Consider the following 121,896-nt stretch of genomic DNA (forward strand, 5'->3'; position numbering starts at 1 on the left):
CTGCCAAATATATAAAAAAATTGAACCCTAAATTGTACTTTTTCTTTGTTAATCTGATTGGTCAAATAGTACATAAGACAGCAGGGAAGGTCACAAGCTTCTTGAAAATTGAATAGAAAGTACTTTCTTTTGGATCCCATCCAGAATGCAAATGCGGATTATTTCTGTAATTAATCAAATACCATTCCACTTCAGTTTGTTTTCCCGAGAAAACAATATTTGATTTGTTGGCAGCAGTTAGATATGTTTCATTTGTGATGTACGGAAGCAGGAAGTTTGGTCCAATAATTCCATTACCATAAAAATGTCAAGAATTTAAGAAGTGCTACTTTTCATTCCGTTATGATAAATGGCGACGGATTGCGGTGAAACTTCAAGGCTTCCCTGGAAATAATTGTTTTTCCTGCACTTTCCGTTTTATTTGAAATCCTTATATAAAATGAGAGCAATCAGATTAGTAAGGAATGTTTCATTTTCAGTTCGTCGCCTGAAATGAACTCAGTTTTTCACTCATCAATAAATAATATTCCTGAAATTTCACTTGAATTGTAATGGGTGTAGAATATGTTACGTGCGTCGATTTTTTAATCTCTTCTTAGCATTTATTTTAAAAAGAAAAAAATCTTAATCCATTCCAACGCTCCAAGACATGCTACCATTCCATTTCATTTTAATGAATTTTTAACTTTGCTAGAGAATGCGTTTGCAAAATTGATGTGGACATCGTGCTGTTCTTAAAACTTTTTATTATCACTACACATCTAAAAAAACTATTTGACAGAAACGGATAAAAATTAGAATTGTGATATTTTTGGTCTTGCGTTTTTTTTGGTAATAAAACTTTTATTAGTTTCTATTCAAAAAATGTTAACTTGCAAATTTAAAAATTAGTTAAGAATATAAAATATGTTTTCGTATTTTTAAAAACACATCATTTTTGTCTTGTTCATTGCATTTTAATGCATAATAAGAATTATTTTCAAATATTCATTATATTTTGGAATATACTGTAAAAACGGGAATTCTCATTTAACATTAAGAATTCAAGTTTTCAATTCCTTATAATTCACAAACATTTTACTTATTATTGCTAAATGCTATGTATATATATATTCTCCGTTTAATCTGGAGAATTCAGATATATTTTCAAAATTGGGTGTTGCCCCTTTAAAAGTTTGAGTTAAAGTAAATATAGAGACGACCCCTTACATGAAGCAATATTTTATACCTTTATAGAGAATAAATGTCTACAGTGGCAGTTTTTTACATTTTTTTTTCCGGTAAATAATTTCGGAATAAAGAGTAGTGTCTGGATACTTTTTTGTCGGATTGTACACAAATTAAGATTGAAACGCGGGATTTAAAACTGAATTTCGTGTAGGTGAGTACTTTCAAATCATAATGTTTATTAAAATTTCGGACAATATTATAATTCTGAAGAGTATAGAACTTTGAGAAAGGAAAAATTTGGTATAGACTTAACGATATTGAAAAGAAAACGTTCATTTATCGGTTGAATTCAACCGAGACTACAGCAATTGAAGCCTTCTCAGAGAAAACAAGGAATTGGGCAAACAGAAAAGTAATGAATTTTTCAATATTTAATAAAACAGGCAACTTTATGACGAAGACCTACCTATGCTAAGTTCCCAAGTCTAAATATGTTATAAACTGTTAAATTATAATAGTTTGTAAATCCGTAGAGAATAAAATTTAAATAAAGAAATAGCGACGCTGTTTTGGAACAAAATCTTTATAAATTTTTTTGTTATATCGGTCGCTATACAAATGAATTTCAAGAGAGATTTTTAAGAAATTAAAAGTTTCTTTGCTTACTACCTTTTTCTATTTTTCTGTTATATGTCACATTTCTGATTTGTGTCTGGTTTTTCATTTAGAAAAAGGTTTTTAATGGAGCAAAATAGAATTTAAAATATGTCAAATTAAAAACCAAAACAAGAGAAATTTACAATATGATACGAACTTTATTTAAACAATTTTCTTCTTATCAGTAAATCTATAAAAGATTTTTTTCTCATTTGTCATTGGATTACAAATTAAGTTTTAGAATAATAAGCTCATAAGTTAATATTTTGGATAAAATCTAAATTTTGCACTTCCTGATAATAGTGCCCTTTTCATCCTACTCCAATGAAGCCATTATGAAGAAAGTAAAACATGTTTGAGCCCATGAAACACGTTATTAACTATAGTCGCAGTTTCAAGCTGCACAGGAACGTGTCTTAATACTGCTGACAGAACGTCATTTTCTAACAATGCAAGAGTTCAAGTGAGTCGGCAATTCGCAGGCGGTTGAGAAACATTCTTTTTTAATAATAAAATTTAACATGCGCGTTCTTCCACCAAATTCCTCATGTTTTCATACAAACTAAAATACTCCAGAGAATGCACAAGTTTTCTTTAAAATGTTAAATTAAAAAATAAAGTTAAAGGAAATTTATATTTGTTGCAGAAATTTACTGATAATTTTGGAAAAATAAAATGTACTCGTCACTTAGTATATTTATTTAATATGATATGAATTTATTTAAAAAACCACAACAATGTGCATTTGCTTTTTCCCACGAAAACATATTTGACAAACATTTCTTTCCCTTGAAGGCGCAATATCGGCTTCAAAAAGCAATCATTTATGTTGCTGACATGACTTTATAACAATAATAAAAAAAAGTATCTCATCGTTGGTTCATCCTAAAATATAAGTGTGGATTAACATGTCTAAAAGTTAAGTCACCCCAACGTTTTATTATGATGAATTCTTCAATACGAATTATGTTCTTGAAATATATAAATCAAGATATAAATTAAGAAATAAACAGCAGCGGTAATTAGGATCCTTCTATGTTTTTTATTACTTCAAAGAAGTTACGCCTTCACGAGACACTTTAGCCAAAATAAATAAATAAAAAGTTTTATTAGTAGATATACTATCTAGTTTACTTTGACCTTGTAAGAATATCTAATAATTTGGAATTTTCTTATTTAAAATTTCTTAACGCTGTTCTTAGACAAGTTTAAGTGCAATACCATAGGCATGTTTTTCTAATTCAAGATATTTTTAAATTCAGTTAAAATTTTCACTTATGTTCAACTAATTTCCGATTGGCTGCTACATTCGAAAATGTGTTCATTTTAATAAAAATCTATAGCAGGTATACATAAACGTATTACAGTATAGAAAAAAGGAAATAAGCATTCTAAAGATGATTTAAGAAATGAGGATGATAAATCCCCCCCTCTAATCTGTACTGCCTTGAGCTTTGTTGCAGCTGATGATTATTCTTTCAGGTGCTTGCGGCTTTTTTTTAGATGGAAAATTTTATTACGAAAAAGTCCAAGAAGAATATCGACTATAAAATTCAATAAAAAAATGGTTTGAACCTAGGACTGAAAACGGATTTCCATTTAATATGTTAAAGAAACTTTTTTTACTTTTTAATTATTTTAAGACTGACTTTAAAAAACATTATTCTTTGCATATTCTTTGTATATTTAAATGATAATGACATTACTTGTGAGAATTCATAAGTTGTCCGCGAACCAGAATATGAAGACTTTTATTCAAATTACTCTACAATGGAAATATTGTTATGACATTTACTATTTTGGCTGCTTTCTGAATCTGAGACCGAAACTTTAGAAATCAAAGGTCGATATAATCTAGAGAGCTAATATCTACGGTCACATTTAAAGTAGAAAATTGCTTTTTATGGCGAATAAATTTAAATTAGAAAACAAATTGAAACCGGGACGCGAGAGATATGTCTGAAGGAAATAAGATTGCTAGTCCATATCTTTACGACTCACAAAGATTTTAATTTGTTACATAAGTCATGAAGCCCACATGAAATGTATCAATATGTCTCCATCGATTTTGCATCGCGTTGAAGTCTACGCCGTCTGGTAGCCGCATCTAAAGTTTATTCGACTGAAGTGAGTATTTTAATAACTTAATACAATTTTAATAATTTAATAACTTAATACAATTTTAATAATTTAATAACTTAATACAATGAATAAATTTGATAACTTTCTATTTCTGCATTTGAATGAGCTTAAATGATATCAAATTTTAAATTCCGCCGCAGATATTTCGACAAACGAAATGCTGTCAGCTAATATGCGGATAAACGTTCCCATTCGTATGGAACTGCATACACAATGAAGACATTCAGTTGCGCGCGCACTCATATACATTTACGCACGCACGAGCTCACACGACCGTGTACATATACACTTATATCTACATATACTCATATGCACATACGCACAATCAAAATAAAATGAACTCTTTCTTATTTTAGTTAATAGCAAAAGACTTTAAGCCTATGCTTATAAGAACAGAACAGATATCTTTCAAAGAATTTTAGAGAGTGCTTAATGCAAGCCTGTTGCTTTTTTTCCCGCTTCATTCGGAAGATATTGGAGAGAATAAAGCCAGGACAATAATCTCAAATAAAGGGTTGTCTTTGTTTACCGTGATATTTGAGTCACTTCACTATTTCCACTTACGAAATCAAGATTCCACGCGCAGGTGAAATTTAAGCATTTGCATTACAAATTTACTTTCAACTTTTAAAATTGTTGCATCATTCTAACATTACTTTTATTCTTAAAATCTTGTGAAAGATCATTTTAGTGCATTGAATTTAATTTTTAACATATTCAAATGAAATTCAGTTACAATTGCTCTCCTTTTAAAGCTGTAGTGATTGATTTGATTTTATGATGTTGAAAATAAGGGGTTTCAATTAAATTTTCATAAAGTAAAGTTCTAGATCAAAATTTGTCTTAAAGAAAAATTTTATTAGAGATATTGAATTATTCATAAAAATATATTGTATCTATTTTTGAATTATTAGTTTCATCGAATACTTTTCAAGTTTTTTGTACCACTTCTTTCACATAACTTTTTTAAAGGTTTGATTGTATACAATACTACTATAGACTTTGTAGGAATATGACCTTCTCATTTTTAATGAAAATTAATACAAATTAAAATTAATATTATGCGTCACTGTAAGTGAGTGCACTTTGAAAACATTAATTCCTTTTTTTTCAAGTAGGCAATATTCATTACTACAATTGGCATTTTTATTTTCACCGTTCCCTCGCCACGCCCTTATCTAGAAGTTAAATATCAAATCTAATCTTTGAATCTAATTAATTTTTATAATAACTTGTTAAATTAACCATTAATTTTTCAGTGAAAAACAGCGCAATTCCGATGAAAACATAGAAATATACATATCCAAATTTTGTACATCTAGAAAGCCGTACAACCTAGACAATACTGATATTAATCTGTCAACAATACATTTTCTTTTGACTCATTGCTCTCAGATATATCTTACCATTGGTTAAGGCAGCCTCATAAATATTTTCTTTTTTTGTACAATATTTGCCCGCTTAAAAGGATCTTCTATGCGTTATTTAATGCCTATAAATGCTTTTTAGGTCATTTTTTTAGTTTCCAAAGAAAGAAACGTAAAACATCCGAAGATAACTGAAGCACAGGTTAAAGTACCGCTCTCAAATTATGAGCCTTCACTTAGTTTTCATTTATTCATTCTTGAAGTGTATCGTGCAAAGATGAATTTCATCCAAAAACAATTCATCCAAGTTGCTACGCTATAAATCTAAAGCATTTTTGCATCAGTTTTGGGTATGACTTATCGATTATGAATGTGAATCGATTCAGTGACTGTCTTGTCGTGCTCAGAAACAATGTGGGAACACGCGATCGTCAAACTGGAGTTAATACATTGGTTGAACACAATATTTCATACACAAGCAGATTTTTTTTTTATCTATATAAAGTGTAGTAGAAAAATAATGCTATAAATTGAATGTTCAACTAATTTGCGGAAAAGGGATGAATTTTAGTAATAAATGTTTTAAAGCCTCATGCAAAAGTTTGTGCAAGTAGCCACTTTAGAGGAGATAAAAAGAAAGAATTTCCGAATTGAAGAATCATTCTCTTTAATCACGATGGCCACTTTGTAAAATGAAAAAGAACTTTTTTGTTTGAAAATAAGAGTAATAAATGGTTTATAAAACACTTATAAGGAGTGTTCCTGAATGTGTTGATTCCTCTCTTTAATTTAAGGAGGTGACAGCTATAATCATAAAAGCGATGTCTTCAGTTTGATTAGATGGCTGCACGCTACCACACATCAAACCACTCATAACTAGCGGCAAAGTTTATAATTAGCCTAGGTATTTTGAATTATTTTGTGTCTTCCCATTCGAATTCAAATCTTGCTGTTTCAAGAAACGATGTTCCCTTTCCTCTTTCTATGCTATCTAGAGACAAATGAGAACCAGGTACCCTCTGTTGTCTCTTTTTAAAAGATTATGCGCCGAACCGACAACACGTTTCCATTAGAGAACGTATAGCGAAGTTCTCATCCAGCACTAGGTTAGAGAATTAGTCTGTTTGATTCGTTGTTTCCATTTTGAAGCATTTGAATCTTTGTTATCATTGCGATTAAAGATGTATATTCTGCTGGCTATATATGTGATAATTCTGACCTCACTCAAAAAATTATTTTCTATCAATTTCTATTGTACAAGTTTAATAAGCCTATTCAGATGTAATAACAGTGACTTTAACTGTCTTAATTATTCTCTTTGCAACACACACACACACACACACACACACACACACACACACACACACACACACACACACACACACACACACACACACACGCGCGCGTGCGCGCGCGCGCCCGCGCGTATTATGTAAGCGATTTCAATTGAAAAATGCTTTATATGGTGGGAAGAATTCTATTTTACATTAATTGAGTCAATAAATATATTTCCCCAAAAGTTTTGAAACTGAACTTTTAATGCAGTCCCCTTTCCTATAAGTTATATTTAGTAAAATAGTGAGAATATTTTTAAACATATGAAAAAAAAAATTCCATCGATTTTATGATTAAAATTGACCAAGTTCTTATTATTTATCTTAAATCGTAGCTATATACAAATGTATTTTAAGGAAAATTTGAAAAAGTAATGCAGTCCTACATATTTTAATTTATAGAAGATCCCTTGAAACCTTCCTTGAGAATAATCTGCAAAATTCGACTGAAATAATAGTCTTTAATTTTTCATAAATCGGTCGTTTTCACTTGCAGAAGAAAGATTTTTTTTGTTTAGATTGTTACAGAGACAACAATATTTTACTAAATGATTCACAGGAACAGGGAACCGTATAAAAAGTTAGATTTTGTATCCTTTTGGGAAGCATATTGCTTGACTCAAACAACATGAAATATAATTTTTCCTGTCATTTAAAGTATTTTTCCTATTGAAAATATACGTCTGTCTTTAAGGATTAGAAATGAATGACAAAATATAAAAATTGGATTATTCGCTTGAAAGTTTGAAAAATTACATTCATTAAAAAACTCAATAACTCTATCTTTAAACCTTGTTTTGCAAAAAAAAAGAATAGTTGATGCGTTATATATATATATATATATATATATATATATATATATATATATATATATATATATATATATATATATATATATATATATATATATATATATATATATATATATATATATATACATCCTACACTCTAAATGTTTGCGATTTTTACCTACTGAACGTCATTTGGGACCCTATATATTGAAAAACTTATATTCAATATATATACATATATATTCAATATATATATGTATATATATATTGAAAAACTTCAATTGTAGCTCCTCTTTTTCACCTTGAGCGGAAAGCGCCCCCTTGTGGTATTTTGTAGAAGACAATCAGAAGAACGGCAGACCTGCATCCTGAGGTCGACTTTTTCCCTACGCGCAACTCTTGCGCTAACGCCGAATGCTTTCTGTTGGAAACCGTGGAATTCCTCCACCATACTGTTTTCCTTAACCTAATTTTCTATGTGTGTCTGTATTAGTAAGTGTTTGTAAATTTTGTAGTTAGCTGTGTTTGTGGAAATTCAAAATAGTGTATTTAAAATCACAACACACCCACTATACAATTTATTTCACCCGTATTTAAATGAGATATATGATATTTTCAACAACACCAAAAAAAAAATAGTTAATAAAATATAAGTAAATTCATTTGAATAAGGGGACGGAAGGCGGAACACGCCAGTTCGATCAGAACATAAGAGCAATGCGACAGAAAATTTTCCCTTCAGTGGTTTTACTAAGAGATTCTAACCGAGATTTCTCTGACTTGTGCCGACTACATAAGATATCTTTGAAATAACTTTGAAAGAAAGAAAGAATTTTTATCACTCCGCTCTCGAGAAGAATTTCTAGATGTAGGAATTTTTTAGGACACGTGCTGGTATTAATTAAATAAAAGGTTAGATTTGGAGAAGAAAAAAAAAGAGAATATTGTGAAATGAAGAAACATAACTTGAAATAAAAATTAGGCAATTAATTTAGATTTAAATTATATTGAAGGATAACATTTAATATATATTATTGATCAAAATTTTACATATAATATAAAAAATTTTAATTCACACTTAGGGAAAATGATGAAGATAAAATTGTGAGGCATTTGCAACCTGAAAGGCTGCTATCCTTTGGCTGAACAGAATATGTGTTTAATTGACTGAATAATAACTAAATAATAATTTTATCTAGTATTTTTCACGATTAGTTTATTTTCAATTTGCAAAAATCTTTTTACTAGATAATCCTTTTACAAATGACTATATAATTTATAATCGCTTCTTTTTTTCTTTAAGTCTGTAGTTTTTGAAATCATAATTTACCTTGAATTTATGGCTGTAAAAAAAAAATCCTTTCTCTATATAAATTATAGGAGTTCGCTGATTTATTTAATTTCTAATAATCTTATGACTTTAATTTTGTTACTTTATTTATATGAGTTTACATTAATACCTTCATATACCTTCCATACCATTATGTTATATTATATTGCATTACTTAATAATATTTTTTGCCTTGTTTATGAAGGTATTTCTACCAACAAACGCAGAAAATATTTTGAATTTAAAATGTACCCCAAACAATAATTAAATATACCTAGTGTCCACTTTCTTCTGCTTTATTAAATAAAACTTCTGCTTCTATATAAAAAAAATTGTTTTAAATATATATACTGTACATTTGTTGTTTTTAAAAAGGACTCATTCATAAATAGAGTTAGACACCATTTTGTAACCGAAAACGCATTATTCAACTCTTTTATTTAAAAAATCCCACTTAAATTAGTATATGAAAATGGGATTCTTGTAGCATGCGTTTTTATTTTAATGAATCAAAAGTCTTTTTTTTGCTTACTAAAATTCACAATCACTTCAAAATGAATGAAGAATAAGAGCCGAACTGATTCCCAATGATGGGATGCATGGTTAACGTTACCATTCTAAGGGTAATTAGAAACAGGAGACAAAAGAACATTCACTTTTCCCATTTATTTTTCTCTTATTTGCCATGCAGAAACTTTTCACCCTCATCACTCCTAGGATTTCCTTCGATCATCGTAACTCACCCTAACTTGCTCAACTTACACTCTGATTGATCTTCCCATTTTGCGCCTCCGATTCTCTCCCAGGCTGTTGTGGACTTCCAAAGAAGCTCCTTTTCGCTCCTGGAACCTTCCTTAATCCTCCTCCTTCTTCGTAGCTAAGCATTTTGATTGGTTCCTCCTTTATGGGTTCGTTGCGGCCGGGCATGGCATCTCCCTTTTTGATGGATTTTGCCGAGAACTATGATAAATCGTCTTCCTTTCCCTTTTAGCCGACTTTTTTAATTCTGTGCATTCTCTCATTATCATCATTCTTGTTATATAAATGCTTGTTTTACTTTTGTTGAGCATTTCATTCATGATGTATCATGTATTTTTCTCTAAACGTAGTAATGTTCGGAGGTGAAGAACTGTCGAACTCAAGAACTCCTTCAATCTTCGATACATATTTTCATGCTTCCATCAGCCACACTAGACAACGTTTCTGGATGTAATGCAAGGAAATGTCTCTCAAAATCTTTCATAAACTGGAATACTATTTTTACTGAAATTTTTGCCCGAAATATAAGCAAGATTTATTTTCAAAAATGAAGTATAGATTTTTTTTTCATTATAGATTTGCTACAACCATTATTTTGTAATTAAATCATCTACACAACTTGTAGAAGAATATTTTCAAATAACATGTATACAAGGAGTGGGCATAAGTCGATTGTGATCAACCGGTGGACCGCCATATTTTGTGGTGATCGCGTTTAATAAGACCTAAGGCGTGCATTCTAAAAGAACATATTTATGAAACACCTTTGAAAAATTTCAAAAATATTTCTGACGAGTTGTTTAAAAACGAAGGTAAGTAAAGAGAAATATTATGATGAAATAATAAAACTTTCCTCCGAATTTGAGTGACGTTTGCAAGAATCTATTAGACTAGAATCAATTGTTATATTTATGTGTTACCCATTGGTTGATGTGGAAGAAATAACTGAAAATATAAATTACTAGCTTTTACTCGCAACTTCGTTCGCGTGGAAATTTTGATGTGTATTTATGAGAACTGACGGTCTGATCAACACTCGGCAATGTCTGTCTAAAATCGCCTGCGAGCAAAATGGCAAAGCCGCCCATCACCGCCCGATTGCCGCGGATGTCCTGCAGGCTGCGGTTTAACGCCTCTAATGCATGCTTGTGCGATATTATGCACTCGCCCCATACTATTAACTTGTACTGCTGCAAAAGGACTCTCCGGTTGTTGTTTTTGGTGATGTTGCATGTTGGGGTATGTTCGCTTGCAAGATTAAGCTGCAATTTGAAAACGGAATGTTCAATATGGCCACTGTTAAGCAAAGTTGCAGCAATGCCCGAGGAAGATACAGTCAGAGCTATATTTCTGTCCTTGCGGAGTTGGGCTAGCAGAAGATTCAGCACAAACGTCTTACCCTTTCCCTCTGGTGCGTCAAGAAAGAATAATCCCCCCTCTCCACTATTTACTCGGTTCAGAATCGTTTCGTGGATTTGTCGCTGCTCGGAAAGTAATCGTGGTATCATTTCATTGACCTGCACTTCTAAAACCGCGGTGTCATAGTTTAGCTCTTTCACAATTTCGCTTGATAATTCCCCTCTTCGCTGTGGTGGGGGTAGGCCGTAATCAGTGAGACATTTTCCAGATATGGAAATCATTTTATCCTCAATCAATACCAAAGCTTCGTTAATGATTAGGTTATTGTGAGTGCCATCCAGCCTATGCACGATATATTTTGATAAAGCGTCCTTGTATTTATCCCACAGCTCACTAAAATTGCAAACAGGTCTTCTAGCTACTTTCATAGCCCGAGCTTTATTACTCCTCTTCAAAAGATTGGATTTGCGTTTTCTGGGCAGTTCGAAAAACTATCAAATAATAACAAATTAAAAAAATTAAAACTCACCTAAAAACCGATGCACTTAAAACTATAAGCATATGCGAAAAATATATAATTAACATAAATACAATTTAGTTACAAAAACGCATAGCTAACCTACAAACAATTGATTTATATTGTAACCTGAAATAAAACAAAACAGCGAGTCCGTATTTCTTTAAAATCAAGTCAAGTATATTTTATTTATCGATCAAGATTGAGATAGCTACAACAGTATAATACACATAATTTTTTAACTTTTAATTAAAATGAAAATACAGTTGTCAACAATCAGAACACATTGCGAATGCGTGAATTTTCTACGCCAGTTGGCATAACGCAATGCAGATTAGAAATTTTTAATTTCCTTTAATCTGTTTTATTTTAACTTAAAAGTACTTCAGAATGAATCCGAAAGATCGATTCATTAACAATGTTTAATTTTAAATGCATCAAACACCAAGGAAATAAACAGAATCCTTTGAAATAATCGGTTGAAAATATATTAAGCCTAACCTCATTAGTCTGGAAAAAAAAAAAAAAAAACTGAAGCCTTACTGATTTTTGGCGGGAAAGTTAGTTTTTAATTAATAAAAAATTAACCACTCAATTAACCGGAATAATTAGTAGCCTATGTCCTATTCCAGACTATAATCTATGTCTGTACTAAATTTCATCCAATTCCGTTCAACCATTCTGGCGTGATTGACTAACATCCATCCATCCATCCAAACTTTCACATTTGTAATAGTAGTATAGATATATTCTCTTTATCTCTTGAGGGAAACAAAGTTTTTCGTCTTCAAAATGACATAACTTTAAATGAACAAAGTTCAGAACGTAAGAATAACTTTTGGAATTTAATGGATGAAGTAAAATATCCTAATTTAAAAAAAATGCGTATAATTTAACATTGTTCTAAATCTTCTTTATAATCAAACATGGCTCTTCTTACTTTTGTGAATCTGCATTTTCAACAATGAATACGATTAAGACACTATACCGTTCCCATCTCACAGACGACCACTTAGAATCCAGTGCAAGATGAGCAGTTAGTAATCATATTCCGAGATATTGACGATTAGCGGACAGCATGCAGACTAAGTCTTTTACTAACTGTAACTAAAAGAACAAACTTTAGAAGAAAAATGATTTATTTTTTAATGTATTTTGAATTGCTTGATATTAAATGCGTCATTTGATATTGCTATATTTGTGGTTTTATTATTATTATGTTTGCTTCTCACTATTATTATTATGTTTGTAGTTATGTAGGTAAGTACATATTCCATATTTATTATTGAGTTATAATGAATATTTTAGATCCATTTTTCTAGATCACCACACCTACGCCACTAAATGGACTGCAAAACCTTGAAAATATCAAAAGTAGCCCGTACCCTGGAAAAGTTTGCTCATCCCTGATGTAGAACGAGTGTATTCATTAAATTCCATATAACATGTATAATTTGCTGAGGCCCTTCAGCATAGAAGAATCTACGAAGTTTCTGCTTATATTATTTAGCAAAGGCTGACACTTTAGAAGGACTAATAAAGGATGGATAATTTTAAAGAGTTTGGTGTAAGATACACACACACACACATTGCTAATTACATAGTATTAAATTAATAACTTTTTCTGTTTGAATTTCTTCTATTATTCATTTTTCTAAATAACCCATTTGAATTTTTTTTTTGAATGATCAAAAGTTTGGTGTTTGTTTGGGTTTTTTAAAAATACACTGTTTCAGCAAATTGTATGATACGAAAAAAAAAAAAAGAAGAAGAAGAATAAAGAGAAAGCAATTCTCTCCACAAGTATGAAAACAATTTAAGATTTAAATAATCAGCGGAGTATTTTTAACAAACGGTACATTTTTTCCCTACAATATCATCAATCCCTGTCATTTTCTTAACCATTATTTTGGTTTATATAATTCCGTATTTTTTGTAAAAAATTCGTCATTTTAGGGTGCCTATTTTTGGCGGTGACATCATCCGTTTCATAGCACTGAGTTGAACTTAAGTAATCGATGTTCCAGATTAGATGGAAACGGTCTCGCATTTTGATGGCTTGTTTCAATTAAATTCAAAACAACATGATATTTAAAAAAATATTAATTAGTTTTAACTTAAAAAAATTAATTTGAATAAAGAGAAAGCAGTCATGAATACTCCTACCCAATATTTGTCTTGTGTTTAAATCCAGTTTTCTTGATAAGCCAAATAATCTTAATTTTCGATTCTTTGTGTTGCACTGTATCCTGGATTGTCCCGTTTCCTTACTGTCTGGTAATGAATTCATATAAAAAATTAAATTCATTTTTTCAAGAGATTATATTTTGAAGAATCATTCGTATTTTTTTTTTTACTAAGCATAGAATCGTCCTACTATGCATCATTTTTATCTAACTGATACAGGTGAGTGAGGCAGAAAGAAAAATTATAAAAGTAATTACGCAGCATATTAATGATGCTTTCTTTTATTTTTACCTGAGATTCTTTATTTTTTTAAATAATTAACTAATTTAATGCTTTTTTTTATTAATCTGCCTATTTTTTGGATTTTTTTCGTTTTTCTCACCTCTACTTGTCCCAACGACCACCCTAGGACAAGTTATAGTGAAAAACTGATTGTTTAAGATAAACATTCTTGAATATCTATCTTTGTTTTGTTTTTTCATTAATCTGAAAAAATAGCCCTACTTATTTAACTCTTCTTCGTATACTCGAGTTTTTGTTCATTTTAAAACACTGCTTTTGATTGAAAAAGTATTAAAGAAATATCACTCTGGTTACCTGTTATTGAGAAAAGCTTACTCATATTGTAAAAACATTTTGCGAGTGAAATGTCAATGTTTTGAAGAGATGAAATTTAAGTGTCTGTTTATTATTGCATTCATATTTGAATGAGTTTGTTACTAATAATTCCGAATATCATAACAGAGTTTGATGAATGGCTCAAGTCGACGACCACGTTCTTCCATTAACTCCGTAGTTCAGGACGCGAGCTCCCTTCTTTTACCTCCAAATAGATGACGCACCGTTAATTACGGCAATTCTTTTTAATTCTCTCATCGTCGCACCGGTCGGTTACCCAAGCGTACTCTGAGGGTCAGCGTATTCATGCAATTTTTTTGACCATCACGATCCCGAATTCACTTTAATCCTCCCTTTCACAAATAACACGTTATACAAGAAATGAACTCATAACTTTCGCAAGAAAAAGCGCGGGCTCAGCAAACAACACTGGCTTCCATTCTTGAGTAATAATTAGATCTGGAGAAGATATATTTTTTAAAACCTTTTTTTACATAGCCAGCAACTAAATGCATTCATATGAAAAAAGAGTTTCTCTCTTAGATCATTAGAAATTCAAATTAGTATGTGTGTGTACACTAAGCATTTAACTGTATGTAAATGATTCCAAGATGTGTTGACCTTGTGTCAATCAACAATGAGCCAAGGTCTCGTGTTTATTCTGAATCGCACTCGTACTCAAAAACTCTAAACAGCAATGTTGGGGCTCTTTTTTTTACTATGCAGTAGCCTTTTAAAACGAGAGAAAGATATTCAGCTTTTATTTATAAAGTTTTATATGTTTCAACGTATTCAGGGAAAAGGGCGGAATTCCAGGAACGTTAAGAAGTGTTTTAGATGCAAAACAATGGATCAAATTGTTCTATGCTATGAAGAAGAAAATAATGAAAGTTGTAATTAATTTTTTCTCTGTATCCCATGACCTTAACTCTTTTGACAATGTCACAAAATTGAAATGAATGGTAAAGAATATCAGAAATGTTAATTATAAGTTGACTGTATGTGCTATATTTTTTCTTTGCGATTTACATATAACTCAGTATGACAAAAATTCTTATCGATATTTTCACCAAACGAAGAAGTTTGATGTTGAGTGCGTGGTTGGAGGAGTTCTAATGTGCAATTAAAAAAATCTTGTGATCATGGAAAAGCAGATTCATATATGTTTCGATTTCAATTTTTTTCTTCCTTTTTTTTCATTTTCACTGAATGATTTTTTGAAGCTTTGGTTGAAATTTCTCAACTATATCTCTACCAATAAGAAGAAGGAGGAGGGGTGTGAGTGTGTATGTTTTGGCGTCCCACAGAATAGACCGTTAGAACTACCAAATGTAGCATTGATATATTTTAGTTGGAGAGAATTTTAACCATGGAGCAGCATTTTTTTGAAATTTTAATCTATATATATTAAAAACAGATCCAATTATTCTCTCATGGACTGATTCACTCATCAACAAATTTTCCACACTACTGTGGGTGCACGTTAAATCCGTCGGGGCCGAACGTCTTCCCGCTGGTGTGGTGTGGAAGTTTGGAGAGGGAAGTGCCAGCTCAGATGCCGTCTTTGTCATCTGGCATCGGTTCAAAAGAAAGAGGTCCATTCCAAAATAGTCCTAGTGTTGCTTTAAAACGGGGCATTAATATAACTGTACTAAACTAAACTAACTAAACCCATACTACTGGGACTAGAGAATTGAAATTTGGTAGATGCATACATACGTCTTAGGGTAGTATGCGCTCATTAAGAAAGGAGTTTTCGAAATTTTAATTAAAAACTACCATACATTGTAAAGTGTTTTCGCAGTAACTTCGGAACATATTACTACTCAAAAAACCCTTTTTACAATATTTAATATAAAAAAAAACCCAGATTTTCATTGGCATCAGTGTTATTTCTGTGCCATTTTTCTAAACTTTAATAATGCTTTAAAATTAATTTTGAATCATGATTACTGCAGCAGACGATACATTACAGACGATATGTTTCCGATTTGTAACTTATAATCTCTACATCATTTTTTTCCTTCTTCATATTAGGCATATAATGTTTAGTTTTATTTCTTTCCTATATTAGATATTTCATTTCGTGATCTGTTAAAAGAAAAAATAATTATTAGCTGTTCTTTTTTATTACACATATGTTCGCGTCGGTTTATGTATTCAGATTATCTTGTATATTTTACATCTAGCAGCAACCCGAGCCAACTCCTCATGCTCAACAATTCGCTGGAGACGCCGGAACTGTTCCGCCGATTGTTCGAATTTCTCTTATATAGAGTCCCCCCCCCCTTTTTCTTTCAATCATCTCATCCGTTTCGGACAATCTGCTTCGTCTTTCTTAGTACTAATAAAAAAGAAAGGAAACATAAACAGAGAAAAATGTATATTGATATGATTAGGAAAAAAAAAAAACCCAGTTAAGGCATATTACTTCAAAATAGGCCAAGAAGGTTTGAAAATCAATAGAAAGGCTGTTAAAAATAGAGTCAAAGTCTTTCCGAACTTAATAAAATGACAGTGAAAACACACACGCACGCTCACATCATCCAGAAATGAATCCATTGGCTATTAATAAAGATAATAAAGATAATCCCGAAATTCATACAGAGAGAGACTGGTCAAAACATTTTCGAAGTCATCACATATATTTACATTAAAGATATTAGATGCTGAAGTCTTTTTTCCCCAGAGTGATGCCTGGTGTATTAGATAGTTAGAAATGTAACAAATAAAAAGTTAAGTTTGATTTTGCATTTCCCTATTATAAATTCGAACATAATATTACACAAAAGTAATTTTCACAAAGGTTAAAATTTTAAATTTTTTTTCAGTGATGCCAGTTTATTTGTTGGAATTTATTTATCTAGCTTTCATTTTTAAAACGTTTTAAGTATATTTTATAATAATATTTTCATTGTTGAAAGTGAAAACCAAATCATTTTTAATGTTCCAATGAATATTTGATCTTTTTTCCATCTATTGTTGATGATTTAAATAGGAAAATCTACATATTTTCCTATAAGGAATAAGTTGCAGTTTAAAGTACGTTTTTTAATAAAACCTTTGAATACTATGATAATGTAGATGACGTTTCATTTCAGAAAGTAAGCAGTGAGTTAAATCTTTTAAAGTTCACGCATTTTTAAACAATCATCACGGTTCTTTTAATTTCATATTTTGCATTCTTATTGTATTCTTGCTGAATTTTTTTATTGAATCAGAGATATATAAGCAATATAAGCACACGCATGGCTCAATAAAAATCACGACAAAAGACTTTTGAAATCGAAAGAATGACATGACCATACAATTATATAAATTAAAAAATTATTTTGCTGAAGAAAACCTCTAGACTAAGTTATGTGCAGCAGATTCAATAGAATTTTTAATTCTTTACCACTAATAACAAAGATCATGTGTATTGTTGTATGCGCTGACGTTCTACAGAACAGACCGTTTGATCAACAAATATCAAATTTGGCACATATATACCTTTATAGGTGGAAATGTCCAAAAGGCAATTTGTTTTGAAATTTTAATTAAGTAAAAATTTAGCTAAATTTTGGCATTCTCCCGAGATAACTTCTGAAAATGTTTAAAAAATGAAATCTACTCCTTTCAAAATTTAAAAATTGTTTTTTTAATGACGCAAATTTAATAGTCGTTCAAAAATTTTTTTTTGTGAATTTTGGCTATTTTTTTTAAAAATATTTTTGTCTAATTTCCAAATGTAGATTGCATTGTTGCCTTGAAGCTCAAACCGTTTTTATTGTTTCATCGAATATTTAATCATGTGATTTTTTTTTTCATTGTTGAAAGTTAAGGAAAAGAGATCATGTTTAATATCTGTTACTTTACAATATAATGAATAAGAAAGTGAAGTTACAACATTGCAGACGACAAATAAACCGTACATTTAAGCTTTAAATAGCACTATGATGTCATGGTTTTGGTCTGCGATAGAAAGATTCATTTTCATAATGAACAAAGTATATACACGACAATTTTCAAATATACGAATATACGACAATATTCCAGATCAAGCGACTAGTATTCAATAATCTTGGCGAACCAACTGATCTCCAAAAGTGGCTATTTATTTCATCAAATAAATAATTGCGTGATTTCTTCCATTACTGAATTGAGCCGCGGTGGCTTGGTGGTAAGGCTTTTGAATTTTAGGGCTTCAGGTTTGAGACCTAATTCCACCGAAGAACCGTCGTGTAACCGGGTCTGATGCACGTTAAATCCGTCGAGAATAAACGACCTCCCGCTGGTGTGTTGTGGAAATTTGGAGAGGCAGCTCAGGTGTCGTCCTCGTTATCTGACAGTTATTCAAAATGACGAGGTCCGTCCCAGAATAGCCTTAGTATTGCTTTATAACGGGTCGTTAATATAATTAAACTAAACTAAATTCATTACTGAATTATAGAAAAAGCATTATGTTTAATAATTCTAAAACTTTATGAAGGATACGAAAGTGACACTACTATACCGCGAACGTTAGAAGATAAATGAATCTGACGTCTTAGTTTTCAAAAACGTTATAATATCGTGGAATTTGACTGCTCCGGAATGGTTCATATAGATAACGAATAGAACAGGAGTAAGGCTTTCAAAATAACATTGCTTTAATGACTGTCACATTTTGATATCTAATATCTTTTTTTTTGAGAGATTCATGAAGATCAAGCTATGCATAAGAAATTTAATCGAAAATAAATGCTATCAATATTTTCGATGAACCAGCTGATAGCCAAAGGCGGGTAGTTTAAATAAATTTCAGATGTTGGTATGTATCTTCATACGGAACGTTATCCATGCTTTCAGTTAAAGATTAACCCTTAACTTGGGAGGTGAAATTTTAGGTCTTAACTGGGGAGGTGCAGTCAACGAAATCGCCTTTCATTTACACTGAAATTAAATTTTCTAATGAATGTATTAGTATGATATATTTTGCAGATATTTTTCTTGATATATAGATATGTTTTAGAAATCTTTCAAAATATATTATCATTGAAAAGAGTAAATGCGTTGGAACATATATTTTCTTCTCAAATTACATGTAACAATAAATAATATTCTCGAAAAAACATATTACTTTTTACTTTTTTAATCATATTTATTTTTACAGTATTTGAAGGTGTATAGAGGACAAATATAATGTAAAATTCAACAATTATATGAAAAAAAAATGACAATGGGTAAAATTGGCCCTTTTTTTTCGGCTTGTGTGACTTTCATAGCACGGTTTTCGAGGGCGTTTTAAACATACAGGTTAAGAATTAGCATAAAAATAAACCTATAAATTCTGTATATATATATTTCTTGGTATATTAATATATTTTAGAAATTTTTCAAAATACATTATCACTAGAGAAATTAATTATGTTTGAACATGCATATCAGAATCAGTTGAATGCGAACTTTCATCGAAAAACTCTTCTGTGCAATTATTCTTATCACTAAAATCGCTTTCTGCTTCACTTTTTGCTTCTTCATAATAGGATCAGTAAATTGGATGATATTTCGCGGCCCAAGTCTAAGCCTTGTTTATCACTGGGACACTAACAGGGATGTGCGGTCTTAGAGACTGCGCTCAAAGAAATAACTGAATTCTTTTAAAAAGCATCCACTGAAATCGGTTGAAAATATGCTCGTGTATTGAAGGTCACAAAATAGGAAGCTACAGGGTCAATCCATTCAATTGAGCTAAAAATAGAATAGGGGTGACCGAAAATCCATCGCCAGCGGTCTCACAGACCGCACATCCCCAGTTAAGGGTTAAAGAACGTTTATGAAATGGCATTTAGATGGGAAAGATGAAAAAAAAAACCCTATGTCAGTTCTTTTATTTGTTAATTTTATTGATTAATGGAATTGAATTTTTTATTTATCTTAAAAATGTTCCAAAATTTAATTAAAACCTTCATAAATCCATATTTAACATGTACTTTTATTTATTGGTTATAATTAATTTAGGATATTGAATAAATAACTTTTTTAAATAGAGAGATATCGATTGATAGGATTAAAAAGGAAAATTGTTTTTATATTATGTAAAGCCATCCTAATAATTATTTATTCTTTGGATAATCGGCAAATAGCATTTGAATGTGCGTGTCTTAAAACAAAACAGTCCTTCTTTCCGTGCCGAAATTTGAGGCTATTTAGCATCCATTTTCATGATCTCAAAATGATGTTTGAGATTAATTGTATGCATTTAATTAAAACAAATTCATTTCAAAATGATTTTCTTAAATAGGTGATTACTAGAAAACCTCTTCACATTAAAATTTGAATCTAATGGTCATTTAATAAAGACTCCCCCCCCCAAATGATTCTTATAGTGGAAGATTCTTTGCACTTGTTATTTCTTTTTCAATATATTTCAATTTTAAAATTTGTGGTACAGCATTAAATATATTTATTGACAAACGGGGTAGAAATATAAATTTAAAAAAACAAAAACAAATTGTGTCTTTAATTCATTACAATAATCAACTATCCGCATAAAATGCATATTTCAGAAATTCTGTAGCCTGTCCCTGCCAGGACTGTTATTAATTATCTCACCGTTTTTGGTTAGGTGAGCGTTTATAGTCCATCTGAGATCAACATCAATGACCAGATCTGACTATGCGAGCTGCAACTGCCTTTTCCTTTCCAGTCGAGGGAAATAGGCTGACCTTCCAGATTTCCTTACACGAAGCTGCTTTCTGTTGAAACAATTTGCTCTCTTAAGAATACTGAAACGCGTTTAAGGTATATTTAGTAGGTGCTTGCATGTATTTTGATCATTTTTTTTCATTTTAAAAAGGCATTTATTGAGAAAAATGGGTACAATATACATCAATCAAAATATTTTTACATCATTTTCTACAACTTTCTTCCATTTTCGTCTAATAAGTCTTGCAAATGATTGTCTTCGAATTTTTTTGGACCTCCAGGCCCTTTTTTGTCATTGACGTCGAAATCACCTTTCTTAAATCGTTGAAACCCAAATCGACAATCGGGATATGACGGAGCGGCATCACCATGAGTTTCTAAAAGTGTCTGATAGGTTTCGGTCGAAGATTTCTTCAAATGTAACAAAAAAAAAGCAATGAGTGTCGAAAATTCAATTTGGAGCGTTCCATAATTAGAGTCTTTATACATTGAATAATTCAATAATACTAAATGGAAAACTTTCAAAATGATAACTTTAATACCAATAGTAAATAATAGTAAATTTACTATTAAATAATAGTAAATTGGTAAAACTCAAAACTATTACCGTTTATATACATATTTCACATCTTTACCATGTCGTTGATTAAAATACATGCAAGTACCTAATACCTTGTGAAATGCACGATGACAAACTTTTGTGTCTGTCGAGAGGGATCCAAATATTTATAAGGCCCTAACTTTCCTTTACACATCTTGGTACCTATAAACACGGCTCTTGCTATTTATTAATACTTATATTGAAGGAAATAAATTTAAAAAAACAAATGGGTTATTTTACATCACTCATTTTTATGGTTCAGAGAAATTTCCTTCTACACCCACATCAGAAAAATTTCAAACTAAAAAACAAATACAATTGATATTTAAAGCAACAGAAAGAAAATTAGGTTGATTATTTTTTAAGTTAAAACCTTCAGAATTATTGCACTTTCTTCACCAGAGATAGATATTTTAATAATAAAAGGCTCATTGCTTTGTTAATTGAAAGATTTCTCCCTTTTGCCGCCTTCTGAATGTGTGCATGTGATATGCATTTTGAGATGCATGTTTAAGTAGAGAAATACAGGGCAGTCATTAAAAATCTTTCCGTGTTTGGCGGCATCTACAGCCAAAACGAATGAACGAAATAGAACCACATTTCATATACAGACTGTGGAAGACACGAGAAGATGAATACCGTTGGAGAAAAAAAAAATTAGTACTAAAAGTTGCCGATTGGAGAAATATTGGCGCCGTGTCACATATGAACGAAGAAATTTACATATCGAGATGGATCGTGTGAAATTTCTAGTGCGTGCGTGACAGCAACGCCAGGAATTCTTTGTAAAAAGTGAAGAGCAAACGACCTGTTAGCAGTATATTTTTGACTGTTGTTCACGATTGACTGTTGATGTGTGCTTAATACGGGCCCTGCCTTACCTCAGCGTGCTGTACTAGTAAAACTGTTCTACATTAGACAGTGTAATGTCGTGGCTGCTCTTAAACAAACCTGCATGTCTTGAAACAGAAATAAGACGGGCTGCTATGAACATAGAAACTGACAGTTTACACGCAGCAATGAAGCACGTCATACACCGTACGCAAAATGTTGTACATAATTAAAGTCGCCATTAAAAATGTTGCACATAATTAAAGTTGCCATTAAAAATGTTGCACGGCGTCCAGGGGACCTTGCTATTGTTGAAAGATTATTTTCTGTGAGTTTCATGAATTCATTCATAACTGTACTCCAACAGCGTCAGTATTTTCTCTATCGGCAACTTTCGGTACTAAATTTTTTTCTTTCTGTGGAATTGATCTTCCCATGTCTTCCACAGTCTGCATATGAAATATGGTTCCATTTTTCCTAAACAGGGGAAATTATTTTATGGCCACCCTGCGTTTTTGTCTACAGAGTCGGATGCAAAGGAAGGCTCGTGGCGGACATAACTACTCCCCCCCCTCCATCCCAAACCTTGGACAATATTTTATAGATTGAAAATATGTTACTGTTGGGTTGATCGCATTTGATCGGACTGCATATGATGGAAAATAAATGCAGATTACAGGGAATATTGAAGACAAACCTGGATTATCTTCCATACGTGTATTGTCTTCCTTCATTAATTGTAATAGATCGTGCCGTGGACTAAATTTTTAATCATGAACCAGTGGGCATTATCCTCCCCAAACAGGAAAAATCGCGAAGGGGTTTAGAATTTTTTTTTGGAAAACTTGTGCTAATCAGTTATGAAATGTAAATATTTCCCAAAATAACCTTCTTTTGTCCATTTAAAATTCTGTTCTTTCATAGATGATACTCTTATTGCTTTTCATCACCTTTATGTTAAAGATTTTTGGAATATGAAAAATAAATGTACAAGATGTTAACTAATCTGTTAACTTTATTTTAGTAAGATATTATACAAATAACATTTTTTACTGCCTTTTACTTTTTTTTTGCCATTACATTTTTTTACTTAAATTGAAACGTGCTGTTAAATGTCTGATCGTATGATTTTGAATTAATAATCCAGTTTTAAAATCGGAAATATCGAATGGATAAAAAAAAGAGGAATTTAAAATTTTCGACGAAATTACTTGATTTGTGACGCTTGCTAGCATCTGTTTGTGACTTGTTTCATGTATCCATGAGACGATGTTTTTTCCTACTGTCCCGTACTGTGCAAAATACGCCTGTTTATAATTGGATTCATGTATAATTTTTTTTTTAAAAACACAGAAAATTTCATTTTTATTGAAAGGTCAAAATACTACTTAGAATATATTAGTGGCGGAAAATTAAATCATTCAGGAAAAAAAGATAATTAAATTTATTTTTGGCATATTTAATTAAAGAAATATATCCTTCTTTTTATTTCAACTGTTTATCTATACTCATCAAAAACAATGCTTGAAGATATTGAAACTTTCACGACGCTTTTTAAAAAAAAGCGTATTAATTCACTGAAGTCCAAAGTAAACTCATCTGGTATTTCTTTTAATGAAAAGGACGAAATGCTCTACTTTAGCAAAACACTGCTTGAAATATAAAAGTCATTGAATTTCTAGAGTATTTAATTTAATGTTTGCATTTCAGATCTTTTTGCTGTTTTTTTATATTCAATAAGGAAATTAAAGTTTCTGATTTCGTTTCTGATACGGATACATCATTATTTTCGTGGAATAGGATCGGTGCATACAGAAAGAATGCAATGAATTGGATTTAGAGCATCATTTTATGCCAGTCTTTATTTTTTTAATTTACGCAGACAATACTAATGCATCAGAACATAGCAAAATTTAAACAGTCACTGTGTATATTTTAATACTAGTTCTTTAGCACAAAACAAAGAAAAACACAATTTACAATTAAATATTATTTTATCTCCTCTTTCTTTTGACGGCAAAGATTTGTAATACTGTATTTTTTATTTTGTGAGGCTGTCTTGAAGCCAATTTTTTTCTTAACATGCTTAATAAAATGCGAGATAAAACAAAGGCGAATAAGGAAAAAAAAAAGCCTTCAAAACAATACGCTGTCCTTGTCTGGGTGAAATTTTGAATGAATGCACGTGAGACGGATGAAGCTAAGAGATCTCTCTTTTGCTTTTGGCACATGCATGACACTGAACCGAAGAGAAATATTTATTAATTTGCAATAAAGTAATATTTATTGCCTTTTCATTTACTTACATACCTAAAAAACAAAATATTCGGGTATGCTCTATGATAGGACTTATCCCAGTTTTTTAAAATTCGAAATAAAACTGATTTTTTTTTTAAAATTTCAGATATTGAGGAACACGAAGAAATGATTTACACAACGGGACTTCTCTGTTTAGTATACTCATATCTTAAAAATTTTCTTGCGTGTTTTTGAATCTTGTCGGGAAGGGCTTATCAAAAGCCTGAAAATGTTTTAAACTAACAAATGATTAAATAGTTATATTCTTTAAATTTTGAAAAAAAAAACATTTAAAAACATCTGTTTATAAAGATGATAAATTAACTTGCTGAAGATTAATAAACTCACGTAATTTATGGCTTTGAATGTTTAGTCTATAACAACAGCGAGCACATTTTAATATTATTAAAATTTGTTTTCCTTACTCTTTGTGTTTACACACACACACACACACACGCGCGCGCACGCACACATACTGTCTATAAATGAAGGATATTCGGGAATCTCAGAAAATTGCAATAAAGTGAAATTTTCTGATGAAATAAAACCTTACATATCTTCTGAAATAATTTACTTGTGCTTCGAATTTCAATAAATCATTAGATCGTGCGGAAAATATCTCATAAAGGACAGAGTAATAGGTGGAGCGTATAAAAAGAATCATTGCTGAGTAATTCAAAACCAGTTTTTAAATTTGAAATTTTCATAGACAAATAATTTTGATTCAGAGAACTCATACGGGCAGTTTTTTTTTTACGTGGCAAAATAATCGGTTGATTAGAATTTGGGTCTGCGTATTGGATGTATGCAAAGAATTGGAAATTATACAGAAAGCTATATCTAGGCTATAGTAGATTCCATGAGGATCTTGCAGTTGCAATAATTATACTGCTCTTTACTGATATCCTTGAAAAGATGTTTTTGTACAACAGGTCCTTTACAATGGCATTGTATTTGGTAATAACTTCCAAAACTGTCGTTCAGTCACAGTTCAATTCACAGTTTCGAAGTAACTTATGCATAAATAGTTGGATGAAGTACATGCACACAGATCTTCATATGGCTTTAAATCTCGACAGTTAACAGCTAGAACTGGTTAGCAGAACAGAAAATAAGTTAACTGGATACCAGACTAGTGGATATGTGTGCTGTTTGCTGCCAAATCCCGGTTTTCATTTGAGAGATGTCGTTATCTGTATAAAGGGCATCAGGAATGAATCAAAAGTTTGAAAATGTCATGAAAACGGTGGTGTCTGATTGCTGATTTGCGGGTCGCATCATCCTGGAGTTTCTCACGGATCTCCATATACAACGTGGATATATTTATCCGTATATCTTTCTATGACAAAATTCTGTTTTTTTTCAAAGGTGCTAATTTTTCTGTATGGATGAAACTTCTCGTTTTCTTCTTGCAATAGTTTTGGAAGAATGCTTGGAGAAGTAGATGTCGATCATTCGGTGTATCTGGCTTTCTCTTTTCATTTGAACCCAATTAAGAATGTACGGGATATTGTCGAATGATAGATTGCAGTACGTCAATTTCAAGGTCTATTCCGGAAATTCCTTTGTTTTAAATAAAGAATGGGACGCCCACCGCAAGAACAGTTGGACAATTTAATGCTGTGCCGAGGATTGTCTTGCTACAGGCATACAGATTATTAACCTTCATGAAAACTACATGCCTAATTTTTCAAAATTAGACAAGTTTTCTGATTTTTCTCTAGGAACGTTTTCTTAATTTCCTTCATGGTTCATTAACAATATTTTTTTTTTATCTGTACTTGTATTGTATTAAACACATGTAACGTTTATAAAGAATTGTTTTATTCTTTTTCTACTTTATATGCAATAACTATTATAATTATTAAATAAAGGACATAATGGTAGATAAGTCATATATATTCTTAATTCAAATTTAGCTAAAATTGCTCCAGGTTCATTTTAGATGCTACTTTTCCCCATGAAAACTGCAAAAAAATCCGAATTAAAATCTGCAACAAATTGTTGATTCGAAATTTTGCGAATATGCTATTTATGTCAAAACTGTTGTCAAAGTATGGAAATATTGAATAACAAATTTTGTTTCCTGAAAGAAAGTTTTTTGGAAGTTTCGAGTATCTCTAAATCCTCAAGTATCACGAATTTGTTGTTATTCTAAACAATCTAAAAGGAATCTATATTTCGAATTATTCCCCAGTTTCGTATATAAAGCTATAGATTTGTTTACACCGAGTAACAGCTTTCAAAAATACTGTGAGATATAGATAATTAATTATGGAAATTTCTTGCGATAGATTAAATGATCAAAAAGTCAAATAAAGGTGGCACATACTTATGACAAACATCTCACGATTTGAAAAAATTATCTTTATTTAAGAATCGAAGTTTCTCTCAAAATATGATGCATTATTTCTTTGACTTGATCATAGAAAAAGGGCATCGGAGTGGTCAAAAGTCCGACATGGTAAGGCTTCACTTTTAAAATTTTAAAACTTATTTTACTTTAGGAATGGAATAAGCCGAGTTTACAGAAAATAAGATTATTAGTCCGTCTGCTGTACACAGACACTGATACCATTTATTTATAAAATCAAAAACTTTTATGAGTCAAAAAATAATTTTTGAAATGCTTAACAATGGTGAAATATTTTTATACAGCACAGTATGCATATCCTTTCAAGCAACAATGAATTCAATTAAAGGTTGCATAATGTTTGCATTATACAAACTGCCAAATTTTGCTATTGGTTGCCAGCGCAAATTCTGGTGGTGAAAGGCAATCAACTTGTTTTCCTGTAACCGATTAAGTATATTACTTTGCAAATGCATATGGGAGAATGGATGTATATATGCACGCAATTACATAGTAAGTTGTATAAACGCCCGCATCTATTTATCTATCTATGTAAGATATATTATGTCAGTAAATATACAAATGGAATATTGCATTCATACATTCTGTGTATTAAATATATATGGGGCGTTACATTTATGCACACATATGTTATAAGGATAAATTTACACATAGGTTCTTAAGTTAATAGTTCATAATACATAAGTAGATACGTACATATATAGTACATTATATATAATATGTTACCTACAAATAATGTAAGAAAGTATTATATGTATACAACATGATACGCATGTATTTATGTATACACTTAGCACATATTGCATGCACACGTACATATTAATTTATGCACGTATGTACATTGCACGCTGAATATTTTAGAACTTAACGCACGTGCGTTGCATGCATTCAGACAGACGGATTATAAATGCAAGGTGCTCCATAAATTCGTACAAACTTCAAAAAAAAAAAAAATCTTAATACAAAAATAATTCGTGGACAACATTCTAGTTGGCAGGAATATGTTCAAAAAGTCTGGATTTCTTTTCGTATTAAAAAAAAATGAGCTACAGATGGCGCTCACAAGCCCAACCGAGACGATTCATGCAAATCAGGACATGAATAACACAAGGATGGAAATGGATTCGTTATTCGATGCCAGCAGCATGCTATCGTTACGGGGTCAAACATTAATGGTTAAGCATAATGTTAAACGTAAAGGTTAAACATAAAGAATGGTGAATCCACGACTAAAGCATTGCGAATGTTCGGCACGGAGGAAGGAATCAAGGCAAATGAAAGCCCTATTTCATTGAATGGGATACTGAATTTAGTACGCCGTTTTGAGGAAACGGGGAATTTAGAAGGTAGTCCACGAAGTAACAGACCGTCCGTCAGTGCGGATCCCCCCTTGTACAAATTGTCATGGGAAATTTGGCGGCCGAGACATCAACGGTGAGGAGCAGTGCACGTCAATCTGAGAGAATAACGGGGATTCCGGAAACGCCGATCCGACGGATTCTGCACAGAATCTTGAAACTGTATCCGTATACTACTACAGCAGATTCCAATGAAAGACGAGTTTTTGCAGCATAGGTGTTTGCACAAATGGAAGGAGATCCACAATGGTTATTGAATATTATGCGGGTAGATGAAGCCCACATTTTATTGCGTGGCGACGCCAATACGCAAAACCTTTGTATCGGAGGGACATCAAACCCTCGTGCGTACAGGACCAAACCACTACATTCATTGCGTGTCAATGTTTGGAGTAGTTTCACCGCGTCTTTCATTCTGGGCCCTTCCGTTTATGAACAGCGTTGTACCCGTAGGAAAATATGCTCTGGCACTGTAGAAAGTATCTTACGCTTTTGCAAGACCACATTATGTCTGCTTTGTAAGAAAGACGTGCATTACATGCCGTCACTTTCATGCAAGATGGTAACCCATTTCATGTTGCTCGTTCCATCAAGACGTTTCTCTGAGGACCGAGCATGTAAGATTAAATGACCGTCACGATCTCCAGTCCTTACGACAGTAGGCTTTTGGTTGTGAGGATATTTAAACTCTCCTCTCTACCGGGGTTCTCAAATCATTTTGGTGGAACTGAAAGATGACATTCAATGGGTCGTCGGTGACGTTGATGCCGACATGCTATAATAGACGTATTTACGCATTTCCCTTTCTTAATTCCTTGTGGAGGCTGTCATGTTAAACATCGTTTGCTTTAAAATAAAATGTGCTTTGTTAAGTTACTGTGCTTTATTTTCCTGATTTACATAAACTCTCTAAGTAATACATGTGAGCACCATCTGTTAGCTATTTTTTGAACAATTTTTTAATGCGGGAAAAATCTAAGGGCTTTCTGAACACATTCCCGTGAACCACAATTTTTTTCGAGCGTTGCTTTTTTATTATGACTTTTTGAAGAATGCATGAATTTATGGCTCATTCTGTATATTTATGTATGTATGCTAGCCCTATTTTCACAAATACTGACTTAGTACATTATATTTAATACGTTAAATATCTGCGCATACTCAAGTATGTATGTCAAATATTACATGATTTACATACCTGTATATACACATACAAACTACAAAAATATCACTGCAATCAATAGCATCCATACATTCAATGATTAAATGAGGAAGAAACTGTTTATAGTATGAAAGTTATTGTCTGGTATATTGCATTCTAAATTAAAAGCAAAACTGATATAATAATGAAATGCATCAATAATAAATGACAGTATTTTTGCTTTTGCAGTGAGCGATCTCCACGCGATAGAAATAATTTATCCACACTTGTTAGCGAAAAATGACCGATAATTTCAAAACTACAGACTGAAATCCTACTTTAAATTAATTTAAAAAAAAATGGCTGATATCTTATCAGAAATTTAATTAACAGTAGCCGTGTTTAATAACCAGTTTGTTCTCGCAGATTATTCATTTTTAGGCTATTAAATGATTAATATAGAATGTACTTTAAAAAAATTTCTTTTTGTTATTTGGCACTACTTTCATTATTATGAAAGCAATGTGTTCGAAATCGTAAATCGTGGAATGCAGTCGAAAATATGCATTTTCTAGTATGCTTCGCATTCTAGAAAGTGTAAACTTTTTATTAAAATTTCTGATATTGATTAATGTTTGTAATCTTTAAAAATGTTTCTTAAGAAATTGGAATCACAGACTATTTCTCTGCCTTGAATCTTGACTATTTCTCTGTCATAAATGCTCATTCCTATAATCTATATATACATAAAATATTTTTGAAAGCAAATATTTGTTAACAAATTTGTGATTTAGTCGAGGAATAATGACATTTTTTTCCCTTAGAGCCTCAAAAATATTAACTTATTCTTTGTGAAAGATGATTAAAAGAATTTGGCTTGCCAATGTACAGATTGATTTTTTTTGTTTACCCTATCTTTCATTTTAAATGCCAATTTGTTTCATTAAATGAATGCATAAACGAGCATAGAATAATGAAAATACTTTAATCTTCTCTTTAGATATTAAAATCTCTGATGCCATTTTCCTGGAAATGCCAAGATATTTCGACATATTCCCTATCAGAAAACCTGAGAATCCTTTCGCCCGTTTCCATGGCAACCCTCATTCTGGAATCTGAAAGCCTCTAATCTGCAGTGGATGGTGTGAGATTTGGAATCAAGTTCCGGGATTAAAGGCACTCATTCGAGGGGTTCTTCCGATCACGCTCGAGTTTGGGAAAGAGCTTTTAATCACTTGCAGCGTGGGAGATTAAGTGGAGAGACCAAATTTGGGAAAAAAACAAGGATTAACTCCCAAAAATGAGAAGGGGAGAATTCTGACCATCATCGATTAGTTACTGGAATCGAGTTGGAAGCTTGCCACGAGAACATAGCTGTAGTGGTTTTCAACAGCGATCTAAATATCGTGATCAAGACACTTGATTATACTTTTTAAAATACTCGAATTGACTTTCTTATTACCATAAACTCATTATATAGTTGATGCAGTCAAATATTAGTGACTAATAAAGAAAGCCGTTCATTCAACTTTATTCTGTATGATTCTCATGTTATTTGTTCTCTCCATTTGTTTTTAATAATAATAAAAATATTTATGTATTAAACATATTTATGCAACGATGTGTAATTTTAATTTTTATTATTAAGATGCTTCTTGGCAAGTTTTCAGAAATACATAGAGCATTTAGATTTTCTGTAAAATTCCATAATCAAATTATTTATTTTTATAAATTGCACTCTTATTTTATGCGATTTTTAGAAGTTGTTTAAATTGTGAATGAAGATTTTATTCAAGTCGCATTGTTTTCCGAAACATTTACTTCATTTCAAATGTAAAGAAATTGATAATTAATCTCTCATAGATAGTTGTTGTTTAGTTGTTGAACCTTAACCCACTATTTTTAGATGGGGATAGTGGAGATTCGAGCTAAGTTATCGTGGAGTTGCACTCCTGGATCTATCTTTATGAATAGTCAGTACATTGCTGTTATATAAAATAAGAAATCATATTTTTGGATATACTTCAGAGTTGCTGGCTAATTGGCTGAATTACAACACCCAAAACTTCAATCAAGAACCTAGATAATTTGATATCATGCTGGAACGGACGCGTTTGTTCAAGTAGGACTTGGATCTTTAAGAACAGAAGATTCCATATTAAGCAATCAATAAAATCAATGAAAAAAAACATTTCGAGAAAAATTATTTAAAACATCTACTATTATTATTTAAACAAAATTATACAAAACATCGAAGTTATAAGAAAAATGCAATGGAATTTCTTGATAAGAAATACTATTAAAATTAATAATTGTTCTGATTTGCTAAGAAGGCAAAAAAGGCATTTGAAGCGGAAGTCAGCAAATGATAACACTAAAAGAATGTGGTTTGTTTAGAGTATAGGTCCGATATATTCTGATGAATAAACATTTCTTGTATCAAAATTATTTCTCTCGAAGTGTAGAATTTTCATCCACCATGCAAATTTTCAGAAATTATTAATCATATATTCGAAATTTTTTTGTGATGTAATTCATTTTGTTTCTAACATATACTAATACTGCTGAGAAATACAAGAAGAAAACCTTAAAATTAATGTTTTCTAAAAATTTTTTGTGTGAAAAAAACTGAGATGGATGAAATATTTGTAAGAAAATTAAATTATTTAAAATCTCTAATATGCTTATTTTAGAATAATGAGATAAATATTCGTTACTTGCATAAGAATAATTCAACCACATATCAGTAACATATTTTGAGAAAAGGTACATCGCAAATGACCGATTTAAGATTGTTTGCACGACAGAACAGGGTAAAGAATCTCTTAAAAACTTTTTAAATCATTCGATGCATGAAAATATTTATTTTAGCTCTCCATGGAAGTAAAGCTGAATGCCACAAGATCAAGTGGCGAAATCGAGTTATTCAAATTGACGGTATTAGCCTACGATAAAAACCATTTTCTTAATCACACATTTTTTAAAGGTTTTGCCTGAAAACATTCTTTTACTTCTCAAAACCGTTTTTATTTTATGTCTATAATAATATTAAATGAAATAAAAAACACTTTAAAAGAACTTAACTACTGAAAATGCAACTGAAAACAATGCTATAAATAAGCATTTTTCTTATTTTTAATTAGTTTATTTAAAAGTTACTGTCTTTTCTCTCATCACTAGATATTAATTTAGAATATTTTTAGAATAAAATTCTTTGTTTATGGTAGCAATATCGCAAATTTAAATAATTCTGATTAATTCGACTTTTCACTGATGCTTGACGATAAACGCATGGAAAGTATTTCGTAGTCTCTCTACAGTAACAGTGTCTCTAGTTAATCGACATGCATTTTTAATTTAAAAAATAAAATAAAAACAATATCGAAATACTCTACTAGATGTATAGCTAATCACAATGTATGCTCGTTGGAGTAGAGAAAATGGCAAAGAAAAAAATGTCCAAAACTGTAAATTTTTAAAAACGAATTATGTTAAAAAAGATGGTGGAATAATTTACCAATTTAGGAAGTTTTGAAGAAAGAGTTTTTTTTTTTATTCCTTTGGCTTAATTTTTTTTTTTAAATTTTCAATTTCCTCGAAATACGGTTTTCTCAAAATTTTCATTTTTAATAACGATTACTGAAATACCATTAAAATATGAAATTGAAATTTTGCATATGTTTAATTTATAGTTCTATCTAGGGAATGAACTAAAACATAGATGCAGGGATGACGCAGTAAAGTTATGCGGTTAGGAAGGTTTGAAAAAAAAATCAAAATCGTCCCCATTCGGAAAAAAAATCTTCTTTAATTTGGAAGAATTTTGAGTTATTTCTAAACTTCTTCCGTAGTCAATGCATCTATATTTATCAGATCTCTAAGATATTTATAATTAGTTTCTAGTCAATGAATCTATAATTATACGTACCGAAGGATATACTATCCCGGTTATCTGTTTTTGTTTAAAAATGTTTGAGCAAAGGTTGACTTTTGAAAGACTAAAATTGAATTTTTCGAAAATTTAAAAAATGATAAAATTGCATTCTACTTTTGTAAGATATATTAATATTTTGCGCACATGCCATTTGAAAATAGGAAAATATTGCTTCAAATATCAGTGTATAAAAAGAACCTCCGAATGAGTCGGATACTTTAACTAATAAAAACATGTTTTAGAAAAATTAGTTCTTTATGAAGGCATATGCGACGAATTCTTAATTATTATCAAGATTGTACACCTCATAATTAAAATTTCTGCATTTTTATTATGCGTTGCTACCTTTTCTTTGGATGTGATGCTCAATAGAGATGTAAAGTAATCAAGATTATTGATTTGTTTCACGTTGTCTTCTTACATATGACATACATGAAAACTTCAGCTTTTATGTGGAAGAGATGTCCAAGCCAATTTATGGGTGAAAATTTATTGCAGAGTATCATTTTAATTAAAAAGATCATTTATGAACTGTTATTTAATTTGTTTGATCATGAGAATTTTACCCACTATCATGGAGAAGAAATTTTTCTATCATCCTCAAATTCTAGAGTCAAATGCATAAATACAAAAAATGCCAAGGCTCTAATTAATTTTAATTATCTACTGAAATTAGAGATTAAATTGTAAACCTTTTATGAAATGCTGACAAAGCCCAATCAAGTATATTATTAATTCATATCACAATTAAAGAAAAAAACAGTAACACGCAATAAAAGTGCAGAAATTTCAATTATGAGGGGTACATTTACAATATCGAAATACTTTTAAAAAAGGAATAGTTTTTAAATTAATATTATTAATTTTAAAAATTTGATTTTAATTCGATTTCATTCTTCTTATAAAGTTTTCTGAGAGAGCAATGATCAGTAAGAGGATGTTTTATATGTGAGTAACGAACATTTAATTTACCGGGTGCGGTATACATTCGTGCAGACTTCAAAATATCGTAATAAAAAAAGTAATGCTCGAAAAAAAATTGTGGTTTGCGGGAATATGTTCGGAGAGCCTTTGGATTTCGTTATTTTCATTAAAAAATGTATTTAAAATGACCGATAGATGGCGCTCACATGGTCATACCGAGACGGTTTATGCAAATCAGTATAATTATAAAACACAAGGCTGGAAATGGATCTGAGAGAAAATGGAAAACAGAGCACAGTAACATTATAGTACATTTTATTTTAAAGCAAAAAATGCTCAACACGACCGCCACCACAAGGCATTAAGCAAGTGAGGCGCGTAACTAAGCCTATTACAGCTGCGTGTAACACGTCGGCATCGATGCCACTAACGGCTAATTGAATGGCATCTTTAAGTTCCATCAAAGTGGCCGGACAGCCCCGGTAGACACGAGACTTCAGGTATCCCCACAACCAAAAGTCCGCTGGAGAAAGATCTGGCGATTGTGAGGGCCACTCATTCTTACATCCTCTGTTTATCACTCTGTCCTCAGTGAATGTGTCTAGGAGGAACGTCTTAACGGAACTAGCAACGTGGGGCGTGGCACCATCCTGCATGAAGGTGACGGAAGATAAAGCACATCTTTGTTGCAAAGCGGTCATAACGTGGTCTTGCAAAAGCGTTTGCAAAGAGGGTTTGATGCTACCCAGATACGACTGTTTTGCGTCTTGACGTCATCATGCAATGAAAAGTGGGCTTCATCTGTCCACATGATGTTCAGTAACCATTGTGGGTCACGTTCTATTTGTGCGAGCACCCATGTTGCAAACGCTTGTCTTTTCTCGCAATCTGCTGGCAACAACTGGTGTAATGCCTCTATCTTGTACGGATGCAGTTTCAAGATTTCAAGATGCAGAATGCGTCGGATCGATCTTTCCGGAATTCCTGTTATTTTACCTGCTTTACATGCACTGGAACTCCCCGTTGAAGTCTCGGCTGTCACATTTCTCGTGATCCTTTGGACAATAGGGACGAGGGCAGCGCTGATGGATGGTCTGCTACTTCGTGGACATCCTCTAATCTTCCCGTTCCCTCTCTACGGCGAATTAAATTCAATATCCCATTCAATGAAATTGGGTTTTTCTTCGCCTTAATTCCTTTCACCTTTCGTAACTGTCGCAATGCTTTAGACGCGGATTCACCGTTCTTATAGAACATTTTAACCACTAAAGTTCGATCCGGTAGTGATAGCATGCTACTGGCGTCGAATGACAGATCCATTTCCAGCCTTGTGTTTTATAGCTATACTGATTTGCATAAACAGTCTCGGTATGACGTGTGAGCGCCATCTATCGTTCACTTTTTAAATACATTTTTTTAATGGAAATAACAAAATCCAAAAGCTCTCTGAACATATCCCCGCTAACCGCAATTTTTTTCGAGCATTACTTTTTTTATTATGATTTTTTGAAGTTTGTACGAATTTATGCCGCACCCGGTATTTTAATCAAAAAACTGTGAAAATAAGCATAAACTCTTTGGGTTCAGTTTAGTTATATCAACGTCCCTTTTAAAGCAACAGTAGGGCTATATTGGGACAAACCTCGTAATTTTGAACTGCGGTCAGATGACGAGGACGATACTTGGGCTGCCAATCCCCTCCCCAAGCTTCCACACTACACTCGTGGGACGACGTTTGGCCCCGATGTATTTGACGTGCCTCAGACCCGCCAACAAAGCGGTTATTCTGTGGAATCGGCTCTCAAAACTAAAACACTCCAGTTCCGAAGCCGAGACCTTACCACCATGTCATTGCGCCCCCCGGGGTGAGGTGGGATTTAGCATCTTTGTGAAGAAATTATAAAAAAGCTTCATAGAAATCACTCCCATTGTTTCTTAAAGAAACTGGTGGAGTAATCTGAACAATTAATTTCCATAGCTGACCGATGGCACAGTTTCCAAACTATTTACCTCCCACTTATAAGTATAACAAAAGAAAAATTGTTAATTATTTATCTTGATGATAAATAAACAGCAAAAAAGATTTTTGCTGTTTTACAGATTTCATTTTCTAATGGGATATATCTTAATGAGATTGATCTCATTTAGATGAAATTTTGGAAACCATGTAGTCTGCAAACCAGTGTCTCTTTTATTTTACAGAAAGTTTGCTTGATTTAGTTTAGTTGTATTAATGTCCCATTTTAAAGCAACACTAAGGCGAATTTCGGATGGACCTCGTCATTTTCAACCGCGAACAGATGACGAGAGAGGCACCTCAACTGGCACCCCCTCTCCATCCTTCCACACCACACCTAGGGTAGGACATTTGGCCCCAACGATTTAGGGTGCATCAGACCCGCTTACACGAGGGTTCTTGGGTAGTATCGGATCTCGAATCAGAAGTCTTCGGTTCCGAAGCTGAGACCTCACCGCCAGACCACCGCGGCCCCTCATGAACCCTTTGGGAAAGGAGCAAAAGTGTCTCCGCAAATGCTTGATTCATTACCTAAGACTGAATTTGTGTTTATATAAAAATTCTGATTCATAGAAGTATTCAATTTCTACCTTATTTTGAGAATTAAGTGCTTAAATTGAATTTACGGAAAATGAATATTGAAAAAAAAATGCATCCAACGATTGAAATTCCTTCTAAAAGATAATTAGTGCTAATTTAGGAAAAATAAAAAAAAAGAGCTGTGTCAAGTACCAATGTGGATAAATATTAAGGTATCCGCACATTTTTAGAAAAACATGGTGTAGACATACTTTAACCCTATTTCTAGGTTTGAGACTATTCAAAATTAGTACTAGAATGTCAATATTTGCGATAAACATTAGAACTTTTTGAAAAAACAAAAAAACCTTTTGAAAACATCAGTAGAGAACTCTTTCCAATGGCCCATTGAGTGCGCTCAGTTTTCATGCAAGCATAATACATGCCGAACTTCATCCATTTTTTATTGTATCTTTAAGTTATTGTAGTCATACATATTCAAGAAGATATCATACATATTCAAGAAGTCGTATATATTCAAGAAGATAAATAGACAGAAATAATAATAATAAAAAAAAATTGATTCAATGATCAAAATGTATAAAAATTTCAAGATTCCAAGTTTTTATAGTAATGATACTCATTCAAGGATATTTCATATGCCGAAAAGAAGTGATTTCCATACTAAAAAAGAGTAAAAAACTATGTGCGCATTCAAAAGCATTGAGATGTATTTTCCAAGAGCTTAATCCAGCAGTCCGATATGCTGATTAAAGCAACTCAACCAGTCATTTGTAAAGCGAGCGGATGCATGAGCCATCTTTCATCTTCCATCAGGATTACTGAATGATTACTTCGATTTATCAAAGGTTTGTTCCTCATTCGATAACTCTATGGTCAACAAACCGCGCTGTTTGACAGATGAAGAATTATGCCTCATGCAGCTGACCGAGCGAGAAATCGCAGAGGAAATCCCCGGACGTGCGACGAATGGAGAGTGCGAAATTCAAGGAGCCGGGATTTCCCTTCCCGGAGATGCCAAGCGCTGATAAAAGTGGATGATTAAGTTTATTGTCAATCCTTGCACAGGCTAACAACTGGGAGCCGCGTGGCACTGACTTTCATTTTTTGTTTTTTGAGGAGAAAGTGTAGAAATATGCTGGCTAGCATTTTAAATTCTCCTTAGAAGAAAAGATTAATAATGTCTTTTTTAGCCTAATAAATGAAGGACTGCTTCCGATGCACGTTCAAATAGTTTGTTTACATGAATGCTTAAGCGTTTGAAGATAAAAATGGTAAACTATGTAAGAGTGAAAAGATAATCATTGTTTTTCTGTTTTGAGCGTCACATATGAAATGTTTGGTAATGGTGTAAAAGTAAAAAGAGAATGGAAGCCTTTTAAGCAGTTCAAAAAAGACTGCTAGTGTAATGCGAGAACAGTTTTTGTTTGTTTGTTTTTTCATTTCACGAAATTTTTGCTTTTGACATTTAAGACGTTTACCTCTTTTAGGTTCCAATTGAAGATGTATACGTTTTTCCAAGCACAAAAGGCTGTACCTAGGCTTTACCATTTTTGGATTACTTAATTTTTTTTCTTTTCTTTCTTTATTCTTATCATAAATTTTTAAAATGATAACGGCTCATCTATTGCTAAACATTTTTTTTTTTTATCTAACTCGATTAGTTTCCTGTTAAGTAAAAACGGAAAATGTTAATAGATTTTTCCGAAACATTTTTTTGGAGGGATAAAGTTTTGAAATCAAATGTCCTTTTTCTTGGCGATTACACTATTTCAGTATTTTCAGAATTTAATTATAAATGAATCAATTGTTCATCAAATTTTTATTCGCATCAATGGAGACATCTGTTTATGCATTTGTGAAGAATTTATATCTGGGTTTCATAATGATTGTAATAATGAATTGTAAATAAAGAAAATAATTAAAATAAGGTATTATACTTTTGAAAACTTATAAAAGTTTGTTTAAATATTTTTATTGTATTTATTTTTAAAACACTTTTCAAAAAATACTGGGAAAACTCTGTTCAAAACACATTACATATTTTATTTCCATAACTGCAAAATCCTTTGCAGATACATTCATCTGAGAATTTATTCACTCACAAAATGAATTTGTTCGTGGAAACAGGAAACTATCCACATTTTCTTATTCACGTACAGCTAGTCTGCTTTATTTGGATATTTTTATATCAATTGGATCTCTTTAAATGCACGCATTATGAACTAGAAAATATTTATCTGCTTGCAACCCTTATACTCGAAGCAAGGGGGAGAGGAGATTGAATCGCTTTAAAGGATACAGCAGAATGATTTCCACATTTGAAATTAAAGTGAATTCAATTCTGGATAGATTTTTTATTAATTTAGATTAAAATGGGGTTTTGAAATGACACGAGGATTGATCCAATGGAAGGCAGAATTGCATTCGATAATGCGTAATCTGCAATTCTGTACGTCCTGCTAACTCGCTTTTTTTACTTACGTCGTCAAACCGTAATGCGTATGTCCCGAAATTTAATACACTGTTTTCTTTCCACCTGGCATACCTCTGTTACTTGGAATAAATGACTTATTTGTGTAGAAAACTGCCGAGTAATAGAAAAAAATAGAATTTTTGCATAGAATGTACTTTTTTTCCCTGCCTTATAATTTGGCAACATATCCGTTATCTTTAGAGAAAATCAATTTCTCGATCATTCTGGTTGTTCCTTAGATTTTTAAGAACAATGCTTTTAAATTTATATCCGCTAATCAAAACAGCTAAATTACTTTTATGTATAAATTTACAATATTGCACCTTGTGCCTTGTTGCCAAATATCTTACCACAAAAGAAGCTTTCAGAATACTAATACAAAATTTTCAAAATAGAAAGAGTTCAACAAAGCTTTAATTTCATGATAAAAGCATTTATTTTTATCGTAGCTTCAACCACAAAGATAATCGTTTCACTAGTATCTCGAAGAACATGACATCATCATTATTGCTATCCAATAGGATTGTGTTCTTCGGAGAACAAGTTCTGTTATCGGAATTCCTAAAACCGCAGATTGCAGCTGAGAAGTATCTGAATACTGTTATTCAAAAGTGTATGAACAATTCGCATTTTTGAACGATGGCTTATTTTTGAAAATCAGTGACTAAAAATCATACTTATTCATCACCTCCTTGCATTTTAAATAATGTGAAACTGAAAATGGAAGAAAGAAGTATTATGTGGCCAGCAGGATTTTCAGCAGAATTATTTATAAACTTGTGCCAATAAGACATAATTTATTCAATAGCATAGTTTCAGACCTCCTGTCCTTTGATCTTTTGTAAAAAATTTCAATTTACTGTAATCTATTATCCGATATTAAAAGGAATCGCTGATGTCGAACGAACCACACTTTTTATGTAACACCCCTGCATCATACGTTCAAATATATTTCATGATATTCTATACTATATACTGTACTCGCGGATGCTCCTTCGATTATTTCTTTTATATAATTGAAAAAAAATGCAAATTTATATAATTATATATATAATTTATGCAACAAAATTTTAAAATTCTGATATTCAATGTCTTAAAATCTTTAGATCCTGCAACTCTAATTAGAATAGTAATTAATGATATATATATATATATATATATATATATATATATATATATATATATATATATATATATATATATATATATATATATATATATATATATATATATATATATATATATATATATATATATATCTTTAATATCAAATTTGGTACATGTATATCTTGGAGGTTGGGAATGTGCACCTGGGGTTCCTTTTTTCGAATTTTTAATTAGAATTTTAATTATTAATTAAAAACTAACTTTCCTGCCAAAAAAATCTTCCATTTTCGCCACCGCCAAATGAGTAAGGCTTCCGTTTTCTTTTTCTCCCAACAGTAATGAGGCTAAGGTTAGTATTTTTCGGCGGATTATTTCAAACGATTCTGTTTATTTTCTTAATGTTTGATGCATTTAAAATTAAACATTGTTAATTAATCGATCTTTCAGATTCATTCTGAAGTACTTTTGAATTAAAATAAAACAGAATAAAGGAAATTAAAAATTTCTAATCCGCATAGCGCTACCCCAACTGGCGTAGAAAAAATCATGTATTTGCGTTACGTAACTGGCGTTGAAAATTCACGCATGCGCATTGTGTTCTGAATTCCGCATTGTGTTGACAATTATTATCAACAGATGCGGACTGGATTTAAATTATTTTTAGGTTCGTTGTATGCTTTTGTAATTAAAATGTATTTATGTTAGTTATATATATATGACTTATAGTTTTAAGTACATCGTTTTTTAAGTAGTTTTTTTAAAACCTGTTTTCAACCGTTTATTTTAAACGATTCGTTTTATTTTCTTAGTGTTTGATGCATTTAAAATTAAACATTGTTAATGAATCGATCTGTTCATGATGAATCTAAGAAAATGTTGACAAATTCTTGAGATATTATATAAATTAAAAAAGATATTCTTTAGTGCCCATAAAGTTTAAACGCTAAGTGACTCTATTTTCAGTAATCAGATTATAAAAAAAAATGCTTTGTTTCAGTAAAAAATATTATTATATTAATTGAAGATTAATTCTTTCCACTTTAATTTAAAGCATAAATTCTACGGGTGCTAACAGAAAATTAGAGAGATACATATTACGTTATAACTGAAGGCCTTTATAATATTATGAATGAATTATATGACAATCAAAATTTGAAGTTTTAAAATATTTTGATGAAGAAGCTATTAAAATAGGAATTGCATAAAATATTTAATTATTAAAATTTTAACGAACATTAAGATTGGCGAACCGTCTGGTCGCCAAAGGCGGCTAGTATATATATATATATATATATATGTATATATATATATGTGTGTGTGTGTGTGTGTGTGTGTGTGTGTGTGTGTGTGTGTGTGTGTGTGTGTAAATCTTCCTTGGAACTCCTTCTCTAGAACGCAGCAACATATTTTTGACCTAGGATAAATATAACATTTTTAGGTTGATACTAGCAATTTTAAGAGATTAACAATACGAAGAGAACAGTTCATAAAACATTGATTGGCCTTAATAGTACTTGATTTAATACTTGATGTAATAAAATGCATAGATGTCTTAATATTACCTTCTGTTAAGAATTCAGTTAACCAGGTGGTCTTCCTGTGCGGAGCTAGCTGCCAATCATGTAAATTTCACGTGATATTCTTGTTGATGTTAGTATACTCTTTTTCAACCAGAAGGGAACTTGATTTCTGTACTAGGGGGAGTGTGATCTCGGTTCTCTCTCCCGAGAAGTTTTATGTGTAGTTCTCTAGCCTACTACACTATGGCGTAACCATGTGCCTTTTGTTGTTGATGTTACCAATAAACCACTGAAAAGACAACATATGTCTTCAAGTAATTTCACCCGGGACATAAACTTCACTATCGAATGAATTATTGTGAAATCAAGAAACGCAACAGTAATTTATTTACTCCTAATAGAAAAAAGAATGCCAATCATTTCAAAATTCAGATAATTTCAAGCAAATAATTTTCTTAAAGCACCATGCCATTTGCACTCAATGGTATACCAAAGTGCATAAAAATAATCTATAGTTTAAAAATATTTTTGTTCATTTGCGCATTCATTTTTTTTAAGGAAATATTTTGGTTTCTTGATGAATTTGAATTTGCATTCATAGCCAAGAGGCATGATATTCAAATTTTTTCTGATTTTTAATCTGTTATTCACAATAGTATGTTTGAATTTTGAACCACGATTATATGACAGTAATATGACTGTATAACAGCAAATAACTGTTTGAATTCTAGAAAGTACGAATGTAAACACACAAACACGCGCACGCGCGCACCATGTGTCTATATGCACATATATTACTCATTCATTAATTAGGAGTACTCGTCTTGTGAATGTAAAGTGAAATAGTCCAACTGGCTCAATAGCAAATAATGATGCTTTATTCTGCAAGAAAACGCGAATTTACAGTAGCAAAATACAGATGAATCATACATAAGACAGCAGCCGATCGACAATAAAGAATCATAACATCCTAAAGCGTTCAGAGAGAACTTGCAAGAAAGAGATTGCATTCCATTACTCACGTCTCTGGACTCGACAGTTATTCTCACTGACTCAATACTAACCCATTTTCTCAATCTCTTGAGTTTTATAGAATCCGTGGCGAATTCAAAAATTCTCTAGAAGAATGTCGCATCTACATTCTTAATCAAAAAATTACATAGCTTAAGTTAATTACATAGCATAGTCAAAATTACATAGCTTAAGAAACCTTCATTTTTGTCAAAGTCGCCATATAATCAAAAGCTTGCAGCCAAATTCGGAGGCCACTGACTCGGCATCCATTCAGCATCCGTAGAGCTATCTGTAAAACTTTCTTCTTTACCAGGAAGAGCCTGACTGCACTAGCACTAAACAAACGTTGTGGACTCCATTTGGAAACATGACACACAGTCTTACTTTAAACTAATTCATAAATGTAAAATTTAAGAAATTCATAACATGACTGATAACTAAACTGTATTTATAACTTGTATCTTGCCAACAACAGAAAAAAATAGTTTTGAGAGATTTGATGGATTTTTTTTTACGAGGCCCTATAATTGCTTCTTAAGTAGTGACATTTGCATTAGATTAAAAATTGTTTACTCACAATGTTAAAGAATTTTGAGAGGGATTTTTTTTAAAAAACTGGTTTCATCCAAACGTATCCTTGCTCGACGAGAATAACTGATTTTTGAAAGTGATGGGGGAGGCATATTTTGAACAAAGCAAGTAGCAAGATGGATTCTGCGCATGTGTATTGCGAAATAATCTCCTTCTGTTCAATTTATATTAACAATAATATTTTCAATTAAATAAATACTAAAATATGAACAATCAGTGAAGATATTTTATTAGCTATCGTAAGATGAATGAAAAGTGAATACCAGATTTTCTTATTCATTATTATTTCGTTTCTTCTTTCTTTTGGTGGCAATGATCTGCATCACTGTTTTGAATTTTTTGAGATTTTCATAATCCGTATTCGATACAAAAATGTCAATATCCCTTCTACTATTTATTTCTGTTGTAAAATACGTGTTGAAACCATGCCAAATGGGCATCGAGCTCTGCACTTTACTTTTTAACAAGAAATAACGGGCGAAGAGTTTCAAGCTCTAGCTTTTGAAACATACGGAGAAGCACAAAAGTATTTATTCATTCATGAAAATAAAAGAAAGGTATGAAATGCTAATTGAGAATTGTTTATGTATTCATGATGCAATAGAGATAGGCGTGTCTGGGGAATAAGTTATTCCTATTTTATTCCTAAAAATCACGGTTCTTTTTTTTTAAAAAAAAAAACTCTTGCAACAGTTGTTTAGTCCTTACACTGAAGCAACCTCGGAAATGCCACATTAAATAAGTTAAATACCGATTTATCACCTCATATTTCTCAACATTATGCCATAGAAATGACGCCCTTACTTTTTCAAATGAAAAACTGCTTTGTATTAATTCATTATTTTGCGGTTTCCAAAGCGAAGATAAACTTTTTTTTCTTCAAGATATTACCAATGGGTTATATTCCAAGGACTATTTTTGCATGGAAACAAAGTACATTAATGTCTGTCCTTCTTTAAACAGGCATTTAAAGAAAATATCTTGACATTCAGAATTCAAAAACTGAAATAAGCCTTTTCAAAAACCTCCATTCAGACAACTCTTAAGAATTTTAAGGATCGGTGCAAAGGTCATTATGCACGCTGAAGGAAGTTCTGCAAATCGTTCCACACATCATTATGCAGGAGATCCTTTAATCTGAAAACGTAATAGAGATTTTTTGTAAGGGTCATTTCATTTCTTCCACCGAAATTAGCGCTGCAGTATTCACAAAAAGTTTGAAATGCTATACGATCTTCAGAGGAAACTCTGGTAGGTATTGCTTCGCCGTCTAATGTTCGAATGTAATACTGTCTGTGAATAGGCGCAACCTCTGAAACTACAAGTCCGGAATTGTATGGAGCATCTGGAAACAAAACTTGGACCAGGAATCAAGAAGAAAATCGCGACCTAGAAGTTTTCTCTGAAAGGCAGGCGCCGAGAAGAATTTCGTTTTTCTGTTCTTCGCCGTGATCGCTTGAACGGTTTCGAATGTCAACAGCTTTTCAAAGTGATGACCTTGAAATGGAACCTTGGACATTGTTCATGGGATTCGTGGTTTATTTTGTTTGATCATTGAGCCTTTTGTTTGAAGATCCACTCGCTTCCGCCAGTTTCGTTCGGTTTGCGTCTTGGAGTGGTTGAGGAAAGTCGGGAATCGCAGTATAAGTGCTCTCCGATTCAGAAACATTGATCGATTATTAGCGCCCAACAATAGTTGGAGAAGGGACGGCACAATGCACAACCGGTATTTAAGGACGGTGTCGTTTCCGGAAGATTTATTGCTATTTTTTTTCTTTCTTTTACATTTGCAACCGTAACTGTTGTTATTCAGAATCGTCAGACACCTTACTTGGAGATTAACTCTTTTTCAGGACTTATGAGTTGAAATAAATGTGCTGGCTATTCGAATGAGCTAGCCCATTTTTAATTTTTTCATCTTTTGACAGGGTAAATACTTGAAAAGTACATATGAGGGAAGAAGGAACAGAGATGAGCTGATGCTACAATTTCCTGTCCTCGGTTGTATATCTTTTGGATTAACCATACCATAAGTTGAACCATTTAAAATACTTCACACAATACAATCCTCTCACTTATGGCTATTTTTGATTTATGTATATACAGCAATGCATATTTACATCATTTATATTATATGCATTTTTGCAATTAATTTTGAATAATTTACAAAATAATTTTAAAACAATTTTTTTAAAAATATTTTTACTATAAGTAAAAAGATTCTGAATACAGGAATTTATTAAACAACTATGGAATTGTTATTAAATAGCTTTAATTAAGTCTAAAATTAATATTTAAAGTAGCTTTTTTGGTCTTATTGACACAACTGCTGCTTTAAAATGTATATCACATAACTTAGACTTCATCTGTTACTCTAAAGTTCTAAATAAGAAAATTTTTATAGATTGTTATAATATTAACTAGCCGCCTTTGGCAACAGGCCGGTTCGCCAATCTTAATGTTCGTTAAAATTTTAATAATTAAATATTTTATGCAATTCCTACTTTAATAGCTTCTTCATCCAAAATATTTTAAAACTTCAAATTTTGATAGTCATATAATTCACTCATAATATTATAAAGGCCTTCAGTCATAACGTAATATGTATATCTCTCAAATTTTCTGTCAGTTCCCGTAGAGTTTATGCTTTCAATTAAAGTGGAAAGGATTAATTTGCAATTAATATAATAATATTTTTTACTGAAACGAAGCATTTTTTTATAATATGATTACAGAGTCACTGAGCATTTAAACTTTATGGGCATTAAAGAATATCTTAATTTATGTAATATCTCAAGAATTTGTCAACAAAATTTTCTCAGATTCATCATGAGCAGATCAATTAATTAACAATGTTTAATTTTAAATGCATCAAACATCAAGAAAATAAACAGAATTGTTTAAAATAATCGGTCGAAAACAGGTTTTAAAAAAACTACTTAAAAAACGATGTACTTAAAACTATAAGCATATACAAAAAATATATAACTAACATAAATACATTTTAATTACAAAATCATACAACGAACCTAAAAATAATTTAAATCCAGTCCACAACTGTTGATAATAATTGTCAACACAATGCGGAATTCAGAACACAATGCGCATGCGTGAATTTTCAACGCCAGTTATAGTAACGCAAATGCGTGAATTTTTCTACGTCAGTTGGGGTAACGCTGCGCAGATTAGAAATTTTTAATTTCCTTTATTCTTTTTTTATTTTCAGAATGAGTCTGAAAGACCGATTAATTAAGAATGTTTAATTTTAAATGCATCAAACATTAAGAAAATAAACAGAATCGTTTGAAATAATCGGCCGGAAAATGTTAAGCCTAGCCTCATTAGTGTGGGGATAAAAACTGAAGCCTCACTCATTTGGCGATGGGGGAAATGAAAAGATTTTTTAGTGGGAAAGTTAGTTTTTAATTAATAATTAAAATTCTAATTAAAAATTGAAAAAACGGGACCTCAGGTGCACATTACCGACCTCCAAGGCATGCATGTGCCAAATTTGGTAGCTGTAGATCAAATGGTCTGGCCTGTAGAATGCCAACACACACACGCGCTGAGCTTGTTTATAAGTATAGATTACAGGATTTAATTAGAAATTAATTAAAAAAATTAGTCTTTCGTTAATAACATATTACTGCTCAAAAACAATTTTTACACGACTTTAAATTAAAAAAAGAACTAAACTTCACTGTGACACCAGTTTATTTCCGTAAAATGTTTTTTTTATAATTTTTATTAATTTTTTAAATATATTTTACAACAATACTTTTCGCTGCTTTAATAACTGATTTACACTCACAAGTGTTGCAGCGAAATTAAACTACTATAGCATTTTTGTGCATGCGTTATTGCTACTATATAAATAACAGTAAATTTAAAAAAAAAAATAAAGTATTCGGATTAGGGCAAAAAAGATTATTATGCCTTGTTGTTTTGGACAAGGGATTCGAATGCCCTTAAACTCTTTTTTTAATACAATGCACATTCTAATTAAAAATTAATTATCGATTATGTTCGATTGATTCATTCCAATTAAATTAAAAATTTACTGAGATTATTTGTTACAATTAGATTAATTGTTATTAAGATAGTTTTAATTGTTACAATTTGTTTGGGAATTTTATACAATAGAAAGGTTTTAAAAGTACTTTTTCCCATGTAACTTCACGAGGAAAGTAATACAAGCCCTGATTAACGAAAGTTCATTTTAACTCTTGATAACCCAAAAATTGAATCAGCTCATTTAACTTTCATAAATATTTCTAAATTAAATTTTCATAAATATTTCTAGTCTGCACCAGGTAAATTTCAGCAGCACTCAAAATCCATTACTGCTTCCAACGAGGAATAAAATTATCCAATCTTCTTCTAACACGAATCTTTAATTTTTCATTGCATCGGAGTCATGTAAAATGAAATTTGAAAGGAGCGCTAATCAGGGAATGCATTATTATAAAGAAATCAAATTGTAGGAGTTCCATATGAATTGTTTTATGGATCTATTCTATCGAAATGGTATTATGGGAGTACCGCGTTATTTTGAAAATGCATTATGTGAAAGTTCGTTCGAAAAGAGATTAGAGTATGAGTTTAGTCAAGACCGGCCATCTGATATGTGCGGCCGATGCTATGCACCTGGCCCGATGATTCAGGGGGCCCCAGCGTGATCAAGAACTAAAATAATGTTTTGAACAATAACAGTGAGATGGAAAAAAGAGAGAAAGAAATTTAACTGGAACCATCGATGAATTTTGAAACATACGAAGTTTACAGATATAACACAGTCTAGCACATGTGAGCAACATATTATAAATATAAATAAGTAGATTTATGGTTATTTACTTCATCTACTAAGTTAATTGCGAATACTTCATGTCCTATGTCAAGGAAAATCCCTCTGCTTGCCAAAAAAGAAGAAGAAGAAGAAGAAGAAGAAGAAGAAGAAGAAGAAGAGAGAGAGAGAGAGAGAGAGAGAGAGAGAGAGAGAGAGAAACTAAATTTCAATAACTCATAAGTAGATTTGTTTTCTTGTCTGCGAAGTCATTGTGGCAATGAAATGGCTTCGCCTTCAGAAGCTTCCAATGGAGAAGAGTGTTTCGCACAAACTGCACAATCTTGTAAGGAAAATGTAGAAGCTGTGAAATTTTTTGAAAAACCATATGTTTATACAAAACGATCGAGTCAGAAAATAACGACGAAAATAATAGGGTCAAGTGAAAATAACAAATACGATCAAGTGAATATAAATGATCCAGGTTTATGGTCAAGTATTATAATGGAGTTTAGAAAGTGTTGGTTAAAACTGGACCTGTTTAAGAACTTAGTCTTTGAAAATCAAAATAAAGTAAATATAAAATTTACTCATTCCAGAATTAAGAATGGAAAACTTAGTTTAATTTCTGGAATAGCAAAAATATAAGAAATGAACTATTGGTTACATTTCATTTTTCAGTATGCAAAGCCAAAGTATTATAATAATCAAAAAAAGAAAGAAAAAAAATTCAACAGCGAAATTCTAATGAATTTCCACGTTTCAAAGTTCCCTGAGATTAGGGGGGGGGGAATTGGAATTATGCTAATCTGTCTGAGAACACGATTATTCAAAACTCTTTTGAGCAAGACAAATGAAATTTCTATGCTGCCTTCGCACTAAATTTAAAGATTTTACATCAAATACTGAACTAAATCTATTTAGAAGAATTTTATCTCTCTGTCCGTCCGAATGCAATCGAATACGATATTTATAAAACGTAAAGAGCTAGATGGATAAAATTTGATAAAATTTGGTGGATAACTGTTTCTATCATCTGAAGCATCCGCATCAAATTTGGTAGTTCCAGCTCTTTAGAACATCAACAGACAGCGACAGACACTTATTTACCCTTATTAATTTAAGATTTCAGTCAAGCACTGGAAAATAGGTGAAATAAAAAAAAAAATATTCTAATAATTCATTGAACGGTTAGAAATGTAGAATGTAAGAAATGCAGTCAAGAGGACCGAAGAAAGTTTCCCAGTGGAATGAAGAGAAATTACTAACGACCCTGAAACACGAAAATTTTCCGGGCATTTACCCTAAAGAGCCCCGTTTTCTCTCATCACAGAACGGCTATCAAAGGTGACTTTCATGTCAAACGCAAGGAGAAATGTCCTGTTCAACCCAGGAGAAACATCCTTGCTTGACCAATATATATATTTTTTCTGTTCCTTCAAGGCCCCCTTTTTTTTCCCGTTCAAAATATCCTCACATGGGGAGGAGAGGGAGGCGCGAACATGAAGACGGGCCTGCAGCTTCACGGTCTATTGCACCCGAGTATAAAAAGTGTTTCTCCTTTTTGGCAGTTGCAGATTTCCCCCCTACAACCACCAGTTGACCAAATGCTCGTGCCCAGGAATCACGTGATGCTCCAGCAAGGATGAAAGTCTTTGGTGTTCATTAAATCAACTGGGAATAGAGACAGCCGGGCTATCAATCCATCCATTCTTGATGCTGTCTGCTGAATCGACGGAGAAAAAGTTTTAGTGAAAAAAGGCAATTTTACAGGGCAGAAAACGCTGCTTTGCAAACTAGCTGACGAAATTTGTTTAAGTTTAAGAAAACTATGATTGTATAGGCGAACTCTTTCGCTTTCTATCAAGGATCTAAAAGTATATTTCAACAATAGCCATTTACTTCAATATGAAATCTTGCCTGCTGGCATCCTGATACATCGAAGGCATAGGCAGATACACCAACAAATTGTGATTTCATCGTTTTTTATTTATTGTGAATCTTGAAATTGAAAATGGAGACGTTTTACGTTACATTATTAATTTTGCTCCTCTCGAAGCAATATGTATGCCAAGAAACAACAACGCTGCTACCTACTCTAGAACCGACGGTTGAAGTTACATCCACTGTAAGTTGAAATTTCTAGTAATTTAAATTTAAGATGAAATGTTGAACTCTTAAATACCCAGTTTTTTAGCTTCAAAGACGCACCATGCAAATTTACAATATCTAACAAAGATTATCTTGTGCAGATAATAATTGTATTTATAATGAAAACAATAATGAGCTGAAAAATTTGATGCCATTTTTATTTTTAATCTATTTTGTCTCTTAATTTCTTTTAAACGTAAAAAAAAGAAATTTCGCTTTTAAAGAATATCTTAAAATGCATATTTCAAGTTATATACATCATAATTTATATTTCAAAATATGTTTTATACAGCTCAATTTTTCTTTTATATAGTTGTGCATCATGATATCAGTAGGCTTAAAGCTGTGTGTAAAACTCAATAAGATTTGAAACAATGTGGAAGATTTAATAGTTTTCCAGCTAATTTTGTGATTCTGTGGTTTCTATCAAAAGAATAATCTAAAGCAAAGTAAACGAAAACTGAACTAATTTCTTTAACGAGACCTAATGATTTTACAGGGTGGTCACGGAAGAACCAATCAATGCAATGCTGCAAAATTTTTACACCGAATATTCATGATCTTACATTTTTTTAGTCCATCAGATAGCGCAACTAATGTAGAAAAAGTGATTTTACAGTGTTGGAGCGTCAACAAAAGAGAAAGTTAAATGTGTTCTATGGTTCCATGAATTCAAATCGGCCATTTCTGTTAATTTTCAATTTTGGAGTTACATAAAGCATAAAGTATTTGCAACGCCGATTGAAGTTACTGATGCACTCAAATTTTGGGTCACAAATGCAGTATCCTAATTTTAAGTGTATGTAATATTGGAATGTTATGTCGAAATACTAGGCAGTATTTGGCGAGAATCGACATTTATTTGAGCTACCAAGAGTGCTTACATTAATATGTATAAGTGGTTTTATTAAAAGTTTTATAAATGACTTTTCAATATACTGAAACAATCAAATATCATTGTTTTTTTTCAATAATGTTTTTATAATCGGGGAGGGACTTTGTGATCAGTCTCTATTTTTTTAAAATTTACCTTACTTGTATAAATATTTATAATAGAAAAGATTTATCATTAGCATCATTTTTGAAAATGGTTCTTGAATATTTCTAAGAATTATTGAGGATGAATATGCCACTAGATAGTTTATGATTCAAAAGAAAATTATCAAATATCAACATAAAAAAGAATGATAAAAAGATGAATTACCTATTGGTATGATTTAATAGTAAAAACAGTTGTAATATATATACAAAATTATTTTTCATTAGTATTAAATCGTTACATAAAAAGTGCAGTAAAAGAAAAGAATTTCGGACTCTTAGACACACACACACACACACACACACACACACACACACACACACACACACACACACACACACACACACACACACACACACAAATTGATAAGTGCGTCAGTTGTTCATAAAATTAATTAGCATGTTTTGTGTATCCTTCTAATCATTTCAAAAATCTTACATAATGTGACATTCATGATGGAATGATGACCCATTCCATTGATATGTCTATATGCAATTTATCCTCTATCAAGTAGTATCCATAATAATCCTAATCCTTTAGAAGCCTTTCTTCCAATTTTTTCATTTCTTGTTAACGAAATATATTTTTCTTGTGACTCTTTCTGATACGTTATTTTCTAGTCACTTACTTCTCTCACTATTTCCACATATTTTTAATGCATTGCACATTCAAATATGAAATTAAAGCGATCACAAGTAAATTGAAGCTTCCTTATATATTTCAAGCATGCATTTAATGATGCTACTGGATTTATTTTTTTCATTAGATGAGCACTTTTTTTAGGATTTATTCCCTTTTTTCTTAATCTCCAATACATGATAAAAGGTTAAAAACTTACAAAAATGACTGAAAAATCAGAAATAGAGTTGAAAGAATTTACATTAAAAACAAGCGAACTCAGTTGATTGAATTTTGGTTGGTATTGAAGTATATGAGAACGTAAATATTTTTTTAATCACTTTTACCAGTTAAGGCTAATTCTAGTTTTCAGTGCTTTTTTTAAAGAAATTGTGAAAATAGTGTAGATGTTTCATAATATTTCTTTCATTTATATTAAAAAATTATTCAAAAATGACACACGCTCAGTAAATATGAAAATAAGTTAATAATAAATCTACAATAACTTAAAATCACGATTCAATGTAAATAAAATAATTATCTGTTGAATAAACCTTAAATGAATGTGTGATTTTAGTCAATGAACTTGGAAGAAATATAACAACATAATGACAAGCAACTTTAAAAATATAGCTTTGTATAAAGAATTTTTAAAAAGAATAAAAAGTATAACTTTCAATTTTTTGGCTTCAATTCTCAATAAATAATATTAAATTCTAAACATACTTATAGAAAAAGGAAGAATATTCATGATAAAAAAAATACATAACTATTTCTTCAAATGAGTTTTAGTCGTACAATCAAGACTTTCTTCTCACCCATTCGATGTATTCCTCAATAGCGGGCACTTATAACTTGCATAAATCTTAAAATTTTCTTAGTTTTACGCCTTTCATTTTATTCCTCTTTTCAAAAGAAAAAAAAAATGTAATATTTTTTTGCAATTTTATATGCATTGAGTGCTAGAGTGCTTTCATAAAAATGTATGAATAATATGGTTTAAATATTATTAATCAGTTACAGATTTGAATTAGAAGAATACCATAACCTATTTTTATACAGAAATATTCAAATAAAATAATTCTCACAAGTGTGCTCAATACAAAAACATTGAAAATTATATAAATTTTATCCTTTAAACCTTCTATTTTTCAGAACTGCATAAAAACTAATCAATTAATGTTTTTTTTTATATTTACGATAGACAGTAACAAGGGCAAAATCGTTAAGTAAGTTACTCTTCTATAATACTTCAAATATTTAAAAGCTTTGTTTGCGATTTATCATTCTTTTAACGAGAAAATAGTTCCTCATTTTTTTTATAAATAGGAATGATTTTAAAACACGTGTCTGACAAATATTATTTTAATTTTACATTCAATAACTTTATAGTATTTGTAATTTGTCATTTTTTTTCCAATTATTTTTAAGTAAATGGCAATTTAAGTATTGAAGTATTTACATACAGAAGTTTCGACAAAATATTGAAATATTTTTAAAAAAGAAATTTTAAAGGAACGTTTCTGGTTTTAAAATCCAATACAGAATTAACTTTTAACATTCATTATAATGCACTTTTTAGAATCATTTGTGAAAGGTTATAAAACTAATGTAGGTGTCACTTCAAGCAGAATTTATAAATTTAAAGTGAATTATACAAAAACATTTTTACTTTCTTTAATCTACGACGTATTTGATATTTTGAATTATTGCTAAAAATTATTCTGCTAGGACTATTTTACAAAAGTTTTAATTGTCGCATTTTCGTGTTATAAACTACCTCAGATATCGTGTCATAAAATTTGCACGAAATAAATTGTCATGAAAGACATTCACCACATCTAAATCAAATAAGTGTTATTATTTCTCTCGAAAGGATTAGCAAATAGTAATAAACAAAGAAAAAGAGATTTTAAGCTTTTTATGGTTTTTATATTTCTATTCAAAAACAATAAACAATAAATACGCGCTAAAAATAATACTAAATGGATGATGAATTAAATCCTCAGAATTTTTCTTTAGATTTAAACAGCTTTAATAGCACATTTATCAGTGTATTAAAGTAATAATATTTTTTTTTTGTTTTAATCACTTCCGATCTTTTTTTTTAATTTTTGATTAATTCATATAAATATTATCAAATTCGAAATCAATTTTAAATAATTCCTCCCTGTATAGAATATAGTGTCATCGGTATTACATAAATATGCAAAATTTTAAAGCTCTAGTACAAAAGAATGCGAATGAAAATTCTATTTCAGGATTCCATATTAAAAACAAGATAAAGGTAATAAAATGTTAAAAAAATAATCTTAAGGAGAGTTGTTTCATGCCCTGATACATCAGTTTTGGTCATTCAATTTTAAACTTACTGCAAACGGAATCCGTAAGTCACATTTTTTCCTTGCTTTGGTAATATAATAAGCGGAAAGGCTTCTCTGTATTCATTCATTTCTAGATTAGACGCTAAATTTTTTTAAATCAAAGTTTTAAAAGTAAAAAATTTTTCAAATTATAATTTTTATAGCATTTTTTTAATATTATAAATGTGTGAAAAATCTATTAGAAATACTATTGGTTAAAGTAGATTGCATGGAAGCAGGAGAATTCACTTCTTAATCTTGAAAGTCTGTAGTTTAGAATATAATGAATCTAAAGTTAAGATTCGATTTAAATCAATTAGAATAAAAGCAGGCATGTACATGCTTGGCAAATCGTTGTCAGCTTCTTGGGTTTTTTTTAAAGGATTCATGCTGCTCAAATCAAAAGCATTCAGATTTATAGCAATAAGTTCAGTGTCTAGAACGAATTTTCTATAATATCTATTTCAAATGTTTGTATTATTCGTCAAAATGGCACCCTTTCTGATAAGTGGAACTGTTTTGCTAAATATAGCAGGAAGGAATTCCAAAATTATCTGATTACTTCTTTGAGCATTATCCCTTAAAATAACGCTATCTTATCAGCCAGCCTCCGGACAAAAAGCATCGGCGTAGGCGAAATACGCGTATCAGCATATCAGTATGTGGAAACTACGCGTATCAGCATCTAACAAGGGGAAAATACGAATCTGAAATGAAGGAAAATTTGTTTGACAATGCTGCCACTGAGATTTCTGGTGAATAAGAATGGATGATTTTGTATATACGATAGAAGTTACCGCGTGGAATTCCCCTTGAAAAAATGGAAATTTATTGTTTTGATATCTGCAACCGTGATTTTATCTTGAAGAAGCTTCTGGATTCCTCCAAATAATTGAATTAAAATGGGTGATTAGGACAGATTTCGATTTCAATAAAAATTGTAATGATTCATTGCCATATCGTATCTGAAATTTACAGGGAGAATTAATTAGAAGTATACTGTAAGTTTTCAAGAACAGCGATAACAACCTCCGGATTATCATTAATTTTAATCTGCTTGAGTCGGGCAGACTTTTATTTTTTTTGTAATTTCATCTTTGTGGCCCTCTCTGTGTCTGATCGTGCGTATAATAATTTAAAAATGCATCAGGATGAAATTTAGAATGTGGCATGGTAGATTGGTATCAAACTTGGACCTAAACATTGTCGACGGAAACAGTTCATTTTGTTCACCAAACAAAACCTCAGCTGTTTTCAGAGCATTATGGAGCTGCATAAAAAAATGGATCATGTTATTTAATTCTGTGTGTTGCCATTCACATTTTAGTCATATTTCCTGCCTTTTCATTATTGTAATTTTTTTTAACCTATACGTTGGCACTTCATCTACCCGATGAACTTATTTTAAATTTATATTACATTTTCGATGACAATAAAGTTTTATATAGATATTTATTTTTATTTTATATTAATTATAAATTTATTAATAATTAATAAAATTTCATAATAAATAAATTATAATTATTATTCATTTTATTCTGAAAACTTTTGAAGAAATTTCACAAAAAGCAATTGAAAACTTTGAATTGCTCCTGACATAAGAAAAATCAGAGCTAACTAACCACTAGCGAGAAGTCATATCATTATGTGGAAATACAGACTGTAGAATAGAACTGTCCGGGTCGTTTTTTTAAAGATACTAATTTATGCACCAGAACGTCGTTTGGTTCAGTTGTATTCAACTTGTCAGATATCTCTGTTCAAATGTTTTGTTGCCTTTATTTTGTATAAAATCTTAAGCGATTTGCTTATGATTTTGACCGCTCATATTCTTTTACCTCATATCTTTGGTGATAAACAAAAGGAAGGACTTCTAAATGACCACTTTATTATCTCAGTGAAAGAGCCATGACTCCATCAACGAAATAATGACATTCGTCTCTAAACGTTTAAGTGACAAAAGCAACAGCCTCCAAGAATAGCCTTCTAATCCCCAGGAAAGACAAGTTCGCAGAAGGTTTGGTGACCCTGAAACGAGTCGCATCTTCCGTTGATGTCATCCGCGCATAATCTCCAGGAGGAATGACCAGCCGCTCATTTACCTTTTTTTCGAAAGAATCCCTCATTCCATGCAGCCTTCGCTCATTTTCCTCTTTGACAATCACCTTCGTAACAGATAATTAGAATTATTCACGGATATTGTTGAGTGAGGATTCTCTAGGTTTTAAAAAACAGATAATGTTTGGAATAAGAATAAGTCATATGAAGATGTTCCCAGATAATTTTTTAATATAAAATTATGTTATTTTTTAGATATATTTCAATGTGGAGTATAGTAATGTATTTTCCATTGTTTGATACTTGCACTGACCCTTACAAAAGGGAATAAGGGCTGAACAGAAATTTAATAAATGTCTTCCGACAAATGTATCCGCTGAAGGACTTTTTCTCTCACAGCAGCTGAAGACAAAATGCAATTAAAAATAAGAAAATATGCCGGGCCATATCATTGTGATGTCATTCTTTATTTATTCTGGTAGTTGAACAAATTTCTCTTTAGATACATGGTTGGTGATTTCAACAAGATAGATATATTTCTACAAGATATATTTTGAATTATGAAGAATCATTGCATCTTTAAATCTATATTTTTTAAGTCATACCAAAAAAAAAAACAACAACATTTATTACAGTTATCACCTTAACGGTATTTAATAAGAATGACTTTCTGAAACTATTCTGCAATCATTGGAAGTAAAGTTTCATTGGAAATAAAGTCAATTCTAAAGCCCAAGAAGCCCTTCAAATATGCGATACCAACTTCATTTCTAAATCTGTCGCTCATCTCTGAAGGATGTAACTCACGATAAAGCGAAAGCACATTTAGGTATTATACTTCTTGTTTGACTTTGATGCTATCATATATATTTTGGGAAAGTGAAGGACACTGTCATAAAATCACATGGGCAACAAATAAAGCAATAAGTGCTTCAATGATGGGTTTGCTTGGAGAAATGGAGATTCGAATTTATTTATTACTGATTTTATTTGGAATTTCAATATACAGAAAAAAAGAGAATAAAAGAGCTCGTAATTATGAACGAGTAACAAAGAAATAGGATCACATAAGAATTGTTGTTTTGGAAAGCTTGCCGTTTCTCAAATAGGAAATATAGAATTTGAGAAAAGTATTCTTCTCGATGCTTGATAATTTGTAAAGGCAAACAAAATAATTAGGTCTCGGTCGCGAGTTTTATTTCAAATTGCACTTTTAAATGGGCATCAATTTTGAATGAAACATCAGCAAAATTCATAGTCTGACAATAATCATCTGGAAAACTTATGAAACAGTAAAATGCACAAAATAGAAAGCTATTTCTTCAGAGAATTAGATGATTAAAAAATAGCTTGATAAAAAGGAAAAAAAATAGTTGTTATACAATTCATGAACATATCATCTGGCGGTTGTAATCTTTATATTGCTATGCAGAAATACAAACTAAATATGACGAAATTAGTTGATTTAAATTCTGAAAAGCATTAGTCGCAATTCAATTATAAAAGTATATACAACATTTTCCTCTTGTGTATCTTTAAATGGACTGCTGCTATGCGAAGGCAACTTTAATTTAGCATGAAGAAAATTTATTATTTGTGAATTGTTTTTACTAACCAATATGAAATCACAATCACCACAATCAGTTATTTCGATTACATTCTTTTCGTCATATTATAAATGCTTTTTCTATGAGTTTCTAAAGTTAAAAAACATTGTTTATCTGAGATTCAATGTTTCTCATTTTGTAACTTACATCAAATTTATTCATTTAAAGGGGAAAAAAATACCGCCCTCTGATGATGATGCATTATTATTTTTAATTACATATTCTATTTCAAGTGTTTCAAAGCTCTCGCTGAATGCATCATCATAGTATCCATTCTTATGAAACCGTAGGAGCAAATAACAGGGGTGGTTAAATCTTTTTTTTTAATTTCGGAAGCAAACAGAAGCTACCTTCCGGTTTCCCATTCATGAATAATATTTTTACAACAAATATGGTGAGTAAAATTTTTACAATTGCGTCAAATAATTGTTTCATTAAATGAATCTAAGTAACGAAGAGTAAGATGTGATATGCTTTTTCTTAATATTTCAAGTTATTTGATGGAAGTGTCGAATATATCCATATTTAAAACACTTTTCTTAGATAAGAAGGCTACAAAAACTATTTAAATGGCATTAAAAAGAAGAAACGTAAAACTCAAAGAAGATATTCATTTCAGTTTTGTATACACTCAAAGCATTATCGATACATATCTATTTTTTTTAATCATGTTAAAATTTATACTCAGCATATGTCGAAAGAAGTATATGTGCGTATATTTTGTTCATCAAATTTTAGATTTTTTTTGTTGCATGATACGGCATTAAAAATCCCGAATGAATAAGATTTTTAGCACGGGTTCATGGATCAATTGATTCATTATAAATTGTAGAAACAAATGACTCTTCGTTTTCAGATCTCTTTCGATTAGCCAGCACACGTCTTGAAAAATCTCTCGAGGAAGTCTGAACAATTTAATTCTAAAAATTAATTTGAATGAATTACGGTAGTGATTAAAATAGCGGGAATCTTTTTGAAAAAGTGCATTGCAGTAATACTATGAAGTTATATATCAGTTTAAAGATAACTTAACCAAGTATGTAATGCAAGAATGAATCGTATTCTTCCATTTTGAGATGGAGAAACAAAAATTATGTCCACGTCATAGAAGAAAATCAATCAGGACGACGCAAAGTGAGATAACGGAATGTGATGTGAAGTTGAGTGCGAAGACCATTCGATGTAGAATGTAGGAATCCGGTCTAAATTCAAGAATTCTAACGAAAGAAAAAATCATTAAAAAAAAGGTAGAACTGGGCAAATACCGATATCATCTGACAGCAGAACAATGATACAATGCGATTTGGAGTGATGAGACCAAAATCTCACTATTTGACAGCGAAGGCATAAAATATGGAAGGAAAGGAAAAGATTTTCATCCAGCTTGTATTACATTTAATGCTAAGTTAATCCAGTGAATGCTGCGATCTGAGATATTTTAACAGCAAAAAACGTGGGTAGAATGTGTGTGATGAATGTTAGTTTTAATGTTTAAAATATATTATTGAAATACTCATTCCTAAACTGCTGTCCGCTTAAGAATTTATATTTCAACAGGATTCAATTTCATTCAGATATGTAAAAACTAGTTTCAAGACAATCACATTTCGCTACTGAACTGGATTGGGAATAGCATAGAAATTTAAAGAAACCATTGATTTATTAATTTAATTAAAATCTAATTGATTAAAGTAATAATCAGTCATGGTATCGCATTGTCGCAGTTGAGGAATAAAAGTATTGGTGAACTCCACAGGTGGTGTTTCTATGCCATAATTGACCCTAAAATTTCCCCAATGAAGTATTCTTAAGCTTCCTTTTACTATCTGGTAACTGCTGTTCCAATACAAATACTTATTATAAAAATATTGTATTATATTTTTGTTTCACTTATTTTGAAAATGACGTATAATTTTATTGTATTTCTGTTAATAAAATTGCTGTTCTGAACATGAAATCTCAAAAAAGGCGTTCTTTCCAAAAGGTTTCCACAGTGTTGGCCACTACTGTACGAGCTAGAAGACTCATTAAAAATGCGACGGTGAGTACGTTCTTGTATTTAATAATGAAATTTTGATTTTACTTTTATAATTAGTAGTGCTAAAACACATATTAATTATCTGGCCTACACTTTTATTATAGAATATTTGACACGGAAAGTTATAGGCAAATCATAATCAACAATTAAAATAAAAAATCGCGTAGAGTCATTTCAGCACTTGAAACTACACTACTACTACTTCTAAATGCTCTTATATACATAAAAATCGACTTAAGTTTCTAAAATAGAATTTGTCCCCTAATCAGAAAAGAAAAGATCATATATCAAGAGGAAATATGAGATGAAATTTAAAGATGCGTTTGGAATGGAGCGCAATCCGATTTTTACTACTGCGTATTTTATCTACTTCTGTTTAATTAGGATAAAACACTTCATTAATTATATTAGGAACGTTCTTTGCTTTATTTCTGTCCACTTTTTAACTGAATTGATTGTATTATTATTTATTTTCAATGCCTATTTTTAACAGAGTTATATTCGAGTAAGAGACAATGTGTCCTATGTATTCATTGCTATTTTTCATTTTGAAGGATTTGGATGAAACCGCAAAAGCTTCAACCACTTCAGATTCACTAAAGACTGTTAGCTCCACTTCTTTGGCAACTCCTGTGAGGACAGGTAAGGAAACGCAATCCAATTCACTTTGCTAATCAATTAAAATGAAATTTAGTGAGAACTTAACATGAAGCACGAAACTGGACATTCCTCAATCAAATGTTTATCCCCAAAAAAGAATTCGTCTTTACTAGTTTTCAGCTATCAAAGATAATAAGGATTTACCCAATCCTCTTTGTAAAGTACGTCTGATCATAATGGCCCACATTTAGTAAATGGATATTTCCAGAAATTTCATGCCGTTTTTTTTTTTTTTTTTTTTTTTTTTTTTGTTTACAAATTACAGCTTCTACTCTTTTTTTTACAATGCTATACATTAAAATCGGAGATTAAATGTAGGAAACAAAAATACGTGCTTCAAAATATGCCCCCATTTGGTTCACATCCATTAACCGGTTCGATTCATCGTTATCTTGAAGACTATATATTTGTTGTCGACAACCCGACTCATCAATATAATAATAGAGTTTGTACATGACAAAAAAGTGCCACAAGTCACGTTAAAAAAATTAATAATAACTGACGGAAAAAAGAAGTTATAATTGAAAACCTTTACGCATGTAACTGGTAAAAATCAGGACACATAACTATATAAAAAACTGATTGATTATATTAGCGTTTTCGAGTTTGTTGACATTTGAAATCTGAACCATGACGAGAAAACATAACAGCCAGCGATTACTTATTCCAAACCTTCACTACATTAGCAGGAGGTTATTTATGCCAATGAATTTAATATGGATCAGATCCCTGTGGCGGATTTCTTACGTAATATCGTCTCGTACCGCTAATGTGAAGTCCGGTTATCACAATCTCCAAGAATGTTGGCGTTTGCTTTTAAACGGCAGAATGATTGAGAATGTCTTGTAACATGTACGAGAATTCTATTTCAGGCCTTTTTTTTTTTATAGGAATTTAAGCTTACCATAAAAGAAAAAAGTTTACTTATTCTTCTTCTCCATGAGCCAATGAAGGACAGGAATCAAAGAATAAATTAAACTATTTTCTTTTCTTTTTCATTAGGAAAGTTTTTATTTGGAATTTATTTTGAAATATATTCTTTTTTATTTTAGAGTTTTATGTGCTAAACATTAGCAGAATTCGACATTTTAAATTTAAAATTTTCGTTAAAACTTTAAATTATCATAAGACAGTAATAATTCCCAGTTAAGATTAAGTATTTTGTCTTACTTTTTTTTAAAAACCTCTATACTTAAGTATATATAATACAAACATTTTTGCTCTTTAGAATAAATTTCTGTAATTTATACATTCATTTATTTATTTTCTCTGGAAAAACTTTTATGTTCTAATTAATAAAATAAACATTTCACCAAAATCTCTTTCGATGAATATTTTATGTAGTCTTGCAGTTTCATTTGGATTACCTGAAATTATGTGCATCACTTAATCCAAACGAATTTAATAAAAAGTGAATGATTTTTTTTTAATGAAAATAAGTCTTTATATATGAGTAAAAGAAAGAAATGACTTTCGAAATACAGAAGCAATCTAGAATAGTAAACAATTATGTTATGTCACTGTCCAAAAATTTAGTGAGAGAATTTTTCCTGAATATGATAGCGTAGTTTCGTGCTTACTTAAATACATCATAAATTCATGCAAACTTCAAAAATTCGGAGTAAAAAAGTAATACTCGGGGGAAAATTTGAGCAGAGGATCATTAGATTAAAAAAAATGTATATAAAATTATTCTAAAAGTTACTGGATACTCACGCGTAATACTGAAACCTTTTACGCAAATCAGGTGCAATAAAACATTTGTCTGGAAATGGATTCATCGTTCATTTCCGAAGCATGTTATCTTACCAGATCCAGCGTCGGTTGTTAAATTTTTCTAGAAGAAGGGCAGTTCAGAACTATTGCAATGCGAAAGTTTCGCTCGGAGAAAGGACTGAAGGCGCATAAAAGGCCTATTTCAGTGAATGGAATACTGGATTTAATACTACACTTTGAGGAAATGGGAGGAGGGAGCGTCCAAGAAGAGGCAGGTCACACTTGAGCGCTGACCGCGCCCATGTTGTGAAAAGTGTCATGGCAATATTTGCAACCGAGATATCAACGGGGAGTTAAAGTGCTCGTGAAGCTGGGAGAATAACGGGGATTTGACATATTTTATAAGGAATCTTGTATATATAACTTCACACAAGTTACTTCCGGGTGATGCATATGAAAGGTTAAACTTCCATTTAAGAAGCAAGGAATATCTAAAAAAGATGCAAGGTGATTGGAATGAGTGTCCTTATTCGTAGCACTTCGTAGAAAAATCATTTTATAACCATAAATTCCAATTCTTTGCGAGTTTTTTTAAACAAGGGGAAATGAATAGCAAAAGTCTTGAACGAACGAAAAAATTATCTTTTCTAAAAAGTAAATTGTTCCTAGTAAAATAGTTTTGCGCGAAAGTAAAGCCTTAAAAAGGAGATCCAATGAAGCCAAATGAAGCCTTTAAACGAAATATAGCAACTGGAAATATCACTTTATTATAGGAATATATAGCTACATTGTGATTTGCATTCAACTTTTAACAGTTGCTACACGAATTTAAAAGGAAACGTTGTAGCATTAACGTTTGTAGCACAGTTGACCTATCAGGATGCAATACGTAAATAATTGAAAGCAGTCCTCTTCGTAGCGCTGGAAATACCCTAGACAGAATGACCTCTTGAGAAGGCTCTGCAATTGTGTTTTGTATGTTTACATCTCAATTAGTTTGTTGAGATCTTCCCCGATAGGAGCTTCATTAGACAATGCGACAGACAGTTTAAGATAAGGAAAAATGTTGACCCAACCATCAACACAATACCTTGCATAATCTCCCTTTTAATTAGTACGTTTCAGAGTTCAGATCCCTTTCACGCCAGAGTGTCAATAGCCAGATCATGCCCGCAGAAATTTCGCATAAAAAAATGAAGAATCATACTGGAGGCATCTAGGTTGATGTGAAGTTTGTTTACCCAGGCCCAAGTGGAAGTAAAAAATAAACGCGAAGAAAAAAAAAGTTATGAACAGGATCCTTCATTAATTGCATAAGCGTAATTTTGAGGCGAGGCGACTCGGCATCTCCTTGTTATCGGGCGGGGAAAACAAATGAAAGAGGGAAAGAAAAGATTCACGCAATAGAAGGAGGTTTTCTTTGTTTGTCTTTTGAAGTGAAAGTTGGAGTTCCTTTTATGTTTGACTGGAAGGCTCCGCTGTACCCTTGACGAATGAATGCAACCTTGCTGTCTTAATATTGTTCATCACCAGATTCTTCAGAATGACTGCGGCTGTGACTACACCCGGCTGCGGCGCAATTCTCTCATTAAAAAAGACTGAAAAGGAGAGGATTGTAAGACCCTTGTAATGTCTGATGTCCATTCTTTTCTGTTGGATTTGCGAATCTTTTGTGGAGAGGCACGTTCGGAACAGGATGGGGTGGGGGGAGCGAGGGATTCATCCAAAAGAATAAGAACTTTGTTTCGGCTGTCGGAAGACATTTATTAAATTTCTGTTCAGCTTCTTGGAACGGAACACGTGAGATGTTTTGAATCGAAAGTGGTTTTGGACATTTGGAGTCCTTGTAGATTCTTCGGAAAAAGATTTATACTTTTTAACGAACTTTCTATTCTTTTCAAATCATTCATGTGTTCATTTGAATGTATTTAAGTCTCTTATTATTTTCAGTGCTCAAAGGTTGACTGAACTTTATATGAAAAATATTATTCAGATTGACAGAAATATTTTTTTCTTCTGAAAATGGCCGGAATGGAATGACAATCAAACGGTAGAGAAACTGGTTTAAAATTTTATTTCCGTCAAAATCATCGTGTATAGAAGATCCCTTTATTACAGTGACACAGTCAAAGTTAGAAATAGATGAAGAAATCATGTACTTTGATTTATTGATTGATGATTACATTCTCATTAGAATTTAAACGTACTTTATGGTTAAATGGGGTAATCTTAACTTAGAACTTTGGTCAGATTAAAAAAAAAAAAAAAAATCTGATCCTAAACATTTTATTAAAACTTTCATGCAGCATCAGTTGATAGAGCCTTCGATCTGAGTAAATTTATAAACTCCAAGCCTGCGTACCCGATGAACCCTTTGAAGAAGCGTATCTAGAGTTTTAAACGCTCCAGTTCCGAAACTGACGCTCTGACAGTAGGCAAGGTATCCCTTGGTTTGGTTGGAAAGACAAACGTTGCAACATATTTATGGGCACACTCAATAATGAACTGTTCCCGCAGGACGCTTTGATTGTGTTGAAAGGGACAACCATAAGATTTTTTCTCACACTTTTGATTTTTTTTTCAGAGTTCGGTTTAAATATATTTTGCATTTCACAATTTTTTAGACCAAAATGATTTTATGCTATGATGACTCTAAAGATAAAACATTTAAATGCATTTTTACATTCCATAGTAATTTTTACTCTAAAATAACATCATATTACGTGCGAAGACTACATTAGCATAAAAAAGTTTTACATTCCACAATTTTTTACTATAAATTTTACATCAAATTGTGAATTATTTCATTATTAGTCAAATATAAAACACCGGAAAGCTAAAGTTTTTCCAGAATTTTCATTTTCTCGAGATATCCCAGAAAATGTGACATTCAGGATTTCTGCAAATGTGAAGGGATGTTTGTTCATTGTATGTATAAAAAGCCTGGTCAATTTAAAATCGCTTCTTCTTGGGGCATTAAACATTCTTGTAAAGCTAAAATGCTGAGATGATATCTGATCTAAAATAAACTCGAATGTTTACGTAACGGACGCAAACTTTTTATACATAAATAAATCAGAAATTTGTAGGTTTCAAACCATATGTTTGTAATGTAACATATGATAAAATATCAGATGGTGATTCTTTTAGTTATTATTAAATTTACAGATTAAAGAATTTGAAATGAGTGAATGGATGTACTTATGATATAATGCAAGTTGCCAGAAAAAGTGTGTTGCCTATTTTCCCTCAGAATATTTTTCTCAACTTTGATAGCATAATAGCCTATAAACAGGTTCATCACATTTGTTTGTAAGAACGATTATTTTAACTCGAGAACGTTTTTAATTCGGCATACTGTGTACCAATTGTTTGACGCGAAAATCGTTTAAAACATTCTACAAGGCAGATTATTATAACAAAAGTTACCAAATTTCGTATGTAATATTTTTCTTATGTGGTAGGTGCTCATTGAGAATTCTTTTGATTCTCTATATGCTTTTAATTAATTAAAATGCATCAAATTTCCCCATTTATTTATTATCAGCTGATGCAATAGATTTTTTTTCGTTCAGTTGCTTTAGAAATGATCTGTTTAGTTGAGAAATTGATTTTTGCAGTACAGCATTTCATTTGAAAAATTTATAAATTTAAATTACAAAAATATTTCATTACCAAGACTTGATTTCAAGCTTCCCTTACAAATTTAATACAAATATCTCACATTCTGTATTATTCTGATAAAATTTTATAAATGTGTAGGCTCGACTTAAAACTGAAGCCGAAATGATGTTATAAAAAGTAGAATAAATAATTTTTTAGTAGGATAACATAATCATTTTAGAAAGTTTCAGACTAATAGTTCGAATTTCTTTTCGGGCGTCGGTAGCCCAGTTGTAAGGACTCGGCCTCGGAACCGGAGGGTTTCAGGTTCGTAACCCGATTTCACCGAAAAACCGTCTTGTAATAAGAGGGTATGGTGCACGTTAAATCCGGTGGAGCCAAACGCCCTCCCGCTGGTGTGGTGTGGAAATTTAGAGAGGGTAGTGTTGGCTCAATTGTCCTCCTCGTCAACTGAACGTGGCTCAAAATTATGGTCCGTCCTAAAATAGCCCTAGTGTTGCCTTAAAACGCTGCTTTAATATAAAAAAAATCGATTTTTTTTTTGGAATTGATATGCAATTATATCAATTTATCTATTATTCATCCTCAAATTATTTTCCTAGTAGCCTTCCCTAATTGCGACAAGAGCTGGTCTTCCATAGATTACGAGTTGGTCCATCCGGGTTTCCCAGATGACTACTCGAACGGCATGCTTTGCCGCTACTCCATCAGGAAACACTCGGACTCTATCTGCGGCCTGGAGATCACCTTCAAGAAGTTCGACCTGGAGACAAGTGCGGGCTGCGAAAAGGACTTCCTCGCCATCGGGGATGAGAGGCTGTGTGGAAATATACCGGCTGATTCCGTAGGTGAGTAATTCATTTCAGTTTTTCATACACTATGCAGGGTGTTTCAAAATTTAGAACAAAAACTGTAAAAGACCGATGGAATACGGTTAGATAAACATAAACGCCCCTTATATCACAGGTTTTTAAGAGTGGTAGAGGCGATAATTGATGCATTTGAAAATGGTATTTATAACAGTGGTATAGATAACAGTGGTATTTATATTAGGACCCCCCGCCTTGGAATTGCAATAAAGCAACGCAGCCCTCTTGCTCTGTCTTCAGGAGTGAGTTAATTAGGGCGATTAATGTAGGGCTTGATGCTATCATATTTAATGATTGTGATTTTGGAGAACTATGAATTTTATCGTATAGTCGCAGTGCACTACAACATCTTAGTGGCTGGTACGCTGCAAACGATGAAACCAGTGTATCTATTCTGCTCAAACTGAGGAAGATCTCTCAGAACCACGATGTCCACCTCCAATGGATCCCATCAGACGTAAATATTAGTGGTGAGGAGGTCGCTGATAGATTGGCCAAAGAGGGTAGTGAGAATGAAACTGCCTCTGGCTCTTCGCTTACTTATCAACAACTACACTCAAAAGAAAGATCTAAACTCAATTTTATATGGCGTATTCCACTGCAACAATGGTTCACGGGAACATCCCCTGGCACTCTGCTGTAAATCAAATGTGACCGTAGCTCCCAAACTGCTTTGATTAGACAAAAAAATGGCCATCTTAAGTGTCTTTCCTTTGAAAGTGGTAGAAATATCCATTCCATTTGTAAAACATGCTGTGACCCTCCAGCTTCACCAAATCACATTCTGGGTTGCATCGGACATTCTAAGGGAGACTTAAGGTCCGATCCCCTTAATATTATAGATTTTTTGGCGGTCAACAACCTACTGGAGCTGATCTGACATATGTCGAATCTTTTGAGGATAAGCAACAATAACAAATAACAACGAAGGAAGGATGGAAAAACAGATTAAAAAGCATTTCTTAAGAAAAAATACACAAAATTGCAAATATTTATGCTGAGATACGCTTCATACTGTTTAAAAATGAGCCAGTTTTTTTCCTGAGGCAGCTGTAGCTACCGAATCTTGGTTCGGCATCCAATTGTGCGGATTCGTTACAAATTCGTAACTTGTAGATGATTATGATCCAAGAAGATTTTCATTTGATTGTACAGGAAAAATGTATTCAGTAGAGACAGGGCGAGAAGGCGATGGATTTGTCCTAATTGGAAAGTACTTTCTAGTGCATCAATGAATGAGTGGCGGTCAAACATTATGAAGTGGTCTGTGGTTGTGTAAGTTTAAAGTTATTTTTTAAATTAATAACAAGAACTTTTTAACACCTATGTAGCCATGTTTTATCTGAATCAAACTTTTCAATGATTGTAAAAATTTTTTTAACAAAATGATTGTTTAAAAATTTTTTTGCAATTACTTTTTAAACCTAGTTTTGAAAATGATGTTTCTTTAATTTTACTAACAAAAAAAAAAACAATAAATAATATGAAGAGGAATAATAATAGATAAATAATATTTTTTACCGGGAATATATTGATAAACAAGTGAAGCTAAATGAATCTGTTTCGAGAAGGAAAGTTCAAGCTTATATTTTAAAGAATATTAGCTTGAACAAGGATAATATTTTATCATTTTTCATAAAAAAAAAGTATTTTGATTTTCTAGCTTATGCGTTGATGAAAGACAAATACATAGGTTTACTCATTTAGCTGAACTTCTGCAATGTAGTGTAAATTTTGTTAAGATTGATTTACGCATCTATTTGTCTTGAACACGCACTAAACGTCAGTTGCAATAAATCATTTAAAGTCATTTATTGTTTAGAAATTCCATTCTAAACATTATAACTTTACTTTCATGTTAAGTCTTATTCATTTCAATTAATAATTGTATGTGAATCTAAACTTTTGAATACACATCATTTGATTAACGTTTCTGAATTTGTTCTGACTCATTTCTCTCTCAAATTATGTGTGATTCTTAGATATCTAGTAAAAATGTAAAAGCAGAAGAAATGAAATAAAAAACTGTTGCATTGAAATGTATTTGGGCAAAAGAAGCATATAGTGCTGGCTCGTTAGGACAATAAGAGCAAGAAAAACAGATAAAGTCAAAAGGTCCAAACATTTTAATAACCCGAGTTCTTATAACATACCCACGAATGTAGATCACCAGTCATATGACAAGCACTAAATTTACACCGGAAGGTCATAAATCTGCGAACACAATCTTGATACAGTCTTCATCGTATTAAGTCACTGCGTATTTTACTTGCTCAAAAAGTACGGAGCATCCTTCTTGGTAGGCATATAATCTTGTTTCTGCGGATTATCACGAGCCAGAAATTCAGAATTAGGGTTTTTAAACACATGCATTTATCAGTAAGTTGCGTCTCTGAAGCTCAAAGCATGATTTATAAAAATATATTGCATTTGAAAATCAGTTAGTCTCCTCTACACGTCTTTAAAAATTAAAATCACCCACATTGTTGTGAATTTTTATTGATTACTAAATAAAGTATTTGTATACCGAATGGCATTAAAACTAAACAGAGCCTTTTATATTAATCATATTAGTGAACTAATGAAAGCATTACAATTTTCAACTTACTAGTGAAGTCTTTGGAGAAAAATACAATTTCGTATGTACCTGATTTCAACAGTTATTTTTAAAAGATAAAAATTAACTATATATACACACAAAAATATTTGTGAATTGAAACATTTGACCATCTTTTCAAGATCTGCTCTGTCAAAGCTATATCTAAAATGACAGATTTCAGCAACTGTAGTTTTGGCGCGACAGTCGTAGATTATTTGTATCTTATATTTCGTAATCGTAGATTTTACTATAGGATGTTATTAAACTTAAAATTGAATTTTTTTTTCAAATTGACTTTTGCCAGTGCAATACCCATTTGATGAAGGATCCAATCACATTCCTCTGGTTTTCGGCACCAATGACAACGGCACAAAAGGGGGATTCCAGATCCTTTTCCAGCAAATATCTATCTGCGAAGAGGACCTCAACGGTGAGTATGCTCGTTGATGTTTAAGCGCAAAATAGATTTTAAAATAATTTTGAAATCGAATTGAAAATAAAATGAAATATATTGTATCTAAACTAAACATTGATTTATAATTCCATGTATGTATCTTTATCTTTACTTATAATAACAATGAATGTGCCTGTAGTGGCGCTGTACATGACAGACGATGGGCGAAGAGCTACTAAACTTGGTTCATGCGGGAAAGGGATTATATACACTTCGGAGAGATTTTTTTTAAAATTTTAATTAATTAAAAATTAAGGAAATTTTTGGCGTTTTCCGCAATAATTTCCACAAATTTTACAGTACAAAAATGAATTTTACATCATCATAAAGTTTAAAAAGTTATTTTTTCAATGAATCCAATATTTTAATAACTAAATTTCTATTTTTAATAAATTTTTCAAAAACATATTTTAAGCATATTTTCCAACAATTTATTTTCTTCAGAATAAAAACCAAATTGAACCTTCACGAACACGTAATGCGTATGTGGTAGAAATTAGTTTTTGTCAACTTAATGCAACATGTTGAGAAAAGTTCAAATTAAAAGATTAAGTTAACTCTTTTTGCAATTAAACATGGAAAAGTGTAACAATCAATACGAGTCTGTATGAAATGTGATAGTTTCTAAAAAGAGTCAACACAAGAAAGAGTTTTATGTGACTTTAAAAATATTTATATTTTTAATATAAGATTTTAGTTTTATTTAAGACAAATATGGTGTAAAATGTGTAAGAGATCTACTTTAATCGGAGCCCAACAGCTAGTTTGTAAACTTTTAGTAATGTGCGTACAACACACATCTAATAGAAATAGTCTAAATGAAGTTCATAATTATTTTTACGTAGTTTGAGTCAATAAATGCTCTGCTGAATTACGAATTTTAAATTTTAATACAGATCCTTGGTTCTAAGGGTACATTTAATAAAGTATTATTTATTAAGACACTAATATTTTATTACATACGTTTTCGATACTACAACTGATTGACTTATGAAAATTCGAATATCCCTATTTAATATAAACGAATGATTTTAGATCCCTACATCGACCGTCTTGAAGAAAATTCCTCAAGGCTGATAGGTCTGAAATAAGGAAATTGTTGATTGCCCTAAAATTGTTATTCGACGTTTTTTTTTTTATTTATATGCTTTCAATGTTTTAAAATTGTTATTCAATGTTTTTATTTATTATTTATTTGTGGCCTAATTTGACCATAGAAAATCGAAACGTTAGATTTTTCGCGATTATTTTACGGAATTTGATTCACAGGATTTTACAAAATTTCGTTTTCATAATTGTTTTCTGAAATATATTTATTTACTGAAATAAAATATTACTTATTTAATTTAAATTCTTTTGAAAATAGTACTGAAAAATGAATTGTATGAAGAATCAGAGAATTTTATATTAAATAATTCTTTGAGATATTGCTTAAATTATAAAGAAATTTTCTATAGTATCCATAAGACTTCAATGCTGAAACACTCCATTTTTTACAGTCATTCTTTTAAAATGCATATTTAGTTTCAACACATATTTTTTTTATTAACTGAAGTTTAACCGATTTCGTTTCAATTTAAAATTTAAACTTTGTGTGAGCTAATAGAATATTAGAGAAATACTTAGTACAATGAACAGAACGTCTTAAGGCTTCGATAATAGTATGTGTTATATGATTATCAAAATTTCAAACTTAAAGATATTTTACTGAATAAGCAATTAAGATTTAAGTTACGTAAAATGTTTAATTGAAAATTCATCGAGCATTCATCCTGGTGAACCAGCTGGTTGCCAAAGGCGGCTAGTTCTTTAAAAAAAAACTGACTTTTGTTACAACGAATTTTTTCTCGCGCATACTCATTAGTGATTCATTTTCAAGGAATTGATTTCGCGTACGAGACCGGAACTGCTATTACACATTCACCACGTAAGAAATTTCTGTTTTAATGGATCTAGTGTTATTAGAATTCGACTAACCCATTCGAGGAAATATGTTAGTAGTGCAATAATTCAAAATATACAAGATGCCAGAATGATCGTTAATGAACTTTAAAGCAGGTCAAGTTAAAGTAAGTCAGTGAATTAAGTAAAAAAATAAAGTACAAAAAAAAAATCTGATAAAATGTTGAATGGGAAACAGTTTTACAACAGTACAACAGCTCAGTTGCCAGAATAATGACATGCAAAGCATTTGTCGTTTCACATGGTTGAAACGGAAAATTATTGCTGATAATAATTAACACATTAGTAATCATCCTTATAAATATTACTTTCAAACGAACTAAATTTCAGGTCATTTATCATTTATAACAAAATGGCAGTTGTCGTATAGTGCATTTAATCGCATGGCATTTGCCATTTAATGCGCCTGAGAAAATATACTAAATACAGTTGAACATTTTGAAAATGTTACTTTTCGGTAACAACAACAACAAAATGAGGAGAAAAGTATTACGGTACTCTCTCATTTAATTACGGTATTTTTCAAGTGTTGGAGGAAATTTTAAATTAGGATAAATATTTATACACCAAAAAATAAAGGAAATAAACCTATTTTTTTAAAATATTTTTCAACAAACAGCCGAGTGAGGATGGATAAGTTAGAAAAGCTTCCAGCAGATCGGCACTTATTCACATTTTTTGGATCGGCTTCCGGGTAATTAAATCCATTTCAATCAAGTCTAATCCTACGCAGGTTTTGGAAGAGAGCCCGGCAAAGTTGAGAACTTTTAATCGATTTTGGATGGCAAGAAATACTCATTAATCACCAAAAAGGATGGCAATTCTTCCTCATTGTCTGTCGGATTTCAGAATTCTATATATTTTTTGGCAACATACATTATTCAACGATGCGGCCATAAATCTTTTCGATACTGCGTTTGTTTGTTTGACAAAGAATTTTATACATGTTGGCACTGTTTACTGCGAAGTCCAAAATCTCTCATTACTCTTCTGGTATTTGGCGAAGCATTTTTATTATTATTCTCTCAAACAAACAGGATGAGATATTAAAAGAATTGATTTATTCGAACTATAAGTAGAAAAAAAAAAGGTGCTGATATTCAGGTCATTTTCAAATATCCTTGTTTCATAATTTATTTCAATAATTAGTCTCCTTTACAGTAAGAATCCAGGAAAAAAATTATTCATTTGTAATAAATAACTTGTTTAGAAAAAGCTGTAACATTTTGCATTTTTTTATTCGAGTGGAAAGAAACATTAGAAAAATGGCATTGGGAACATAAATTGCATAAAATATGGGATTAATTTATATAGGTACCAAACTAAGTCTGTATATGGAGGTCAAGTTTTCTGAGAATGAATTAAGCTATTCATAATAAAATAAATAAATAAAGGTCTCTTTCCTTATCTTTCTGTTTAATGATAATGTATAATACTATTATGGGCAATAATTTAAACCATGACATCATTTATAGCATTTGGCTAAAATATTGAATTTTGCCATAGATACGACATTATATCTAAATTATTGTGACTTAACAATAGCAGCATAACCTAGAAAAGGGTATGAACAATCCATGTGGTTATTTTTAGAGCTTTTCTGCAAATAAGGAAAATAAATTCTAAACTCTTTATTTCCAAAATACTTTACTTAACAATATTTTCTTTCTCTTTTGATAAAACTAATTTTATTATTCGATTTTTAATTGATGGGATTCTGTCATTCCTTGAAACTATTTAGCTCAGTTATATATATATATATATATATATAAAATATACCTTTCGTTTTGAAGCAATATGAATAAGGTCTTTGTAATTTTGGACTCTGGTCTAATGATAAGGACGACACTTGAGCCCGCGCTTTCTTCTACAGGCTCCTGCGCCACAGAGCGGTCTCAAACCCGAGATCTTACTGAAAATTTATTTTTGAAAGATGTGTATTGAAACAACTAATGGACTAAAAACTTCCTGTTTCAGAGCAAACTTTTGAATGTAATAAGCAAGAGGAGACGTAAACGCTAGCACAAAGCACTAGACCACGAATCATCTGAAACGAAAACACCCGTTAATTCGGGAGGAAAAAATGTCGCAAATGTTGATCAAAATAGAATATCTGTAATATTTTTGACATTAGCGTTTTCATTGCACAACAAGAGAATGATATATTGAAAAATTGCAGATATAGGGGTTATATGGAATGAAATGCCCCCCCCCCCCTTCATATTTGTAATGAAACTATCAATAATTTAGTATTCAAAAGGTTAAAATTTCCCCAACTTAAGTAACTGTACTTGTTTATTTCTTCAGTGAAATAATTTCATTTGTGAATGCACGCAGAGGAAATGTTAGCCTCTCTTTCTCTCTCTTTTCATTGAAAATAATTTAGGTTTCATAAGGCCATAAATCTGGTTTACTCTTAAAAATGATTATTATTACTATTCCTTGATTTAAAATTCTTGAAAACAATTCAATCAATCAATCTTAATTCAATCTTATTAGCAATCAATTTAATTATCTCAATTAATCTCTCTGATTAATGCAATCAATCTCAATGCATCTTATTAGCAACTAGCATGATTCAAGCTGAAGAAATTATCCAACTACAGAGTGAACGTTTTTTTCTAAGGCACATTCAATCAACCAATTTGGTAATCGATTGTAATGGAGAATACGAGGAGATTCAAATTCAAATGTTTCTTCTCCAAGAAAATAGGGATCTTTTTTGTTTCTTTAACCTCTAATTCAGTTTCAAAGTCGATTAGGTTGGTGAAGCTATATTTATTTTAAAATTATTTTCCCTTTGCAATTTTTCACATAACTGATAGGAATCATACTGAACCGTATTTATGTTTAAATCGATTCTTAAACGTATGATTAAACGAAATGTAAAAATTTTCTTTTATTTGCACTTTCATGAATGTTGAAGGTATTTAAGTCTATCTAAATTTTGTTACAGCCATTCCTGCCATCCACGCATGCGACGTCCTCATCACTGACCCTTCCGGAGAGTTGGTCACCCATCGGTCGCCCGAGGACGCTCTGGGGGACCCCGTCTGCCGCTATACCATTGGCAGAAGGCACTCTGGATATTGCCATGTGGAACTGGACTTCGTCGATTTCAACGTCGAATACTCGCCCGGATGCATTGGAAGCTATGTTCAATTAGATGGACACCGATTCTGCGGCACTGCACTTAGAGGACAAAGAAGTAAGATATCTAAGAGGTAGAAATGTTCTTACGTCTTGCTGAAAGTATTTTATTAACAAAGAGTGTACTAAAGAGTATATACATTTTTAATGGTCAGTGCATAAACAATTTGTAGCATTCATAAAAAGTTGAAACTTAATTTAATTGAAAAACATCATAAGTGCCAAGGATATAAATGAAAACGTATGATGATAGAAACATATGATTAAGAGCATTCAATTGCAACAAAAAGGCATGATGAAGTTCAATGTGAAGTAATTGCTCTGGAGATTCCAAATGACAATCGATTTCTGGTCAACCGTTAATAATGCTTATGACATTAATAAAACTGCTTTAGAGATGCTCTATTTCTAATTTACTATATTAGAATCCAGAACAAAATAAATCAAATGTCAATTTATGTAGGAATTTGAAAGGCCAAGAAATGGTGGCCCAGATGCTGACTGGCAATAGCAGTTCCGAAAAATGACCATTAAGGATCTATGGCAATCTCATATGACTATGTTCTTAACATTATTTTTAAAAATAAAGTTGAATGGCAGAAAAAAATTTGAGCGATGCTCCACCGAGGACATAGAATTGTCGAAACGGATCGCACGTGTTTCTCTTCATATTGCTTCCTACTTTCGAATAGTTTTCATACGGATGTTGATTTCCATTGCAACGTGGTGGAATTCCGACGAACAAATGGTTTCTGATGCTCTCTTCACGGTCTTTGACTTTCCTCGAATGGATCTCATTTTGTAGGACCGAATAAAAAATATCAGCTCAAGCCCAGCTACAATAAACGGTTGAGACCAGATACCATTTGATGATGAGGGGCGTTATCATTTCCGCCCATTGATTTTATGTGCAATATAAACTCAGTAATTCATCTTGATTAAATAAGTAAGAATGTCAGCAAAAAAAAAAAAAAAAAAAGTGGAGGGAAATGAAGTAAGTTACGGAATAATTAGTGATTAACGGGCATTATTAAAAGCAATTACTGATTAACGCATTATTGAAAGAAATAAGTGACGAGCGTGCATTATAAAGTTCAAAAAAAGCATTTTTTATTTGAAAGATTTATTATTTGAGAAAATCAATATTTCAAGCAAGGTCGACTATACTTCACTTCAGTTGTGTCACGCATTCGTCTTACGATAGTAGATTTTAAATTATTCAGGGCAAAAATTAAGGCTATATTAGATACCCTATACTCAAATTAACAATAGTAACAATGAAGCAATTTATATTTGAGTTGTGAATAATGAATCTATATATTTAAAATAATAAGGAAAAAAATCAAAGAACCACTTCCCTGCCCTAACTACCGAGTCATTATCAATTCTTTTTTTTTTTTAATCTGAAAGCTCTTGATGCCTAGAAGTATCTTCAATGGTTGCCAGCCTCCACCCCCCTTTCCCTAACATCCTAAAATTTCAAGAGATATCACAAAATGGAAGGCAGAATAAGTAATCTAATTTCACCGATTTTATTCGCTAATCAATATATTTAAAATATGAAATAAAAGTTTTCTAAAAAAAAATTCCCCAGTTCTACCTTTGATCTGAATTCGCTATTTTTTTTGTGCCGTAAATTGAGTTCTCTAATTCAAACCACTAGATCGTTTTCGAAACTTTTTATGTATGAAAATTTTTTAAAGAATGCTTTCTTTTGCCTTGATAACATGTAGTTAATCAAAGTAATTGTAAAATAAATTAATCTTTTCAATACAAAAAGCCTACTGTGACTATGTTAATGGTATTAATATAACAAAGTGGACTATTTTTGATGAAGTATATCTTATCACAACAAAAGAAATTACTATTTCAAATAAAGACTGCATTATAATGGTAGAGCAGTTTGATTAATTTATTATGCTTACAAACTGTGGAAATTAGTTGGAGAGGATAATTGATGAAATCAGTCCAGTTATTAAGGTTGGGGACTCTAATTAAATTTTATCATTCATTTTATTCTCGAAAATGAAGACAGAGGAAGCAGATGATAGTTAATAGCGTTTCTAGAAATCTTTCACATATATAGATGAAAGAAAAATTAGTGAAATCTATACATTAGATATTTTATTTTAATTTTGTGACCAGGGAATTTATCCGAGGTTTCCCTCCAGAGAATGTGCAGTAAAGAACTGCCTTTAAGATTTCCCCCTAAAATGGACAATGTTGGAAACAGAGAATCAGTGATAAAATATCTAGATGTTTTTCATTTTCAGGTTAAGCTGAAAATAGCGAAATCAGTACAGTAATTTTAAATGAAGAACTAATCAACCCTCCTTCTCTAATTATTCTAAATGCGTAGATTGTGGCGGACACATCTATACGGCGAAAGATTACCGAATTTCATTGGTATCATTTTCATAGTTGAAAAGAAATTTTTCCAGAAAATAATTTCTCAAATTTAATTGTTATTTATAAATTTTCAATATGAATTGAAGATTTAACGATTTTGACTTTAATGAAGTTGTTATTTCTGCACATGAAACTTTTTGAATAGTGTCAACTAATTGCATTCATAAAGAAGTTCAAGGATGTCAACTAAGAGTTAGTAAGTAAGATAAGATGTCAAGTAAGCTTTCATTCGATATGAGGCAAGTACTAAACTCTCAGGATTATCACAGCTCCTTCGGGATATCTGGTCACTTTCACTCAATAAAGTAGTATATGTGTTAAGCTTCTTCCATAGCAGATATGGTTGAATGAATGTCAATTAAGCCAGGTATTTCCTATAAAGTGTTAATAATATTCCGAAACATATATTCATGGAACGAAATTAAATTTTCCACTTTCTTATGGATTGTCTACTAATGCGCGACTTGTCTGTTTTCAGAAAATGTGACTTTCGACGCTTTGGGCAACGTCCACATCGTCTACAAAACCGACACGGTACGAATGGACAGAGGGTTCCACTTGCTGTTCCGTCAGTTGGTTTGTCCTCCCGGAGAGCCGGTGCGATCGCCTGGAGGATCTGGTAACCATCTTCAGTCCATTTATTTTCAGAAGAAAATTATTAAATCAAAGCCGTAATTTATTATTTTTTGTATGAAAATGACAATAACTTCTTAAGCATTGAATATGGCAATAACTTTCTCTAATTTAGCATTATTAATTTAGTATTTGGTTTCTGTAAAAAAAGAAGACTATACCTTGTAAATCCGCGTTATAACTGATATATTATCACGGTGGCTAAGTACTAATAACTGGAAGACCTATGTTTATATTTTTAAAGAAAAAAAGCTACGGGAGTTGACATATGACGGAAATGAAGCATTTTTTTTTTTTTATGTGAGAGCCATCTGCTTCCATTGTTTCTAACTGTAGTAATAATAAAAGAACCAAAACTACTAAATAATTCTAAAAAATGTCACGAAATTGTTTTTTTTTTAAATTTTATGAATTAAAAAATACAAGTCCTATTTTTTTATATTTTTATTAAAAAATTTCATAGTTGAAATGAAACTTAAAGGAGTTTTACGTTCCATAGACCATTTCCTTTCTTCTTTAATAGATTAGAAGACTGCAAATCACATACTAAAAAGTACTTTTTCGAATGTTGAAACCATTAAAAACAAATAAACATATTCTAGCAGAGCTCATTAATAACTATTAAGACTTTGAGATGATTCTGGATTCATAACATTTTCGAGATAACTGATTATACAATTTTTATTTTTTTTATCAGAGTAATTTAAATATCGTACATTTTATGAATTAATATCTTAAATTTCTGATGCCTTAAAATTTTCTCAAGTTTTTAAATTTTTCAAAGCTATAAATCAATTGGTGGCTATTATTATAGATTCTAATGAGAAAACGAATTGAAGTTATTAATTTTTGAGGTTCCGGTATCCTTTGCTACTATTACTGATAACTAACACTGAATTCACATTTCAACTTTAAAAAGCATGACAACTGATTTAAAAAATCAAAATATCTTTAAATCAAGAAAAAAAGTCATTGTAAGAAGAAAAAAAAATTATCAAATGATCATGATTCAAATCGTAAATCTATCTTTCTTCTAAAATTTTGGATTTTATTTTTCGAACACTTAATGGAACATAAATAAATTATTCGGAACTGTAACCAAACGCTAACAGATGTTCCCTTTGTGCAGATCTGGTTGCCGATCGCTTACCCAGTAGCTGCAGCAAGATTTACTATGAGAAAGAATTTTACTTAGAAAGCCCTGGATTTCCTAATTATTACGCCAACGATCTGGATTGCCAGCTGGTCATCCGTCGATACAGACCATCTATCTGTAAAATGGACATTCGGTTCCTGGATTTCGATGTAGAGGACAGTCCGGGCTGCGTGTACGATTATCTGCAACTTGATGCGCAAAGATTATGTGGCCGCATACCTGAAGATAATGTCAGTAAGTACAATAAATTCAATCCTCAGAGTATTTTTATAACCCCCCCTTTTTTTACAGAAATTAAATTTGTAGATAAGAGGTAGTTTTTGTGGTTAGCCTTTTCATCTGCAATTTCAGATTTTCGGAAAGTTTTGCAACGAAGTTGTTTGCTGGAGGTGGGGAGAAGAAATCAGTGAGAAAGGACTGAGCATTGGAAATAATGGCGGATTAGACAGCTGTCTAATACCCTTAAGCCAAGAGGGTGGGCGCAGACAGGTCGATTGAAAAAAAAAATATTGTTAGCGTAGGTGCCAAATAAATAAATTAAAAGTTTTCAATTCGATGAAGGACAAAATACTAGCCGTATTAAGTAACCAGTTTGTCCGCCCCGAATATAAGTTTCTCTTGGCTGTTCAAATATTAATACGGAATGGATTTGTGTTATTATTTGATAAGACATAAAAATAGGAATGAACTGAAATCTATTTACTGACCACTGCAGCGTCTGCAAATTAAAAAGTGTACATATTGCGAAAGACAAGCTCACGTGAAAATCTGACTTCGCAGTGAAGGCCTAAAGAAAGGGACTTTTTTTTAAAAAAATCTTAAAAATAATAATAAAAAAAAAATGTGAAGGGAATGGTTTGATAAAACAATGAAATTTATTATTATTACAAAAACATCATTATATGTTGTGTTTCAAACCAAATGATAAATGAATTAAAATGAGCGAAAACATTGTCTGATATTGGAAGGATGATTATTAGAAAGGTATTTTTTAGTTTTAAGGGGGAAAAAAACTTTTTCAGAGGTCCTATTTTGGGGAGATATAGATAAAAAAAGGGCAAAAACTTGTATGTTTTTTAATGAACTGAAATTGAATGGATTAACTGACTTTTAAGTAAATGTTATCAACTTTTAAGTTTTGAAATATTAACAGTCACTTGACTCTTGCCGTAAAGAACTCGCATTCTAAATTTTCTTCCAGATGGCCAAAAATGGTAGAATTATTTAATACAAAAAACGCATTCATCTTTATATGTATATAGATTAGAACTCATGAATGTTTACATTTAATTATAAAAATCATCATCAAACAAATTAAAATATAATTAATAATTTTTTTATTGTTTATTGGAACAATATTGGAATATTTAAGAATTTTATTCCACTTGACAAGTGCTGCGAAATAGTTATTTTCGTCATATTTTAAATGTTGTTTACAAAGTTTATTCATAAATTTTGTATTTGAAATGTATTATTTCTTTTAATATATCCTACCAATGATATGTTTTTATTTGTAAGAAAATCTTAACTAATGATTATGAGTCATTTTTCAAGATTTTTATAATTATTTTCACATGTTATCCATGTTGAAAAATAAATAGATCAAAACATATATTTTAATAATTTTTGTAACAATATTATTTTAAAACCCGCATAAAAGTGAAAGAAAAGGGATTAGTTATTAAAACAGGCGTCTCACAATGTGCACTTTCTCAAAATATCTCGATCCGTCATTAATCTAAACTAGTAGATTGAAGTGAAAGTCGAAGTATTTGGCGTGTGTGTGTACTCGTTGGCTTGGCGTGTAAATGATAGATATGATCAGACGAAATTAAACTGAGAATAGTAATTATAATTTAAAACAATAAGGTGAACGGACACCGGAACGCTTCCTCCTTTGCTCGAATTTCTCTTATGTAGGGTCCCCAACCCATTTTTTTCTTTCAATCATCTCATCTCATTTTGGACAATCTGTTTCCTCTTCTTGCATACTAATAGAAAAAAAAAGGGGACATGAACAGATGAAAAGGCATATAGATGCGATTAGAAAAAAAAAAAACAATTAAGGAAATCTACTTCAAAATATCCCAAGAAGATCTGAAAATCAATAAAGGCTGTTAAAAGTACATTCAAAGAGTCATTAGAACCTAATAAAATGACAATGAACACACACACACACACACACACACACACACACACACACACACACACACACACACACACACACACACACACACACACACACACACACACACACACACACACACACACACACACACACACACATACACACACACACACACACACACACACACCTTTTTTGACCCTTATCTTTGCTTCTTATGAAACGAAATGAGAGCTTCAAAATTTTCGAGATTGTCAGTTTATGGGAAAAATTCAAATGATTACGATTACAGGATAAAAAAATCCTGAGAATGCACTCCATGCATGAAATTTACAAGAAATTACAAGAAATTTATTCCATGCATTGGAATAAATTTCTTGTAATAATGTGAACAAAAGACTTATTAATATAATAAAGATTCCTACTTTAATATTTGGAAATGTATGAACATTCCATCCTATGATCCAAATAATTTTTAGAAGTAAATTCAAAGCGCAAATTTTTTTGCAGTCGTGTAATAGTGACATTCAAGTTCAATCTTTTAAAAAATTGATTTTAAAAGATTGATCTTTTAAAAAATGGATTTAAAACATATTAGATATTTTATATTTACCAAAACTATGTTAATTCATATGAAATATCAACTATTCTAAATAAAAAATCACAGCTATCTAGATAGATTTTTACAAATATTGCACTCAAAAATATATAAAATGAATGATAAATATTTTTTAAGAAAGGTTCTTTAACGTTATTTTAAAAATGAATGTCAAGGAGTTATTATAACCATTTTTTGCTTGGAATTTTTTTTCGATAGCATATATTTAATTAAAAGTAAGGATTATCATAACTGTTCACTGTTATGATAACCCTTATAGACTTGAGAGATATAGAAAGTTTCACGAAATACCTTTGTAAGTTCAAATTCTGCTACTGGAATATTTCGTGCAGAGTTTTATGCTTAAGTTTAGTTTGAAAGTCCACGTCAGCATTTTGAAGATACGTGATTTAGTTGACAACTGAATACAATGAAGATACCGGACAGTGAATATGAATACTTTAAACCATGAAATGATTCTTAACTTTCACTTTAATTGAACAACAATTTGATAAAGTTCAAAATGAATATATCTGCACTTTTTTTTTATTACAGAATAAAATTTCAATCCATTTTAAGAGAATAAATGTCCCAGTCATTTGGAAAGAAGTTATAATTCAACATAATTATACAATCGGTAAATAACTACCAGTTCACACATTTTAGGGAACTGATGAAAATGTATTTCCGAATGTGCGTAATGTATCGTTTAAAAGAGACCAACTTGTTTCACATAAAAATTCAGAAATAATAAATTTTGGAAATATCCATAATTTGAATTGAAAGACGAAAAGAGCCCAAATTCCAAACTTATATCGACTGCGTTTCCACATCCCTTTCGAACTTATGAAAAATATTTCATTATATAGTCTTAATCAAAAGTAAATGCAGAGAATAACGAGTTTGCCCTTTGTTTGATACTTTCATATACAGAGTAATTATGTATATGAAATAATTATCGGGTTTTAGTTTGTATTTGAATATTACAGGGTGCGGCAAAAAAAACCCGCACAAACCATTTTTAGTATAACTTTATTAAAAATAAATAAATTAAACAAAATATAACAAATACTAATAATGGTTGACTTTTACTGGTAAATAAATTCAACTGGATTCTTAGTGACTGCCTTTCGCAGCGATACAGAGGCGCAAGCGCTTATTGAAATTTTCAACAATGAGCCGCAAATTTTCTACCTTTAATCTATCCCATTCCCGTCGAAGTGATCCAAACTTTTGTATAAACCATACAAAAGTCCAAACTTTTGTATGGTTTAGTGCAAGCTCTAGAATCCAAAATGAACCATATAAGATTGGGATTCAATGGGTTTTGTGCCACTTTCCAGATAATATCATGTCCAGAAAATCGCCTTGCATTACTCTAGTGTCTGTTTGGCCTTGTAAGCTGCTACGGAGTCTTGTTGAAACGTCCACTTTACTTTGTTGAAGTGCATTTTGGCTCTTGGATGCATAACGGCTTCTAGAATATCCCGTTGGTGTACTTTTTAATTCATTTTAACTATCCATCAACAAAAAACAGAGGTGTTTTGCCGCTTGCGTAAATTCCTCCCTAGACAAGATCGACTTAGGATGCTGGCGAGGTTCAACAATAGCCGAGGTGCTTGGAATGTCTACAGACCAGATCCTATCATTTTGGGAGTTATGAGCTCGTTCAATGATAAAGAGCTTCTCATTAATGAAAAGAAATCTCCCCAGCTCAGACATGCGGCCCGTCTCCAAAGTTTTCGGCTTTTTTGGAGCCACACCTGTTTGTTTTCTTCAGTGAGAAGCTGAACTTTTTGAAACAAGTCTTGTTCCTTTTTGGGACAAGTCTTTTGTCACACTGATCAGTCACTTATTTCCATTTCACGAGCAATCTTTCTCAGAGAAACTCTCGGATTTTATTTCTCGCGTTTTGAAGGCCTTGCTCCTATTGAAAGCATCCACCGTCCGTTTTCGTTCACTTTCTGGACGCCGACCACCTTTGGCAAGTTTTTTGAAACAACAGATTGCCTCAGACTCATTAAGTAAGCGAACTATCTCACACTGTCATTTTTCTTGCTCTAAAATAGCAGATCTTTTGCTTAACATTGTAAAAAAAAAAAAAAAAAAAAAAAAAAACGTAAACTAAAAGATATACTATAAAATATCTTGTAATTGAAGTGGCAGACAAAAAGAAATGAACACAAATTAAAAGAAATGAGAATTGAACTACTATTCTATAATACAATAACTTTGTCCGAGTTTTATTTTGCCGCACCTTGTATTATAAATATGAAAATTAAAAAATATATCTTTTAGGAAACATAAAAATTTGAATTTTGCTCGAGTAGTTACACATATTCTGTATTTCCTCATTCCTTTACATCTATCCAATAGTTGCTAAAAACATTGGCTTTTGTTTATGTCCGCAAATGCATCAGTTTTAAGGTTATGGAATTCATTCTCTGTTGCTTTCAATGCAAAATGTCTTCCTCCCCCCCAAAAAAAGATATTGAGACATTGGAGGGGGGGACGCCTAAAAAGAGCACTAACTCATCGCCTCCAGCTCATCGGCCGAATACTGTTATGAGAAGGAATTGGCTTTTCTGGTTCTGAATTAACAAGGAAAAATGAAAAATTAAAGTAAAAAGCAGTATTTTTCTGTTCTCTTGAATAGTATTGAAAAGTTTTATTTTTTTTTCAGAATTATAAAATCTTTGAAGTCTAAAAATTATTTCGTAATCACTCTTACATTTTTTTTCTTTCCAGAAACCACTGATTTTCTATCGTTTGAAAAAGTCCTCCGTTTCAAAACGGATTCCATCAATCCTCGTCCTGGATTCTTCCTATATGTCCGGCAGTTAGACTGCGGCACCATTTCTCCTCCCCCCATCGTACCAGGGTCTCCGTCCTCTTGCGATGTCCATGTGTGGGATGTTCAGGCTAGAGTGACTAGTCCCAACTATCCCCGTGATTATGGCAACGACCTACGATGTCGCTACACCGTCCATCGACAAGGGGAGCACATCTGCCAGCTGAAGGTTACTTTCCTAGACTTCAAGCTGCAGAATGGAAATCCCGGATGCTACAACGACTACCTGGAACTGGACGGCGGGTGGAGGGCTTGTGGGGACAAATTTCAAGGCATCTCAAGTAAGGGAGTGATAAAATCGAAATATTTATGTTGATTTGCATTGTAAGCACTCAACGGATTGTAAGAATGAAGAAATTCATCTCTTTGTGGAGATAGGTATAAGTTCATAAAATATTCTTATTCAGAATACTGTAGAGCAAAAATTCGTGGCTGCAGGAATGTCGCATCTCGATGGCATGTGCTCAAGAATAAAGAGATATTGAAAGGTGCAATAAAAAATACAAAAATGAGCGAATAAGAACATGATTAAACAGTTCCTAATTCTTCAGTTGTCGTATAATTCAATCATAACCAACCTTGATTCATATTAATTATTAATTGTATTTGATACAGAAACATTATAGACACTATCAAAAGAGTTATAGCAATTTCACTTGAATGATTGAAATATCTCGCGCTAATCTGATATCAAAATCTGACGCACGTCTTGTTTTCCGATTAAGAATTTGATGTGAAGGAAGCACAAAACAACTTACTATTAAATTTTAATCGACATACCAAATTTTGTATGTTATGTGATTGTCAATTCATTCAAATCGACGTTTTTACTATAAGCAACCAAGTATCTTTTAAATTCATCAAAAGAAGAGTTTCTGAATTTTAAAAATCTTCCTCTTATTCTTTCTCTTTGACATCAATCGTCTATCTGCATTCGAAAATCACACCATTTAGAGAGTGAATTTTTGTGACCATTTGCGTTTCTCCAACATTATATACTCAAATACTTTCATTCAAACTACTTCTAGATCAGAAGCAAAACACGTAGTTACACTATCATTATACGAATCGTTTCGCGTATTGTTGCTGAAACGAAATCAGCAACAATACGTGTCTTTTTATCTGATGTGATACGTATAATCTTTTCGCTTTATATCGATTGCTGAGATTCGCCACTACGATTGAATTGAGAAACGGCTTATCAAAACAGAAAATATTCGATTTTTGGAAATTTTTTTGATTCGGTGTTTGAATTGAGATCACTAAATTGCATCTAAATTAATCCCTTGTCATACAGGAAAGATGACGCATAAGCCGTTGTTTTCTTCAGATGATGAATTTTTGGACTTTGATTGCTATAATTCTCAACTAGTGACAACATCATTATTTTAAATGTTTCTTAATTTCGATTTCTTTTTCACAGGGACGCTGGATTTCAGGACCCCCGAAAAGGTACTTTTCTTCAGCACCGATGCGTGGTACACATTTCCGGGATTTCTGCTAGCCCTGAGGCAAGTGCCCTGTACAGAGGTCGCCGCAGAGACGGCAAGGGGTGGAGGGAACACGGCTTCCTGTGATCGGGAATTGGAAGCTCTCACTTTCGATATTCGTAGCGAGCTCTACCCTCTCAACTACCTGCCCAACCTTAACTGCAGGTTAGAATGGGTCCTTTCTTTCTTTCCAATATGCCAATGTTTATAAGCTAGTATAAAATTGGTAAAATGGCGTTTAATCCAAAAATCGATCAAAACACCCAGAGTACTGGACATAGAGCTAACAAATTTGGCTCATAATTTTCATAATAAGTTCTCACTAAAAAAAGATCTTATCAAAATCGTTTTCAAATTTTTAATTAAAAATTAAATTAAATGCTATCCTAGAAAATTTATTTTTATACCACATAAAAATTATAACGAAAAGAAAAGCTTTTTAACGATGCAAGTTTTATTTCTCATAATTGTTTTCCTAATTTTAAACTATTTACAAAATCATATTTTACTGCATTGCTTTTCACTGTTTTAATTAGTGCTTTTATACACTCACACATTACGATGGTAATCAAAATATTTTTCATTTTGTTCTTTATTGTTAATATATAAATAAGATTAAATTTTAAAAAATAGTGGGAATACAGGCAAACCAAGTTTGAAGCTTTGTCGTGCTACGAGTTTTAGAGCTAGATCTCAAATGTCCTTTAATTTTTTCTAGAAGTAATTAAAATATGCATGCTGTGATATGAGAGGTCTATGACCCATAGCAGTCAGAAAGTTTAACGCACTTGTCCTAATGAAACATTTAACAACATTTTTATAACACCTCTAGATAATTAGGTTTAATTTATTTAAACGTTCCCTTTTGGAAGTAATAGATAATTATTTTGGTACGGGCCTTCTTTGTTTATTCAGAATCCATCCATCCTAGATGTATTTGATATTTTTGTGCAAGAAATGATGCATTTTTTATAATTTTCGAAGCTTTCACCTCTTTGAGAGTATTTATTCATACAATTGTCATGAGTTTCGAATGTTTGGGGGAAATGTTAATACTCCTTTCTTTATCATGTTTGAGTGAATAATATCCATTAAAAGTTTTTGTATGCCTTTGCGCACATAGTTTAACATTAAAAAAATGTTGAGCATTTTTGTTTTTAAATGAAAAAAAATCTTAATAAAGCAATTTTCTTCGCTTTAACATTGACAAAATATCTTTATTCTTTCAAATGTCTATTCTTTAATATACTCTTTTAGATTCTTTAAATGCCCAATTTTGGCTTTGCGACATTCTGAAAAAAGTATAAATAGTTTATTTATACTTTGTACATAGAAATTCTTCCCATTTCCCATTTCAAGATTGGCTTTATTTAGATATAAAACCGAAACCATGTAGATGTGGTTCAGAGTGTTTGTTGGATCGCATACATCACAATGCTAGGCAGCTGTGAGTTTCGTCATATCGAGTTAAAAATCCCAAGGGTGAGTTCTTTCCAATTTCAGAATGCGATCAGATCTGTAGAACTTTTCCTGAAACTGTGGGATCGGCTACGAGAATCGTTTTATATGTGGTCACTACACGTAATTCGATTGCCCAAAGCAGAAAGCTTAGCAACTGCCGTTACAACTGAGCCCGAACAGTTCGTAACCCTAAAGATGTAACAGATTTTTTTTAAAAATCTTTTCGGCTGCTACTGTCTTCTTTTCTTCTGCATGCCAATTTCTTACTGGCCAACTGATCAGTTCTCAGGAGACACAAGAAACGCTTCTCGAAAGGAGTGACAGATCACTGATTCTGTATGTAGCTGAAGCATATGATGGCCACGCTTCTGAAACGATTGTTAACCGGTATTCATGTCCTTACAGAAAATTTTTAGAAAAATGTTTTTTACTGTAGTTTGCTTATTTTTAGCCCAAAGATCTTGAAAAAATTTAGTATATGATTCTAAACATAATAGAAGTATTTTCTTGATTTTTATGTTGTTTTCGGTAAAAATGTCGTATTTTATTTTAATTCTGGAACTTCTCTAGTTTTGGATGGTAAAATCCTTGCTTTCAAGATGGCATATCCTGCGGTATATTTAAATTCTGAAAATGAAGTTAATTTCCTTTTCAGGTATGTGATCCGAAAGGTTTCAGCGGCTGTCTGTCAACTGAGAATTCGATTTATCCGTTTTGATTTGGAGGCCAGCATTGGATGCAGTCGAGATTACTTGGCTTTGGATGGAGAACGCTTATGTGGAGCCTTGTCATTAAATACAACGCGTAAGAAATTTTCTTTCCAATTTTAATTCTCTTCTGACTTTATATAAAAATATTCAAGGTACCCACTTAAAGTGTGAATCTCCCCTTGTTAATTTTAGAACATCCACAGCTATAATCATAAAAGTGTTACTTTGACTCTATAAAATATCTATTCGTCACATGGAAAGACCAATTATAATGTAATCTATTTGCAAAATTCAGACTTTTGTATTCCTATCTCGAATATAGCAAAAAGATGTGCAGTTAAAGTCAGTTAGATCACTATAGAGTCTCATTGATTTAAAGTGATAAGATAATAGTGCTTATTAAAATTAATAATGGCTTTTTAAAAGAGCATTTGTTTTCGATTTAAAGTGATAAGATAATAGGGCTTATTAAAACTAATAATGGCTTTTTAAAAGAGCATTTGTTTGGTCTTGACTTGAGGAACTGTAATGTCGTGAATCGTTACAGAATGGAAAGGATGGAGCTCTTATCTGTCGTTCGGTTCATTTATCCGCTTTGCTGTCCCAACACCCATATAAAAAAATTGAACAGTAACTCTCACTTTATGCTCTGCCATATGGTAGTTGATGCATTGGCACAATTGTCACTAATGTAGCATAAAACATCCTGAAATTTTGGCGAAAAGTTTCATAGGGAAGGGTTTTTAGTAAGAAAGGCTCTGCCTGTTATACGCTTTATTATGAACAAACTTCATCCTCCCACATCATTGTCTGCAAGGAACACTGTTGGGTTTTTCAGTGACAAAACTGCACTATGTATAAATCTGTCTATGTTCCCTGCCTGTAGCACTTGCAGGGGTCCTTTATGGAAACGATTCCGATTCGTTTAATCCTCGAACGGGACTTTTTGCGAAACTACAGTCTACTTGTAATCTCCCAATTTTGAAAATTGTGGCATATTTTTGAAAAAATTACCAAGAAGAAAGAAGAAGAAGAAATGATCTCTGAATTTTGAAAAGAAATATGGATTTTGTGGGGTTTTCTTTGAATTAATTTGCATTCATTGAGAAAGTAAGCATCTGAATGCAATCGAAAGTGCTCTATAACTTTGATATCAATGTTTTCTTCATAGCTCATACTGTTTACGAAAAAGGAATCTTAAATTCAAATTTCACCTCAGACGCATTTTTTCCCTTCTTCTTCTTTCAAGTCAGATAATAATATATTTTTCGATTATTCCCACTCAAACCAGGAAATAATATATTTTTCTGTTAATGGGGTATAATGCAAAATGTATTTGAATTTTGTGAGATTTATAGCAGATCTTAAAGGGATTCTCTAGCGTTGTTTTTTAAAACATCACTTGCCCCTGAAAAATTGTTGATTTCACAGTCAGCATCAGTTTCAGATATCGCACCTAGAGATTTTTGACGGGAGAAATTGAACATTCTGAATTTCTTCATTATTTTTGTAGGGAGAACATTCATATTTCTTATTATTGAACATTCTTATTATCATGTTAAGATATATTCATTAATTTTTGCTTCCTTTTTTGATTCAGTTGAATAAGTAGGCTGAAATCATACATTCTGCTTCGAGAGTACAGGAACTTTAAACGGATTGGGCCAAACAAATGGTGGAACAGGAATGTTCAGAAATTAATTCAAAGTAAAGATGATAAAGTTTTTGAAATTGATGATAGCTATTTTCGAAACCCATTTGGGGATTCATTAAAAACAGAATATGCTATAAGATGCTATGCTATCCAGGATATTTGAGTTCAAAGTTCATAAGTCAGAGTAGGCATGGAAGGCTTAGGTATTTTTGTAATATATCTATAAGATGTTACAATCTCTGAAGAAAACAACTTCCTAGTTTGAGTATAAGTAAATTTTTCCTTAATTTTGATTTCTTAATTTTTTTTCTTTTGTTTTCTCTTGGTACAGGACTTGAAGTAAATTCCTAAGCTTGGTTTTCTTTGTCATTTTATATTGTCAACAGGATTTAGAATGATCCTCTAAAGTCGATCCTTTGAGAGTCGCCAAAATTAGATGTTTCAAGCATCTGGGGATATTATACATATATATAGGAACCCATATACATATGATATAGAACATATGATACATAAGGCTTTAATACTGAATACAAGAACTTTAGAAAAAAATGTCAGAATGGTGTCGGTTACTTAAAAGGACAGGCCATTAACAATTTCTTCATGTGAAGAAGATAAAATTTCGTCATCAAAAACAATTCGACGATGGAAATTAAGAAATTTATGAGAAGTAATTGCCATAGGTAGGTTTTTGAAAAAAAAAAAGTACTTGAAAAGAGGATCAGTTTTAGATAAAAAATCTTCTGAAGTAAGTTTCTTTAGAAATAAGGTTTTTACTAATCTTATCAAGACCCATAGGAATCGCGAAGGGAGACATTTGTGATTAACTATTCTCATATAGAGAAAGAAGCGAGATGTCTTGGCAATTTCTTCCACTTGCACTTTTATTTTGTTGAGTTAGTAGTACCGATTTTGTGCCTTTTTTTAAAAACCCATGAAATGTATATTACGATTCGGGTATCACAGCAATGACCTCCCCTGATTTGTAGGCTCTGGAAACTCAAAGCCTCGGTATCCACTTTGGTGTGAGCCAGAACCACTTTCGGGAACATCAACAATTGAAACCGCAGAAATAAACCTCTTCCGCGTGACCCCAAGCAGTTTGTAATAAGCAGGATGTAAGTGATTAAATTTCCCGCCGAATGAGTATACTGTGATCAATAATGCCCCAGCTGTTAGAAGCACGGTCTTGAGAAACAGAAAAATAATAGTAGCAGCTTATTATGGATAATTCCTTTGCTTGCTGTTGAAGGCTACAAGTTGAAACAAAAATGAGAAAATAGAGAAAAAGGTAGACTCGAAAGGAGATCAGGTCCTTTAGTACTTCAGAATTCGAACACCCATTCCTATCAAAAGATGATCCTCTAAGGAACTTTTTTCTCTAAGAGGCATTTATTTATCAATAATTTTACATTGGAAGTTAGGAAATTTTTAATTCTTGATTGGTTCATATGAAAAAGGCAGACTAGATTTTCTGAGATTACAAAATATTTGCCAAATTCATTGTTCATTCGCTTCAGATACAAGTATTTTTTCTGAAAATATTTTGATTATGAAAAAAAAAAAAAAAATAGGTTAGGGGTTGTCTGCATATTTATATTTGAGTATCTTTAAATTTTCCAATTGCAACTCCAAACTTTTTGTACTAATGAGATATCTCCAGAAATTAAAATTTTAGACAAATTGATTCAAAATAAATAGAATATAAAAAAAAAAGATATAGGAGCTATTTCAACATATGGATATAGCAAACACATCATTCATTCTATAAATATTTTTTTCATTTAAGTTTTCATTTCAGTGGTTAAAACGGCAATTATGTTCTATGAACAATTATTATTTTTGTTGGAATCATAAAACATGATTAAATAGAAATTCAAATGCGTGCATTTACTTGCCTATTTCATTATAAATAGATAATAAATTGTATTCTAGGTGCATCAAGTTTGACATAGCAAAAACCCCAAGATTACCAATTAATATTGGTAAAGCAATTTAAAAAAGTTTTTGGAGCAATTGCAAAATTAAAAAGTGATTCTTATTTCCAAGAAGATTTCTTTATAATATAAATAGCTCAATGCTCTTTATTTGCATGTTCAAATTCTCCCTAATTGATATTTTTAATCAATTTTAAGAATTTTTCTACTTTCTCTTTCTTTCAAAAAAAAGTATTTAAAGAGGAGTAATTAATTTACTTTTTAAGCTTTTGTTTCATTTGTTAAAAAGAGGATATTTTGTCAAAATCTAATGATTCTGCACTGTCCACATGCAGAAATTGTTTTCCTATTTTACTACATAATGTTTTAATTATTCATGTATTTAACTCTATATACGGAGGTTGGAACTTTAATAGTGGCAACACTGCTGTGAAAACGCACCGCAACAAAACCAAAGAATGTCACGTATACCACACGTTAGCTACATACCTACCTGACCTCTCAGCAAAAAGACTCGTCCTTCCTACGTCACGCGCATGCGGAGTGACGCGAAGAACAGATCCTTGTATTAGCTTGCGGTCTAAAGTAAGTGTTGTCAGGATGTTTTTAAACAAGAACAACGAAGTGGGATAAAAATTGAATGTGACAGAGGTCGTACAGCACGACAATGTCATCTAGGGCTTCAAGAGGCTTGCGGGAATTCTGCTTTACCTTACAGAACTGTTGCAAGATGGGTAAAAGCCTTTTATGAAGGACGCCAAAATGGGGCAGACATGCATCAGCCAGGTCATCCCAGTGTTAGCGAAGCAGAAGTGCACGCTGTTGCCGCACTAATGGAAGTGATTGATGCCAAATCATTCGTGAGCTGACTCACAGACAGGATTTGCGCATATGACTGTGCTGCACATTCTGAAGGAACGCCAGGGCATGAGAAAAGTTGCTTCAAGATAGGTTCCACATCATTTGACGGAAATGCAGAAATGGCTACGATACGATACTGCTCGAATCCACCTGGAGCGTTATGAGCGCGAAGGAGAGGTTTTTTTTTACACCGCATCATTACGCTGGATAAGACTTGGACTAGATTGTACCAGCCAAAACTGAAAAGTCATTCAAACGAATGGCGTCATTACGGGTCACCATGAAGTTTGAAATTTCTTCAGAACCCCAGCAATGCTGCTTCTCGTGCACGACTGTGATGATGTCATCCTAACGCATACCATTCCCCCATAGCAGACCGTCAATGTGCAGTATTACTGCTCATTTTTGGAGCACCATCTATGACCAGCTTTGAGAAAAAAAATGGTGACACTTTCTGCAGAACGTTCCTATCATTTTGCATGAAAATGCTCGGTTGCATGCAGCGCAAGTTGTGGCTGATTTGCTCGATCGATGGGGCTAGGAAGTACTTTACCATCCACCATATTCTCCAGATTTAAGTCCTTGTGACTTTGAATTAATCCCTAAGATGAAGGAACCACTTCGTGGCATCGCTTCAAAACTGTTCCCGAGATTCTTGAGGCAGTAGACCGGTCCATTCGAACTATCAACAGAACAGGCGCTGCTACATGTGTTCTGCGACTTCCACATAATTGGAAACAGGTTGTTCACAATGCTGGCGATTATATTGAAGGACTGTAAAACATGGTAACATGAATCACTTTTGTATTACATGGAAATAAATAGTTGCCACTATTAAATTTCCAACCCTCGTAAATTCTTAGCTGGCACAGAATGTTGTGTATCTGCCTTTTAATTAAATATTTCAAAAATCCTTTTTACAACTGTAAGACCGAATGAAATTCTGCTTGAAACTAAACGGAATATATGTTTCAAGTATCAGTTATTTTTTCCTCTCACTTTCACACACACATGGAAATAGAACAGCGAAAGGTTTGGAACAATGATAACAGTGATTTGGAGCAGTGATATTTTAGGTATTTGTGAGTTTATTTAATATTTAAAATATTTGTGTGTTTCTGTTAAAAATGTTAAACTTACAGATTTAAAAACTAGTAAAAAAATTATTGTACCTTTATAAAAAATGCATAATTTTTGTCTGGTTTTTAAAGTATTTTAATGTAAATAAAAATTATTTTCAAAGATTTTTTTCTACCATCAAACATATTATAAAAACGAGAATTTTCATTGAGCAACAAGATTTGAAAAATTTCAATTGTTTAAAACTCATCAATCATTTTCTGAAAATTACAAAATGTCATGCCTTCAGAATTGGGTGCTATTGTTTGAAAGAATTGAATTTCTGTAAAACTAAATATAAATATGGCCCTGTGTGTGAAAAAAAATTTCACACACAGGGTGATTTTTGACACAGGGTGAAAATTTCACACCGTAGTGAAAGGCACTTAAGGTTTTATTTTGAAATAAGTAGTTTTGGAAGAACGAGAAATGTTGTTTATAGTTGTGTTGGAATGAAAATAGTGAAATTTTCAGAATTATTTTTCTAGAGGATCTGAATTGAAGTATTTATTACTTCCTTATAAACTTTTTAAAAGCATGAGCTCATATCATGTAACGTTTATTTTGTGTGTTGGGTGGGTGGGTGTCCGAATATAATTTTCTCTTTACGAATAAGCGGTATCATTCATTTTCTTCTTTAAAACAAAGAACTGAGTTTTTTTAATCTACTAAGTTTAATTTTGAACGACAATATGATGATATCTGTTGTGTTTTTGCATCGATATCCTATAGCGATTATATATAGTACATGGTACCTTAAACTTTTTCTAAAAAGTTATCGATAACCATCTGCTTTGTGTATTGTCATCATCTTGCCCCATGTCACGAAAATGATGCATCGAGTAAACAATCCATCATTACTTCTCTCTCTTAATATGACGTCTTTAAGGTCTTAATCCATGCGATAGGCGCACATAAGCGGATTTATTTTCCCGGGGCACTCGAACAGAAATGAATGTTACGTAACAGAGGCAAGTGAAATGTTATGTTGTCGTTTAATTTAACAAGTGTAATCGGATTGGGTTAGAAAACTGTTATCTGGATCGATGCTGATGGGTATTTTGTGACGGAACGCAGTTAGTTTCTTGAAAAACAACATCAGTTCTGCAATTTCTAATGAAGAATAATAGGTAGTGTTCGTGTGATGGAATAACACAGGAAACTATAGAAGGTGTCATTATTATTAGTTTTAACTCATTAATGAGTAATTGTATTCTTATAATCAAATTAAGGTTAAGCAATTTTTATGAATGAAGATTAAGAATTCCTTCATACATGTTATTTTTTGTAAGAGATAGTTAATCACTCTTTTCTATACAATCAACGTTTCTATGGTACATGTTAAAACTTCTGGGCCTATAACCAACTGTTATCCTTCTAGGCTCATAATCAACTCTGTTATACTTTAGGGTAAACTAACCCAAACTTTACTAAAGCAAGCAGTGACATTTTTGTGTCAAGAAGGCATAAAGATGAAAGCAGTTTCTTAAAAAAAATGATTTTTATTAAAAATCAAGAATAAAGTCAATGTGCTCGTCACTGGAGCAATCAAAATAATAAGTTGAATAATAAAAACTTAAATCAACATTAGCAGACCTCAGATTCGAACCGTCTAAAATAACTAATCGACATAGTTAAAATGTTGAAGTAAAATACAGTTGCATCGCCAAAACCGTCGGCGCTCTCTATCTTAGAGCTAAAACACATTTCCAATATTCCATATCCTTCTCTTCTCCTAAAAACTACGACACGAGCCGAAATTAAAATAGTCGCTCGATTTGCATTGCTATTGTTGCCAACCACAAAACTCGCAAAAAAAGGTCGGTTTCGAATCATCGGTTTGTTTACTTTCATTGAGATCATGGAACGGGATTGGAAAAACAACACAAGGACCGTAAAATTCGGATCCGAAAATAACTTTCGCATGGTTTCTCTTTAAATGTCTAACAGTACACTTAAATGGTCTCTTTTTTTATAAAAACTAGAAGGACATTTGTTATTTTTACCTCATTTCATAAGAAAACAAGAACATTAGTGTTTTTTATTATAGCAGGTTTATAACAATTTCTTCCTCATATGATATGGAAACAGGGTGACCATAATACAACAATCTAAGAGGCTTGACAATACTAGATTATTAATTTAAATGATTTTTGAAAATAGAACGAAAAATTTTTCATATACTTTATTTGCTTCATAACTTAAAAATAAACTTTTTTTTAGGGATTCATAATAAATTTTATTCCATGATTTATTTAGTGCAGTTAAACTAATTATTTCATTTAACTTATTTTATTTAAGAATATTTGTAGTTGGCCCGAATAATAAGAAAATCAGGTTCACATTTTAGTTTCAACAGCTTTCATCATAGGTACCTCAAAAAGTTCAAAAATAACTTTGTAGAACAAAAAGTAAATTAGTTTAAAAAAATTTGAACACTGTGTCCTTAGGAATAATAGGCAGCAAAGCATCAAACTAATTTCAGAATTTTTTGATACAACAATATATTCAGGCAATACATTTCCATGCACATATTCCTGACTTCTTGCAGGCACGCTGAGATTCGATGCGCCTGAGAAGGTTCTTGTCTTTCACACCGATTCAGAAGTGCAAGGTGCTGGCTTCATCGCTTCCGTTCAGCAAGTCGAATGCCCCGGAGGTCTTCCACCTGACACGGCAACTGTACCTGGAACTATAGGAGGAGGGGTCTCTCCACCAGTCTCGGGAGGTGAGTTGTTACATTACTTCACTTAAATGGGCATTCAAAATTTGATTTTTACAAAGATAAGACTCTTTTGTGACATAAACCACAGATAAAAATCTTTATGCATAAAGTAAAAAGTAGTTGATTTGTGACAACAGTATCTAAGTATTGCATCATTCTACTTTAATTAACTTTTTCAATGAGAATTATACCTTTCCAATTTAGTTAAAAATGTGGTAGCAATTTATAAGCTTTGCTTTCGATATTTTTCACTTTGTACTAAATGATCTGTAGAAAAAGACAACAATTATCTCAACTGATAAAAAATATGAATGCGGATGTTAGTGTCCTGCACAGACCTTTAAACCTACAATACCAAATTTACTCAGTGAGCAGATAATAATTAAATTGTAGTTTTGAAAAGAACGCGCTTTTAACCCTTTCCTTACAACCAAAATGTGAAACTTTTTCCCCATTACCTAAAGCGCGTTATAGAAGTCATGCTATTGAATTAACAGGATTCCATTGCCCTCTGATGATGATATAAGCAATTAGCCAAATTTAACCAAATTTTAGTGAAGCTAAAATTAGCTTTAAAGTAAAACATAGAAATAAATGAGCAAGAATTAAGGAAGCAAAAATTAATTTAAAAGGAACAAAAATTAAAAAAATAAGTATATACTGTCCTCGTGTTGTTCATTTGTGATTTCTTTACAACTGTACAAAAAAAATTTCCCCTCCCTACTCTCTTGAGTAATCATAGTTTTTATGTTTTAATCGTTCAGGAATAATCTGTAAGACACTGAAAAGGTTGCATATTTTTCCTTCGAATGAGTTGGAAAAAAATGATATGAACTTTTCCGTTTCTTTTCTAACTTTTAACTTATCAAATTTAATTATGTTGATAATTTTTCAATACATAAATTTTATAAAATATTCAACAAGTTTTCTGAAGAACACGATATTATTAATACTTATATAGGAGAGTCTTTTTGAAAAAAATTTAATCTTTACTATTTTTGAATTCCAATTGTGTTTACTAAAATTTTTAAACTTTTAACTTTTTTTAATCTTTACCATTTAAATTATTATTGTGTTATTTAATTTTTTTAAAAAAATGTGTTGATTTCAGCTTTTGTACTTTCTTTTAAGTTTGTTTATAACCAAATTTTGAATTTCTAATGTGTTTGAATATTTTTAGATTTTAAATATATTATAATTTTTTTATGTTTTTAAGATTCAAAGTACACAGCTTTTAAATTCTTAATGTGTTTTTCGTTTAATGTATCTAAATACTAAGATCTTACACATTTTTTTAATGTTTTTATATTTTATACATACAGATATTATCATTTATGTATTTGATATTAATTCTGTAATGCATTCTGTAAATAAAGTTTTTTCTGTAGTGTGCATTTTATTTTAAGATAAATAAATTCTAAAAATAAAATAAATATATATATGAAACATATCAAAACCTCTTTAAATAATGTTTTAACCTCTAATGTTAAACCTCAATAAACGTGTTTTTAATATTAAACATATTAAAAACCTCTATAAAAAAATGTTCTCAAAGTCATTTATAGATGATTGTTTTCCATCCTGACTCAAAAGATGAAAGTTATTCCATACTCTTATTTCATTTGATTCGCTTCATTTTTGTAAGAATGGAATCTTATAATTCATTTTCACCAGCTTTCTGATGTGCAAGAGTTTTGAGTACACGACAACAGAAGTTATTTTATTATTCGGGGAATTTAATTATAAGTTAATAGATTTATATATTTGAAATTGTATTTTATAAGCATGGCACATATTTACAAATGATAAAAGAAACGGGCCGCAATTTTCGTAATAGTCATAAAAAGGGATGATAAAATAAAAATGAATAAAATAGAAAATAATTAAAATAAAAAATTTCTAATATTTTGTAAATTAATAATGTGTTTTAAAAGAGTTTTTTTTTTATTAAATACGTTATTAGATTTTTTTTTTAAATGAGCATTTCATCAGTCGCAGACATCTGCATGTATGATTTTTGTTTAGTCTGTTTATTTTTAAAAATAAAATAGTATAACTTTGAGAGAAAATGTATCTTCCCTGATATTTTGAAAAAGGGGAAAAAAATCCTTTACAATTTCCTTAACAATTTGTCATTTTACAATATCAATCCTAGATTTAAATTAAAAATTAGATACTACCAGTTTTTTTCATATTTATTAAATTATTCTTCTAAAGAATGCCTTAAACAGCCTTCCTCATTTTAAAATTAAAATAATGAATATTCATACTTTTGAAAACAACTACAGAGAACAAAACACAATAATGCTTAAATGCATATTGTGATGCGCTTATCTGCTATTAGATTATCGATTCATCACTTTGAGGAGGTGTCAGATGTCAAAAAAAGTTTTAATAAGAAAATTGCTCATTAATTATTCATCTAATTTGAATAATATTACCATCTTTATATGGAGTTATAAGAAAATGAAACTTTCGTCACCTTTCTTTCTTTGAGTTTTACAATCCATTTACGACTTCTATTCCAAGGAATGCCATATTGTTGGCATTAATACACTTAAATTAGATAGGATGGAATTTATTTTCTTCTTTTGGTTTTTTTGAAAATATTGTTTAAGTGAAGATCGCAAATCTGTCACAGAATAAACTCAAGAAAGCATGGAGTGTATTTTTAGAATTATTTGTTATTATTTATTAACTGTTGAAAACGCTATTCAAAACCGAGTAGAACAAAAGAAAATGGCACACTAAAAAGTTGTCTCAAGCAACATGAGAATTCGCCAAGCGAACAGGTAAGAATGAAATAAAAAAAAAATGAGAAATATGAATACATCTAAGAAGTATTTTTGTAAAGACATACCATTACATATTTAAAAAAAAAATTGTGCGTTTCATGGCTGATTTCCGAGCATTCTTGCGCATTTTTCTGAAATTTTGAGAATAACTGATAAGTTTATAAGCGTAAAGAGAACAAAGTGTCAAACATTATGTTCAGCACATGAACTAAACAAGAAATATGTATTATTTTTATTAAATGTAAATAAAATTGGTTGGAATTCATATAATTCAAATTTAAGGTTTGGACTTCTAGCGATAATAAATATTTTGTTCTGATAAAAAGTTACGACAGATTTACCATTGATTGGAGTAAAGAACGTCATCTTAGAATAGATTATGCTCGTTTGCCGCTCGTTCACAATAAATTAAAGAAATCTGATTTAAAAAAAAAATTACTTTTTCTGTTCTTTCACAGGAGGAGCTTGCAATAGGCACTACACTGACATTCGCGCCAGTTTTAACAGCCCAAATTACCCCTCTCCCTATCCTCTTGGTGTGGCATGCAGGTATGCCATCCACGTGCAGCCTGGTTTCTGCAATGTCGAGTTCAACTTCATCGATTTCTCCCTGGAACCCCCTACACCAGGACTGCCCTGCACTAGGGACTATGTGGACATCGCTGGCGTCCGATACTGCGGGACGCAACTGAGGGGAGTCACCAGTAAGTGAGCGAAGTTTCTTTAAAAAATTAATTATTGAAAGATTAAAAAAGAATCCATCGATTCACTGATTATAAAATGTTTTATTAGCAATTATAAAGTTGGAACAATATTTATTTTAGAGTCTGAGAATTTTTTTTCAAAACCTGGGTAATTACACTTTCTTTCGAGTGAATATAAAGAAATCAAAATTAAAAGACATTAATTGGAATATAATTATAAGATTGCCTAATTTCATTTATATCCATTTCAGACAAAGAAGAAAAAGAATGACACAGAAACTTCCCTCCAAAAATAAATTATGAAGTGCGAGTTCCTAAAATTAGTAAAAAGTCTTTCATATAATTCAATCGCTATTGTTCCATTAATGTCTTTCACGTTTTTCTGTAATGATTTTAACAGGCTATTTATGTTTAAATTTATTGTCTTATCTACTAACCGTCTACGCCAACGATTCCAGTCGTCTTAGAGCAGCTTTTTTAATCCTAAATCCTAACTCCACTTTCTTTCTAACTCTCTAGATCATTACTTTTTTTTTATTAGTGTAAGATTCTGTTTTCATACGGTTTTCAATGTGGATAATCAAAGAAAGTATTTGTGGGAGGCTATTTTTTATTGCTTTAAAAAGGAAACAGTGCTAGGGATATTTTAGACGCGATTTGTACTATTTGAAAGCCTGCTCTTATCTCTATTACGACCATGACTGATTCAATGCAGACAATGTTTTAGTAATTTTGATTTTTAAAAGACACGACGGCCGCCTAGATATAGATCTAATCAAACAGATATAAATCTTATCAAAGCCATGTTCGTTGAAAATCCTCTATCTAGAATGCGCGAGATAATGAAGGCCTCTAACATTCTCAAGATAATGGTACATGAGCACCTGATTTGGATGGGATATGTCAGTTGATATGAAATTTAGGCTGCTTACTTATTGAAGGAAACCTGCCTTAAGAAACACATCTTTAAGTGCTATTTACGTTTTCAGAGACATGAAAGAATTCTTTTCTTAAAGAGGGTTGTCGCATGAGACGAGATTTGGATTGCATTGAAAACGCCTAAAGTATCGTGACTACAGACTTTCAACTGTCGCAAAATCTGGAATTCACCGAAAGAAAGTTCATTTGTTCGTTTGGTGTGACTGGAAAAATTGAGTCTGTCTTGGAAAAATATATCCTTACTCACGGTGAAATTATCAACTCTAATAAAGTCATAATTAACTTCAGTAAAACCATCAAAGCAAAACAATGCCCAGAATTGGCGAGCCAACATTTTTGTGTCTTTTTTCATCACGGTAATGCAAAATTTCATATTGCATTTGTTGTAGGAGAAAAGTTGTTACAGTTTGATTGGAAAGTCCCACTACATCCTTCGTATTTTCCGGGCATTAATTCATCCAACTTTAATTGTTTTTGTTATCAAAAATTCTCTCCATAAAAACTCCAATCTTACAAAGAAAAAACCCACATCGAGGAATATTTTGCAGATAATCTCCAGCTATTTTAGAGAGAAGAATGAGACTTCCTGAGAGGTGGAAGAAGATAATAAAGACGAAAGATTCGCGATGGTTATAACGCAATAATTCAACTTTAAAATACAAATACTATTCTACTCATTTCATATCAAGATATGAAAGAAATTTATGGGGCACCCTAAATGTTATAATCCGTTAAAAACCTGGAAAAAATTTAATGATGAACTATAAGATGCAACAGTCCAATAAATGCAAACAATTGTCAAGAACACCTTTTATTGAATGCATATAGTGGAAATAAAATAAAAAAGTGGAAATAAATACTTTGTCTGTACAAATGCGATTTATTTTCAGATTTCAGTAAAAATTTATTTCTAAACAACGATAAATGTGAAATATCAATAATTAAATGATACGCAAGAAAAATGTGAATAGAAACCTTTAATTTTTTTAAAAAAATCGATTAAATCGAATGTTGTGTTTTTTTTAATGGAATTAATGCAACAATGCTTGTACACTGAGTAAATCAAAACCTCAAATGGTATTTAAGTAATGCACCACAATTCATTTGAACATTTTGATCATGTTTCGTTTTATATGCAGCGTGTAATTATTTTATAAAAAATTTCAGAGCACGACTAGCATTTTATTAAAATCACATAAAAGTAGAATCTTCAAACGATTTCCCTAGATATGAATATGCTGAAATATCCAAGGTGATATGTAATAATAATTAAAAAAAGGTATTGTAGAAGATTAATGAATACAAGAGTTTTATTCCTTCCAAAATTAGCTTGAAAACAATTGATTGAAAAGTTCTGTTTTATGAATATATATTATTAATTAAATTTTTTTCCTTTCAGAATTGGAACCGCCTTTCGGGGTCGCCAAAGAGGTTGTTGTTACTTTCGTGAGTGACAGCTTTGTGCCGGACAGGGGTTTTCTGGTCTCATACCGGCAGGTACCTTGTGGAAGTTCGAGAACGTCTCCACCACAACCAGGAGGTGTGTCATGCCATCAACTATTAGCTCTTTCTTCTAAATATCAAAATCAAAACGAGGCAAATTTTTTTATCTTTGAGACCGATATTTGAAAATATATTCTTTTGGGAATATTTTCATTTTGATACAGAAGTGATGCATTAGTTTTTTAACTTAAATGCGATAGAATACAACAATTTATTTCTGATTGATTTATATCTGAAAATTTAAATCCTATATTCCGGAATTAAATGCATCTGGTCATAAGAGTGGACCAATTCAGGGACAAAAGTACTCTCAATTTCGGAAGTTCACAAATATATCATTATGCTGTCGCGTAATATTATGATAGTTCTTCTTCTTACTTATTTTAGTTTCCGGTTTTAGATGGAGAATCGCATGGTTATCTTTCTGATTGGGGAGTAGAATGTTCATTCTAAGCTTTAAGTAAATTTATGTAACAATTGCAATTAAACTACTTTATTTTTAGATTAAACTAAACTAAAAAAATGATTAAAATCTCATAGAAATATTTAATTTCTGCTTCAAAGAATTTATCTTTAATTTCGCGATTTGTTTTGTTGGAGTTTATTGGCTCAGAAGCCACGTTAGATTAATATTTGAAAATACAAATATGGATAGAGGCTAAACGTGAATCCGAGAGAACAGCTAAAACAGAAATAAAATATACGAAAAGATAGTTTTTTGAAGTGTAATAACCATACATAAACAAATAATTTTGTGTAAGAAAGAAAATCTGCTGCAGAGCATCTTGAGGGTCCACTTGTCTCTTCTCACAGTCGTCTTCGAACCGGACACAAGCGATGTTTCCCCGTAAGTGCATCTATGTTTACTCATCGTTGGGCGGCGTGGATACAGCTGAAGGGTAGCTATTGAGCAAATGTTAATAAACATTATTTCTGTGGGTGTGTCTTATTTCCGACTCTTGGTAATCCAGTACACTTAAGCCGAGCCCACCTGTCTTGTACCCCTATGGCAAAAGACTGCATTTCTGTAAATAATTCTAAATAGCCCCCCTCCCATTCAGTGCATTCCATCAATTTTCGAAGTTTAGACTTTAAATCGGAAACATTTTATAGTTGACAGCACATAGAAAGTTAAGAAAATATTACAAAATATATTAGTATTACAAAATATAAAATATTACAAACATTTCATATTTAAAATTTGCTTCTACACGTTTGTAGACTATAGCAAAAGAGCTTCATGAAATGGATCATCCTATGGGCCAGTATTATATTATTTAAAAAATACCGATTGCTATTGTTTAAATAAAATTCTATTTAAATCTTGTAATCACTTAAAATTTTTTTAAATGCTTGCAATACTATATGCTGAACTATTGAACTGAGAGTAATGATACACTGTGTAGCTTGCACCATCCCAACAATTTCAGTTGCCACTGACTTTAATTACAAAATATTGAGGTTTGAATAATTATTTTGCTTCTATAGTGACTTTCCATATTGTTAGTTTTAGTTGCCAATAAATAAGCAGCCTTTGGGCATCACGGTCACTCTAATTTCAAATTAAAATTGTGAAGACTGAAGTAACGATGAAAAAAAAAATTATCTTCTTTATGTTTTAAAATAATTTTTGCATTCATTTTTGATCTTTATTTTTTTTGATGTGCGTGTGTGAAAGTTTTAAGAAAATTCACCGCATATTATTAAAGAGTACTCAAAATTCTATCAGATTCAGTACAGCTCTCTGAATTCCTTCTGTTCTGAGAGATGATAAGTTTACGAAATCAGAATAAGAACTTTAACCCTGAAAGGAAATCAAAAGCGGATTCCTTCATCCACGGGAGGTCTTTGTTATGAAATCAACGCCGAGAACTACTATGAAATTTTTTGAGATTTCTTTTCAAGAAGATTATAATTTGATAGAAATTTAAAACTAGCAAAATAGCAAATTACTGTTTTAGCAGAAAGGTCGTGTTGTCCTCAAAGAATTTGTTTAATATTTTAAATGCATATTAACTTTTTATTGTTGCAATGCGGTTATTATGCAATATGAGAATGTGTAGATACATTCCTTCTTCAGTATAAATGCTCACTTTCTTAGATATCGTTAGTCACAATTTATTACTATTTTTAAAAATAGGACTAATCGTGCTTTTCACTGTGGAGAAAAAAATATAGCTCCTCAATTTAATTTGCTCTTTTATGGCTATTCAATTGATGCACTTGTATATGGCTTTTTTTTTGCATGCAGGCTGGTGCAACTTTTATGCCGTTAAGACATAACAGTTTGGCTGTGCTGCGTAGTAAAATGTTGAATCTCTTTTATAATCGGATAGAAACTTCATCTCGTGTCAGATTGTATCACACTAAAATGTGACAGACGTATCTATTGTTAATGAAAGAATTGGTTATTGGGGTTACAAACGTAAACTTAAGTAACTCCATATGTGGTTGGAGGCAGCAGTTATTATTTTGTGATTTAAAATTGGGGTAAACAATTCCTATTTTGTTTTCCTTAAAGAACATATTTCTACCCATAATTTCAACATTAAATTAACTAATAAAATTCTATTGACACGAGTTGACCCATTAAAATATGTGTTTCCATATTTGAATTTTTTTTAATCCTAAAATATTTAGGTTCCACATCCGAAGTGACTCCAACGGGCTCTGTGTGCGGTGGTCATTTGACAGGTCCTTTCTTCGAAATCAAGTGGCCAGATCTGGGGGCCACAGGCGATTATGGCCAGACAGTGCAATGCGTCTACACGGTTCACAGGCTGGGATCGGATACTTGTAGCCTTCGCGTAACTTTCGTCACTTTCGACTTTGGAGATGGCAGGGACTGTCCCAGACAGTTTGCACAAATAGGAACGCATACTCTCTGCGGGCGTTTGCCATCGTATACAACAAGTACGTTCATTTATGAATATATAAAAAAAAAATCTATAATAGCATTTAAATTATGTAATAAAGTGGCAAGTATTAGTGACATTCTTAAATCAAGATTTTTTTTTTCGACAAACATGAATTAAATGTAAAAAATTACTTTAATATTGCTTATTCTAAAAATCTCAAAATTTTTTGACTGAATTTATGGAGCATTTTGGTATACATTTTTCAGTCCCTAAGATGTAATTTATTTAAAATGCGTGTAAGCAAAATGTAATAACGAAGTTCTACAGAAAATATCTGTTGTATCTGCACACAATTTTAAGAATATTTTGAAGCAGAATACAGCATCGAAGGGGAATCAAGCTATAGTTCAAAAAGTTGTCAAGTAAAAGACAAATTATTTTCTTGAAAAGTTAAAATTCTCTTACTGATATTAATGATTCTACCTAAATTCAATTGATTTCATTCACTCTCACGCGATACACATTAAAGGTATTGCGATATATTAATTTTGAAATCCATCGTGTATCTCGCAGGCGGAAACAGAATGTGACGTCATATCACAGCGTAAGACATATACAGTTAGATGTTAGACATGTACTATGAGATTTGTAATGCAACTGTGGCATCACGTGATAGAAATCCATTCTTTCGCCAATTTCTGTAAAAGTTTTAACGTAATTTATTATCATTGCTGTCTTTGATTATCTTAACTTCCATTACACTTAGCTTCCGTATGATGGTTTATTTAGAAAGAGTTCCTAAAAAGTATATTAGCGTAAAAGCGACAAATGAATTAAAAATTCTTTCATTTAACAGCGCTAAATATAAACTTTATATATCATTTAAATCAATAAACATCATCACAGAAGAGTTATATTTGAAAAATAAAATGGTAATGTTAAAATTTTGTATCACCTTTTAAATCTAGCAAATTTAATTATGGAAATACATAAGCAAATCTCGTAAACAAAACTCAAAGAAGCAATTTTTTCATGATTTATTTTCTCATTTTCAGGAGATTATGACTTCTTCGATTACACGATGGCCATTCAAATAACTTCTTCTCAACTTCCTCGCCCAAGAATGTTGCTGCAGGTGCAGCAGCTTCCTTGTGGTGCCAGCAGCCCTGCTTCCCGCCTGCCGCCTCCCACCTGTGACGAGACTTTCCAGGGCCCGGGCTTCGAACTGAGGAGCCCCTACTATCCCCATGGCCTCACAGCCAGCGTCAATTGCAGGTACATTGTGAGGAAGGCTTCCCCTTTCATCTGCAACCTGGAACTCACTTTCGAGAGATTCGAACTGCCGGACAGCAGACATTGCTATGCCAGTCACCTGAGGATCGATGCAGACAGACTGTGTGGCAGCATTACGCCTTATACCATCCGTAAGTATAGAAGCTGGCGCAATTATATATCTCAAAGGATTGCGGGTTTCCCATTTTAACTTCACATTTTCAGTAGGTCTTCTCACAACACTGAGCCTATTTGGCTATTTGGAAAAAATTTCCAACATATTTTATTGCAAAAATGGAAAAAGTTTATTACATATTTTCAATGCAGATAAAAACAAAAAGCATTTCTATATTTGTTGAAGGGGGGTAGGAAATTAAAACTCAACCATGTAAGGACATGGAATTGCTTGTATAAAAGTTAAACCAAAAGCTTTTCTAGATGAATCTAATTATTCTAAAATCAGCTTTAACTATTCTTAAATTAGTTTTATAAAATAAAAAAATGTCAGCTATACAGACAGATAACGTCCCCAAATACCTGAAGATACTCGACTTGAGTGATACGCTAGGTGTATTCATTTTCTCAGCTATTTTATCTTCTTTGATTCTAGCACATCTCATGAATGCATCTTTTCAGTCTTATTAACATGAAATACTTTTCTAATAAAAATGATTCAAACAGCTTACTTTCAACTTATTTGTTGCTGACACTATAAAATGCATTGACTCAGAATCATATGTCTCTTTCAATCCATTATATTCACATTATTTGCTTGTCACCCCTTGTGACCTATTGTTTGCCAATATATTCTAAAACATTCTACGTTTTTGCGCATGCGTTAGGATGAGTTTAATTCGACAAAATAAGGTTGAGAAGAAAGATGAAAAGAGGTGACGGTTACATTTAACAATGAAGTAAATGCCGAAAATGGGCACATCCTTCTGCTTCTCACCCCTTAATGAAATAGAATCGTCGAAAAATGATCATCTCAGGATACTGAAACGAACAGTAACTATATTTGTAATTTTTTTCAAACGTTATTGATGTCACTATTTCTCAACATATGTGATGAAATATCCATTCTATTGCGTTTTCATGATTTTCCTTCATGAATTTTAGATAGAAATTAGGTTCTTGAAAATTGTATTGTTAAATCACGTGTCATCCAAACATCAAATTTGTTTTTGTAAGTAGATTTATTCAAATTTCCTTAGCATTTTTTTTTCGATGTTTGCTTTCTGAGTCTTCTTCCGATTACTTATGTGTAAATATTGTCTGGTATCTTCTAAAATGTAGTTTCTTTTTTTTTTTTTTTAACTAACTGATAACAAATGTATTTGCTAATTTTAGAAATGCAGCTTAGTGGCCATAAACATTGTATGTTTTATGCACTTGTGTCATATTTTTCCGATTTTTTTCTTCAGTTAAATCTGGAAAGATATGGAACTTTCTTCTTGTTTTTTTCTAAACAATTTTTCAAATTAATGGGCCGATTTTTAAATTCTTCTTCACTTCGTTCACAGCTATGAGCATGTATATTATTTTGAGAACCAATCTGCACAATCCTAATAAAGTTTGTACTTTATGAAATTAGATATAATTTTTACAAGCAACGAAACTGATTCATCCGACTAAAGCTGTTATCCACCATATAATAACTTCATTTTGCAATGACGCTGAAAATTATGTCGCATAAAATATTTACATAGGTTATTGCATAAACTTGATACATAAGTGTAACAATGAAATAATTATACATTTTCTTTGAAATTGTAGTCTTCACACTTATATATCTAGATTTGCATGGTGCGTATCCTAGAGGCCGCGATGATGCCGTATTTCTGCCAAAATACGAGAATGCATTCTATTGATAGTCACCCCCATATAAAAATATGGATTTTTTTAATGTTCTGCCTTTTTGCGTTACACCTCTTTTCACAAGAGCACATTCTTTCTTTCAGGTCTCTATGACTTCCATACATCTGAAAAACTGATCCACTTCAGCGCTGACCACGTCCTTCCTGGGGCAGGATTCCTCATCAAAGGACGTCAGGTGCCGTGCGGGGGAGTACCGCCGTCTGCTCTCATGCCCATGACACCAGTCATAGATCCGGGGAGAAGTCGTAAGTTATACTGATTCTTAAACATAGTTATCATATATTTTGAATGTCAACTTGCGACAAACGTCACCCTGGACGATTCAAAAAGATTCAGGCTGTAGAAAATAATCAAAAAGCTAATTGTTCCAATTAAAACATGCCATTTTATTAATACTAAACGACGCTATAATACGAGATGGGTTATGCATAGACTTGAGAAATTATATTTGCCCAAAACTTTTTCACTTATATAACTTTCACCATTACATTAAGATTTAAAAATATAATCACTAATTCATTTAATTTTGAGTACGTTGTATAAATCCATTAACAATCTAATTGTAGAGAGAGAGAGCGAGAGCGTCCAAAGTCTTTAGAGGAAACACAAGGAAAAATGGTTTGCTTCTCTTCCTCTTTCACAGAAAGTAGAAAAAATTCGAATACTACAGAAGATATTCTCGCGAGGCTAAACTTTGATTATAAATAATTAATTAAGATTGATTATAAATAAATTAAAAATATTAGCTTATTAATTTTCTTTGTAAATGAATAAGAAAGTAAAATCCTTAATTCCATATTTAGTTTAATTTTACAGTTTCACGATTTTTACTTTTTCGTGTACGAAATATGTAGAGAAACTATTATAATCATCTAAACATCTAACCTCAGGGTTTTGACGAATTCTTCTTTCCTGACTTCCCTGCCTCCGAAAAAGCAATAGTGTCAATGACCTCTGCCTGTGAATAAGATGACGGAGAAGCTCTTTGAATTAGACAGATGAAATTCAGTCTTTTCACCAATTTCTATCAAATTTTGAACGAAATCCAGCCGAAGAAAGTGTGTCTTCTTCTCTTGTGGAGCTTCTGAATTTTGTAACTGCGGAAAATCTTATAGAAAGAAAGAAGTAAATTTCCTCACAGATTGCCACGGAATTCTCCATTAATCGATCGGATCTCTTTAGAAGATAAGATTTCCAATTTGAAAAAAATCATCATTTGAGCAAATATCGAAATTTGATTGGAATTTTTTAAAAATTATATATGACAAACTTACTACATACGTGCAACTAGTAAAATGATTATAACACTAGCCTCTTCATAAATTTAGCGTTTTTGGCAACACTTCATGAATTAGCTACAATGAATTTAATGACATTTCCCACATCTTGTTAAAATGTGCAAAATATTCATCATACATAGTTAGGCTTTGGAAAAAAAACTTAGTATCATCAAATCAAGCATTTTTTTCTTTTCTTTTTATTTTAAGCCCTTGCTAACAAAAAGTAATCTGATCATCTTCATTTAAATTTTCAAGTACTTTGACATTTAACAACTGCAACTTTTGACCTTCCGGGGATAATAACTATTGTTTTCTAAATATCCTACACTATTTACATTGAAATTAACTTTTTTAGAAGTTAATTTTAGGAACACTTGATTTAAAAACATTTGATTGAGCTATAATATCAAATTGAGGTTTACAGATCCTTAATGATGGCCTTTCTTGATATGGTATTTTTTTTAAGCCTAGAATTTCGATGTTTCTCTCACAATCAATTATATACAGACAAATTATACAGGGCAAATAACTCAAAGAAGTTTTTACATATAGATTTATATATATATACTCCACACACTTAAACTAAAAAATTGTTTTTTTAAAAAACATTGATGATTAATTAGAACTGAAGGCCTTAAAACCTCTTAAGAGGGTGAATATGTGCATCTTAGAATTATTTGTATTCTGCTGTTTCTTACACACACATAGAGCAAATAAGCATAATAACATATAGCATTAAAAAAAAAAGATATACACGAATAAAAGTCACATTATTCAACCAAAAACTCATCTATAACATGACAGTTGCTACTTCCAGACTTCTTACTTAATGAAAGAGAAAATGAAACAAAATCATTCGTATTCATTTTGTTAATGATTTCTAGTTAGATTTTTATAACAGGTAATATCGGCTACTTATTGGGCTATACTTGAGATTAAAAATTCACGAACATTACTTTTAGCTTAAAATATTCTGACTGTGAATTACTTCTCCCTCATTTATGAGCATGACTTTTGACAAAGTTCAATAATGACTCAATTTACTTTTCTTCCTTTTCTGATCTGTCTGATAGATATAATGAATTTATAACACACGTATACAATAACCAAGAATGTCGTTTACAAATGGTGCCAAGCCCGACCAATTAGTGCACGTAAATAACAATGCACAAGCAACTAAAGAAATATCATCGCCACGCTCACGCACTCAGTACAAGAAAATAATTGACCCATTGTACGAAAAAAAGTAGAGGAATTCAGTACATGCTACCTCATATTTGTAATTTTGTTTTAAAATCAATATATCGTGAATACAATAATAAGAATATAAAAGTAAAATGCACGACCACTTGATGAATGAATGCATTTTTGCCTTCCAGCGGCGCAACCTCTTCCCTCAAGCATCCGCTGTGACCAGAGTTTCGGTCTCGAAGAATTTACCATCTACAGTCCCAACCACCCCTTGCCTTATCCGGTGGAAGTGCACTGCCGTTACGTCATCATTCGGTCGAGCTCGGACATCTGCGGGCTCGAAGTGACCTTTGTTTCCTTTGATATCGAGGACTACTACCAATGCCAGAAGGATTACCTGGACATCGACGGAGAGCGTCTGTGTGGAGTGCTGCCTTCGAATTCAGTCCGTAAGTAGCTTGTTCAGACTACCTTGACTACAATCTTCGGATTATAGGTGGATTGTATTTCACAGAAACGCCTTAGAGGTTTTGCAGATTTGCAGCAGATGGGAAGGACTTTCTTGAGAGAACAAACAGGAGATGGTACTATTGGTATCTGCTTTGCGTGAAACTTAGTAATTGTTAGCGGCTTATAGTCATTCAGATAAATTATATGTCTTAGTAATGGGCAAAAGGGCTCATTTTTTTAATGTCTTGTAACAAACATATACTACATTAAATAGACCTGGGAGACTTTTTTTTTATTTAAGTATCTTTATTAGTTTTCAGTTTAGTAGTCATTCTATTTCTGAAGACTGCTTTTTAATATTATATTTATGTATATATACAGTATTTACCAATAAATATTTGGGCACTCATCCATATCAGGATAAGTGTGATCCCGATTTACGTCACGCCTTCTTAAATATCGAATATAGGGTACTTAAATATCGAATGGAAAACAGCACTGACATTAGTAGCATGCAAAATGCCACGAAATTCAAAGCTGTCTGATTTCGAGAAAATCGTAATTGTTGGATATCATAGAAATGGCCGATCCTTGACATATCTAGTGAGTTAAACATTTCAAAATCAATATTGGCTTCTGTGATTAAGAAGTAGAAAGTGAGTGTCGATTATCGGAATGTACTTCTATCTGGCAGATCCACGAAACTGAGAGATAGAGACCAACGAGTGCTTCTCAAAGAAATTCTGAAAAACCGTATCAAACCGATGGCCCACATACTCCAAGGGTTCCAACAAGCATCAGGGACTGTTGTTTCCATAAATACCATTCGCAAGAAAGCACATTTGCGTGAACTCTATGGTCGTTGCTGCCGCCCATAAGCCTTTGACTGCAAAATTCAACCGCGCTGCCCGGTTGAAGTGGAGCAAGACACGTCGAGATTAGACCGTAAGTGAGTGGAAACCGATTCTCTGGAGAGTTGAATCAAGCTTCAATCTCTACCAATCGTATAGTAGAGTCTGGTTTGTCGTATGCGTGGAGAACGTCTTTTGCCGGATTGCCTTGTGCCTACAGTAAAGTTTGGCGGAGGTGGAATTATGGTCTGGTGATGTCATCAATCTAATTCATGGTAAGCTCAACGCCGAGTCCTAACACCACTATTTTATTCAACAATGTGCTGCCTACGTTGTGGCAATTTTACGGGTCGGATCATTGTTATTTCCAGGATGATAACGCCACTTGTCATGATGGGAGGTCCACCATGGATTGATATTATGACAATGAGGTGAACAACTAGACTAATCTGCCCGAACTTCAGACTTAAATCTTACAGAAAACTTTTAGGACCAGTTGGAACTCGAATTAAGAAGTGAGCAACCTTCCAAAATCAATGAAAGATTTTACGTCTTCTCCAAGTTGAGTGGAAGAAAACACCACTGTCTATCATCCAAACACTTGTGGAAAACTTGCTTTTGGAGGTTTGAAATTGTAATTACCTCAGGTGCAGGCTCTACCAACTATTGAATGTGAACAAATTGTGTTTATCTCTTTTATCGCAGGTGTCCAATTATTTATTGGTAGATAGTGCATTTACTATTTTTAATTTAAGTATGCATCCAGAGCTACCTCTTATTATCTTTTGTATTATTTAGAAAAACAATCATTAGACGTTGTTCTTGTATATTCTTTGTTGGATATATCGTAAGCAAATAAAAAAAAGATTAATGCAAAAAGAGCAGGCAAAATTGAAAAACATTAAACTGTGCTGTAGTTACAAGAAATCGTATTTTTTTACTTGTCTTTAGCGTAGTATATAGCTATTACAGAGAACATTTGCTAGAACTTCCATTACGCTTTGAAAAGACCTACATTAAAATCTCATAGACTATATATAATTTTTTCTGGATGTTGACTACAGTCTGGTGGTGAAATGAAATTTCAGAGAATGCCACCAGAACTGGCTTCGAGGAATGGATTTGATGTCTGGCTCGGGGTTTTATACTTTTATTCGTATAATCCGATCGAGAATGGGATTGCTCTTGCGTTTCTTAAATACTCTTTCTTTTTCTGTTTATTTCCACGATAAGAAATCACTTCATTGGTGATATAGAAGCGTGCAAAGGTGCTATTATTAACTTACGAAATCACATTAATCGATGAACGATCTAAAATTACAAGTTGAATCATCAACAGATACTGAACAGAAACAAAAGCCCTACTTCGAATAAAAGGACTACTTCGTGATTTGGAAATTGATTCATAACTTAAATATTGAAAATCATATATATTTTTTTTTGTGGAAAAAATGCATTAGTAAAAAATACTATGCATTTTCTTATTTTAATATCAATTGAAGCCTTTTCTTTCTCTTTTTTCTCCAGGCAACTACATCTTCCACCCGGCGGACCGCACGAAGGTGATGGTGTTTAAGTCCGACTACTCCGTCACAAAACCTGGCTTCGCTCTCAGGATTAGACAGAGCCGCATCTGTCCGGCCTCTGTGCCCTCCTTGTTGCCCGCGGCTCCGGGAGCAGGTAAAATAATTTGTCAGTTTAGGGGTTTGCATTGATGAAAAATAATTTTATTTAAACTAAGTGCAGGTTTGCTAGTCACGTGTTATGTGCCGTAATTTTTTCTCAGCTTTTATAAACCATTCAAACAACAATAAAAATATATTCTTCCTGATATGAGCAGCTAATTTCACCATTCCCTTTAGGTTTAAAATTTGGGAATTTAGATTGTTTTTTACTTACTACCGATTTTTATAAAATATTTTTTATATCTTATTTGCATTTTATCACGATTTCGAGGATACATGACAAAGCTTCTTCAACGGTTTAAGAATATTTTTTAACCTTTTAACAAAGCAAGTTAAATCTGCAATTAGTTGTTAGTAGTCTCCGTTAAAGGTTTATTTTCTTAACTGTCATCGTTTTCCTCCTGCATCTCTAAACTGTTGTATGGCGCATGAAGTTTGGTAGAGAATTTCAAAAAACAACTTATCAAAAACAAATAGCCTGCATGTTAATATTCAGAAAAGATAAGAAAAATACAGACAAAATAAAACGGAAAAGAAATACATATAGTAAAAGATTTATCAAACAAATACACATTCCAAAATTCCAGAATTTTGGATTTGTGACGATTCATCTTTGGAAAGTTTTGAAAACTGAGGAAAAAAGGAGAGTTTCCAACGGAGCCTTCGAATTATATCCCGATACTTTTCTTTTATGTTTCTAAATCTTGCCCTCTAAAAAAAAAAGATATTTAACTCTCTTTTGTCTGCTCCATGTTACACATATCGCTTTTACCGACGATTCTCTTTTTGTGCATTTTGAAGATTCGTTATTCAGTAAAAATCTGATTAACGAAAAAGCCACATTTTTATTTGTTTAGGTTTACTATATCAAAACCTTCTGTAGTAATTCTACCATTTATAGAAGTAGACAAGTTCTCTGCTATAGATCCTTACCTTTTTCTTTAAATTTCACTTCTGAACAAAATGCATGGGTTTTTTAAAAAAATTATTATTATTATTATTATTTCGAGCTTTGCAAGATAATCTATTGGTTTTCTATTTTTCCGACTGAATTTTATGCAATGTAAATCAATTTCTTTAAAATATTTTACTTTTAATATTGCTCAAGAATTTTCCTTTTTTCTTCAGAAATTATAATCTCAGAACAGTACTTCTTGAATTTTAAGCGATTGTACGGTTGTCCCATTTTTGTTCATTTATATAGTTGTTCAATTTTAAATCCTTCAAAACCCTTAACTTTGAAAGAACCACAATTAAGCTATGAACGCGATATTTAGGTATATTAAAGAGCTATGCGCTATGTGATACGAGTAAAATTTAACTTACATGTGCCGTCTGACGGAAAACTTTAGAGTTACTTTACAGGTGCTACTTTTAGGGTTATAGAGCTTTGTTGATTTAGAACAACAATGCATTTTACGCACTTTAATGCTAAGAACATAGCGTTTAAAATGCATGCTTATTTGTTTATACAAGGGGTGTTCAAATGAAAAAGTACGAAACGACACTGTGGGTATAAATGAAGACTTCATTCAAAGTATACACCATAGGCCTGAGCACAACGATCCCATTGGTTAACGAGGAGGAGGATTCCTTGTTCCCATAATTCCTGTGGCCGTGAAGAGACCCAGTCCTTCACAGTGTCCTTGAGTTCGCCATCCAAGATGCGCTACTTGTTGAATTCCTCGAGCACAGAAGAACCATTAACTCCGATGTGTACTGCGAGACACGCCGAAGACTACGCAGCCCCATCAAGAACCAAAGACCGGGGCTACTCACGAAGGATGTGGTTCTGCTCCATGATAGCACGCGTCCACACGTCTCAAGGGCCACACACGCGGAACTGGCCGAGTTCAAAGTGGAGCAGCTCGGCCATCCGCCCTACAGCCCGGACATGTTGCCATGCAATTTTCATGTGTTTGGCCCCCTGAAAAAGCATCTGAAAGGGAAGCGCTTCAACTCGGACTGCGAGCTCAAGGACTTTGTTGTACTTAGGCCTATGGTGTATATTTTGCATAAAGTTTTCATTTATACTCACAGTGTCGTTTCGTACCTTTTCATTTGAACACCCCTTGTATTTTCGGAAAGTATGACTTCACAAGATTTGAATAAGGAGGAAAGAAAGTATTTTCTTCGGACAAAAAAAAAAGCCACAGTCTATTTTTCCTGTGGGGATGATTCAAACAACAAAAGACAATTCCACCAAAACTGCAGGATTTCTTATGACATGTTACTTTTACTTATTCTAGCACACAAACTGATATGTTAAAAAAGTATGTAATTCATTCTGGTCCAAATCTATATTATAGATGACAGAGAGAAGTTTGAAAAACCAAAATAAAAGTATCCCGAGACAACTAATTGCTTTTTTTTTCTTCTTCTTCTTTTTTAACACATTTGTGCAGCAAGTATTTGTAATGTAATTATTATAATTCATCGATTGAATGATGAAATGCAACCCATTTAGCTAATAATAGCTAATGAATTCATCGGTGAATTCATTTAATTATTGAATATATTATTCATCTGCAACAGATCACCCTTTCATAGATAAAAAAAAAGTGTGAGGATGTTTCTAGGATACATATTCATCTACTATTATCGTCTGCATGAAATTTTGTGAAAATATAGTTCCCTCCCTAACATAATTTTCTAATACTTACCACATGCCTGATTATTAAACAATTCAAAAATTTCAGGATTTAATTTTTTAAGCCGAAGAAATTTCATAGGCCTTTAATCATCCATATTTATTAGTGGATGTTTTTGTACAATTTGGAATTTTTCTCAGATTGAATTATCTCTATAACAACATGTTAATTCAATTTATTCCTTCAAAGTTAATTGAAATACAAATAAATTCAGTTTTCAGATTATTTGAATTAAAACCATTTAATACATATGCAATGTTCCTTCCATTTATTGTTCTCAAATATTATTAAAATTGACAAAACGCAAAAGGTTACTAACGATCGCATCATTTTGGAATAGCTTAGACGAATGCGTGTTTCGAAACGCCTCCGGGCTGTGGAAATATAAAATTATATAAGTTTCTCTTTAAATATACATATTTATTTTACAGAATATCGATACTTTTGTTTAAATATGAGTATCGATCGAATAGGCAGGCTACTTTTACTCACAGGTGGATCATATTCTGGTTGATCCTACCGTGAATTAGGATTATATTGTAACGAACATAATGATAATAATCGGTCGCTGAATGGAACAAATAATGTTATTTGTGATTTTATTCACACAGTTTCTCCAGCTACAGGCACTGGAGGGGGCTTGTCTCCATCCACTCCGAGGGATGGTGACAGTAATGTGTGCGGACCTTCCTTCTTCTCGTCACCTCGTGGCGTGATTCGCAGTCCAAGGTTCCCCGGCGGCTACCCGGCTTCCCACTGCATCTACACATTCCTGCAGCTGAGAGGATTCTGCACTCTCAAGTTCACTTTCAGGGATTTTGATCTCCTCCCAGGATCCGACTGCATCGTCGACTACCTGGAACTGGACGGAAGGCGATACTGTGACGGGCAGCTCTTCCAGCAGTCTCGTAAGTAAAGAATATTTTTGAATCTTATCGTAGTAGCCAACTTGTATCCCTCCTCCTCCAACAGTTAAGAGTCTTTAATGTAGGGTTGGGCATTAAGTCCATTGCGATTGACCGGTGGACCACCAACACATTTTAAGGTGACCTAAAACATACTAAGACCTAAGACGCGCCTACTAAAAAAAAAAAAATGTTGCATTCATGCGTTATTCATTTGGCAAAGTTGATGTAAAAGAAATAACTGAAAATATTAATTATACATTGCTCTTTATTTCTTGAAAAAAACGAAATTTTTCTCTTTCAGAATGACATAATTTTAAAAACACGTAGTATAACTTTTATAAGTAGTATATAACTTTTTTTAAGTAGAATAACTTTTGGAATTTAATGAAAGAAGTAAAGTATCTTAATTTTAAAAATTTTCCATATAATTTAACATTTATCTTTGGTCCTACCTACTTGTGTGAATCTGCATTTTCAACGATCAATATAATTAAGACAACATATCGTTCCCGTCTCACAGACCACCACTTGGAATCCTAGTGCAAGATTAGCAGCTAGTAATTATATACAGAGATATTCAAGATGGGTGGACAGTATGCAGACTAAGACTTTTACTAAATATAACTAAAAAAAGAAATTTTAGAAGAAAAATGATTTATTTTTTAATGTATTTTGAATTGCTTGATATTAAATGCGTCATCTGATATTGCTATATTTGTGGCTATTATTATTATGTTTGTAGTTATGTAGGTAAGTACATATTCCATATTTATTATTGAGTTATAATGAATATTTTAGATTTTTTTTTATCTCACCACACCTACGCCACTAGGTGGACTGTGACACCTTGAAAAATTTAGAAGTAACCCGTACACTTGAAAAGTCTGCCCATACCTGCTTCAATGGGACCTCAGCAAAAGTGAACCTGGCTTATTTAGTTTTGAAAACTGAACAGTCTCATTGGTTTTTACTGATCGTAGTCATAAAACTTCTATGCCATAAGAACTTTTCACATTAAAGAATGCGAGTTATTCACTCTCCGGAGCAACTTCCTCTTTTTTCTGGCATGATAAAGTTGTAAAAATAAATTTAAGGTAGTATAAGAAAAACGCCACAGTAAAATATCAAAGTTTTGCAGTTGATTTAAGTTTCTAATGAAATATATCTTAATAAGATTGATCTGGTTTAGATGAAAATTTGCAAGCCATATAGTGGCGCTCTTATTGCATAGAAAAGGGATTATCTTTATAGAGACTACCATAAATTTATTAGATATTTGAAATTCCAATCCAGGGTATTTTGTATATTGAATGTGAGGGAATGAAATAGATTTCAACCCAGGAAATAAATTGGAAGCGGGACTAATGATAACTATAACAAGAATATACATGAAAATACGAACCATAAGAGGAATAGAAAATTAATAATACTTAAATTACTACAACTCCAAAATATAATTATTCGCAAAAACAGCTTGATCGTAATGTATGAGCAATAGAATTTTGAAAAATGTCCTCTGAAGTAAATTATAAACAATGGATCCAGGTAGTTCTTTCTTTTTCAGTTAATTTAACATGAATTATTTATTTACAAATAAGACGATCCAACACGTTGTCATCCAAGTCTGAGCTAGAACTGTTCGAAATATTAAGGAAATAATACGAGGAGTCTTCCTATTTTAAACCATTCTCTTATATTTCTATTCCTTCCATTCCACATAATTCAAGACAAACAGAAATTACTTGTAGAAAATGATTTCTCTGTCTGATTGCAGGCGAAGTATCGTTTCCATGGAGCGACTCTTCGACGGCGACGCTCATGTTCCACTCGGATCGTGGCAGCTTCGTCCATCGCGGATTCCACGTGGACTTCGAACAGGTGCTCTGCAGAAGACAGGGCCGCCAAAACAGAGACGAGCTGGATCAGTCAGTGGCTCCTCAGAACTCCACCGTCCGTTCGGCATCCTCTCCGACGTTGGACTGGACATCGTCTCTCTCCAGTTTCGATGCAGACTGGGACGACAGTAAAACCACTCCACGGAACTCGAGCGTAGAGTACGTGTGAGCAAACGATGACTTCAGTGGCCTTGAAATAAACATTTGAATGGATTTTAAGTGTGTACTCAAGATCGACATCAAAGGAACTGTGATAGACTGAAAGTCTTTGCTGCTGTTATCTTCTCTGTCTGCCACAAAAAAAGGAATGGATTTTGTTTCATATTTCATCAATAAATAAGTCGTGACTAGTAAAATCAACCAGTTAACGCGACTTCACTTCAAGGCCCTTATTTTTCTTGTTGAAAATGACGCATCTTTCAAGAATAAACTTTATAAGCCAAGTGATCAACAAAGATGAAAAAAAAAAAAAACGCTTATAAATCTTTTGCGAACTTTAGATATGTTACTTGTAATGTGGTGTTAACTCGAACTTAGTATTTTTATTATCATTATAGTTATTATTTTTTAAAAGAAAGAATTCTTTTCATGTCAATTCTAGTTGCTGCTGACTTAGAATTACTCATGCGGATTATAACTTGCATTAATTTATTTCATTTCTGTAGAGTCAGTCGAGATTTTTTTTATTAAAAAAAAGGTTCCAAAACAGCATTTTCTCTTTCGTTGCTCTTTCACACACAAACGAAATTTGTAAAACATTGAAAAAAAATGTGATAAACTGATGGTAATTTGCTATCTCATTTAAAATTATTCTTAGAGAATAAAAATTTCCGTTGACGAGCAAAATAAGTCAGGAAAAAAATGGATGGATTTTTTTTTTATTATGTTGGTGCTAAGACGAGAAACATGAAACAGGAAGTGAATGAATCCTTTCAATCTCTGTGCATAAGCAGTCCGGTGTTTGTATTGATTTTTTTTGTACTAGCTGTTACCTGACACGTTGCTGCCGCAGAAGAAATAATTTTGGAAATATCGTTTGAAATTTGAAATAGCCGTCTTGTTCAATTAGGAATGATAGAAAGAATGATATTTATTTTCTTATCGACAGTAAATATATTCGCTGAAATTGACTGACATATAAAGGAGAAGTTCAAATAATATTTATTCTATTTTTTTTACTTTATTATTTAAGTGCTTAAGGGTAGACAATATTTTCATCACAATCAATCGGTTGAACGGTACGGCAGCGCATAAGGTACGAACAAACAAAAATAAATTTTTATACATCAGATTAGGATTTTCAAATGATTTCTATTAGATTAAATTTTGTGTTTTAAAGAGAAAAATACTTTTTGATTCTCCCCGATTGCGGTTAAACTCTCTCCAGACCGTTAGATTAGAATAAGCGCTAAATATTTTCATCTTGATAAAAGCAGAGAGAAAGTGGAAGGTATAACAGAGATATCGTCTGCTATGGGATATGTGTCATTTCAACAATTATATCTTGGAATTCTATCCGGAAATTCTTTTGACTCTATTACTAGCGAATTTGAGGATTTTTTTCGCCTCATGCTATGTGTTCGGATTCGTCAGCTGTGTTTCACTGAAATGGTTTACAAGTATTTATAATGAAAAAGAATGAATTCAGATAATTGCTTTCATTGCTTCAATGTCACTGTCAGAAATCATCCTATTTTCTCATAAACACTATTTTTATGAGTATTGTTTTATTTCTGTCTAAAATTTCTTACTTAAAAACAATCATTTGTTTTTCTGTTTGTGAAGTTGCTATGAAATGACAAGAAAATAGAGGCGCTACTTTGCTCATTCTCTTCGTACTTAAGTCCATTACGAACTTAAAGTCCATCTTAAACTTTTGTTCCTTTATTGTCTGTATTAAACGATACTAATGTGACAAGTATTGATATAAAGAGATTATTATATATTAATATTATCTGATATTCAAAAAGTCTCAAATTGATAGCGTATAAAC

At 31.8% G+C, this 121,896-nt stretch overlaps 1 protein-coding gene across 2 annotated transcripts; it reads left to right on the forward strand.

Moving 5' to 3' along the window:
• Window positions 1-50,000: 50,000 nt before the first annotated feature.
• Window positions 50,001-120,612, forward strand: LOC129975933 (cubilin-like). 2 transcript variants are annotated; one of them, XM_056089230.1, is made up of 21 exons: window positions 50,001-50,537; window positions 60,230-60,286; window positions 60,838-60,925; window positions 66,886-67,131; window positions 70,056-70,181; window positions 75,124-75,375; window positions 78,205-78,345; window positions 79,489-79,749; window positions 84,987-85,370; window positions 86,513-86,744; window positions 88,696-88,844; window positions 96,870-97,046; window positions 100,297-100,542; window positions 102,881-103,021; window positions 105,625-105,897; window positions 106,898-107,266; window positions 109,076-109,237; window positions 111,652-111,912; window positions 114,292-114,444; window positions 117,712-118,008; window positions 119,783-120,612. In XM_056089230.1, exons 1-21 carry the CDS (start codon window positions 50,424-50,426, stop codon window positions 120,070-120,072), a joined length of 4,419 nt encoding a protein of 1,472 aa, XP_055945205.1. In that variant the 5' UTR covers window positions 50,001-50,423; the 3' UTR covers window positions 120,073-120,612. The 2 variants fall into 2 exon arrangements, with proteins under 2 accessions (XP_055945205.1, XP_055945213.1); XM_056089238.1 differs by having other exon boundaries at window positions 66,889-67,131.
• The last annotated feature ends 1,284 nt before the right edge of the window (window positions 120,613-121,896 follow it).

The sequence above is a fragment of the Argiope bruennichi genome, chromosome 1, assembly GCF_947563725.1.
Source record: "Argiope bruennichi chromosome 1, qqArgBrue1.1, whole genome shotgun sequence".
Lineage (NCBI taxonomy): Eukaryota > Metazoa > Arthropoda > Arachnida > Araneae > Araneidae > Argiope > Argiope bruennichi.

Excerpts from the sequence above, each read along its gene's own strand:
- LOC129975933 (XM_056089230.1), top strand. The coding sequence starts at position 50,424 with ATGGAGACGTTTTACGTTACATTATTAATTTTGCTCCTCTCGAAGCAA. Across the intron at positions 97,047-100,296 it reads CTCTCCACCAGTCTCGGGAG|GAGGAGCTTGCAATAGGCAC; the intron begins GTGAGTTGTTAC and ends GTTCTTTCACAG. Across the intron at positions 107,267-109,075 it reads CATTACGCCTTATACCATCC|GTCTCTATGACTTCCATACA; the intron begins GTAAGTATAGAA and ends TCTTTCTTTCAG.